Source organism: Colobus angolensis, unplaced genomic scaffold (assembly GCF_000951035.1).
Source record: "Colobus angolensis palliatus isolate OR3802 unplaced genomic scaffold, Cang.pa_1.0 Scaffold49, whole genome shotgun sequence".
In the NCBI taxonomy this organism is placed as follows: Eukaryota; Metazoa; Chordata; class Mammalia; order Primates; family Cercopithecidae; genus Colobus; species Colobus angolensis.
This window is the reverse complement of record NW_012118376.1, coordinates 7,517,129-7,639,873: the sequence shown is the minus strand read 5'-3', so window position 1 is coordinate 7,639,873 and position 122,745 is coordinate 7,517,129. Positions and strand designations below refer to the sequence as shown.

The 122,745-nt window shown below is 41.8% G+C and overlaps 1 protein-coding gene across 1 annotated transcript; it reads right to left on the bottom strand.

The window, feature by feature from the left end:
* Window positions 1–32,538: 32,538 nt before the first annotated feature.
* On the bottom strand, window positions 32,539–97,432 carry ZNF366 (zinc finger protein 366). The gene is made up of 6 exons (XM_011959282.1): window positions 96,951–97,432; window positions 49,820–50,312; window positions 48,786–49,638; window positions 45,350–45,541; window positions 36,306–36,480; window positions 32,539–33,349 (listed from the first exon to the last, which is right to left on the bottom strand). Exons 2-6 carry the CDS (start codon window positions 50,296–50,298, stop codon window positions 32,814–32,816), a joined length of 2,235 nt encoding a protein of 744 aa, XP_011814672.1. The 5' UTR covers window positions 50,299–50,312; window positions 96,951–97,432; the 3' UTR covers window positions 32,539–32,813.
* Window positions 97,433–122,745: the final 25,313 nt, after the last annotated feature.

The following is a 122,745-nucleotide window of genomic DNA, read 5'->3' as shown; positions in this document are numbered from 1 at the left end:
TTAAGAAAATGTGGCACATATATACCATGGAACACTATGCAGCCATAAAAAAGGGTGAGTTTGTGTCCTTTGTAGAGACATGGATGCAGCTCGAAACTATCATTCTCAGCAAACTATCGCAAGAACAGAAAAGCAAATACCGCATATTCTCACTTATAGGTGGGAATTGAACAATGAGATCACTTGGACACAGGAAGGGGATCATCACACACCAGGTCCTATTGTGGGGAGGATGGGGGGAGGGATAGCATTAGGAGATATACCTAATGTAAATGATGAGTTAATGGGTGCAGCACACCAACATGGCACATGTATACATATGTAACAAACCTGCACGTTGTGCACATGTACCCTAGAACTTAAAGTATAATTTATAAAGCTAATAATATATCTTTCAAACTATTAAAAATAAGATATTTTGCACAAAAATATGGGCCAGAATTATCAGTGTGCTTTCCAAAAGAGTATTCCCAGAATGAAAGTATTCCCATATGACTTGCTCCTCTGTGAAGTAATGCTGACTTTCTAAGCTTTGTTCTCTCTGATTCTGTCGTCTAATAGTGGTTTTTGCTGTTAAAGAGAAGCAGGAGATGAGCTGGTACCTCTGGTAAATACATTTTGGCTGAGTGGCCCGTAAGATAGGGTGCTCTGTACAAGTATCAGGTCTTGACCTTTGCAGATCCAGAAACCCCCCTTTTTGTCATTGAGAGCTGTTCAACTCAGTGAGGCTCTCAAAGAAAATTTATAAATGCCCGCCCAGTTTAAACAAGACTCAAGAGTAAAATGGACTCCCCTGGGCTGATAAGTCTCTAGAGGAAACAAAATTACTATCTAGAAGGTACCTGGTAAAAGTAGAGTCAAAGCCAGAGGCATAGTTGGTGATGTTAACAGCATTTGTCATTATATCTTTTGGTAAGAAGCCTCTTACTTGTATAGTTATTATTTATGCTGACTATGGACCAAGCACGGTACTCCTGTTATTGCATTCAATTCTCACACAATGATGTAAGGCAAGTCTTCCTATCTACATGTTACAGACGAAGAAACTGAAGCTAAGAATGGTGAAACAGTTTTCCCAAGTTCACACAAAACTCCTAACTCTCCTCTCCACTCCCTCTTTATGATTTTCAGGAAAATCATTCAATGAATGCCTTCACACAGGCTAAAAAGCCTTGTTGGGGGTGGTCACAGTTCTCTTGATTACATCCCAGTCCTAATGACCGACATTCAGCTCTTGAGACACCATCCATACATGCAGCCAACATCACTGTGGCTACCTGGGTGCTAGAGATACAGGAGAAAGAGGCTCCCACCTAGTGCCCTGGTCTAGCAGTAAAGAAAGACAAGTAGGTTGATATTTACAATGCAGGATGTTTCATAGAGAGAAGGTGTATCAGACATTACCCGAGGGATAGGAGATGGTTATAATAGTTAACATTTATTAAGCAGTTGACCCAAAACAGGAACTGCTCTAATTTTTTGATACTTATTTAATTTCCCCAACAATCCCCTGAGAGAGGGATTATTATTATGACATCTCACCGGTGAGAAAATAGTCTTGGAGAGGTTATGTAACGCCCCAGTGACACACAGTTAGTGTGAGCTAAGCACTTCCAGTATGTGTTTTTCTTAGTTCAGTTCAGAGGACATGTCTGAGTTTCACGGCACCTTTTCGTGACTCTTAAGAGATAACTGTGTCATCATAATTAATGATGTTTGATGATATGATAGCTAAGATAGTTTCTGTGGAGACAGAATATAGTAGGAAAGTACCCAAAGAAACTTTGATTTTTTTTTTTTTTTAACAGTGTAGTCAGCACATCCTTGAAGGACAGAGTGGGGGCAGGAGAGTTGACTTGGCATTGATATAGACATAAGTTGTTTTCAAAATTGATAACTCATTCAATTTAAGGTGTCATGCTGTTGTGCCTGAATAAACTTTCCTTCCCCTACAGCAGCCAGCCATCCTTTCCACTGGGAAAAGCCATGTTTTGTGGTTAGCCATAGACTATACCCCCGAGTCACCCAGGTTGCTCTTCATTGTGCAATAGCAGTCAAAATGGAAACTAGTATGGGTGACTCAACACAACCCATCGCTGCCACTAGAAAAAATAACCCAAACCAGAACTTACTGGCTCTGACTTTCTTGTGTCATTTATCCAAAGAGCAGTATCATCTAAATTGATCTTAAAGGAGTTCCCTCTAGAGAGGGGATTTCACCAAAGTGCATAAATAAGCAAGATGAACAAATGTCTAAATTCCACATGGATGGGACCTGTAGGGAAAGGGGACCTGGGAGGCATTTCAGAAATGCCTTGAGTTAGAATGGAATGTGGAGAACTGGGAAGGGAAGACAGGAATGGCTTATTCTAAGAGAAGTGTAAGATCTGTTCTCAGGGCATGGACGAAGAGTTAGGAGTTAAGGAAGGGAGTCGGGAGAGTAGAGGCCTCTTGCAGATGTTGCTGCTCTCTCATTTCCCCTTTCCTGAGAACTGGCCCTCGCTCACATAAACGGACCCTAAACTGCTGCAAATGAATCACATGAACCTACTCTTTCTTAACCATAACCAATTGGTTCAGGGGACCCCTGACCTAAGTGGAAACAATTAGATTTGTCTCTGAGGAATTTGGAGATTTGAACTGAGTGGTTTCAGGAGTCCATGTGGTCAAGGGAGGTTAATGGCCTGGAATTGATGCTGATGCTGATGAATGGATCTGTCCTGGGCCCAGTCCTCTCCCAGGCTGACTGTTTGGATTCGCCTTTGATTTTCTTATTTATTTACTTACTTAGCTACTTATTTACTTACGTTTAAGTTAGCTAGGATTGGTTTCTGTAATTTGGAACTAGAAGAACCTTATCTAAGACAGTGAGAAAGCTGGAAAATGTCTCTTCAGGCTTCAGTGATATCTTCCCAATGCTGATTGAAGTAAACTAATTTCTTCTAAGTAAGATTGACAGGTCAATTCACTGGAAATTAAGGCTCCATTGAAGTCTGAGACTACTTGAGAGTAGAAACCAAGAAAAGTGGTTTCTCTCTCTCTCCTTCTTAAATCATTTAAATTATATCTCAGGAAACAAGTTTAAGGTCTGTGACTGACTCCAGCCAGGGGTAGCTGAGAAGCCTACCACGTGATAATGGCTAAGATTTCCAGAACACATTACTGGCTGCTAAATCAAGCTTATTGCATCAGAATACCTACAGGGAGGCCCAGAAAACTGCATTGCAACATTGTAAACAAGCTCTCTCATTAAGTTTTGTGTTATTATTTAGATAGATTATATATATATATATGTCTATCTATATATATATAGATATATATTTTTATATATATTTAACAGCAATGTTAGGGTAAATTCCAGTTCTCCTAAAACATTTATTATTAACTTACTATATTAGTTTCCCAGTGTTGCCTAAACAAGTTGACATAAATTAGGTGGCTTGAAAGGATAGAAATGTATTCTCTCACAGTTCTAGAGGGTGGAAGTCTGAAATCCAGGTGTTAGTAGGCACATGCTCCCTCTGAGGGCTCTAATGAGAATTCTTCCTTGTCCCTTCTAGTTTCTGGTGTTTGCCAGCAGCCTGAGCATTCTTTGTCTTGCAGCTGTATCACTTCAATCTCTGCCTCCATTGTCATGTGTTGTTCTCCTTGTGTGTCTGTGTCCCTATTTCTCTCTTCTTTTATATAAGGACCAGTCATTGGATTAAGGGCCACTCTAACCCAGTATGACTTCATCTAAGCTTGATTACATCTGCAAAGACACAATTTCCAAATAAGGTTACATTCACAGGTATGGGAGTTGGGACCTGAACAGATCTTTTTGGTGGGACACAATTTAACCCACAACACTTCCTGTTGAATATTTATGTTTATTTCTATTTTTTCCAAATGACAATGCTGCAATATTTTGCATAACTCTTAGACGTTACCCTCTCTATTTCTCTATGATAGATTACTGGAAATGAATGATGAGTCAGATAGAGTATCAATTCAAGTCCGACCAGGAAAACAGAAAACTCCCCTTTTATTTTTGTAACAGTGTGAGAATTAATGCAAAAAAGAAAAAAAGAAAGAAAGAAAGAAAGATTACACAGGTGCTAGAAGTGGTTGCAGAGCCAACAGGGAAGGCGAGGCAATCCAGAGTTGAGGAGTGAAGCCACTGCCATTCCTGTGAGCATCAGGAGTCACGGGCATCAGATGGGATCTACAACCATGACAAGCTTGGTGGCCAGGAGCTGGATCCTCGGCAGTGACTTTCAGAGGTGCCATCTGAGGTAGAGCGTGGGGACCCACCTTCTCTTTTCCTCCTATCCCCATGGCACTGTAATAAATAATATTTTCCCCTAATTGCAAAGGCAATAGATACTACTGTGGGAAATCTGGAAATTAGAGAAGCAACCAGAAAAATATCAAAGTCCTTTCTGACCTTACCACTCAGAGGCAACCACTATTAACATATATGTGTATATATATATTTCTTTGATGAAATTATAGTATTCTATACATGCTATTCGGTAGCTTCACTTTTAGTCTTAACAATGTATTGAGAAAATAATAAAATATTTTAAATATTAAATTATTTGATAGCATTCTATAATACGGGTATATTATAGTTTCAACCTGTCTCCTGTTATTAAACTTTCTGGTTGTTTAAAATCTTAAAAATAAAGAAAATGATAATTTCAGATGGTGATAAATGCTGTGAAAACAAAAACATGGTATTTGGGGGAAAGGGAGACTACTGTAGACCTAGTAGTCAGGGAAGGTCCAGGAGGGTAACATCTGAATCTTGAGCCTGGCTGGAGCATGCCTGAGGTGAGGGTCAGTGCTTTACCAAGTTCCACCGGGTAGCACCTAGAGCTGTGCTGCTCAAATTTGAGTGTTTGTATTCACTGTTTTGTGTCAGGGCTATTCAAAGCCACCGTATAAGCACCAATTTAGAACACACATTTTATTGAAGGTTTTGGAGAAAACAATATTTTATATTAAAACAGACTCTGATGTATTATTGAACAGAAAGAAGAAAATTAATATGAATATTTAAAACAAAACACAGAAACTCAGAGAAATGTCAAACTTGCAGCAGACACTGGCCACAAAGACCTCTAACTCCCAAATTTGTGGGTCTCCAGTTCACTTCCTTGAGCCCTTCAGAGCATTTCCTTGGGAAAGTCTGAGAAATACTGCAGCCCTGCCATGTGCCTCATACACATCTGTGGGTGTTCAATAAATATTCCAGACTTGGAATGGAATTATGTATTAATTGCCCTATTACATGCAAAGTGAGAGTTGCTATTCACAAGTGGCTCGTTTTATTTCTGAACGTTGAAATTTCATGTGACTTAATATTTGCTCTCCTGAGCTCTTGAACTCACATCACTGTTAAAATATACATCATGATGCAACTCAAAAATCCAGCAAGGAATCCCACAGACTCTGCCTTCAGGTCCCTGACTTAGTGATTCAGCTTGCTGGAGCACAAGCCCTCGGAAGACCCTTTCTTCTTAACTTGTATCCTCAAGGTTAGTCCTGCTCAAGACTCATAATAGGTGTTCAGTATGTGTGTGTGTGTGTGTGTGTGTGTGTGTTTGTATTTAATGATGAGAGAATGAATAGCATGAGAATGAATAGTGTTTTTGAAATTAACCACATCAACACAATCAGTGTTATATAAGTGCAAGAATAAGATAGGAATAATTTTCTCCCAGAATAGCATAATGAAATTACTGCCCCTTGGTAATAGTCTCAGAAACAGAGACTTGTGCTAAGATCTGAAATATTCCATAGGTGCTAGAGTTTACTCTTCCAGGACAAGGGAGCCCCCTAGGTCTGTGTCTAAATAGATTTCAAATAAAGCAATCCATTAACACATCCAGTATTCAGACCAGAAGACAAGTCTCCTTAAGTAAATAAAAGCCTCCAGGAGCCTGCAGAAAGGCAAGCCTTAGAAGAAGTTTGCTTATAACTATTTGTAGACAGTTCAGGCAGACAGCAGCTTGCTGGCTGCCCACCTTCAGGCCCACTGTAGGAGAGATATCAGAGGCTCAGGTAAATCAAAGGCATAGACTACCTGTAAGTTCCCATCTGGGGAACTTAACTTATTGGGACTCCTGATTTGTATTTTACTTTCCCACGTTAAGAAGGTGATGATAGAAAGGGCTCATGGTCACTATAAGGGGTAGGAGGCATTTTGCAACTTCATTGAGCCTTTTAAAGTGATTATCAGACACTTGTTTTCCAAAAGAGAGAGACATAATCCACCATAATGCTTGCTGTCATGTCAGATGACATGCAAGTTGTGAAGGATGTCAGATAACAGAAGTTACGAAGGAAGGTGAGAGAAGAATCTTTTCTGGTATTAGGTCTAAACAAGGTATTTCAGAGGGCACCTAGGAAAACAAGGCTGAGTAAAGGGAACTAGTAAACAAGACATTGTGGTTGCAGAAGTGTGGCTGCCCCTAAGCAGGAGTGGAAGAGAAAGGGTCATTTGTACCGCAGATACTTCTGGCTGTTCTTGTCTAGAGTTTTCATGAAATTGAACTGATCTTCCTGACATGGTCTGGAGCTTGCTATTGAAGAGTGTTTTTCCTTTTCCTCCATTCGAAGGCCAAACTCTTCAATGGGAAACCTCAGTGATCAACATCTATGCTAAGAGACCCCACCCCCAGACATAGACTGGAGATGCTGGGCTATTTCCCAGCTAGTTTCCGCTGTTCCTTGCTCTTCTTGTCACATTAGTATCCTGTAGTTGACTAAGACTTCCAGAAGAAGGGGCTACAGCTCCTATTCCTCGCTCTGCCCCACTTATACGTCACTACTAATCTCATCTCACCACCCCAAGATGTTAAGAATTATGAGAATGTGAGAAGATTCCCTCTAAGTCTAAGAAAAGTCTTAGACTGGCAAGTCATTCATTCCACAAATATTTGTTGAGTTTTTATCCTGTCTCGGGTTTTGTTCTAGGAGCTGGCAGTGCAGCAGTGAACAACAACAAAAATTCCCTGCACACATGAGACTTAAAATCTAGTTGGGAGAGACTGACAATAGCAAATAAATGTATGGTATGTCAGAAAGCAGTAAGTACCGTGGGTAAACTAAGGCAAGACAATGGAGGTGAAGCTGGGATGGACTGTAATATTTTAAATAGATTGGGCAGGAAAGACGTCTCTGATAAATGCATTTGACCGCAACCCTTTGAGACGCCATCCGCGCTGCAGGGAACTCGCACATTTAGCAGCAGGATGAGCAGAATAGTGGGCGTGCATGAAGAACAAGGGATGGGAGCGAGCCCAAGGACCAGGCCCAACCATGCGCCGACTGCAGGCGCAGCGCCCACCTTACCACCTGCGGAGACCCGTCGGTGGGGACCACCACTCCAGCCCTCCTGCGGGAGCACGGATAGGGGTGCCCACAGCCAGGCGCAGGAGAACAGGGTGGACCACGGAGGCAGGATGTGCATCCGGGACTCACACCCCGATTCTCCTTGCCAGAGACGGCCTGCAGTGGACCCAGACCAAGAAAATCAAGGGGGTGAGACCCAAGGTCAGCAGCCGCCTCAACATCAACTACCGACACAGACACCCAGAAAACCCTAAACCACAAGATGGCAAAGAGACAAAAACAACCCATCAGCTGAGAATCCGGCTCCCGAGAATGAGCAAACGCGGGCTTACCATCTATCTCTTCCACCATCCTGGTTATCATCCAACAAGAAGAAAGGAATGCGAAATTCCGGCAACAAGAAATGAACAAAAGATTGGTGCTGAAGGTCTTGAGTGCTTGTTTTTTTCCGTTGACCAGACAACTAGAACTATCTGCATTGTCTATGCAACGTAGTGTTTTGTTTTGCTTTTGAGATAGGGTCATGATGTCACAGGCTGGAGTGCAGTGGTGCAATCTCGCTCACTGCAACCTCCTCCTGGGCTCAAGAGATCCTCCTGCCTCAGCCTCTCGAGTAGCTGGGACCACAGACACTCATTCCATGTTAAGTTTTTGTTTTTGTTTTGTTTTGTTTTTTTGAGACGGAGTCTCGCTTTGTTGCCCAGGCTGGAGTGCAGTGGCACGATCTCGACTCACTGCAAGCTCCACCTCCCGGGTTCACGTCATTCTCCTGCCTCAGCCTCCCGAGTAGCTGGGACTACAGGCGCCCGCCACCTCGCCTGGCTAATTTTTTCCATTTTTAGTAGAGACAGGGTTTCACCGTGTTAGCCAGGATGGTCTCGATCTCCTGATATCGTGATCTGCCTGCCTCAGTCTCCCAAAGTGCCAGGATTACAAACATGAGCTACTGCGCCCGGCCCATGCCAGGTTAATTTTTATACTTTTTTTGTTAGAGACTGGGCAGAGGAGTCTCGCCGTGTTGCCCAGGCTGGTCTCGAACTCCTGAGCTCAAGTGATCCACTCACCTCTAGACAGCTTTTAAAAAATTATTTTTACCTAAAGACATCTCTTTTTGGTAATAACAAACATTTTTAAGGCCGTCCCCCCTTTCTTTTTCAATATAACTTTAAAGGTTTTTAAATTGTTGCATATCTGGTCAAGTTGAGATTTTTAAGAACTTCATTTTTAATTTGTAATAAAAGTTTATGACTTGATTTTTCAAAAAAGTTGACAAACTACAAAGACCTATTAATTAAAGTCTTAAATCATTTTTTTAAAAAGGCTTCTGAGAATTTCTGATCTAGGTGAATTGTCTTAGGCCAGAGAAGTCTTAATGAACAGTGACTTCAAACCTGTGACTATCCAGAAGACCCTCCTCTGACCTTTCTCTAGGCCATGGAGGCTCAGAACTAGACATAGAGCTCCACATGGAATCTGACAATTCATTGGACTCATCATTTTCCTTCTTCCAGAATTTGATAATCTATTAATACTGCCTGTGATTGCATTAATCTATCCTCTTGGTATGTATTCACTTTGTGTCCAAGATTTCCAAATATTTTTCAAATAAACTGTTTCCAGACCCTTCTTGCCTCCATCTTATGCTTATGTAAGTACTTTTTTTTTTTTCCACCTTGACACAGGACTTTACAGTTATCCATGCTAATTTTCATCTGGTTTGTTTTTATATTGCATCAACCAACATAAGTTTTTTCTTTTTGAAATAAATCTTTTTTATTGTTTTTTAATGAAAGGAATATTTGCTCATTACAAAAATATTATAAAGTGCAGATAAACAAAAAATAACATTAAAATTTTATTATGCCACCCACCCATAGTTAATCGTTGTGAATACTTTGGTGTATATCTTTCTAGAATCTTAATAAATATCTTTCTAAATTATCCATAAACACATTTCCATACATAAATGACCCATAGCAGTAATTCTGAGATTCAGTCTTACATCTAGTAGTGTATTTACTATATCTTCTAGCTCTGAGTCAGCCACAAAGTGACTTCTGTGCATGTTGTTGATAAAATATTGTGTGATACAAACAAAAACAGAATCCTGCCTCATAGCCCAATATTTTTCCCTCCGGAAGACTACTGATTCACAATTCAGCACTTGTTGTGTAGCAGTTTTCAACCAGTTAGAAATTCATGTACTTGTACTCTTAGTCCAGTTTTCTATGTTATTCAGATGGATAGTGTCAGTGGCTTTATCTGTTTAAGTTATGACAATACGCAACCCAGAGATAGGGTGATCTAACTGTTGTAATTCCCAAATAACCGGGCTTCATATTAAATTGACTATTTGTAGATTCCAAACTTCAATACTGTACTACTGGCCAGGCATGGTGGTTCATGCCTGTAATTCCAGCACTTTGGGAGGCTGAGGCAGGAGGATCACTTGCGCCCAGGAGTTCAAGACCAGCCTGGGCAACATAGTAAGACCCTGTCTCTATTATATATAATTTAAAAAAATTGTATTACCTTACTGGCTTTCAGAAGTAAAGTCACTTGTCCATCTCCAATTTTCAGGCCCTTTTTCTATCCTTTTTGATTTTCCAAAAATTAATGGCAGCAATTCTACAATCATTTTTATTAGTTGTTACATATTGAGCTAGAATTTATCCAAGTCTGAAGAATCAAAGTCTTTCACGAAGGCTCCCTGTTCTCTTACTATCTTGGCCCCTATCTTGGACTTCAGTGCAACCACGTTTGTTCTACACCTTCAGGTTTTGAAGCTGTCTCATTTTCAGAGAGAAGACAGAAGCAAAATAGAAGCTGTAAAGAAGTTCTACTCACCATCTTCCATTAGCTTTAGAACATGAGCGTGATTACACAATTCTGGCCATTTTCACTCTGGTTGTGTCCAACAAAAGCCATTTCAATGCCTCTAGATTTTTTCCTAAGTTTGATTCATTTTTTCTTGGCTTCAGCCTTCTGGCTATGATTTTGACTGCTCTCCACCAATCTTTCTTTTTTTCTTCTGTTCGGGTACTGTTCTCTGATCTTGTGTGTGTGTGATCTTTTACAATCTGATTCCACTGAAGTGGCCTTAGCTACTCATTTGCTTCCTTACCTTCCTGTCTCTTTTCCTTTACCCCAAGATCATTTTAAAAAAATACTATCTTCATATTTTTTATAGACTCTTAGGCTACCTCTCCTTTTATATAAAGGCTCCAGCTATATTAACAGAGCTATCTCTCCCTTGAATATTTGAAATCTCAGAGAGATGCCTCATTCTGCTTTCTGTTTTCTTCTGGACACAATGGAGAGTGTATAGATATCATTCAATAAGGTTCTTAGGTTAGTAGCAGCAGAAATAGACTATGGCTACAGCCAACAAAAATGGAATTTGTTGGGAGGATTATCAAGAAGCTTAAAAGCTGATGATCAGTATCAGGCTATACAACAGTCAGAATCAGGGTGGTTCCAGGAGTTTATTCAGCAGGAATTAATCTGTCCTGGTGCTAATAAAAGAGGATTTCAAAAGTTTGTGGAAAAATAAAATTAAGAGATAAAAATTAAAAAATATAAACTTTATGTCTCACCATAAGCTCCAAGAAGGTCAAGACACTTTTGTAAGCCATGATACTAGCCATTTAGTCCATCCCTAAAGAACTGAGGGCCCTGGAAATTTGACCATGTCAATGAAGTCTAATTTATATTTTTAACTGAACAAAAATGAATGCCCTTTAAATTTTTTTTTTAAGGTAAGGAAACAAAGAGAAGTCAGAAAGAGCCAAATCAGGACTGTAAGGTGGATGCCTAAAGATTTTCCATCAAAACTTTCACAAAATTGCCCATGTTTGATGAGATGAATGAGCAGGAGCATTGTTGTGGTAAAGAAGGACTCTCCAGTGAAGCTTTCCCAGGTGTGGTTTTATTTTTTTATTTTGTTTTTATTTTTATTTTTATTTTCTGCTAAAGCTTTGGCTTTCTTGAACACTCTCATAGTAAGCAGATGCTGTTGTTATATGGCTCTCCAGAAAGTCAACAAGCTAAGTAGTTGAGCATCCCAAAACACTGTTTCCATGACCTTTGTCTTGACTGGTCCACTCTTGGTAGCCATTGCTCTGATTGTGCTTTGTCTTCAGGATTGTACTGGTAAAGCCATGTTTCATTTTCTGTTACAGTTCATCAAAGAAATGCTTCAGGATCTTGATCCCACTTGTTTAAAATTTCCATTGAGAGCTCTGCTCTTGTTTCAGCTGATCTGGGCACAACAGTTTTGGCACTCATTGAATGGAAAGTTCTCTCAATTTTAATTCTTCAGTCACATGTATAAACTGAACCAATTGAGATGTTTGTGGTGTTGGCCATTATTTCAGCTGTTAATTGTCAGCCCTCTTCAATTAGAGCACTTAATTGTTGGCCCTCTTCAATTATGGGAAAAACAAGATTTTCTTTTTTTTTTTGCAAATTGTTGTGGATGGTCTGCTGCTGCTGGTTTCATCTTCAACACTATCCCATCCCTTCTTAAAACGAGCTATCCATTTGTAAACTGCTGATTTCTTTGAAACATTGTGCCCTTAAACTTTTTGTAAAGCATCAATGATTTCACCATTCTGCCACCCAAGCTTCATCATAAATTTGATGTTTGTTCTTTCTTCATTTTTAGCAGATTTCATGTTGCTCTGATATGTCTTCTTTTCAAATTGAAGTCTTACCCTTCACATGACTCAGACCAGACCCTATTCAGATATGTTATAACAAGTTAGTACAAATTTATTTTGGTACATAAAATTGAAATTCCCTGAATTTTTTTTCATAATATGCATTTCCATGAACATTTTGAAGACCCTTTATATACTTTAGATTAAAAATCTTAAGAGAGATGGTGAGTCTGATTGGCCCAGCATAGGTCAGATGCTTAGCTCTTGGCTAGGGGAGGCTAGGGAACTCTGATTTGCATGTCCAATAAGGCTATATGCAATGGGGAGGAGGTAATGCCCCCAGAGGAAATTGGGGTGCAATTACCTGTAGTGGGGTGAATGCATGATAGAATGCTGAAGAACAGCCGATGTCCACTGTAGCTACTATCTCCCAAGGTTCACCTCATTTCCACTTTACTAATAGGTTCTACCTTTTTGCTCAGAGTTAAGAGTTGGCTGTATTTCCTTTATTGATCCATCTGCTTCTGAGAAAAGATGTTATTAGCAAAGGATATTAGAAATTTATGAGATGTTCTGCCTTCAGCAGGATGAGACTTCCCACAGGTATCCAAGTGGTAGAAGTCCCAGGAATACTGGCAATATCTGTGCCAGTTTTAACAATACCACTAAAATTCTATTGCCTTGTGGCCCCAAATCTTTTAGAAAGGAGTATCAACAAAAGCATTTGCCTCATATTAACCTATTAAATTACTTTAGCAATCAATCAATCACATTTGGGGCTTATTGTATAGCCATTGGGAATCACAAATATTATTCCTGAAACTTTCCCACTATTTCTTCTTGAAAATTGTTAATTGTCCCCTCAATAACATTAATAACCTCTCCCATATGGATGCTGACCACCCAGCACTCAATATTCTGTCGCATCTTTGTTTCATATCTTTATAGTTTTCCTTAGACTTTTTCTTCTTCCTCATGATTTTAGGGTTTCCATTTATTTTTCTTTTTAAATTAATTCCTTCAAGCCTTCATAAGTGGCTCTCAATCTTTGCCAGGAACTTATCCTAAGCCATGGTATGCCAGCCATGTAGCTACCACTCACATCTCACAACTGCCTTCTTTTAAAGACAGAATCTTCAACAAGAAGGATAAAAATATTATTGTGGTGCCTGGTTCTTAAATTTCCTATCTAGAATAGAGACAGATGTAAATTTCTCTTGACTTTATCACTTGTTCCCATGTGAGCACATAGATGGGTGGTAGCAGGCTTAGGCTGGGCTCTCCTTTTCAGATATCGTCAAACAGGTGACACAGTTCTGAATTGACTGGGTCAGGAAAACTACAGTCATCTCCTTATTCTCACTATGGATAAGCTCCACAAAACACATCTTCCACCTGGAAAATTAGTGGGCATATAGATATTGGAAGAGTAAAAGTAATTCTTAGAATCATTAATTCAAAGACAAAATGCTAAGAGGTGATAATAGGGACTGGAAGAATGAGATTAAGGGAGTAACATGGTAATAGGAAAAGCAAGATTCCTTGAGAAATATTCCTGTTAGTGAGTTTTCTCATGCTATCCTGGAGCTCTCCCCTGCCCAGCAAATTAGAATTACAGTTGAACTAGGAGATTATTTTGTAAAGCCTTCTGACCTTTAGGCACTGTATTTGAAACTGAGGCAGGGAACAAAAGAAGTCCTAAATATCATACACAGGTGTCATCAACCCCAGAAAGGCTTGGACTTTGGTCACTCTTGAGAAACCACAGCTGCTAAGATAAATGGTGATCCCCATGAGGAGATTGTTCTGGAATCTGTCATCGGGATGCCCTTTTATTTTTCGAGACAGCTAATCTGGAAATGTGAAACTTGCTCATGATCCAGTTTTCCTTTCCTTTCAACTGCCTTTAGTGAAGTCATAAGATCTGACAACGGCCAAGCAAGCAGCCATGGAGTGGATCCCAGGCTCTGGCATTTACTAGGTAAGGTCACTTTCTGGGGTACTTAGACATAAAGGAAGCTGAAGGTGAAACAACATTTAAGAGAGTGTATCTAAGAGTCAAAATGAGGGAGGCCAGATCCGTGGTCCAGGAATTCGAGAACAGCACAAGAAGACAGTAGAAAAGGCAGGACTAAAGAAAGGCCATTTTGCCGTAAGTGGAGCTGGGAGATGAGAGCTTTCTCTTTTATGTAAGTGACTCTCTGAGGTATGACACCTGTGTTAAAAGCACTGGACAGACCAATAAGAACAACTATTCCCCCAAAAAGAAACACCCTCCATTCTCTTAACCTGAAGCAAAGCAAAAATGAAGAGCTCTGGAATCTTATCAGGAGCTGTTCCCCTTAATGAGTAGAAGCTGGAAAGTCAAAGGTTTGGCTTATCATGCAGTATGCCAAGACCAGCAGCCACTCCTAAACATCTATTTGGATGATCTCGGGGTTGACAATGTTGCTGGGAGAAGGGACTAGGGGGCTTAATTAAGGCAGATTCAGTTAGATTTTGTATTTATTTTGGGGTAGCTTCAAGGTTGAAGGAGATGTGGTCTAATGGCTATAGAGAGGCAAGAATCCTCAACCCACCTCCTCACAATTAGATTAGTTTACTCCACTGATGATTAAGTTGTGCTGAAAAAGATGCAGAGAACTGTGAAAAAGGTGGTTGTGAGGAGGACAGGACACACACTCTGATCCCAATAATATAATACACAAAAATTATTTAAAAGAGTACAATTCAGATTTCCAGGCTGTATTTCCACTTTTACTCATGCAAGTGCTAAAAAATAATGAAAAGAATGAGGAAAAGAGATATAATAGGAATGAGATAATTTAACCTTATTAGAGAAAGGAGTTCATCACTGTCTAAGTCTAAAAAGGATAATGGGGAAATAATGATGAGCACATGTTCTCCATGCCCACGGTAGACACAATAAAAGAAAGCAGACTGAAGCCATGGCCAGAGGGGAGATTGATCTGGGTAACAGAATTTCCTCCTCTGCAGGCTATTAGAACTGAAGGCATGCTCCTTTTCTAAAATGGCTTAGTTGCAGCTTCATTGGTGTTCTCACTACCCATCCATCCCTCAGGCATGATAAGCACAGTCAGCTTAACTAAGGGCACTTCCCACCAGTTTCTGCCTGGGGTGAGGGAAACAGACCCAGCTGACACCTTGACCACAACCTCATGAGAGACCACATGCTGGATCAACCCAGATAAGCCACTCTCCAATTCCTGACCCATGAGATTTTAATGCATATTGTTGTTTTAAGCAACTAAGTTTTGGGGTGATTCCTTAAGCAATTAAGTTTTGGGGTGATTCCCTAAGCAACTAAGTTTTGGGGTGATTCTTTATGCCTCTGGATCTGTGGAACAGAAGAGAAAGAAATAGGTTTGGGCAAAGGTAGAAGTTGAGCTGGGATGCAGTTGCAAGGAGGTCCTCAGCTGGCCATATGAGAGCTTCTGAAGCTGCAATGATACTGTAGAGTCACAGTTATTATTTTTTTAAATATAACCATTTTATTTTTAATCCTATTAGAAACTGTCCCATATCAGTACATAAAGAGCTTCCTTATTCTTTTTCACAACTATATAGTATTCCACTGTATGGAGGTAGGTACAACAATTTATTTAGACAATCCCCTATGGATGGACATTTAGATTATTTTAGTGTTTCAAAGCATGCTTCAAGGTACCTATGTGTACGATCACCTTTTGTGCACATACATATAAAAACACAGAACAAATCTGTAGAACTGGAATTGCTGATATCCAGGCTTCTCACTCAGTATCTACAGGAGTTGCCTGATCTTTTATGCATCATCTACTTGAGTAGTTCTCACTCAAGTACTGGAACCTCTACCTTCTGTAAGCTGCCTGGAGCCCCTACTGTGCTCATCAGACAAGGAGCACTTTATGTAAACTCAGAGAAAATAGCTAAAAACTTTATGAGTGCGTTATTAAAAACACTAAAACAGCACTATTTCAACAAGTCCATTACTGTGTCCTGCATAGACTCTTAGGTCAATAAAAAGTTCTCAAACACCTAATGTGATAAAACATAGTGTAAGGGCCAAAAAGAAATGAAAGACTTGGTCTTCACCCTTCAGAAGTTGAAGATCAATTCTCCCCACCAGCTGGGACTCAGGAGAGCTGAATCCAATCAGTTGGTTTTTCTTCCTCAATGACACAGCTCCAGTTGCATGGGAGAAACTGCCCTGAGGTCACTAAGGATAGGAATACATTCTTGGGTGGACTCCCTCTATCTTTCCATTTTTCTCTTACACATAGACACAATTTTTTTTTGTGATGAAGTAAAATTATACCATTATGAATAGAGGGCATTGGCTGAATGATGTGGGTTTTCCACTATCTTCACGTACTTCTTTAATCCAGAGTGGTTTTCTTTGTTTTGATAAAATGCACATATATTTTTATGTACATCTAGTGTTTCAGTGACTTCCTGTCTATTTTGACCATGGCTAACAGTATGAAACACACTGACAATACAATCCATCCAACCATCCACCCATCTACGTATGTCTTCTAAAAAAGCATCACCAAAAGCATTTAGCCTTATTACGCATAATGCTTTCTGATAGTTCCTATTCTAGTCTACTACATTTTGTAAAAACACTGGAATCAACTCACTTAATTTTACAATCTACTAATGGGTCACGACCTGCAGTTTTAAAAACACCGCTCTCTATGCCACACTACAGGCCTGGAGTAAAATCCAAGTGTTTTGTCTTGTGTAATAAAAATCTTAAAAGTCTTTGAGCCCTGCTTGTTAGATTTGTTCTTCCTTTAAAAGTTAGAAGTTATCCCTGCTAAATGTGCTGGGAGCAACATAAATCCAAGAGTTTCTCATAAGTCGGCATGAATGTGCTGTCATTTGGAGCTGGTGTTAGAAATGTCAGTAAGTGCACCTGGTTCTGTCATTCTTCTTGACTGACTGTCGCAGCTGGAGAGGTACTTTCCCTCCAGATGCCCTCTGATGGAGTTCACAGGAAGAGAATGCACATGCTAGTCTGCTTAGGCCAAGAATCTGTCTCCCTGTAGCTAACTGGGTTACGCGGTGGGGAGAGGCGTGTGTGTCTGTCACTAGGAAGAGTGATCTGCTTGTATAGGGAATCCTGGGGAATAGAGTAAAATGAGAAGGCAGATGTACAAGAATTCTCCCTAACGTTATGCCATCACACCTGGAGTAATATTAATGATCTCACATTTGTGTTTGTTCAGCCTAGGGTCACAGAGGAGGGAAACTGACGTGATGGTTTGTGGGTCAGCTGTGTGTCAGGCCTCACACTAGGCACATGCCTGTGTAGTCACTGGAGTCGGTGTAATAAGAGCTAACATGTATTGGGTGCTTATTTTTCTTTAGGTATTTACAGGCATTATCCCATTTACGTCTCACAATTCTATGAGGTTCATACTATATGAGTCCCAATTTTTCAGATGAAGAAACTGAAGCTTAGATGGAAGGAATAATTTCCCCAGGGCTACACAGCTAGTGTAAGACAGAGCCAGGACCAGAGCCCAGGTATTCCCTAGTCCACAGCCTGTGCTCGTCACCACCACCCTGAATTATTGTAGGGGAGGGAACCGGCTCAAAAAGAATAAGTAAAGTGTATGTAACCCTGGTTCCACAGCTAACAGGTGGCAGAGCCAGGATTCACAAGGAGTCTGTCTTGAAGTAAAAGCCAGGTTCTTTCACTAGAACCCTTCAGCTCTGCTGTTTCCTGGGCCCACGTGGCCAGGAGTAATTTACGGGGAAATGTGATTCTTTCTGGAATGCAAGTTTGAACATGGTAGGATGGAAAGATCTGGGGCTGCTATTGAGAAACATGTATTCTAGTGTTGACTCTCCATAAGCTTGCCGGGGGGTGAAGGCCCAGGGGATGAGGTCTCAAATAAATCATTCTGTGTCTTCATACAAATAATTGTACAAGTCAATGGGCTCTTATGAGCTCCCTAAGGATCACAGCTAAAGGTGTGAGAGATTTGGACATTTTAAAGTTGAATATAAATGTAAGATTTGACTTTTAAAATTCCTTCTTAAACCATGTACCTTATGCCAAGAGAAATGTTATACTTTATTGCTTACATGAATTGAAATAAACTGCTTGTGGTCAGGAACCATGTTTCATGGTTCTTAGAATACTTAGCACTCAAGTCCTTCTCCAGTGTTACCTCGGAAAGCATCAGAAAAGGAATTTCTACTGCCAGAGAAGATATTTAAAAGTTGGGGTAGGGGAGAGGTGTCTAGATTGACAACCTCAACCTATTGTATGCATTTAAGTAATAATTGTAATAGATGTTAATATCATACCTACTTTACATAAGTAGAAATCTAGATCATTGCCCCGAAAGGAATTTAATCATTCTGCTTATAATTTGGGAGCTTTCCATATGGCTTATAAGTATTTTTGCTTATTAGGGTAGTCAGATTGACAGACTGATAATGGCCTCACAAAACTGTTAAGTTCATTTAGGACAGTGACTGCGTCTGTAATGCTTATTCTGGGGTCTCCAGAGCCTCCCCAGCACAGTGCCTGTCATGTAGCAGGTGCCCAGTGAACATTCATTGAATGAGTAAATGAAGCTGTGGGTCCTTTTGTTTTGATTTTAAAGGGAAAAGTCTTGGTCGGCAAATACTACAGACAAATTTTTAACTTTCAGACAAAGTATCAAGGCTTTGCATATGATGACTATAGCGTATCTTCAGTGGCTAAGTATAGGCTTTTATCACTAAATGCCTCATGTGAGTACTTAGCCACATTGGTTCTTTCTCTCTAACAAACAAAAGCTCCAGAGAGGTTTTTTGGGGTTTTTGCTTGCTTGCTTTCTGAAGTTTTTACAGTTTAAAATGTGCAAACTTCGACAAAGGGGTAGACCCAGCAACTTGAATCCTGGTTGGATATGTGTTCCGCTACTTCTGTGTGCCTGCACATTGCCACCTCCACCCCCACAAAGGGAAGATGCAGTGCTTGTCTACTATTCACAGACAAGTCCTAGGAAAGATTAACCCGCAATATTTGTGATGCAAGTTTTATGGAAGTCAACCAAGGGCACAGTTAGCTATTAGGTCACCTTGCAACTCAGGATTAAGGGAAAATAGGATCCAGGATGGAAACAGAAAATGGAATGGTAAAGCAGAAGAAAATGCCCTAACTGGAATAAAGACTTACGTAGTTTGGATGTTCATCCTCTTGAATTCTCAAGTTGAAATTGATTCCCAATGTTGGAGGTAGGGCCTAATGGTAGGTGTTTGGGCCATGGCAGAGGTTGGGCTCCCTCATGAATGGACTAGTGCCCACCCACCCTGGGCAGAGGGGTGTGAATTCTCCCTCTGTTAGTTCCTGAGAGAGCTGGTTATTGAAAAAAGTCTGCACCTCCTTTCTCTCTTGCCTCCTCTCTTGCCATGGGGTGTCTGCACATGCTGGCTCCCCTTCACCTTCCACCGTGAGTGGAAGCAGCTTGTGACCTTCACTAGAAGCAGATGTTGGCACCATGCTTCTTGAACAACCTGCAGAACCATGAGCCAAATAAACCTCTTTTCTTTGTAAGTTACCTAGCCTCAGATATTCCTTTATAGCAACACAAAATGGACTAAGACAAAGCTTCTATTCAAAACCCAGATAGGCTCCTTGTTGTTTGAAGAATAAGAGGTACAAAACAACAGCACAGTTATAGGAATAAACCCCATATAATTCACTGGGCATCCAGTTTCTATTTACAAGGAACAGGTACAGTTCATCTTTTATTTTCTATTTTTATATTCATGTGAAAAGAAGGGAGATTATGAAAGTAAATATAGATCCCAGCATTAACAGCTGAATATGTAAAGGAATTCAAGTGCTTTAATTAAAAAATTTTGACCACAGTGAAATACACTTCACACCCATTGGGATGGCTATTATTAAAACATGAAAAATAACAAGTGTTGAGTGAGGATGTGGGGATAATGGAACCCTCGTGCATTGCTGGCGGGAATTTAAAATGGTGCAATGTCTGTAGAAAACAGTTTGGCAGTACCACAAAAAGTTAAACATAGATATTACCACATGACCCAGCAGTTCCACTTCTAGGTATATGCTATGGTGTGAACGTGTGCCTCAAAGTTCATGGGTTGGAATCTTAATCCCCACTGCAACATTGTTCAGAGGTGGAACCTTTAATAGGTGGTCAGGTCCTGAAGACTCTGCCCTCATAAATGGAATAATGCCATTATCTTGGGAGTGAGTTCCTGATAAAAGGATGAGTTTGCCCCTTTCTCTCTCGCACCCATGTGATGCCTTCTGCCATGGTGTGATGCCTTCTGCCACGGTATGATGCAGCAACAAAGCCCTCACCAGATGCTAGTCCCTCAATCTTGGACTTCCCAGTCTCCAGAGCCATGAGCCAAGCAAACTTCTATTGTTTATAAATTACTCAGTCTGTGGTATTCTTTCATAGCAGCAGAAAACGAATCAAGACAGCATACACTGAAAATCAAAATGGAAAGAACTGAAAATTGAGACTCAAACAAATATTTGTACCCCAATGTTCATAGGAGCATTATTCACAACAGCCAAAAGGTAGAAACAACCCAAACAATCACTGATGGATAAATGGATAAACAAAATGTAGTATGAATATATATAATGAAATATTATTCAACCTTAAAAATGAAGGAAATTCTGACATGTGCTATAACATGCATGTACTTTGAAAACACTATGCTAGTAAAATAAACCTAACATAAAGGACACATACTGTGTAATTCCACTTATATAGAGTACCTGAGTAGTCAAATTGAGAGTCAGAAAGTAGAATAGAGATTACCAGGGGCTGGGGAAAAGAGATCGTGGGAATTATTGTTTAATGGGTGCAGGGTTTCTGTTTGGGATAATGAAAATTTTCTGGTAATAAACAGTGGGGGTGAGTGCACAACATTAAGAATATACTTACTGCATTGAATCATACACTTAAAATGATAAATTTTATTTTATGTATATATTTCTTTTTTTTTTTTCTTTGGAGACAGCATCTTGCTCTGTCACACAGGCTGGAGTGCAATGCACAATCTTGGCTCATTGCAACCTTGGCCTCCCAGGTTCAAGCAACTCTCCTGCCTCAGCCTCCTGAGTAGCTGGGACTACAGGAGAACACAGCCACGCCCGGCTAAATTTTTTTTTTGTATTTTTGGTAGAGAAGGGGTTTCACCATGTTGCCCAGGATGGTCCCGAACTCCTGAGCTCAGGTCATCTGCCGGCCTTGGCCTCCCAAAGTGCTAGGATTACAGGCGTGAGCCACCGCACCCAGCCTGTATTATTACAATAATAAAGATGCTATTGTAAAACCTATGAAAGGATTAATTATATTCACAATATTGTACAACCATCACCACCATGCTCTGCTATCTCTTTCAGTGTAGGTCTTCCACAGCGCACAGCCAGGGAAAATGGAACCTGTCGGTGTTCACTGGCTGCTCAGTTGGCCTAGAACAGCTTTCCTACACCAGGAAACTGGGGGAGATGGAAATGCCAGTTGACCGCCGAACCCACTAGAACAGCTCCACTAAAACACAGAAATGCGAGGAAAGAGGACTGCACTCCTCACCAGCTTCTCCACTCAGCTCCTCCCCACTGAGCAGCAGCTGAGGGTGGGGGGAACTGTTGCCTGGACACCCACCCAGGAGAGATCTTCCGTCTGTATAGGCTGGGGAGGTGGGAGTTGCCACCTGGCTGCCAAGCCCACTGGACAAGCCATCTGGAAGCTGGGGAGGTGGAAGGGTGAAGATCCTAGCTTGATTGCCATGGCCTCTCATTGATACTACAGAGTTTCTGTAGATTTGTTGAATAAATATTCCTTAAATTGTTGTAAGCCCTTTGGCCAATCACCAGAGATTTTTGAATGATTGTCTTTTACCTGTTTAATAGATGTCTCCCTGGGGCAGAAGTTTCACCGGCATCATTACATTATCATTCTGGAAGAGTTTTAATTAGTTTTAATTAACCATAATGGAAAAGGCATCGTTATATTATCATTCTGGAAGCTCCTCTCTTCCTCAAAGAGTTTTAATTAACCATAGTGGAAAACGCATCTTTTAAAACAGAGGCATTTTGTAGAGGCCCTCTTGAAGGCTTCTCCTGATAAATTCATGTATCAATCTTAGTCTGATGGAATTCTAAGAAGAAGAGATAGCGGCTGTATCCAATCACAAGTATATTTAAAACCTTGCTGAAGATGGTGTAGTAATAGCCAGGCCCTTCGCTCAGAGAGCTAACAGTCTGAATAAGGCAAAGCATTTGAGTAGATAAACCTGAGATCAAAAGTAAACTATCCCTGCAGGAAGGTAAGGAGATTAATAGCATGGAGGCAATGGAGCTTTTGGAAATAAAGCCATTTGAAATCCACAAAATCACCTGTGTCTTCAGAGAGGGGCTTAGAGTGACTTCTAAGGGGATTAGACCCTGTTAACAGTGTGCCTCAGAGAGATGCATCAGTATACCTGAAGAATGTTTTTTGAATGTCCCTGAGGAGGCTGACGTTGTAATTATCTGTTTCTGAGGCTCTGCAGGACTTTGCTTTGATTTTTGCTTTTTTTTTTTTTTTTTCTATAAGGACTTTGCCGTTACTGGGGATTTTATACTTCTTTTATTTTCAATTGGTTTTTAAGGAGGGAGAAGAGGCAATTGACTCTATGCCATATGTATACAGTCTTGTAAAACCACTGCTGAAGATTTGAAATATTATTCTGACTTGAATAACTTGCCACTCCAAGTGAAGCTGTTTTCTTCGCTAGACTTGCCACAATTTGGAAGGGAAGCTGTCCTTCAGCAATGATAAATGACACAGCGATTATTTCTGCAAGTCCAGAATGATGAATAGATCTTGCCTCATTTGACACAGGAGAGACCAGTTTCTTTACTGCTACATTCTAGAAGAAGAAACAAAACCACTTGCCAGCGTGCTTAATATGACGAATTTCTAAACTGAAAGCACTATCTTTGTAATCCTTTTTGATGTTTCTTAATATATCTATCCATTTTCCTTCCAAAGATCATTTGTTTGTTAAGATCCACTCTGTGAAAAGAGTCATACAGTGTGTTTCAAATGTTTGTTTAAAATGATTCTTCAGGTATGATGTCAGAAATTGTAACAGCCCTCCACCTCCTCTTCACATTGCCTGTGTGATCTCTGGCATGTCCTGCCAAGTACCCTCCCTCTCTCACTTTCATTGCCCGAGTGCATTCTGAGTAGCGAGGACTTCTGCTTGGACTCATTGTTTGGGTCAGGCTCAGAGAGAGCTCTTAGGTTTTTTCTCATCAGCTAATAAAGATAAGGGGTGGCATCAGGGGAAGCACGTCTTAGAGATGAAGGGCAAATGGAGATCTTTGATTCAAAGAATGTGACTCCATCACTTTCTCTTACATAAAAATTCTATTCATCCCACACTTCCTACTGCAAATCACATTGGTACACCATGACAATGCAGTAGATACACAAGGACTTTCCCACATCACACTACAAACACAGCCACCCTCTCTGGGGAATGTAAGAGAAACTTTTGGGCTTCCACTTCCCCTCCATTTGTTTGAAGGATCAAGAGAACACTGTTCCATTTTCAACAAAAATTAAAAAGGAAAATCATGAAAAGAGCCAACCTCCTCTTTTTTTGTTTTCTCCCTTAATATATTGTTGCATCCAGGGAAGAGGAAACAGTGAGCGCCACTGATACTGGGTCCCCAGGGACCCCATAAGGGTCACTCCCAGCTATCAAATGAGCATGTCTTCCTCCACTTGCAGAGTGAGTTTTTAACGGGAATGGAAGTTACTCTTGGCTCAGCTCTGATGTTCAAAAAAAAAGAAAAACGAAAAAAAGAAAAAGAAATGCCACAGAGCTTCAGGGAACCAGGCTGTGTTCACACCTGGGTTTTCACAGGGCAGAGATTTTTAGCTTTAAGGCCTTGGAGATTTGGAGAAAGGAGATTTCAGAAATCATTAGCCATGTTCCTGCCAGCTTCAGCAGGCCAGCTAAGAACAGTGTGTTCCTTAAGGGCAGGAACAAATTCCTTCCATATGTTTTTGTTTTTTTGTTTCTTCTTAAGGTGCTATCAGTGGTGCCATGGGCCAATTAACTCTGGGACTTAAAATGCGACAATATCTCATTTTTTCTATACCATTGCTAAATAAGATGATCACTAGATAAAATTGTCCAGATAACTGGACTGTCATCCTTTAAGAACTGTATTTTAAAAATGGAAATGTATTTGGACTCCATTTAGTGAATAAAAACAATAGAGATGGTTAACTCTTTGTGCAAGTTCATGTTCATGGGTGTATTATTTTATTGGCTGTATCAAAGATGTCCTCAAGGTCTATGGAGATGAAAAGGACTCTGCAGCCTCACATGATGGTCTTGAAATTCTAGCCTTTCCATTACTTTTCTGATCTTCCAACTCAGTGTTCATTTGGCATTGTTATTCTGTCATTTCTTCCCAGAATCTGCATCTGAGAAGCCTCATTGCCTTCCTCAGTCTGGACTATTTACTTCTTCACCAGTTGTAATGTAGGCAAAACTGAGAGAAACCAGATGGAATTAGTTTTACATACATTACTTAGTAAATATGCCCTCCTGCCAACTAAATGAAGAGCATGGTTTTTCTGATAGCGTAAAAATCTAATTGATTCCTTCAGTCATTGTGTGAGGAGATGGACTTTATATCAAGTGGCATTTTATTTTGAACTTAGAAAAATATGCGTCTTATTACAATTTACCTTCAGTATAACAAGTCCATTGGACCGTCACATCAGATTTTGAACCATTCATTTCTAAATTATTTGCTACCTCCTTAATCCAGGGCAGTATTATCTCTCAGAGATTGTGGAAACTGCCTTTTGATGGTGTTCCAGCATCATCCTGGCTTTCTTCCAACCCTATACACTATAGCCAGAATGAGCTTTCAAAAACTGAATCTCATTATTTCACCTCCTTTCTCAGTGGCTTTCTATGTTAGCCTCACCTTGCAGCACTCACCCTCTCCTGCTGTGCTCTACCACACTGTCTTAAGGAGTGAAAAGAGGTAACCGACTCAATCCTGTATGTATAAACTCTTGCAAAACCACTGCTGAGAGTTTTAAATATTGTCCTGAGTTGGATAACCTGCCATTCCAATGAAACTGTTTTCTTCACTAGACTTGCCACAGATTGGAAGGGAAGTTGTCCTTCAGCAATGATAAATGACACAGCAACAGTCTGTGCAGGTTGAAGATGATGAATAGATTTTACCTTATCTCTCCCCTCAGTTGACACAAGGTTGATACCAGTTTCCTAGAAGAAGAAACAAAATTATTTGCCAGAATGCTTAATATAATGAATTGTTAAACTGGCCATAATACACACACACACACACACACACACACACACACACACATATATGTATCTCACAGGGCCTTTGCATCTGCCGTCTGCTCCATCTGGAAGGCTCCTCCCTCTTTCCCTGGCCTGTTTCTTCTATACTTCAGTTCTCAAATTAAATTTCACTTCCTCAGAAAGGCAATTCTTCACCATTTTACTTAAAGTAGGCATTCACTATTATTCTCAGTCTAGGGTAGAGTATGTAGATAGACATATGAGAGTGAACACAAAGTAGGAAAATCTTTATATCACATGTTAATACACATCATTAGATAGCATCTACCATGGAATAGGCATTAAATAACCCGGCAGACAAAAATGACCTCACCAATTGGCTTTAGCCACCCCAGTGCTGGAGCAAAGAATACGTGAACAAAGTAGCCACATTGGTAGAAATTACACATGGGTCCAGCAGCAAGAACTGCATTTACAAAGGCTGATCTAGCTGCTACCACTGCTAAATATCCAACATGCCAACCATGAGGACTGGTGATGGGCTTCTAATATGACACCATTGCTCAAGAAAACCAGTCAGTCACTTGGTAAGATGTTGACTCCAATGAGCTCATTGCATCCTGAGGAGCCAGTGGTTCCTTATTACAGGCATAGACACATACTCTGAGTATATGTTTGCTTTCCTGCTCATGGGAACTTAGCCAGCACTACTATGCAAGGGATGGGGTTATGGAATGCTTGCTATGTTGGCACAGAATCCTATATAACATCGCATCAAGCCATGACCTTCAGCTTATAGTAACTGAGGTTTAGAAACGAGCCCTGGCCACAGGGTCTACTGATCATATCAAATCTGCACCACCCAGAAGTGGCTAGCTCCCTACAGTGCTTCTTGGAGGAAATACTCTGGAAGGATGGGGTGCCACCCTCTGGTATATAATTGAATCAAATATTTTATATGGTGCTATGTCCCAATAGAAAGACTGTATAGGTCCAGGGACCAGGAGTGGAAGTGGGAGTGGTCCCACTTGCCATCAATCCCAATAACACTTTGGGGTGATTGGCAGGTTGCCCAGGGCGGTTGCGGGGGGTGTTGTACTTCTTATCACATAACTCTGGGCTCTGCAGGGTTAGAAACTTCCATCCTCAAGGATGGTACATTTTCATCTTGGAACACAGCAAGAGTATCATTAAATTATAAGCTACAGCTGTGGACACTTTTGTTCCTCGCCTCCAGGGTGCAAAAGACAAGAGAGGAGTCACCATCTTGGCAGAGGTAATTGACCTGATCATCGGAGGAAGTAGGGCTGTTGTTACAGAGTGGACCAGGAAGTATAGTGTGCAACCTAACGACGTAATTAGGCTCATTTTGATACTTCCTGGCCCACTTGTGATGTTAAATGAACAGGCACAGCAACCTCATTCTGTGGCTAAAAGAACAAACATCCATTTCTCACAGTTCTGGAGGCTGAGAAGTGCAGATCAAGGTGCAGGCAGAATCAATGTCTGGTGAGGGCTTTGTTCCTAGTTTGCAGACAGCTGCATTGCTACCTTCTCACATGGGAGAGAGAGAGAAGGCCTAGTCTCCTCCTCTTCCTCTAAGGACACTAATCACATCATGAGGTCTCCATACATAACTTAGTCCAAACCTCACTGCCTCCCAAAGACCCTACCTCCAAACACCATCACATTGGGGATTATGGTTTCAAGACATGAATTTTGGAGGGACACAAACATTCAGTCCATGGTAGCATGGTGACAAGGGCTCAGACCTCTTGCAGATGAGAACCTGGATGAAATCACTAGGAAAGCCACCAAGACTGCCAGAGGTGGTATCTGATGATGAGGGGAGTCTAGACTGGGTAATGGAGAAAGAGAAAATGAGTATCACTTTTGGTCCCTAGACTCATTGCAGCTGTAGGGGCTGAAATTTGTGCTCACCTTCTCCTCTAAGTTTTCAATCAGGAAGAGAAGCTCACTGGAACCTGCAGGAGATGCTTCATGAATATGCATTAATAAGTGGTCTAGGGTGAGGCAGAGATGAGCAGTCTCTCTTCAAGGAAGTACTTGCATCCGAGTTATGAGAGTGCAGTTGGCAGACAGCCTGCAGCTGCCAGCTCCCTCGGGGTCTGGCCCAGCTGCAGAGAGTCACACCCTTCTTAGGGAAGCCCACATCTGGTGACTGAACCAGGTAGGGGTGTAGAGGAATGGACATTTCTGTTCAAATTGGCATAACTCTGATGGGCAACATTTGCCCCCAGCGCCGCCCACCACAGTGGCTGAGGCTTTGTCAGGGCTGCACTGCAGGTTGTTTTCTCCCTCTGCTCAGCCTTTCTTTCCTCTTTCCTCTTCCTACTGGTATTCATCCTTGATAAGTAGCTTCCATCCAAATTTGTCTCAGCATCTGCTTCCAGAGAACCCAACATGCTATAGGCTATACAGACAAAGGAGTAAGTTGCCAACTAGGTAATTTGGGGCAAGCTATTTCACTCTCCTGGACTTCCATTTCCTTCTTGGTAAAATAGGGATAATGTTTGCGAGTATGTAAACCACCTGGCACAGTGCTTGGCCTATCACAGTGTTCAATATGTGCTGCAGTTTTGCTGTTTTAAAGGGAAGCTCCCCAGGAATGGACAGTCCCCCATGCTGACACAACTTTGTGAGGTTTCTGTTGAGGACGGGAAGCTGAGTGCTCAGTCTTCTGGCCACATTGTTGACAATCGCAGTGCCTAATTCTTTTTTTTTTTTTTTTTTCAGATGGAGTCTTGCTCTGTTGCCAGGCTAGAGTGCAGTGGTGCAATCTCAGCTCACTGCAACCTCCACCTCCCAGGTTTAAGCAATTCTCCTGCCTCAGCCTTCCGAGTAATTGGGACTACAGGCACGCACCACCATGCCCAGCTAATTTTTGTATTTTTAGTAGAGACAAGGTTTCACCATGTTGGCCAGGCTGGTCTCGATCTCTTGACCTTGTGATCCGCCCACCTAGGCCTCCCAGAGTGCTGGGATTACAGGCGTGAGCCACTGTACCCAGCCTTGCAGTGCCTAATTCTTAACAGAGCATCACCGTGAGCCCAGCATATTCAAGTGTCTTGCATGTTTTAAGTCATTTCAACAATCCAGTGAAAAAGGTAGAGTTCTTAGTCCCATCTTACAGATAAGGAAATGAGGCACAAAGTGGTTCATGAACTGATCTCAGGTCCCAAAGATTGGAAGTGGCAAAGCTGGGCTTTGAACACAGGCCACCTGGGAGCAGAATTTGAGCTTTTGCTTATAGCATCTACTGCCTTTTTGTTGAACTTCATTTTACAAAGAATGTGAGGCAGAATGAGACAATCCTGCCTTCACCTCACACTTGCCTGTGACATCCTTCCAGAATAACTTTTTTCTGAATAGGAAAGGGCAACAGGATGAGGAAGATGTCACCTTCCTGCAGATGGATTGGAATTCATTCATCTCTTTCTGAAGCCCTGAGGGAGGGAGAATCAAACACACTGGTATTCTTGGGGCTGAGGAGCCAAGCACTGGGAACCACCCTGGCCCAGGGTATAATGGCAGGAGTGATATGTTGACAATGGCAACTTCCTTGCAAAATTTCAGGTATCTGCAAATAATTCACTCAGTTTTTTCAACATGTCTTTATTTGCTTAAATTAACAAAATATAGGTTACATGGTCTTTTCAGGTAAACTGCTTTTTCAGTGAAGCGGAAAGCAATATTCACAACTTGGGCTGCTATATACTTAGAGTTTTAGTTTTTAAATAGCAAGCTAGGGTTCTGTACAAAATCAACATTTGGTGTAATGTTGTCCAAATATGCGAAGGATTTCAAATGTTAGCCTGTTATATTTTGTTCCAGCAAAGCAGACAAAGATCATAATTCAAAACACCATGTTAATATTTTATTAAATGCCTTCAGGGCTTAATAAATACAGTATGCACATTGAGCTTTCTCTTGCAACTACTCATATACAAATATACCAGTTACTCTTGTGGGTTCATGAAAAGTCAGCCTTAGTCTCATGGCCAGTGGGGAGTCAAATTTTTAAAAAGAGAGAGAAAGAGGAATTGAAAGGCAACATGAGGGTTAATCATAGGAAAGAATAAAAAGAATAAAAGAAAAATATGACACTTGGCTGGTCTATTGATTGGTTCAAAGTGACAGTGGTCAAAAGGCTGGAAAGCATTTGGTAGTGACCTATTTTCAGAGTCTCACAATGTGATATTCTGGTTTTGGAAAGCTGGTAATCTTGGAAGGCTTCATCCCTTAGTTCTCTGAGATGGCCCACATGGACTTTCCTTCAAGGCTTGCCTTCTGGTTCATCAGCTCATTAGGCAAAGTTGGCCAACCCTTTCCTTAACTCTGTGCTCATGCATAAGGTGTCCATGTAATTTCTCACCCATACTGGAATACTTTTGAGAATTAAGGTGACACTTGAATAATTATCCTGGGACAACAGATCTAAACCAGGATCATCCTAGGCAAACCAGGATGTTGGCCACTCAACAGCGTAAAAAACCAAGGGTTTAGCCTTGGTGCTCAGAAGGTTAATTCTGTATTAACCATTAGGTTAGATATAATTAAGTGTCTTATGCCCAGAGTCAACAACTGAAAACAGGCCCTGGAATACTCTCCATAACAAATTGTTTTTATTTCTCCTAGACCTTTTTACTCCCTCCAAATAAAATTTTATTTAGAATGCTAACGTATAAATCAGATGGAACTTGAGCTACTTGGAGTGAGGTGGGTGTGGGAGTTGAGAGTTTCTCCTCTCCTTACCACTCTTCAGAGGCCTAAAGATGACCTCCGGCTCCTCAAAACACAATCTGAAAACCACCATTCTAGACCATACTCTCTCCATCTCAACATTAACTGGTCCCTCAAACATTCCCATGTGGTTTGTTTTGGTTGGAAAGGAATAGAGCCTGTTACTCTAGAATTTCCTGGTTCTCATTCCAGCCAGGTATACTCAGAACCAAACGGCATTCTACAGGACACGTAGTCAAACACAGCACGTAGTAGGTCCTCGACACATGGCCGCAGTGTGAATAAATGTGTAACTGAACCCTAAGAGCTGGAAGCCTCCCAGGCCACTCTGCCAGCCTCCTGGGCAATTTCATCAGAGGCACTGATGAGCTATATTAATAATGAGTAGAAGGGACTTGCCCCTCTGAGGACTTGGAATGGGTTTTTGACCCAGAGTTGTGCTTGTAACCACAAAAACCCACAGTCTTCTCTTCACCATCTCCATTGCAGGTGCCCTTACCTCAGGACACAGTAGTCTTAGCATTTCATGGTGGTGGGGAGTCTGACAGGAGAAGCTTTAGGCAAGGTGGCAGGGGAAATGGGTCAGAGATGGACACAACACACAGGTGAGTGATGACAAGCAGGTGGGGCTAATGGAGCAAACCTTGGCCTACAGAAAAGACCAGCCTCCAACAGTTGGAGATGGGCATGTCTTCTAAAGGAATGTATTGGGAAGTCTGGGATAGGATGAAGCACAATAATAACCAGTGCCTAGCTCTACAAATAAGAGTCAAAACTACCAAACAAGAGGTTTTTACATAAACAGACATAGTACCAGAGGGTTATTGCTATGGGCAGTCACACATACATGACACCCGGTCAGTATTGCTTTTCTCAGTGCCAGTGCCTAAGTAAGGCCGACCTGCTGGGCCCATCCCACCCAATAGAGTCATTTCCACTCACTGGCATCATGGTTCAAGGGTCCGGGAAGAGATAATGAGTCACCATAGGCCAGCCATGCATTTTTCAACATAGTAAGTGACTATAAACATCACAGGCATCATCTTCTAGTATAATGTCAAAAGTGTGTATCTATATATAGAGTGTGTGTGTCCACTCATATGGCTCTTACAGACAGGTAAGGAGGCCTAAGTCAGCAGTATGATTGTGAGGTCTCCTGTTCTCAACCTTAAAGAGTCTGAGGCTAGGAACAGAAATACTTATGAAGTCTCTGGAAAATGTCCTGGAAGCCACAGAAATGGTGAGTTCTATATTAGTCCCCTCAATCTTCTCAATCTTGGCTGCACGTAAGTATTGCCTGGAGCGATTTGGAAAATTCCAGTCCTGGGGCTCCACTCCGGATCAATTAAATCAGAATCTTAATGGGTGAAGCCTTGGTTTGGTGTCTTTTTTTTAAAGGTCACCCCAGATGATTCTCATGTACAGACAGCACTGAGAACATAGTCCAGAGTCTTCTTTACTTATGATTAGCTGTCAACTGTTCTAGTAACCCAAATAAGTCAGAGCTTAGATTTCTGGGAGAATTCTCTGAGGTCACCCCCCAGCTCTAGCTCTGAGGAGAAACCCCCTGGTCACTGGTGACAACTCTTCCTGCATCTGTCCTTTTTTTTTTTTTGAGGCAGAGACTCACTCTGTCACCCAGGCTGTAGTGCGGTGGCATGATCTCAGCTCACTGCAACCTCCACCTCCTGGGTTCAAGCGATTCTCCTGCCTCAACCTCCTGAGTAGTTGGAACTACAGCCACCTGCCATCACGCCTGACTAATTTTTGTATTTTTAGTAGAGATATGGTTTCACCACGTTGGCCAGGTTGGTCTCAAACTCCTGACCTCAAGTGATCTGCCTGCCTCGGCCTCCCAAAGTGCTGGGATTATAGGCATGAGCCACTGCGCCCAGCCCCTGCCTCTGTCTTATGGGGCATGAGGCCTCAGAGCAAGACAGCAATGGTCTCCAGGAGGGAGCTCTGCTCGAGAAGTGGGGGTTTGTCTGAGGAACCAGGACCCTGAACATCATCAGATCATCTGAAAAAAAAAATGCTCCAAATGCTCAATCTGATGAAGACAGCCGACATAGAACAAGAGAATCTAAGTATTCTAGGTCACCAGTTTCTCTTAGTCAAAATTATTATTCTCCTGAAATTTTACCTTCTATCTGCAGCAACTACTTGAGAGCATTCTCTTCAACGTTTCATCCTCCTGTGCCATTTCTGCCATTTTTGGTTATAGAATAAAGGCTATTTTTATATATACAACTACTAATACTTTCATCTATCTGGAAAATATTATAACCTTCATGAATTCACCTAAATAGTTATTAATAAGGTGACACCTCAAGCACCATATTTTTGCAATTAGAAATTTACCATGTATTGCATATAAATCAGAGGAAAGTAGAATTTCTAAAAGCACCTCAGCATCAGCTTACAATTAGATATCTAGAAGAATACTCACAGTTTATTATACTGGCGATGCATCAAACGCCACTGAAGAAGACCCTGCACATGTGTGAAGGGTATCAAGGGCCCCGTGAATGACCTGAGAAGGCTTTCCATTACCTACATCCCTGCTCATTTAGTCTAAGCCATTTGTAGAGATTGGTACTATTCGCCAGTCTCCAGAAAATGACAGTTCATGCAGAAAGCTATATTTGAACTGCCTCGTTCTCATTTTCCAAATGTAATTTTAAAACTGTCCACTTAGATACCTAAAAGCACTGCTTGTTTTTCCATTTTCCTCTCCAGTAATTCTTTCAAACTCTCATCTCTGTGTTTGAAGTATAAGTAATCAGAAAAAGAGGGGCCCCGCCGGGTACTCTGAAAAGCCCTGAGGCTGAGACACTCATCTCTGCCTGCATAGTCTCTCTCCTGGCCGCCCTCTGCCCCAAGGTCGCCCTTGCTCCTCTCCTCCCATTCTTCCTTGGATGCATCCTTCTTCTCCTCCTTGCAGGCCTCCTCCAGCACCTCCAGTGCGTGCTCCGGCTTGGTGGACAGATCCTCGGGTGTGCAGAGTTGCTGGCTCTGGGGTGCCAGGCCAGGGCTGTAGGGTTCCACCTCGTAGCAGTTATCCTCCTCTTCCTCCTCGTGGCAGTGGCTGCCCTGGGCACTCTCCCCGTCTGACTGGAACATGGGCACCTTGGCCCGGTGCTTCTGAGAGAGGTCAAAGGGCTCCTCCTGCTCCAGACTCCTCAGGACACCAGCTGTCTGTGCCAGGGCGATTCTCCCCCTTCCCAGACCTATGAGAGCAGAGTAAGAATTTATGCACCTGAGGAAATGCTGGGGCAATGGAACCTTGAGGAAGGGGAGCAGCCCAGAGCCGTTTAATGTATTCTAATTGCGTATTTTAAAAATAGATCATTCCCAGTAAAGATGTGGTCATGGGAGGCTTGTCACAGACAGTGTCCAAATTGGTTTAATCCCTTTAAGGTGAATTTGGCAACATCCACCGAAAGCTTTAAAAACAAGCTTTGACTTAGCAGTTATGCTACTGAGAATTTAAACTGAAAAAATAGGCAGGCAGGTACACAAAACACGTGTATGGATGCATATCACCATATTTTTTATCACAGTCAAACTGTGAAAAATTTTTGTATTTAATAATAGAGGTTTGGCTAAATAAATAATGATATATCCATATAGTGAACCATGCATAGGTGATGTGGAGACCTACTAATAATCACAAAAAGATATTTGTTATGTATTTTCAGTAAAAACAAAATATATATGTAAGTTTGTGTGTGCGTGTTTATTTATAGTGCAGACCTGATTTTATCTAGCTAGCCATCTCTATCAAAAAATGTCTTGAAGAAGTATGTCAAAATCTTAAAATTAACAAACATTCTCTTTTCACTTTTAATGTACTATTGTTTTATTTTTTACCATGAGCATACGTTTTATCATAAAAAAAGTAAATCAATAATAAAGGCATTTTCATCTTGAACAAAACAAAGATATCCCATTTGGGGCAGCAGACACCACCCCAGGACTGTGGTCCCTGTGCCAACAGCCTACTCATAGACAGGGTAGAGATGGCACGAAGAGGTCCTCTGAGGAGCTCGCACAGCCCCTGTGTCTGACCACCAGTGTCCCTGCTGTTGGGCACAGTGATTCAAGGACGCCTCACTTTGGGCTTCAGTTTGCAGGGCTGTAGGGATGGGCATGGCAGTTTCATTTGATCCTGTCTTTAAGACCTTGACCTTTGATGAGTCAATAGGCAGGCCTCCAGGGACAGGCTGGACACTGAGGAGGAGCAACAGCAAGGGAGGGGTCCTGGGGTGCAGCTAGTCCAGGCTTCTGGGAGGGGGGTGCAAAAAAGAAGGGTAGGGGCGATGATGTTCAATTTTGTTCACTTTTTGATGCTGTCAGGCAACGAAGCTGTCTGTATCTTTAATCTTGTCAGGGGACAGGAAAGATCTTTTTAATGATTTTTGAGTGATTTCAAAAGCTAGAGTGAAAAATAAAAGCTAATGCCCTTTGTAGATGAAAACACTAAGATTGTTGAAAGTCTGTTAAAATGTTTCAAAGCAACCCTCTGATAGTTATTTTTCCAGAACAACAGAGCTGTTAGGTGCCTTTTAGGATTTGAGCAGCAGTGTGGGGTAAGTCATGGCAACCAGTTCGTGCTTTCAGATGGAGCGTGGTCTCCTCATTGACTTGTATGTCTCCCATCCTGAGGACAGAGCAAACCTCACCTCTTCTGGAAAAATCCAGGCCCAGCTTGGGGAAGTGGCTCAAGCAACTAGAGATTCAGTGAATAATTCAAGAGAAAAACGTTTGCAGGAAAAATAAAATTGTTTTTGTTTTAACTACGATTTTTTTCAGGGCTTTTGAACAAATTCCAGCCCTTGTTTTGTGACCACAGCTCCCTGTCATCCAGGAGTCACTAGAAACTCAGTGGGTACTGTGAAAAACCTGAAAGCTACAATCATTTTGTTTCACACTGTATCTATATGTGTACCTATTTATGAGCATGCTTACCCACTCGACCATCTCTTTTATAAGGTGGTGAGTGAAACAGCACACAAACAAATCACCCCATGTTTCTGCCTAGGGTAGTGAGCACTGGCTTGATTCAGAAATTGAGTTGGAATCCCAGTTCTGTCTTCAGACTTGCTGTTTGACCTTGAGCAGTTTATCTAACCCCTCTAGGCCTTGGTCTCCTCTTATACAAAATAAGAATAACACAGTCTCTTTCATGGCATTGTAGGGCCAAGCAATAATGTCCCTAAGGGGTCTCACCCTGTGCTTTGATCATACTAGTGACCGAAAAGCTGTTAAGATGATTTTGTAAATTACACGTAAAATTGTCTTCTCTCCCCATGCACAGACATTCTAGAGGGCAGATGGTCTCCTTCCCCTAGTATCTGCCGCTACGTGTAGTTCACTGCTTTGGACACAGGGGCATTTATTGCCTCTTTATTGAAGGACTGGTTGATTAGACAATTAAGGAGCAACCTGGCTGAATTCAGTAGATCTGGAACATAACCTCTTCACTCCCAAGGGCCCTGGGACTGAGAAGGTAAAGGTGGTAGGAACTTTTCATTAGTTCAGTGAGGACTCAGTGGGGGAGGTGTAAACCCCTGCTCTGCATATGGGCCAATCAACCCTACCTACTAAGCAGGAAAATTGTCCTTGGGTGTGTCTGGTCGTGAACAAGTAGGAAACACCTAGCCTGCTGTCAACATAATTCTGCTAACAGTAGGGCTTGCACATCTGTTTTCTAATAAGAAAAGAAAAATTGCATTCCCATTCACAGCAATGCCATGAAGTGGGTACAATAAAGTCTGCAGAGTCAGAAAGGCCTAGGTTCAAATCTTGACTCTGCCGCTTTTCAGCAGAGCAACTTAAGGCAAACTGATCTCTTGAAGAAAATAGAAATAATAGAAGTTCTTCCAGCCTGGAGTTGCCATGAATATTAGCAACAAGGCACCTGATGTAGTGTCTGGAACAAAGGAACCAATAATGGTACCGACTGGCATCATGATGACAGTCCTATTTACTCTAATTCACTTGTACTTACTACCTTCAGAAATTAGTGTCAGATTTTTTTCTAGTAATATTAGAAGGCTACTCCTGCTACTCTGCTGTGGTCTTGACAAGAATAACTCTCAAGGTAATGCCCCATAAAATGAACTCAGCTCCCATTTGTTGTCCACTGGACTGACTCGCAGGGCTTCCCAGAAGAGTGATTACCTTGGGAATGAAGGCCCCGCTCCATGACTCCGTGCTTGACTTTCATGTGGCGTGTCAGGTTCCCCTTCAGGGTGAATTTGCTTGGGCAATAGAGGCACTTGAAGGGTTTGCTGTCCGAGTGCAGGTGCATGTGGCCCATCAGGTTGTGCATCCGGTTGAATTCCTTCCCACAAAGCTGTCAAAGACGGGAATGAGAACACAGGTTACTCTGCCTGAGTGAAGCCCCATCCAGGCCCCTGGAGCACAGATACCGCTTCTACTTTGTTTGGACCTTGACGTTTTAATCTGCTTGCAAGGAAAATGTCCGTAAGGAAATCAGAAAGGAGTCTCAAAGGTGGAGCAAGTAGGGGTAGATTCATGAGATTTGTTCCTGGAGTTTAGAGACCTTTAAATACAAAGTAAAAATATCAAAGCTTGTAAAACTTCTTTTGAATAGAAGCTTTGGAAAAGGAGAAGAGCTGATGTGAAAAGCAGTGGCTACGAGTGTTCCTCCTTTACTAATAAGAATGTGATTATGTGTTTAATATTTATGCAGCATTTGCAATATGGAAGGCATTGTTCTAAGTCTACCATGGAATCTCTTATTTAGTTCTCACACCAATCATATGAGATGGTTGCTATTACCATCCCCATTTTACAGATGCATAATCTGAGGACTTACATCACTTGGCCAAGCCACACAAGTAGTGGGTGCTGAAGCTGGGTTAATGAACTGAGGCCATCAGATGCCAGAGGCCACATGGTCAACCACCAGACCATACTGTGTGTCTCCCAACACAACTCTTCTGTACCAGGCAGCAGAGAATAAAAGAATACACTGTATTATTATATACGACGTATCACACAATGCTTTTTAAATTACTTTATTTTCTAATTACTGGTGTGGATTTCAAAGTTAAAAAAATGAAAAATCATCTCAGGAAGGAGTGTGTCTTTTCTCTGGGTAGAAATTTGAAGTAGTGAGAGTGTACAAAAAGTAAACATGTCTTACTCTTTCTTTCTCATCATTCTATTTCAATCGAACTGCAAATACATGAAGGACAACTGGTTCTCCCACTGCTTTTGGAAGAAGAGCAGAACTTTCTTCTCACAGGTGATTTTGTATATGTAGAAAGAGGAACCCAGAAGCAGACCGCTTTGGGGGAGCTTTTGTTGTCCCCAAGCCTTACTAGAACAGGAAAATTTCAGCCTTTCCTTGGCTATGGTAGGAGGAATGCAAACAGTGATTTTGTGTCTGTGATTGGACAAGAATGTTAAGAGAGAAGAATTCTCCTTCCCTCCCCAGCCTCAGAGGCCAGTGGAGCCGGGGCAGCACTATGCAGTGAGAGAGGCCACAGAGACCCCCAAGGTGAGGCATCCACTGAGCTTACACCAGTTTTCCTTCCTCACTGAGATATATTTTTAGGGCCAATGTTGGGGATTCTGGATTAAATTTTTATTAATGAAGGCAACAATTTCATTAGTTGGCTATGGGAGATGAGTGTTGAGCTCGTCTTGGAAGAGTAGATAGACCTCTCCAATGACGATTTGGGGAGTTTAGCCTAGAAGAATGCTGGGTCCACGTATGGATAATGAATGGCTGGTTCTGTATTCTTGAATGATTCATGTTTGAGAATTGTAAGTACTTTCCCCACTTTTGCTCTCTCTTACTAGCATGAATGAATTTGGCCTACTGGGTGGGGTTCCAAGCTCAGCATCCAGACAGAGCATCTGCACACCACATTCATTTGAAAATGGTGACCTAAGAGGAGAAAAGGATGACAGAACTGGTCTAATTCCAACTTTTACAAGAGAAGCAATATGTAGGATAGATGACTCTTTTATTCTCAATTGAGATAATTTATTAAGATATATCAATCTGTGGCTCAGTCATGCATATGTGTAAAAGTTCTATTAGAGTTATGTTTATCAGCTTTATTTGCCCACTTCTCCACCATCATGGCTGAAAGCTCTTTTTTTTTTTTTTCCTGAGACAGAGTCTTGCTCTGTTGCCCAGGCTGGAGTGCAGTGGTGCCATCTTGGCTCACTGCAGCCTCCGCCTCCCAGGTTCAAGAGATTCTCGTGCCTCAGCCTCCCAAGTAGCTGGGACTACAGGTGCCTGGCTAATTTTTGTGTTTTTAGTAGAGATGGAGTTTCTCTGGCCATGTTGGCCAGGCCAGTCCCAAACTCCCGACCTCAAGTGATCCATCTGCCTCAGCCTCCCAAAGTGCTGGGATTACAGGGGTAAGCCATCATGCCAGGCCAAAAAGAAGCTTTGAAGCTAGAGATTCTACATTAAGGATTTCCAGTCATGGGTCATTTTTAGAAAAAGCATACCTTATTTGGATTGTGGGATGGTTCCTGGTTATTTGGAGTGAAGTTGCTGTTACAGTTGCTGAGCATAACCAGTATTTGGTTCATATATATTCTCACTCAGGAGACTGCAACACGCGTTGAAGCTTTGTCTGCTTTTTTATTTATTATCTGCCTAGTATTGGTGTGATGCATCACAGTTCCTCAGTAAGCATCTGCTGAGTGAGGAAAAGGGTGGGAAACACAGCCACGGAAGAATTCATCAAATGAAAAGCCATGAGTGGTTAAGGACAAGGCATGTAGGGGGAGAGAAGCTGAAGGCCAGAAGATCAATTAGGCTACTATACTAGTCCAGGCATGAACGGGGTCTCGTGGTCCTATAGGCCAGAAAGAGGCCATTGAAAAGAAGTGACAAGCACCTTCTGCACTTGGCTCGCATGATGAAAGAAATTCTTCTTTCAGTTATTATCTGTGGTTGCTGAAGCCTTAGAAGCTGAACTGGTCTGAGAAGGTTTTGTAAAGGGGATGGAATTTTAGCCTAACCACAAAAAATGTGTAAAGTGCACTTTGTTGTACACAAAGATAAAGTCTCTTCATGAGATATTTTCAGACACTTCAATCAAATTCTTGTTGCTGCCACACCTTCTGGGACCTTGGGGTATTACAGACCTTGCAATTCACCTGCCCCAATGTCCCATCTATTTCCCTTCCCCAACTCCATGCACAGAGGTGTGCACCTAGTAAAACAGTGTCTGGGCTCTAAACAGCATCCCAGGTAGTCTCCAATAAGCTGACTTCCTTTTCTTTGTAGCCAACTCAGTATCAAGCACAGGACTACACATATAGTACACTTCATGAATGCCTAAGTCTTTGATTGGGGAAATAAACAAGTCAGGGAAATATCATTACTTCATGCAAAATTCTAAAAAGCAGCCATTACCAGCTCTCATCCTTTTCCCACAAAACCTATTAATTTTCAAACTAAACTCCTCAGTGGCAGAAGGATAGAGTCAATTAACCCAGGACCTGAGATACTCGGGCTCCACTCACATCTGGGCGGTAGGTACTTAGCTTCTTCCTCTCAGCCTCTGACTCTCCGCCAAGCCTTTTGGTCCTTATTCAGAACACTTAGCCTCCTCATCTTTCTCAGAAGATTGTCCTCATGTGAAAACACCCAAGTGTATGGAGATATTTTATGTCCGTGAAACTCAAGAGAGAAACCTCTCAGACACTGTTAGTAAAATGAGGCCAGAGAAAGAGGATGGGGCCAGTGAATCACGGTGCTCTTGGGTGGAGTCTGAGATGTAAGCCCCAAGCAGAATTTTCACAGTAGGGGAGGGGAGTTAGACCAGAGGGAGGAGCAATGGATGGGAGGGACCACCAAATCTCTAACTTCTTCTCCAGAGAAAAGCAGCCATTGAAGTCAAGGCCTCCTTAAATCATGCAACGCGAAGCTAAAAGTGTGCCCAAGCTGGACTTGCTGAATCTTCTCTGCCAAGGTCTGTGGAGATGAAAATAGGAGTGGATGTTGGTTCAGGAAGCCACTGGAGTGGGGAGGACTCTGATCTCATTCAGCAGGTGCGCTTCTCCACCAGAGTGCCCCCGCTTGACCTCTCGGTCGCTCCAAGGAGCACCATCAGTGTGTTTCAACGTGAAATCTCAGCTTCTCCATCCACCCACTTTTTGAGATAGAGATGGACCTCAAAATTTAATAAAAAATAGAAACAAATATTTTAAAGTGCCCTTTAAACATGGGTCGCATGGGTTATTAGGCTTTGAGATGTCAGAGTAGAGAGAGGAGGTACAGACCCAGAAGGACAGAGAGCTTGCTCCATTTTCTCTTCTGTATAATGTTGATAATAATCATCGTTTCCTCTGAAGGTTGTTGTGAGGATCAAGTGAGATAATTCACAAGAAGGGCTTGGCAAATAGTAAGAGTTCAATAAATATTAGCTCCTTTTACTATCATTATTGTGTATATAGTAGATTCTTTTACATTCCAGAAATGGAAAGCTCTTTGAAGATGAGGGGAATATTAAAGGAAGAACCAGATAAGGAATCTGCTGACGAAATACCCGCTAGGCTACTTGAAGTGTAGTAGAAATGCAGGCGGTTGTGCCTGCCCCAGGTCTGGGAAATGATGGAAAGAGAAGCTCCATCCAAGGCTCAGGGCTGGGAGAGGGCCGAGTTATTTGGCTCCCCCATCCTTAGTCTGCCCTTTGAACAGCTGGCGGATGCCTGTGTGCTCCGGGCCTCCTCATCCCAACTTCCTGGCACCCTTCTCCTCCCTGGTCCAGGTCCTGGAGGCACCTTGGGCACTTGCCATGAACCCCAGTGGCCATGCTGACAGCTATGGAGAAGTTGACTGTGGCCAGAGACAGGGTGATAGTGCGGGCAGCCCCTGGGCTGGGGCCAGAAGCAGCACACTACCTCGCCCCAGCCAGCCTGGTGTGAGCTTTAGAACTGAGATGCACCAGGAAGCCTGTGTTTTCCTATTCAGAAAGAAGAGGTCAGAGAGCTGTGGCCTGCAGCTGAGGAGAATGGCCTCCGTGAAACTGCCCTTCCCGCACATTCTTCTCCCTCTCTCTTTTAATAAGAAGGGTGTTCCTTTCCTCAAAGGGAGAGAGAGGGAGGGAGGGAGAGAGAGACTGTAAACTGTCCAAAAGGACCGTGAGAAAACAGGAAGCTTTGAAAAGTACAAGAGAAAGCAAGATGAAATCTATTTGCAGGCGGGCCCCTGGGGACATGTGAGGCATTGTTAAGCAGGCAGTTCATACAGCTATATCCTTCCTTCTGCTGAGGAGGGCTTTGCTGCCAAAGGCTGCTATCTGGTCACTGCCTTAACCCCCTCCATGCCAGCCTGAAAACTCTGACCCCAAGCACTGGGCCCCTCAAAGCCCCGCATCTGGTTTCTTCCTTCTTGGAGCATCAAAGAAACTGAGGGGAAAATGGAGCCAGTTTGACGACAGTGGTGGGCCCCTCCGCGGGGAGACCTCATCCCTATTCTGACAGCTCTGCCCTCTGGCCTTCAGTCTTATGCTACAGACAAGGTTTCAGATGATCTGGTGATTCATAACTCAGGCAGCTCCCGGCTTCACCCATCTCAAAAGAGAATTTGTCCCGGAAATTCTGGATGGCTGCTTTTCCTGGACAGGTTTCCCAAAGACGGCAGCTGGTTCTTTGCTGTTATGGAGTTTGGCCACTACAAGGATAGGATCCAAATCAACTCCCGTGTGCTTACCCAGAATCTGGGAAGCATATTTCCGAAAAGTGGCTTAAGTCTACAGGCGCAGGTCTCTGGAAAAACTCCAGCTGGCTCCAAGGAGCACAAGTCCAAAAGTCCAGCCAATAGCAAAAGAGCCCAGAAGGGCAGTACATTTTTTATAAGGAAAAAAAGAAAAGAAACATGGAATGGAAACCTTTCCTCTCCTCTAATTTTCCATCCTATTGTTAATGCCTAATCCCACACTGAGTGAACATTTCTGCTTGCTAGGGACAGCTGTTTCCACTGAGCACAGGCCTAGAGAAGATCAGTTATATTGAGACAGGAGGAAGGATGTATGTTAAGAAGGAATTTTAATGGTGAGAATCCCCAAAAATTAGAATCGGTTACTAAAAGCCTCTTCCTTGCTGTGAGTTTTTGGGTAAAGGAGAGAGTGAAGACTGCCTCTTCTGCCCAGCCATGTCAATCACGAGACATGAAGTGGATGGCTCTTCCCTGTTACGGCAACAAAACACAAGTTCAGTTGCTTGGGCTTGTCCTCCAACACCACGGAGCAGCCAGCCAGCCATGTCTCTCAGATGACTGTGAACTGCATTGCAACGGGCAAATGGCCCTTCATCCCTCTGTCAAGTCCCAAATCCCCAACAACTTTCACCCGAGGCCGAATTTCCAAGAATCTAGCACAGCACAGTTGGGAAGCAAGAACCACTGGACAGCGTCTTGAGATGGCTCATCCCACAGTGTGACCTGGAGCTAGTTTACAAATGCAAAGAGCCTTGTGACATAATCTGTAAATCCAGACATGCCCTGCAAGTCTGTTGAAATGAAGAAGGGCAATGGTACAAAGACGGCACCCAGCAGGGTGACACTGACAGGAGATGGGGACAGAGAGAGGAAGGCCCTGACTGTATGCTTTGAGGACTGTCTCGGAGACAGAGGGCTGTGAGTCAAGGTGGCTGACACTTGTTCTTGTTTCACAAATGGCTAAGAATGGAGAAGGCCCACCTTCTCCACTGTTTGACAAGAACGCCCTTTCACATCCAATTCTTTTTGTCTGATGATAGATGACACTCTCTAGGGAGCCTCCTGACCTCTAGTGTGGTCTCCTGAGAGGACTTACCACCAGGAAGAAGCAACCTTTGCAAATGACCAGTCCAATTCCTGCGCCAGGCCCATCTTTCCCATTGTAAAATATAAGGGGAGCATTGTTTCAAAGCTGTCATTCTACTTTATGAACCACTCTCTTATGGGTTCTGATGGTGTGGACCAGACATGGAGCCTAATCTAACCTCAAGAAATGGGTAAAACAGTTTCTGAACTGTAAAGCTGACCATCTGACACCCTTTGGACCATGTACATGCACCATCATTGGAGTGGAGGAGGAAGGAGCCATCGTTCGTGAAGGGAGGCCCTAAACATCAAGCTGGGATTGCTCATTGCATCAAGGGCCCTGGTTACATAGCACCTTGCAGTCTCTTGTGCACTGACACTAGAGAGAACCCTCCAGATCCTCAGATACTACCTGGTCCAAGAAGTCCTCCAAGCCCCTGAGGGTAGAGAAGCAGAATGCCTTTGTATCCTCAAGCCACACACAGCCTACATTCGTTTTGCCTGCTGACATAACCCTGTATTTCAGGAACATTTTCTGCCTGGTTTTACCACTACCACTGGACCAGAATTGATGAGGTGGAGGTAGGAGATGGTTGACTGGACAGATGTGAATTTTCAGGGGATTATAAACTATGCTAATGGCTCCCTTCATATTTTAACAACTTTACTCCACCACCATCAGTTGATAAGACAAAAAATTCAGTTAATGCTTGAAGCCCAAGAGTAAACTCAACATAAGGAATGAAGAATGGTAAAGAGACCTGCTTGTAACTCCATAGTAGGAGACAGTAAACCCTTTGCAAGAAGAAACAGCTCTGTGAAATGTGAAGTGCTCTAGGGGCTCAATGAAGTGGGAAGGAAATGAAAGAAGTCCTCAAAGAGAGAGAGAAGAGGAGGCTGTGGAGTCCATCGCCACGTGCAGCCAAGGCCTCACTTCATGGGCATATCACACAGGGTCCCATAGTCAGAAAGCTCCTGAGTTTGGCTCAATGCTCTGCTTTCATCATCTTGAAACTCCCAGTAACGTTTGAACAAGGAGTCTTGCATTTCCATTTTGCATTGAGTCCTGAAAAATATGCGGCCTGTCCTGCACGAAGCTGACTCTCACTTTAGACAGACGTAAATTGACTTTCAAACCACTGGGAACATGAAGAAAAGGAGGGGAAACAGAAGTGGGTGGCAGGAAAAGGGCTGGAGGGAGAAGCCTCCCTCTCCCACCTCTGGACAATGCCCACACAGGTCTAGGGAAGCTCTGGTGTCTGACCCCTCACCCCTTCCAAGAGTTGCCAACACAGGAAAGAAGTCAGCTTCACAGGGGATTCCTTCAAGTGGGGCCACACTGCAGAGGTATTAAAGCAGGAACAGCTCCTGAAAGCAGGGAACCCCACTTCAGGTGTGTGGATCAGCAGAGTATCATATGAACCCGATTAGGCACCCAGTAGCACAGAGAGAAAACCTCCATTTCAAACAGAAGGGCTCTAATGATATCTGAATGTGGTAATTTCCCTCTTCTTCCCCCTCAGCCTTCTTCATGACCGATGACACTTGGCCAGTACATCACTCGGATTAAACCCAGTCATGGCCAATGCTCTCTCCTCATTTTAGAAGTAGAGAGAGGAAACACTCTTGTAGGGTGGGGACAGCCTCGGGGAGCCGGAGCATTTCTGAGTAATGCCCATCAGCGCCTTGGGCTTTACCAATCTCCAGCTCACACATTTTCTCAGCTGATGAAATACAAACCCAACCAAATTAGTCTAATAGATATTTTAACTAAGATGCTCCATCTCTGTGCTACATGGCACTTAGCAGTAGGTGAAAGGCACTTGAAGTGACTGCTCACAGTTATTCCACAGCCCCAGCAAGCATTTCTGAGGGCCTCTGAGGGGCTAGCTTTGAAGTCCCTCTCATCCTCTCTGGGAGGCCTGCCCTCGAAGTATACATATGGCTCAGCCAAGTGTCAAGAGGCAAGGAGAGGAGTGGAGGCAGCAGCAGGGGGGAAGCTGTGCTAGAAGCTTCTCTGACTCCTTTCTATGTCCTGTCCATTGCCTTGTAAGGAGAAGGCTAAACTTGCTTTCTCCTCTCTAAAACAAAGGCTCTCCACATCACCTGCAACCCTTAACAGCCTCCTTCTTCAAAAGGGCCTTCCATGCTCAGACCTTTCCCTTGTGCCTGGCTCCACCCCTGGGCACTGATGCCATAGTGAGACAAACAGGGCAGGCTCTTTAGGGACCTCCAGCCTGGCATGACATAAGTGGGATGTGCAGAGGGGCAGAGTGGCAGATGGGACCTGGGGTTGACCACAGACCTATTGTGAGCCCCCGTAGCCCCACTGATTAAATAGAGTAGAAGGCTCCCTGGGGACCCTTTCCTATAAGGCATTTGTGCAACTCTCTGGTTCCTCTCAAGTCCCACTGCCCACCTTGCATTTGAAAGGCTTCACGTCAGAGTGGACGATCATGTGTGCCTTAAGGGTCTGCTTCTGCACGAAACTCTTGTAGCAGAGGTGACACTGGTAGGCGCGGATGTTGGTGTGGATCAGCACGTGTCGCTTCATGTTGGCCAGCAGGGTGAACTCCCGCCCACAAATTCCACACTTGTGCTCCTTCACACCCTGCAGGGAGGGAAGATTCAGAAAAGTGGTGATTGACAGGTAGTGTGCTTTCATCAGGATCATAGGCTTCATTTTCCTCTCTGCCACATCAACCCACAAAGAGCTTGGTGATAGATGTTGAGTTTCAAACGGTGTAGCTTCAGCCTTGTTAAATTACTATTTTCTTGAAAAGTGTTGATTATATAATCCTTTTTTTTCCTTCTGAAAACCATAAACTAGCCAGACTGTTAGAGGAAAAGAAAGCTATTGCTTTCGTTGTTCCAGCTGCTGCTGGGGTTAAGTCTCCAGTGATAGTTCTTGAGGATTAACAGGCTTTTGTTAAGAACACTGTGGGCTGATATGCAATACGAGTCTATAATCCAGCTTTCATGATAATGAAAAAACAAAATCTTCCAAAATGATATTATTATTTCCCCTATGGAAACCAGTGTTCTCTCGGGTTCTCATTAATGGACTTGAAAATCCCAGAACATCTTATATCCACACTTCAGTAAATTACAACTTGATAATCACCCTCTCAAGCTGGTCCCCTGGGTTCCCACAGGCCACACTGACCTCCACAATGACATGGTTATGGAGCCTCCCCTAAGCCAGCTCCTTCTTATAAAGAAGTTTGGCAAGAGATAGCTTTCTGAATTAAGGAACGGGACAGGAGGCTTTCTTGTTTCCTTTTTGTGCATGAAGGTGTGTTTGAACCAAGGCCCTTAATTGAGAGCATTTCCAGGGACTCACAGCTTAAGCCGGGCATTCACTGATCCTGACTATCCATCGCTTCCCTGCAAAGGCCTTTGCAAGAGGTCTTGACCCAGAATGACTTTTGGGAAGAAAAATTTAGAGAACCAGGGCACTAAACTGAAGGTTACCATAGGATTGGAACAAGTTGCTTAGTTAACAACTGTACCTGATGAAATCCATATTGCCTGATATTCATAGTGGCTGAAGGAGGGAAGGAGGGATTCCAAGCTCATCTCTGACTCTCTCTGTCTATGTTTCCATTTCTTTACTTTGAGTCATGGTAAGAAAGAATCACTCTGCAGTTCTGGCGGGCCCGTGGTACTAAAGGGTGGATTCAGGTCTCTGCCTAGCTATTCACTGACTGTAAAACCTTAGATGAGTCCTATGGCTTTTTTTAATGAAGGATTCTCATCTCAAGATGAAGTGGTGGGTCATGAGAACCCTGGGATTCTTTCTAACTCAAGCACTGTCTAGTCCAGATGATGTTACATGAGTATGCATTTATATTAATAAGGAGACCTAGAAATCAACTGCCTTTAGAAATTAAATTTTGATTCTGCCTAAGGAGATGAATCTTTAAAATGTAGTGCATATTCAAACACTGAGTTTAAAATTATAAAATTTATGAAAAACATTTTCTTAATGGATTTTACATTTTATTTTAGCATCTTTCTTCTCTCAAGATTTTTTCTGGGCTTGGCTCTGATCCATTTGTCCTGAAACCAAGGAGAAGTTTCTGCTTATCACTGTTTTCAGAATCCTTTAAAGAGAATTCTGTGTCCAAAGTAAGATTCACCTGTGGGCTGGCCTAGAATGCAAATGAGCAGGAGCCTGGACACAACTTTGAAGCATCAAAGGAAGCTGTTATTTCTCTGATAAGATCAGTGGAATCACAGAGTCGGAGCCTGTCAGGTGGTCAGGGGTGTGAACAGGGAAGCAGGTGGAAAAGAGGAAGTGTTCACCGTAGGGTGGCCAAGGCACAGGTGCCTATGTCAGAGATTCCTGAGTGACCTGCCATGCCTCAGTGTCTTCAACTGCAGATGAGGAGTAGCACTTAGAGTTGTTGAGAAGTAAATGAAGATTGAATAAAGAGTGAAACACCTGTCATATAGCAAGTGTTCAAAAAATACTACCTCTCACTGTTCACTTACACCTCTCATTAAAATGTATTTTGTGTTTTCTAATTCAAATGAAACTTATTTCAGACACCAGGCTGTTTCTCCCATTTTGACTTCATTTTCTACCATCTTACAGGATCTTTATATACTCTAAAATGCACTTTTGATTCCTTTCCCACATATAAAGGAGCCCCTGAATTTAGCAAATGGTCCCCCTTGTGACTGAATCCCAGTCTGGGTCCTTTGTTGACGGTTCCTGCACTTGGCAGGTGATTCCCCTTTGGATGGTATCTACAGGTGCCTTTTGTAGGGCAGGACCTGTTTGTGCAGAGCCCACAAGGCAGCCACACATTTCATCTCAGCTGCAGAGCCAGAAAATACCTTGTGTTTTGTCCTAACCTAACAAGTGAAACCTATTATAGCACAGCAGAAACATTATCTTGACTGGGCAAAGTCCGCTGCTGACCTTTCAGAATTAAAGAATACTTTAGAAGCTCTGGCTTGCTAGAAGTCTTTCCTGCCAAGAAAACCACTTGAGGTTAAGGGTGTGAGAGTAGGAGTCAGTGGGGGCGAAACTCCTTCTTGGAGGCTCAAGCAGTTTCCATAGTTTAGCTGGGGTACGATTTCAGGGACACCACTAGGGCCTTGTTTTAGTTCAGCCTGAATGACTCTAGGGCTATGTTTGCAAACTGGGCTGAACTTAGACTCTTGGGCCTGTATTTCTCCTTGAAGACGTGAGCACAGAGAAGATCAAACAAAACCAGAGAAGGATGCTTTCTCATGCCTCCTACAATATAAACCATAGAGCACTTCACCCAACTAGGAACAGGTTCAACACAGGGAGGCATAGGCCCTGCCGGCCTCGGCCAAGCTCTGCTTCCCTTAGAGAGCTTGCATATGAAGCAGGTCTCACAGTTGAGGGAGAAAACAATGCAAAAGGTTGTTTTCCACTGCTTCAACAGTACAAGACCAAGAGAATTCTCCAGAAGGTGCTCCCTGGCACATCCCAGGCACAGAGCTGATTTAGGGTCTGATGACACACTCATGCTAGTGCCTTGGATGAAGTTTCTAGAAGCAGAATCTGCAAGATTCTTGGAGGCTAGGGAGCATCCTTCCTCATCCTCCTCTGCAAATGTCTGCATTATTTATTTCTAAGCCTACCTTAGAGTCTAGAAGGCTGGTGAGGGAAAGAGTTTGGTTGAGAATCGTTCTCTCCTATTAAAATGTGAGGAAGGACCTCAGGGCTTGGCCAAGGGACCGCTTGTCCGGGATTGCCCAGCTCCTCGGGGTCAGGTGCGGAGCGGCACAGGCGTCCTGCTCCCCAGGGGTCTGCTCATGGCCCCACTCCTCTTCCTAAGGCTCCGCCCACCCCACCAGGGGCCCCGCGGTACCTTATGGGTGAGGGAGTGCTGCTTGAGGTGGTGCGGCTGCACGAACTCCATGCCGCACTCGGAGCAGATGTAGGGCCGGATGTCCTTGTGCTTCATCATGTGGTTCTGTAGCTGGCTCGGGTACTGGAAGGTCTTGTCACACTCGGAGCAGTTGTACTGGATGGGGCCTCGGTGCGTGGTGAGGTGTCTCTTCAGCTGGGCCAGGGTGGGGAAGTCAAGGCCGCACTCCACACAGATGTTCTCACGCCCGCTGGCGTGCTTAGCTTCGTGGGCCTTGAGCTCGCTGGGGTAGGCAAAGCCGCGGCCGCACACGCGGCAGTTGTGCGGCTTCACCTCACTGTGCTGCATCATGTGGCGCTTCAGGTGGCTGGTCTGGGTGAAGGCCTTGTGGCACACCTGGCACTTGTGGGGCCGCGTGCCCTGATGGGTCAGCATGTGCGTGTGCAGGTGGCTGAGCTGCTTGAAGAGCTTCCCGCAGTGCGTGCACGCGTGCGGCTTGATCCCACTGTGGCCCAGGATATGGGTGACCAGGTTGTACTTGGAGGTGTACGACTTCTCACAGGTGGGGCACTGCCAGCGCTTCTGCGCGCCGCCCACGTCCACATAGTAGCTGTCATCGATCTGCACGTTCACGTCCACCCTCTCCACCTTCTGCTTGATCTCCTCGCTCTCCTGGGGCTCGGCTTTCCGGGGCAGCAGAGGTTCCGGGGGCTGCTTGGGCAGGAAGGTGTGCCGGCTGAAGGGGAAGGGCGAGGACGACGGCACGAAGAAGGGGAACATAAGGCCCGGGTGGACTTTGGGGTAGTAGGAGTAGGGCGTGGGCAGGAATGGACTCGGCGTTGGCTGGGGTCTCCTGGGGCTCGGCTTTCCGGGGCAGCAGAGGTTCCGGGGGCTGCTTGGGCAGGAAGGTGTGCCGGCTGAAGGGGAAGGGCGAGGACGATGGCACGAAGAAGGGGAACATAAGGCCCGGGTGGACTTTGGGGTAGTAGGAGTAGGGCGTGGGCAGGAATGGACTCGGCGTTGGCTGGGGCCACACGGCGCTGGGCTTAATGGGCTCCTGCTTGACGGGCTTGCCCCCCAAGTGTTCCAGGCTGCGGTAGAATTGGAAGCCCACGTTGCACAGGTCGATCATATGAGAGTCATACTTGGGGCGCGGGGGCTGCGGGAACAGCAAAGGGAGGTTGGGAAGGCCGTGGTTTTTGTTCTCCTCGGAGTGGAGGGCGAGGGTGGCTTCTTCTGTAGGGTGGTTATAGGGCATCTTTGTGGGCATGCTCTTCCGTTTCCTAGACCCTGCTCCTTCGTAGACCGCGGGGAACCCATCTAGGTCTCCTGGAGGAGGTTCATACCGAAACTGGGAAAATGGCCCTCGGAGAGCTTCTGGGAAGGGGTGTCTTTGGGGAGCCTTTCCCCGGGAAACCACTGGCTGCAGGCAGTGGGGAAAGGAGGGGGTCTTCCTCACAGCCAAGTTGAAATGCACATCCTCATCTTTGATCATCTTCATTTCCTTCTGCATCCTTGGCAATTTTCCTTTAAAGAGAAATAAACTTGTGTGTTTTGATTTGGTTTTGTTTTAAATCCTCTTTTCCCTTAAGGGTTATGACTATTTATCAGTACTAATTTATGAAGAGTAATACTTGCTTAATATGAACCCTCATTTATCCTAGGGCTGTTCAAAATATCGCTTTTCTTTCTCCTTGAAAACCCAGTTATCAATATGGGTAGCACTGGCCTCTTGGGGTGACCTTAGGGCTGAATCAAATTGGGCTCCAGTGTAAATCCAGCCACAAAACCAAAAGGGGTGATGGTAGGAAGGGAAGTGGACTAGTTTGGGAAGAAACCTGAGAACTCATCTGGTCATTGTCCCCATTTAAGATCAGGGTACCAAAGTCCAGATAAATGAAATTACATTCTCAGGTTATACAGGTACTCACTGAAGGAGTGAGCACTAGACTCGTTCTGCTGCAGCTTTTCAATCTGAGATGTAATTGCATCTACTAATGGTGATTGGAAAGTGACTTTTAGGGCCTTTTTTTTTTTTTTTTTGTGAGGAAACCAATTTTCACTGCTACTCCCTTGCTTGGGCCTTTGCTACTGGAAATGAGGATATTCAAAGCCTCATGGGAGAAGGGATGTTAATGCTTAACTCAGATCTAATCATTTCTGAGTATCCACTCTGAGTAAGGTGTGCTACTAAGTTAATGACATAAACATGATTTTAAAAAGCATATCAAGTAGCTCAATGTTATAAAGTCATCCCGGCAATGCACGCATTACAGTCTTAAACCTGAAGCAAGCTAGAATGAAATATTCCTTTATTATGTGAAATAAAGCCACACATGGGTCTCTCCTTTCAGATAGGTGTCAAAATAAAGGGCAGGCTTGGTGACTCCTGTGGTGCCTGACACTTCCCCTGCTGACACAGCCAGTTACTGTGTCCTGATGACATACATAGGCCTGTCTGAAAGAGCTAGTGGTGGGACTAGAGTCTGAACCAGGGGCTGTGTTTTTCACATGTCTCCTTGCCAGTTTTCTTTCTTTCTTTTTTCTTTTTTTTTGGAGGTGGAGTCTGGCTGTGTCGCCCAGGCTAAAGTGCAGTGCAGTGGCACAATCTCAGCTTACTGCAACCTCTGCCTCCTGGGTTCAAGTGATTCTTGTGCCTCAGCCTCCCGAGTAGCTGAGATTACAGGCGTGCACCACCACGGCCTGTTAATTTTTGCATTCTTAGTAGAGACGGGGTTTGTTGGCCAGGCTGGTCTTGAACTCCCGACCTCAAGTGATCCACCCGCCTCAGCCTCCCACAGTTCTGGGATTACAGGCTTGAGCCACTGCGTCTGGCCCTGCCAGTTTTCTGTCTTCTTCATATGGATACTGACAGAATGAACCAAGTGCAACTCCACATTTCCAGTGAGGGTCAGTTCTACCCAAGTCCTCTGAGTTTGAATGGGATTATCCCTTTTGCTCATCAGAGGCTCCCATGGAGCCAGTTGGCTTGGCCAGGTGTAAGGTCTGATGTAGGGCCAGTGGAGACAGGGCTGATATAGAGTCTTAGACTAACTCAGGGCTCTAGCCCTTGGGATTGTCTACAAACAAGGCAATATGGGGTGAAGGTCCCAGGGGTGAGAGGGCCAACAGTTTTCAGTGATTTTCTATAATCCTTGGCGAGTCAGATATAGCTTTTACAATGATCCAGATATTCTTAAATTCTTAAATAGCATGTGTGTCTTTTTGGGAGGCTTGGGAGCTGCAGTGCAATTAAAACAAAAATGAGCCTTTTTTTGGTTTGGTTACCTAGTCTATACACAGACAACCCAATGAGGAAAAAATATGTGCCTTATTATATACCTATCTGGGCATTATTTAAAGCTGTTTGTGAAACTGGACAGATAACTAAAAAATAATACTTAATATTTGCTTTGTGTTTATGTGAGTGAAAAGATAGCCCTGGCTTGTCTTTCTTACCGTGGGTTTGGGGCTTAGTAATTATGAGCAAGAGCTTGTGTGTTCAGCAAATGGGAGGCCCAGCCTGTGTCTTAGCTTTGCTTCCTCCTAAAATTCTTACTGCAGTGATAGATCTTCTTCCACTGCTGCCTCAAGGGCCAGGCAATTGTAGGAAGTGACGAGGGCAGTGGGAGAATGAAATGTCTAGCTTTATGAGACCCAGAGGGGTGTGGGTGGGTGAAATGAGAGTCGTGCTGCTGCTATCAGAAAGGACCAGCAGGAGGATGGGGAAACAGAGGTTCTTTGATGGTTTTTCTTGTTTACTAAATCATCTCTTAGCTTGCAATCCAGAAGGTCCTGATCTCTAGATTCACATAGAGTTATAGAGGGTGTGGCCCAGGCCCAAGAATTTGTTGCATCTATAAAAATAATTGACTTTCAACAAGACTAAATGTGTCCTGCTGAATTGGAGAGGAAAACGGCAGATCCTTTCCCCATTATTTCATTTGGAATACAGTTGATTTTATAACCCCTTGGGAGATAAATTTCTTTTAGTAGAAAGGCTGCTCACATTGGAAAAGTCTCTTCCAGACTACAAGTACCTATGGCAAACCGTTGAAGAGCCCATCGAGAAGCAAACTGGTTCTCTTTTAAAGTTCTCCTCTGACTAAAAGAGGCAATAATTCCTAGTACATACTAGAGAGCTTGGGTTGAGAATTAGTGAAAAAGAAACATGTCAGAACCTGGGCCAAAATGTACTGAGTTTCCTGTGTATTTTATTATTAAGAAGGTACTTCTTCTTAAGTACATGGCTAATGACATGTTGTATCTTTATACAACGTGCTGTAGCTTATGCTGGAAAGCTACTGACTTGGAAAGGAATGTTATCACTAATTTTGAAACGGAAGGTATTTCAGTCTATGCACGTTATTATTGCCTTTGTTTAATATTTTTGTTTTTAGTTATGACATAATCAACTAATTGTTTCCTTTTAATACATTAGGAGTTGTAATATACTCCTAATATAATGTTAATCTCAAAAGCATAGTTATTTTCAGCATTTGAATTTTTATCACCATTGTGCTGGTAAAGCAAAAAAAAAATGTTGAACAGAGATGATGTGGTTATTTTTTTAAACATAAATGGCACAATTATGTCCCCAAATGCAGAGACTTTAGGTGCATACATTTTAATTTTTTATATATTTTAATCTCATAATATTAATTTCCCCGTTTCTTATATAATGATTCTCCCACTCTTAAAATAGTAGTCTGTGCACACTAGAATAAAATCAGAAACCCAGAAAGTTTTTTAAAATGTAGGATCTCAGCCGGGTGTGATGGCTCAAGCCTGTAATCCCAGCGCTTTGGGAGGCCGAGGCAGGTGGATCACGAGGTCAGGAGTTTGAGACCAGCCTGGCCAAGATGGTGAAACCCATCTCTATTAAAAATTCAAAAATTAGCCAGGTGCAGTGGTGGGCACCTGTAATCCCAGCTACTTGGGAGGCTGAGGCAGGATGATAGCTTGAACCCAGGAGTCGGAGGTTACAGTGAGCTGAGATTGCACCACTGCACTCTAGTCTGGGCGACAGAGGAAGACTCTGTCTAAAAAAAAAAAAAGTTGGATCTATCCACGGAAATTTTTACAGACATTTAAAACAGCAGTCCCTTTCTGAATACAGATGGTTTTCTGCATAAAGACCTTAAGGATCATCACCAGTCCCTACAGAGGTCAAGGAGAACTAGATCTGATTTCCCCTTGGCTTGCCTGAGAGAGAAATCAGCTGTGGCTGCTTCTAGCTATTAATATCCCTGCCTTTGAGCACCAGCACCAGGTGATAAGGAGAAGCCCTAGATGGTAAAACAACAAAAACAACAACAAAATCTAGCAAACACATCCATCCTGGGGAAGGAGAGTGTTGAAGGGAAAAGCAGGGGAAGGATATCTCCCTGAGGAGGTAATTTATCTTGAAATCAGTCAAGTTAAAATTCTGGGTGTCCTCAGCAAAAATATTAATAGGTTCATAGAAAACCGCAATGTGTACCATCCACATGCTCGCCTCTATTTCTTACAGTAGAGCCACAGGCACCCATAAAACTGACAGGATTCTTATGCAGGAGGCAGGAGAGGCTTGGGGATGGCAGTCTGGTTAGGAGACCCAAAACATGAGGAGGTGGGGCAAGCCCTGCTCTGAGTCATTGAGCCATGGCTGCCTCCAGAGGCCCTGGAGAAAACCAGCAGGTTGTAAGACAGTTCCACACCAGGAAGAGTTGAAACAACATGCAAAAAGAAAGAAGAACTGAAAATGTAAAAGCCGCTGGGTGTGGGATAATGGAAAGAGCGCTGGTTTGGAGCCTGAAGGTCTAGGTTTGAATGTGGGCTTTGTGCTAGCAGCTGTGGGAGACTGAGTAAGTTACTTTTGAGGTTTGATTTTCTCATTCATGAAATGGAAGTTAGGATATCCCCATAGGGTTGTTGGAAATCTACAATGTGTGTGAGAAAGTATGCTAAACACTAGACAGTATGCTGCCCTTAAGGAGTGAGAAAGAGTGGACAGGAGATGGGGACTGGGTTGTGATCAGTGGTTTGATGCTGTCTGACATCATGTCTGTTTTCTAAGCTGAAGCTCTTGATCACCACTGATGGCGTCTGGGCCTCTGCCTTGCAAGTTAACCAAGACTTTACCCATTTATCCTGAGTTGGTCTTGTCACAGTGGTGAAGGTGAACCACACTCAAGAAGGCCATGGATAAGGCTAGGGTGAGTTATTCATACCATGTGGCAATAAACCATGCAGTTAAAGAATACCTCCCCATCCCTTCTCTATGGCTGTTTTTGCTATTACAGAGATGTTTTCAAGCTTATGTTAATAACAGTCTGCTTTGATGAATGAGGAGTTGAAGCAAAGGCTGATCTCATGAGCTGTTTCAGCCAGTGTGTGAGAAACTGAAACAATGCCCCAAATCTAACATCAGAGGTCAGCTTCCTAGGGACAGGAGGACCTGTTTGTCAAACCCAAAGTCTCAGACACTAGAATAGTGCTGGGTCAACATTAGCAAACCAGCTCTTACAATTCCTGCTAGACTGTGAAGACAGGGACTGGGTCTGTTTTATTCACTGCTGCATCTTCAGTTCCCGGGATGGTGCGTGGCTCAAAGTAGATGCCCAATCAACTGCTTTGGGATGAAAGAAGAAATGGGTGGTTCTTGTTTTTAAAGTCTCCCCATGAAGTTTTAAAATGTGTAATTTTATCTTGCATTATTTAGACTGTGGATGATTTTCAGTATGTCCCTAATGAAATCATCAGCACACCTATAAGTTATTAGGTAGTTATTATGAAAAGAACTTGACACATATGCTTTGTATGAGCTGTTGCTTACCCTCCTCATTCAAGGGCACTATTCTCTGAACTAACTCTCAGATTCAGGGTAAGCCCTAAATCCTGGCTACACTAACACTGGAGAGCCATTAGCAAAGTGCCACCAAATTCTGCAACCCAGTCAGAAAACAGATTCCTGAAAAGTCCAAAGGGCAGTCATGGGTAGAAAGAAAGACTCCTGGATTGAGAAAAGGAAATGTAAACCAAGAGTGGGTGGTCACCCTGCACTCTTCCACCTAAAAAAATGTTTGGGAAATTAGTAGCAGCCCATTTTTTGTACTAATAAGAGGGAGAAGATTTTGGAATAATCATACATTTTCATTGCTATCGTCAGACATTGTTCTAAGGTCCCTGGCTTTCTACAATGCATCACCCAAACCCGACAGGCTATAAAGCAAGAAACAAATAGTTTAAAAAGGAACATATTGGGTTGATCTGTGTTAAAGGAATCTGGAACTCAGATAGCTTCCTTAACTGCTATTATCCATAGGAGTTCATTACGAAGAAATAGGGAAATAGGGAATGAATGAATTTTAAAACCAAAACCAAAATCTCCTCTTTGACCCATAAGGACCAATGAGAGAAATCCAAGGCCTAACCAAGACAAAACCACATTTAGTTTGGGGGGAAATATGCTATTAATAATGGTCTTTAATTGGGAATTCACCTACTGCACCAAAATATAAATATTCCCCAGATAAAATTACTGGTATTTTGTGGTTCTCATTCAAATCAAAGGTCATTCCAGTAAATGTTCTTGAAAGAATCACAGTGAGCCAGCATGCCAGGGGCAAATCTCTTTATCTCTCCTCCACCACACTGGCTTCTGTTGGTCCTGAAATTCACAAAAGAATATTCACTCTTCCAGGAAAGAGAGAAAATGAACTCTTCATTCCTTGAAGCTTTCCCATTTTTATTGGAAAATGTTACATTTTACTCTTGGAGGCCCTGACTTCCCTTGTAATATGAGAGTGGCAGTTTACTTATGTGATGTACCCCAGAGCTCTGTTCTCAACAGAGGTGGAAGCAGGGAAAAGGTGAGTGTCAAGGAAAATGGTGAGAATAAACAGCAGTGTGAAGAGAAACAAAGGGTAGGGGGTGGCGAGGACCACAGGAAGGCAGAGGAGGATAGACATGAACTGGCGCTTATCTTCCGTGTTCATACAAAGGATCTCCTAGTGAGGCTCCTCTGAAGAGGGATTTTTTAAGTCTTGTAATGTTCTAACGTTTCAACACAATAGTCTTAATATATATGAACTTATACTGCTGAGTTCTTCATTGGTAGATGTTTGGCAAGTAATGATTCAGTCTGGCATTCCTGTGATTGGCAGGAATAGAAGGGTCTCGAAAGATAGCTGGCAGATGGAGCAGCATGTGGTCAAAAAAGTCAATGTTCTGCCTCATCACTCTCTGGGTCAGTGGTAGAACCAAAAAGAGGTAACTCGATGCTAGACCAGGCCCCAGGACCCTTCCAGATGCCCTTCTGGCCCCCATTTAATTTATAAACCCCAATTCCTCCCATTTTGTTATAAAAATAATCTGTCAGCCCATGATGTGGGCCGAGTTCTCTAGGTGGCCAGAAAATGTGAATTGTTGATGAAACTTGTTCACATGTGAAATAGCCAACTGAACTCACAAAATCAATTTTCTGGAAGTTCCTAAATACAACCAAGGCATAATATAAAGACATAATATAATATGTTCATAATATAAAGACATAATATAAACAATTGTGTATTGTTTAAATAGTCCATAATTAACTTGCATGTTTACCATTTGTATATCTTAAATGTATACATTGATATAAGAAGCTCTTAGTAACAAAATTATCAACAACAGATTCAGCTACTAACTTGCATAGGTTAAAATGGATGTGGGTTTCATTTGGGAAAGAGAAGGTTTTCTTTTAAGTGCTGAATACCTAGACCTAGTTTCTGGAAAGCAGGAGTGAATATAATTATTTGAGCTTGGAACAGCTGCTAGTGTGTTGGGGTTATCTCTGTCCTCGTGACCCATTTAAAGGAAGGAAATGAATTGGAGATATGACTTAGCAGTTCTCCAACCCTCAGAGCTAGTATAACTCTAATAGATGGTGCTCTAAGTAGAATGTTAGAATTTTTCTCCAACTTTCTTTGGAGGGAATATCTTTAGAATATATGTTGTTTGTTCATGTTCACAGACAAATAAATTTGATAAAGTTACTCCTAGCTACACAAAAAATACACATGCATGTTAGAAACCTTCTTTTTGTCCACCTCTGAAAATGACAGCATATTCAGTCTGGTGGGCTCCATAATTGGTAGATAGTACCAGAAAATATTATGATTTGCAAGCAAAAGTGCTGAGAATCAATGCATAATTGATGAGGTTAGCCATCTATGGAAGGAACCTATTTTAAAAGTATAACTCAAAGAAATATTAGCTGGGGAGAGGTTGATAGAAATATTTTGTATTTTGCTTGTGGTGGTAATTACACAACTCTGTATTTGTCAAAATTTAAAGAACCAAAGGAATGAATTTTACTGAATTTAAATTAAAAATAAGTTTAAAAATATAAAAGAAATATACAAAAATACTATTCTGCACACTGTTATTAAAAGTGTGTATGAGGATATTTAGAAAACATCCAGCAATAGTCAAGGTGACCAGACCCCACCCAATAATCAATTCATATTTGTGGAATGTGTCCAATGATATTCATATGATATATACAGAAGGGACCGGGGTTATGAGAATTTAATAATCTTAATTCCTGTTCTATCCAAAGGGGAGACTTTAAATATGGCAGATACCAGCATTTTTGTGTGTGTATAGTCTATTCAGCAAGAATATGGTGGGGGCAGGGATGATGCATTAAGTTATCCTTCAAGGTAGTCTTTTGCCTTGATTGCATGTTCGGTAAACAATCTTCTATAATTGCCCTAACATTCTTTGAAATGCAAAATCATCTGGAGCCTGGCACAGTGGCTCATGCCTATAATCCCAGCCACTAGGGAGGCTGAGGCCAGAGGATTGCTTGAGGTCAGGAGTTTGAGATCACTGTCTCTGCAAACAACAACAACAATAAACTTAGCCAGGTATGGTGATATGGGCCTGCATTCCCAGCTACTCAGGAGGTTGAGCTGGGAAGATTGCTTGAGCCCAGGATTTCAAGGCTGCAGTGAGCCATGATCATGCCACTGCATTCTAACCTGGGCAACACAGCAAGACCCCGACTTAAAAAATAAATAATAATAATAATAAAGTAATATCAGTGGACAAGATCATTCTGACCATTAGAAAATATACTTCTACTTCTTGTAAATCAGAAGATAGGTATTGATAGGTCACTGTGGTGCATCATTTCCCCTAAGCTTGATGAACCGAGTTCTCTGACAACATGGAAGTTGTTTTTTATAATATTCTCCACACTTGCCCGCCAAATCCTAAGTTGCCTTGGCCCCACCAGGTGCTGCTCTCCCATGCAGCCTGCCTGAGCAGCCAGCTGCCTTCTTTCTTTGACATTTCGTCGGCTGTATCCACCATATTGCTGCAAGATTCTGCAGGGCAGGAGAAGGAAAGAACCTTCCCTAGTGGAGTCTTTATGGAGACTTCTAGGTGAAACCTTCCTTTCCACAAGAGCCAGAAGCAAACCCCTCACTTCTCTGAAGCCTATCACAATTGTTGGATGTTCCACTCATTGGCAGGGTCCTGTGCTGCCTGTCACCTTTCTGTGTGGGTAGACGTTCTATATTTCTAATATAATCTGGTTAGAAAGTCAGAAACTTGCCTGGTGCCTCATGTATGGTTCAAATCTAATCATTACTTGAAAATTTACTTGACAAATAACCATGTCCTAGCTTTCTCTTGCTCCCTGATCCCAAGCAAAATTTTGCCATTTCCAGAAGACAAGACTAACTGGTTGACTTGTCCTGTCCCAGTTTATCCCAAGTCAACCTCACATAAATTAACTGCTAAGAACATCTCCCATGAGGAAGGTGCTTTAGCCACAGCATAGCAGGGACTAGGGTAGTGCTCCTCAGAATGGATGGCCCCTGCTTCATCCTGGCTCAGGCTCCTTGGCCAATGAGTGGCGTGTTTCTTTGATATGAAAGATAGAATATCTTGTTTCACTGAAATAGCATAAAGGAGTGTGGGAGGGTTCTGAAAATGCCCAAGGTGACGGTGGGCAAATGCCAATGAGTCTGAGTGAGTATGCCACCAGAGTAAAACATGCCCACATTCCTGCAAACACAGTGTGTCCCGGGAGGGAGGCCACCATGATTTCCCTCACTGACTCAATAGCTGCAGATTCCCCATGACTCTCCATGCAAACTCTCATTCGCTTTGTGGAAAAGTCCATCCTCATGGGCAGATGGGTCTGTGACCCCACTGTTCACTGTTTCTTTTTATTTTATGTAGATAGATTTCTTGCTATACTTCTGCCTACTAATGAATAATCACTCTGCATCTGGATACCTTTTCTCCCCACTTTACATTTTTATAGTTCCAAGTCTTCTCATTCATCTGCTTCATATTGATTTTTTTTCTATTGATTCTGCTCACTAAAATCATTCTTATAAAATATACATACTTATAAAATACATGCACTTATTTCCTTGTGTACATGTACAGATAGCCTACCTCTAGAAGGAAAGAGAAGAATCTGATATTATCTGCTGTCTCTGGGGAAAAGGACTGTATGGCTGAAGGAGGAAGGCTTGGGAGTGAAGCAGCTGAGTTACCAATTTATGGAGGGGCTGTTCCCATCATAGTCTATAGGTGGGTGACGCTGCAGCTGTTCAGTGCCCTGGGTGGAAAGGAAACTTTCAATGGTATACTTTTGCAACTTACACTTCTTTACACTGTAGATGACTTAGCTATTCAAACACTTGCATTAAAAATGTAAAAATTCATATTGGTTTTCAAACAGCAAACACTCAGACAAAATTGGACTTGGGATTCCCTTCCTTTTGAGCTCTGAAAAATTCCCTTGAGGCATTTTAATGGACTTCTTGATTTTTCTGCCCAGGATCTAAAAAAAAATTGAGATAGGGTCTCAATTTGTTGCCCAGGCTGGTCTTGAGAACTCCTGGCCTCAAGTGATCCTCCAGCCTCAGTCTCTGCCTAAGTTCTTTGGATGCTTCTGTCAGACTTCACCCTGGCTTATACTTTGGGCATACAGCTTTATGACACAGGCTTGTATCATCAGGAAAACAAATACAAACCACAATAAAGACTCAGACTGTGAGGAACCTCCCTGCAGGTATTCACTCAGCAAACTGCTTCAAGTGTCTCTTCTGGGTCTGCACTATGCTGGGTTCCAGGAGGACAGTGTCTCATAAACCGAACACTAGGTTCAAGGAACTCACCATCTAGTGGAAGGAACTGACAACCAGATGTGGTGCAAAATGTTTTAGGAGCTACTATAAGAATATTGAACTGGTTGGTTGATTTACTGAACATGAGAGAACAAAAAGCAGAACTACATTTCCTTGACTAACATCAGAAACTATTTTCTTTCAAAATGTCAAAATATTCTTTTCTCTTGTTTTTTTTTTGTTTTTTGTTTTTTTTTTCTTATTCATTAAAATGTCAGTCAAAACAACATGAAAAGGATGAAGGACTATCTTTGGATGTGAAGGTTGAGAGAAAAAGTTTCCCCTTTCCCAACCAGTCCCACAGCCTTCCCTACCAGTGTGTTCTGTAGAACAGAGGAAGAATTTGGGGACTTGCAAAATTAGGCTGACCTTCAATTAACTGCATTAAGAAAGCCAGTAAGTGTAAGTCCAAAAATAAACTTCAGTTAGCCTTGAAATAAAGAAGAATCAGTTGGAAACATTCGCAGTAATTACAGAATTACACACTGCAAATATGATTAATCCAGTTTCTCCATTCCAGCCCTCCGAGTTTCTCCCTGACTTCTTCCCCAATGCTGAGAAGGCACTCTGGCATGTCAAGGGTGAGCCCTTTAGATTTTGACAATGTAAAGTCCTTCCCCAGGTCCCTAATGTAGTTGAGTTGCTTAAAAGCTGCTTTCAGGGTAAATGAAAATTCCAATCCTATTTGTACCACTGTAGAACCACAAAGTGCAAAGCATGCCCAGCCCTCAGACAGAATCAGTCCCCCTTCCTCTCAGCTCCCACAGACTGTGCCCACACCCTTGAGGGAGCTTCCTCATGGGATATTGCATAATCTAACCTCCCACAACACTGGGATCTCCTTGAAGCCAGGGACCATTTCCTAAACCTTTCTGCATCGTCACTATCGTATACAATGACTGGTACTTAACATTTTTAAGTGACGAATTTTAAAATTGCTATAATTTGCTAGTCTTAAGAGGATTTTGTTCTTTTTTTTTTTTTTTTTTTTTTTTTACAATAAATAGTAGATAAAACTGCCTGGAATGTGGATATGAGACTGGAGGAGGAGCAGCCTTATTGGAACCATGAAGCAACAATGCTTCCTACCATGTGTGGTCAAGAGGTAGGAGGAGATTGTCAGTGTGGAGCTCCTGTGCCCACTTGGTGCTAGTCTTCTTGTTATTTGAGAAAATGAACCCTTTACTTGGTTAAGCAAATGTATTCAGAGTTCTGTGGCCTGTAGCTAAACACAATCCCTATCTGATATACAGAGCAAATCAAATGTCAACTCTTCTACCTGACTGTCAAAGTTCTCCATGATCAAGTCCAACTCTGTTCCCCTTCTCTCTAAAATCCTGCCAACTGCAGTCAGATCAGACTTTCACTGTTATCTACAAGGGGCATAATAATACCTTCCCCATTGCCTTTGTTTAGATTGATTGGCCATCCAGGAATGTTCTTTTCATTGATCCATTCCATTCTTCCAGGCTGAACTTAAGTTCAGCTTCTTCCCAGAAATCTTTGCTCCCTACTCAGTTATCTGTCTCTTGTTTCAAATCCTATGACATTAAACCCACTAATCCCTGGGTTAAGTGTATGTTTTTCCCCCTATATTGCACTCTGATTATTTTGTGTTTAGATTTAGTGCTTAACCAGTGCTTAAGCTCCCTGCAGCCTAGGATTCATACTCTCTTCTGTCATTGCACATTGCACTTTACTGATCACCATGAAGATACTTAGTACATGTCCCTTGCTTGATTGTGATCCTCTTACTATGCATTGCTATATCTGCTTTTGAACAGAGGTTTGTCTGTGGCTTGAAGAGCACATGTGAATTTAGGTTGTATCTCCATCTGGTAAATTAATATTGCCATTGGTTACCAGTTCAGAATCAGAATGAATTAATTTGCCATGTGGAGAAATTTGCAGCAGCAAACATTATCATTATGGCTTATTTATTGCTGTGAGTACTATGTTGAATTTGCACATTGTTTAAAGAGCATTTGTTGGTGCTGGAGATCAACCTTTAACCCCTTCAATCTGTGTCTTTGGCCTCAAGAAGATGAGATCAGGAGTTTCTGACACTGTCTCAGAAGCACCACAAAGGTCAATTAAAAGGCTTGGAGCTCTCAGGCTCTGGCACTGAGCTGGAGCAGCTAAGCCATCCTGAAAGTCTCCTCGGAGGGCTGTGGTTCTCCACTGCACACAAAGGAGAAAGGACAGGAGAAGGGGGAAAATGCCACTGTTGATTAAACCTGTGAGGGTTTAAATATTCTTCAACTAAATTGAAATAATCACAGGACTTATATGTTGGACAGGTTTGTATCTCTCTTTTGGGACTTAAATTGTGAAAATCGAAAAGGATATCAGAGTAAGGGAGGGAAAGTCCAAATTCAGAAAGGAAGGTTACTGTAATTTATCAGTTTTCTACATTAATTTTTTTAACGAGATTTCATCACATTCATAACCTTGCTTTCTTTTTGTCTCGAACATACACCCATGCATGTGCACACACACACACACACACAAGCCATAAAGTAATCCAAGTTGCCAATTTTTGTGTGTAGATTACATTACAAACTAGGGGGATCCCTTCCAAGATATAGTTCCCTTAGTAACCTTACTGGAATTTCCTTCTCTGTATGGAATCCTCCACATCTTTAACCACAGAATCCACTTACTACTTGGAATTCTAAGTCTGCCTTGTTGAATAACAACTCCTAGTCTAGGAATTACAATGACTCTTTATTTGGCATTTTAATCTCAATTTTTAAAAATTTAATTAGAAAGAAAGGAGGGGTTGCATAGAAGAATTTTTCTCGTGATTTTTTTCTGTCCAGGGGACAGATCTTGGGACAAAGACCCACAGAAGCCTTTACAAAAGCCTGCGAGATGCCTTGGAAGCTTCTTTGAAGAGGCTCAAAGTTGCTTACTGAGAACTTCACCCTGGAGTCTTGAGAAGAAAAGCCAGAGTTACCATCTTTGCTCTGACATGCAGGAGCTTATAAGCAGCAGTCCTGAAGCCTGCAGCATGAAGACCTTCCTACAGGGCTCACGGACTCAAGAGTGAGCATCAAGCTGCCTTCACGGACTGGTCTCTGATGTATTTGCTGCCCATCACAAGCAAGGCCTATGGTGGGTGGGAGAGAAGGGGGTCTTCTGCAAAGAAAGATGTGTAAGATGAAATGCCTTCCCTCAGAGGCTTGCTACTACTCACTAAAGATCATAGGACCACAGATTGTCTGAGCCGGAAGGAACCAAAAAGGAGTACAGAGGTAAGTCGCGCTAAATTCTCTTAACCTTTCAGAGGCTTGGTTTCCTCATTTATGAAACTCAGCTAATAATGCCTACCTTAGCAATTCATTCAATGAGACCATTATCTTGCAGAGGGCCTGTACAGAATAAGCGAGTTTTGATCTGCTTTAAGTACTATCAATATACAAGTCAGAAAATTGTATTCAATAGATGATACTGATAATAGGATATCACGTTGGAGTGAGGTAGTCAAAGAAGTTCTGCTATTGATTTAATAGTAGGTAAAAGACAAAGAGGGCTGTAGCATTCTGGAACCAAATCACTGAGGGTAAGCCATGCCCTCTAAGGTGGCTTCCAGCAACAGTGGTTGATTTGGGCTGATAACAATGATGCCCTGACCACTCTAAAGTTATAAATCTTTGCATCCCTGGCTCTCTCTTTCACAGCCTCAAGTTTCATTTTCCTGGTAGCACCATAAAAAATATCTTGGCCATTCATATGTTCATCATCTGACTTGCCCCACTAGATTCTAAGTTTCATGAGACCAGGTACCTGGCCTGTGTTCACTGTTGTATGCCTGTAGAAGAATGGCTGGCACGTGGTAGGTCAGCACACGAGAATCACTTGGGAAGTTTTTAAACATACAATGCCCACCTCCCTTAAAAAATGCAAACCTAGGCTTCTTCCCAGACCAAAATCACCTCAGGATCTCTTGGGTGGGGGTCAGGCAACAATGTTTTTTAAGAGCTTCATATTGTAGGTGATTCTCATGGCCATCCTAGGCTGAAAAGTACCGTAGGGAGGGCTCAGTGAATCTCTGTTCAACGTAAACGACAAGTCTCTACAATAAGGGAAGTGTGAATGGTCATGGTGAGTGGGTGAGCATGGCAGAGGAGACATTCTGATGGAAGAAGCCCTATGACTTGCAGTCATCCCTCCCTTTCCACCACCCACCCAGGATACTAATGATAGGGTGTTGGAGGTGTGGAGAAAATTTTTCTGTATGTCAAGATTGAGTTGATGAGGCATAGCCCAGGCAATGGCCCTCTGGGGTCCAGGTAATCACAAAGGAAAGGTCCTGAACAGGTTATGCTCTCCCCTGGCGGCAGTGGGGAGTGCTCACAGGTGCACCATTTGTATGCATATGAGTCCTGAGTGGAAGACTTCTCTCCATCCCACATCAAGACCCTCCCCAGCCACTAGGTGAGAAGCTGGGTTGGAGATATGCTACCCCCATAGGGATGGCTCTTCTAATCCACAAAGTTTAACAATGAGGAAGAGGGCAGGACGTTTTCTCTCTGCATGACTATGATACTTCTGAAAGGTTGGGCTGTGGGATTTTTTTTTTTTCACTTCTGTCTTGGAAATCACCTCCATATGCTGGTTGGACTGCTGGATACGATTTCTTTACATTGAGAAAGCATTTCCCACCATATAGAGGAGACAAAGTGAAACTGCTGGTTTTTCAACTCCCTTAATGGCTTTCAATGCCATTTGTCAAAAGGTTGGTTTTCTTTACAACATAAAAAAAAATTTCTAACAACAAACAACTAAATGCAAAATCTTCCCTTGTACTTTGATTGATGGTTCACACCTTTTGGAATATCTAGCTCATATTTTTAGAAAGAAGCAGCTGGTACTCTTGACATTTAATTTCAACAAAATGCCTCATTCAATTCCTTGTCTCCCAGAGAGGGTACACAGACTATTGGAAAATATCCAGTGGCACTGATTCAAACATCTACATTAAGTGTGGAGGAATGGCAGGGTATGCTTTTAATGTCCTGGAAGTTGAGCTAATAGCATTGAAATGGCTGATCTTAAGAAAACGTTTCGGTGACAGGGAACATTCTAGCTGCTATTGATACCTGCAGGAGAGACCTTTAAAACTGAGCATGACCAAATAGGTTTCTGTTCCTGGGTTAGTGTTTTATCCAAAGAGCTTTGCTGCAAATCAACAATTCTAGTATAATAATGATAGCTCTTATTAACTGGGGACTTACCACATGCAAGTCTTTTACATGGATTCTATGGTTTAATCAGTACAATTATCTGTCCGGAGCCATGAGGCCCGGAATTAGCCTACCCCTGTTGCCTGATCTCTGCAAAGCGGAGACAAGATGGCACATTTCCGGGTTCTTTATTATAAACTGCTCCCGCGTGCGCCTAAAGCTTTTCCCGCGCGCCTAAGCTTTTCCCGCGCGCGCCAACCTTTCCCGCGCGCGCAAACATTTTCCCGCCCAGGAAGATATGCAGCCTACGGCGCAGGCGCGATCCCGCGCCAGGGAAAATTACAAACCCACGGTGCATGCGCGATTGTAATTTGAGAAAACCCGGCCCCCCACCCGTCACCGCCCTGGCCCAACCTCTTCCCCTGCCAGCCTATATAAGGCATTGCACTGCCACCATTAAACGAGACTTGATCAGGCTATTTGTCTTGTCTCCATTTCTCATGTTTTCTTGTCTCCTCCATTCCCACTCCCCCTTCCAGGGTCCGTGTCGACTGTCCTGCAGGTCGGGACAATTATCCCTATTTTATAGATAAGGAATTTGAGGCACAACAAATGTAAATGACTTATCTAAGGTCACATAGCCTGGAAGTAGCAGCTCTTAGCCATGGGTTGGCAACACTTTACTATAAGGGATCAGACAGTAAATATTTTCAGCTTTCTGAGGCACATAGTCTCTGTTGCAACTACTCAATCCTGCCAGTGGCAATGAAAGCAGCCACAGTCACCACATAAACAAATGAAAATGGCTGTGTTTTAATAAAACTTTATTTACAAAAAACAAAAAACAAAAAAGCGGTGGGTTGGATTTGACCCGGGGTCTATAGTTTGCCAATTTCTGCTCTTAGTCATGACATAAGAACTATTGCAAACAGTCGTTAAGCCTACTTATATAATGGCCTTCTGGGTAAATAATTGAGGGTCTTTTTTTTTTTTTTTAATGAATCCTATTTCTGAATTCCAACAATACTCTTAATGTTTTGGCGGTAAAAGACATTTAAGTGAGTAGGATTGTAAGACTACATAAGAAACCTTTAGGGGAAAGCCTCCAAGGGTGTCATAGCTCCCAGGAGTTTGTGAGCTGGGTACTGAGAGAGGAGTTGGGTTTATGCAGCGTCTGCTCTGTGCCAGGCCCTGTGTGGGGGCCCTCACACTCTCCCATTTATTCAGTGTCTTGATATACCACCCCTTCTATGCAAGTTTCAAAGTGGCACACAAAAACATACACAACCACAAAGATAGAATAATGGAAGGAAATGGAGCATTGTATTATTTAATCCCTGCATCAATCCTGCAAGACAGGTGCCATTATTCCATTTTATAGATGAGAAATCAAAGTGCAGAGGGGAACTGGCTTGCCTGAAGTCAGGGAGTAAGTGTCTGAGCTGGCATTCCACCCCAAATGTGCCCAATTTCTTTGCCTGTACACCTTGCATTAGTCCACACTGCTCCTTTAGAGTGAACTGCATACCTCACCTTGCTTAACTCAATTGCTGAATTTGGAAAGTCAGTTAAATTTGAGATTCTATTTATTTTCACCCCTTGAAAAGAAAAGGAAATCCTGGTAAATCTACTCATTTTACATGATTACTATAATAATCAAGCAAAATAGAGTAGGTGAAAGATTTTTGCGAAGGGGGGAATATTCTGCAAATGTAAAGTGGTGGCACCTGCCAGGGAACTGGCCATTGAAAGGGTTTGCCCACCCCAAGGGGACTTTGTCTACTGAATCATTCAGATGGCTCAAATCTGGGAAGACATTGGCCTCTAAAAATCCCCTGAAATCAGTCCAAAGCCCAGGAACTTGGAAAAGGTTACAGAATAGTCATTCAATTTCTAGTCACATAAATGACTCTTATAAACACTTGTTTGATCACCATCCCCGCCCCCCTCCCTGCTTTCCTCCAAGAGATTTTCCTTCTACTTCTGTTCTAGTTTCAAATGGGCTCTTCCTCCTGAGGATGAGTGTAAATCCAACCCTTTATCCCAGACCTAACCCTTGCCCATTTGTTTCAACAATACCATTGCAATTGGAAACATTGTAAAAGCTTCATTCCAAGTCCAAAGCTCCAACTCATTGGTAGAGATGGCTTTAGTGAGTCTGCCTTACCCCTATGATTTTTTAAACTTGTAACTAAAAGTCAGAAACTAGGAAGGTTGAGTAACCTGATTATACAAGAAAACAAATCCTGGCTGGGCGTGGTGGCTTACACCTGTAATCCCAGCACTTTGGAGGTCCGAGGCAGGAGGATGGCTTGAGCCTAGGAGTTTGAGACCAGCCTGAGCAACACAGGGAGACCCTGTCTCTATTTATTAAAAAAATTAAAAAGTTAAAAATTTAAAAAATTGAAACAAGAAAATCCTGTATGTCAAAAATCACATAAAGTTTAAAAGGAAATGACAAACCAAAAAAATTTTTTTCAACATGTGACAAATAATTAATGTTATTCAATGTCTAAAAGCTTCTATAAATCAATCAGAAAAGTGACAACCTGAAGTGGAAAATTGGGCAACAGCCACCAAAATGCAATGTAGAAGAACAATACTAATGACAAATGTTTTAAAACTTTTTGGGGGGCTAGTTTCAAGTAACACCAGATACCTAATTATCATGGAATCACCAGTAATAGAGATGTTTAGACAAAATATACAGGACCATATCTGGCATATTTAAGTTGCACAAGTGTGTGTGCACAAGCACATGTAATCTCCCTATGTAAATCCACATCTGCCTGAGACAGCTTAGATGACTGGAGGGTATAAGACTGGAGACAGGGATTGGACTGAATTTCAGGTTTAAAACTTGTGAAAACAACACATACAAATATAACCAAGACTTCAACCCGAGAACGTGAACAAAGGGTGAAAACACAGATATATTTAAGGAGGAGATGCAAGCAGGCTCACAAAGTCTTGTTTTGCAGCAATGGCTGGAATGTGGTACATGCGTTTCAAGGCTCATCTAAGGCAAAATCATACGTGAGAAAAATCCATTCATGAAACTAAATCATCCTAATGCAAATGGCATTTCATGAGTAGAGACTAAAACCAAAGTGTGAAGGACATTTTCCAAATCAATGTGAAAGTGTGCAGAAATAGCTGGATCTACATTGAATAAGAATTGTGTGACAAATTGATGAGGTACTGAGGGAAAGCCAGTTAAGACACTGAGGGGCCTATTATGAGAGACTGGATGCCACAGACTGAATCTAGAAGAAGATTCTGCATAAAGAATATTTTCTTGGAAGGTTTGGCAAAAGAAAGAGTTCTTTTAAATGATTTCCCATAACTTATTTTCTGTTCCTTGGAGCTTTTCGACTTTTAGTGGTTTGGAATGACTTGGTTCTGGTGGATTTCAATCAATATTCCTCCCTTCCTGTACTCCCTCCCTCCCCACAATCCCCTTGTCTTGGTGGAGTAGCAGGTTGATTCTGTTTCATCACTAACCTTCTCTAGCTTCCTTATAAAAGGAGTACATTAGACAACATTTAATGGGCATTTGGGAAATGAACCTTTCAAGTTTTCATCTTCATTTATGCTGATTGAAGAACTGGTGAGGTGAACCTAAGACAGAACTAATTTGAACGCATAAATAAATAATGGAATGAATAAATAACAAAATACCTTTCTACTGAGGGTCTCACCTGGAAAGAGAGAATTCATTTGAGTCTTTTTAATAACAACAAAATATGAGCAAATTCAATCTAGACTTTGCAGAATCGCCCATAGTTTCTAAAACCTTTGGGTTCTCAGAGCAAATAGCTTTTCTGTAGAAATTAATGGAAAATTCAACGTGAGTGAAGACTGCTTCACAGGGAGGATTAAGCAAGCCACACTTGAAGAGCCCCTGTATATCGTATTGCCAAAGAAATGAGCCCTGGGCCACTTCACAGCTTGTGAACTTCGTGTGGAGAAAGAATGCAGGGAATATTGAAGGATGGAAGGAACATCACGTGCGGACACCCTAAAACGGACAGGTGACTCAGCTCTCCAGGTGTCGGAGGGCTGTTGGCAAATAATAGCCATAATATAAAGCCCATGCAGCCTCATGGTTAGCAAAGAACAGAAGAAAGCCCTGAAAGCAGTTCAGATAAGCTGGCTACTGATCAGACATATTAAAAGACAAAATATGTTGGTACCAGGATTAGATTAAGGTGAACAAGTTTATACAATTTATTTTTAATGACCTTTAAATAGTATAAATTTATTACCATTGTAAATAGAATGCTGAAATATCTAAGAGGGAAAATTAAAATAATCAATAATGCTACCACCAAGAGTTACTGTGTTAATATTTTGGTCTGTTTCTTTCAAGTCTTTTACTATGCATGAATATATTTTCTTTTACAGCACTACTTACTACATATCTCTATGCATTAGACAAATAGCACTGCAGTAGACAACTTTGTTCATAAATCCTTGTTACGTCTCTATCATTTCCTTAGATTAGATTATCTAGAAATAGAATTACAGAGTGAAAGTATATTAATTTTCAAGTCTTAATACATAGTGCTAAATTGCTTTCCCAAAAGGTCAACCTAATTTATACTTATATTATTCTATAAACGTGTCTTTTTGTCTTCTATGACACCTTTTATTTTCCACCTGACATTAAGTAAGCTCCTACATTTGACCCAACATTATAATAAGAATAAGAAAGAATTCTAGGTTTATTGAGATAATTATTTCATGATGTTGTGCTAACTTACACTGAGATAACTCTCAATTATTTCAAAAATTTTCATACCCATTAGTACATTTAGTTCCCCCAAAACCCCTGAGGGGAAGAGAATTAATTATAGAATGTTTAGAGCGTGGGAAAGCGTTTCTGATATCCTCCAGTTCAGGTTTTATTCATGTTTATTCATGATAGAGGCATGGGCAAGATATGAGAGTTTTAAAGTTCTAGAGCCCACGTGTCAGGAATCTCAGTTCGTATATTCCTTCCTGCCGGATGACTTTGGCTCTGTCCTGGTCCCTGTAAAGCTCTGTATCATTCTCAATTTCCTCCTCCCCTGCACTGTTTCATCAGTCCATTGGGAAGTACACCATTAGGTTTCTTGCTCTTCCAGGAGTATGAAAATAACTAGAAATCTGGACTCGGACTCATAAGTAGAGACAAAACAGTCTTGAAATGAATGTTTTCTCTCTGACATGGGTGATGACCTAGAAAAGATCCCCCAAGATCATGTAATGAGCCAATGAAGTTGAGAGAGTCAGATCTGTGCTTAGGATAAACTTGATAAACCAAAGTAGTCAAGGGGAAGTTTAGTAAGAAGAAGTGTGGGGTTCCAGGCTCAACGTATTTCAGTATTAAACTATTCTGACAATAAGGACTACCAAATGCTGACGTTTGCTGGGACTCCTCTGGATAATTCTCACCTGCTTCTCTGATTTAGGTAGCATAAGTGAGGTTTTTTTTTTTTTTTTTTTGAGATGGAGTCTTGCTCTGTCACCCGGGCTGGAGTGCAGTGGTGCGATCTTGGCTCACTGCAAGCTCCGCCTCCCGGGTTCACACCATTCTCCTGCTTCAGCCTCCCAAGTAGCTGGGACTACAGGTGCCCGCCACCACGCCCGGGTAATTTTTTGTATTTTTAGTAGAGATGGGGTTTCACCGTGTTAGCCAGGATGGTCTTGATCTCCTAACCTCCTGATCCACCCACCTCGGCCTCCCAAAGTGCTGGGATTACAGGCTTGAGTCACAGTGCCCGGCCATAAGTGAGTTCTTTCAACAGACAGGGGGCACCTTCAAGGGAAACCATCTATGTGCCGTAAACATTGGATATGCTATGTTGCAGATTATCATCATATTAATGTACTATGGGATTACAACATATTGCTTATAGCTTAAAACAGCACTGTACAGGTGTTTGAGAGTCAACCTATGGTCCACCACAGGCTCCAGAGAGCTGTTGCCTTGTTTTCCTATGGGGGTCAAATTTATTTTATTTAGAAACATCATAGTCGCATTTCTATTGTGTGTGTGTGTGTGTGTGTGTGTGTGTGTGTGATTTTAAATTCTGAGAAACCATCTCTTAAAATGCCTGACATTTAAGAAAATCTGGCACTGTATTGCCACCACTGAAGCCAAGTATCACATGTGTAGAAAGTAGCACAGTTTAGCATGCTGAGTGTGCCAAATTTCCCTTAAAATTAACATTTGCACCGTATGTTGGTACCCTAAACTCAATACTTTTTTGGCTGATGAAAATGCAAAAGGAAAACATTCCCAGACTGAGTCCTGTTCTCCTTCTTTGTAGACACTGTTTTAAGGAAATTAGCAGTAGTCTTCCTTTGGAAGTAAAAATGAGTGAATGCTGTAATTCATGGTGAGAAGTCAGGCATCTAGTGGTGTTGAAGCTAGAAGATCCATGCCGGTCAGGCAAAGGTACCTGAAGGTGTCAATCCTGCAATGTTGTCCCGTGCTCTCCATTTACCATTCAGCCCCTCACAATGTCTTGGGTAGAAACTCAGAGATGAGGTCCAGCTTCTTCATCCTCTATCATGATGTTTGAGAGGGTAAAGTGAACAGGTGAGACCAGAAAGCTCCCACTGAACTTAGAGCATTATGCCAGACATTTAGATAATGCCCAGGCAACCCAGGGCAACAAGAGACCTATACCCACCCCTGTGGTGGGTCCCAGATGCTGACTTCCTGGCCTTTGAGGTCACATTCCCTCTGAGATGCTTTCTCAGATAGCCCCTACCTGTCTCTGTGGCATGTAGCTTCCACAATATGGGGAAGAAGTAACACTATTTGTGCCTGTGAGCCAAGCATCGGCACCTTTCTAGATTTTCAGTGTACTTTGTACAAACCCGTGATATATCGCCATGCTCCCTGGACACCTGTGTGGCTCTGGCAGAGTTTTGGGTTCTCCTTGAATCACAGTGGAGACAGCCTTTCACTTCTAAATATTGATCCTAAACTGTATGGGGGAAGGATGGGAGAACAAAGTTGTGTTACCGCTAAAACTGCCAGAGATATTTAAACCATGATGGGAGTGATGGGCCCGGGTCTTCATCCCACTGGAGTATTAAGTAAGAATCATGTGCTCATGGCCCTCAAGCAGATTTTTTCATCTGCACCATGAGGGATACACAGTATTTAAAGGAAAGTTTAAAATCTAAGAAAGTCTGAAGATCTGCTTAAAAAAAAACTTTTAGTTATGGAAAAGTTCAAACTGTGAAAGTAGACGGGATAATATCTGTGCTTATACTTAGTTTCAATTCATGACCAATCTCATTTCACCTATACCCCACTCACTTCCCCACCTTCCGATTGGGACGCTTTTGAAGCAAATCCATGACATCATATTTTTTCATCTATAAATATTTCAGAACGTATCTCTTAAACATGGGGACTTTTTCTTAAAACTTAGCCATAATAATATATTATACCTAAAACTCAATAGTTTCATTAATCATTTAAATAGTCAGTATTCATATTCCTCTAGAAAAATTCAACTCTTTGCTTTGGAGTGAAGGTCATTTTGGAGTTTTGTCAGTTCACTATTGAACTAGTTAAATCCCACCTTTCAGATATCATAGAAGAGTTAAGGTTGAAAGGAAAGGTCTCTTCAGGAGAGATGACAAGAGAAGGAAAAACTATTTGAACTTCCTTATCCAGAGTCAATGATCATTAAGACTGAAAGGGGTAGGTACACATTACCCAGCCCCATCACACTTCCTTATTACAGACTGAGGTAAAGGGTAGTAAGCTGATGTCCCCAAATGCACACAGCTAATTAATGACAAAGTATTCAATTTTAAAATGCAGGAGTCTCTATTTAAGGTATTACCCACTTTTTAAATTACCGGAGAAGGACCTATATTTCCAGCGCTTTGTTCATGACTTTAAAATATGTGTGGCTTGATGGTTTAGAGCTGTGCTGTATAATTCAGTACTCATGTGGCTTTTGAGCACGTCAAATGCAGCTAACCTGAATAGAGAGATGCTGTACACATAAAATGCACACTGGATTTCAAAAATTTAGTAAAAAATGTTAAAAATATTTAGTAATTATTGTATTCTCTTGATTAAATGCTGAAAAAATATTTTTCAACACCGACACTCAGCACATTAAGTTAGAGTGTCATTTTACATGGATTTGTGTGATTATTCACTTAATGTCTGACTCTCTCCATACTGTTTGCTCCATGAGGTCAGGGATCCTGTTAGTTCACAGTCACTATTGTGCCTGCCCCATAACAGACCCTCAGTTAAAGAAAGGAACAAAGGAAGAACAACTGGAGTCCTGCCTGCTCTAGCTATGTTCCTTCCTTCTTTATCACCTCTTTCCAGTTCACTAATGTGTTCCTGGACAGGCCACCTGAGTACCCTGGTATATGAATCAGCAAATCCTATGTGCTCCATTTTCAATATCTGTCCAGAATCCAAGCACTTCTCACCACTTCCACTGCCTCTACCCTGGTCAAGCCACCAGAGGTTCCTTCCAGAATCACTGTAACAGCCTCCTGACTCTTCTCCTGTCTTCTCCTTTGGGCTCCTATCTACTCGACACAATAGTCAGGCAGGTTCTATTAAAATGTAAATCAGATCTTGTCATTCTCCTGCTCAAAACTCTCTAGTGATTTTCCATCTATTTCAGAGTAAAAGCCACAGTCTACACAGTGGCCTACAAGTCTCTACATGAAGTTTCTCCCTGTTACTCCTACGACCTCATGCCCTACCACCCGCTCACTTGCTTCTTCCACTCCCACTCTACAGCCTCTGGTTGTTCCTGGCACACACCAGCCATTCTCCTACCCCAGGGCCTTTTACTCGCTGTTCTTTCTGCCTGGACAGCTCTTCCCCCAGATACCCACATGCCTCTTTTGCTTCCTTCAAGTTTTTGCTCAATACCGCATCTGAAGTGAGGCCACCCGAACTCCAGCTGCCAAGCACTCACGATTCTCTCTCCTTCCCGATTTAATTTTTCTCCATATCTTCTAACACACTGTATACCTTACTTTATTCGTTGTTCATTTTCCTCCACTAGAATGCAAACTCCCTGTACACAGGAATATTTGTCTTTTGTTTCCTTATATATTCCTACTGCCTAAAATAATGTTTGGTGAGAGGTTGTTGCCTGGCAAATATCTGTTGACTGTGAGACTAAAGCTCAGCCTATGCACCTGAAAAATAGGCAGACTTGAGACCAGCCATTGGACTTGAACATGCAGAATTGGCCTGTGCTGTCAGTGGGACCAACTCGGCTCTACCTTGGTGCTAGTTCAGGAGACTTGGAGGCTCCCTGCACACAGATTGGCCGCCCAATCTTACAGCTCAGTTCTGATGACTGTGAGGCCCAAGGAAACAGTTTGGATTCAGGGAGGGTCTAACTGGCTCCTCCCAACATCCTCTGTACCTCCCCTGCCCCACACCACCACACGCAAATATACCAAAACATTCTCTCCCTTCCCAAGGACAGACTTGGGCTATTTCTGAAACTGAGATTCTGATCCAAAACAGTAGCCAACACTTAGTGCATCCCATGTGTACAGGAAAAGACAGGAGACCTCTGAGCAATTTCCTGGCCTTATATTTTTCCATTCCAGTAAATGGGGCCTTCTTTAGCTCAGGAATCTGTCTCCAAACCAAGCCAATGCTGTAATGGTGCATGCCATTTGTTACTGCCTGCCTTATTTCTTTGTTTTTTTGAGGTGGAGTCTTGCTCTGTCACCCAGGCTGGAGTGCAGTGGCCCAATCTGGGTTCACTGCAACCTCTGCATCCCAGGTTCAAGCGATTTCCTGCCTCAGCCTCCTGAGTAGCTGGGATTACAGGCAAGTGCCACCACACTCAGATAATTTTTGTATTTTAGTAGAGATGGGGTTTCACCACGTTGGCCAGGCTGGTCTCAAACTCCTGACCTCAGGTGATCTACCCGCCTCAGCCTCCCAAAGTGCTGGGATTACAGGCATAAGCCACCAAGCCCAGATGCTTATTTTCCATGTTAAGTGATCAATAATTGGGTTCTTTCTGTCATGAAGCATTGACAACCAGCTCTACTGGTTGGCTACCAGTTAAGGCACATATAATGCTACTGGAGAGTTTCCTTCCTAAACTGGCATTTTATCCAATAATGCATAATAGTCAAATTGAGCTCTCTGCCTTCAAAGAGTTTTGCAAACTTTACACCTCATTAGGCTGAGCAGCGCTTGAGCTCTGCTTTATGGATTGGACCCTAGCAAGGTTAAACAATTTGCCTCAGGCTAAAACCTGCTTTGCTCTGGACAAAGTACTTTGTCTTCTTTAATGAATCAGAAAAATATAATGAATAATATATGTAGTCCCCTAACAACTATGTTTTCAGTAATTTGTTTCCAAGTCATTTCCATGTGCTTTTTTAGGCCATATTTGGGGTTATTCCTAGTCTTCTGATATCATTTCACAGTTCTTTTCTCCCCCCACCCCTCCCCACCCTCCTCCTTTCCATCATCCTCTTTGGCTTCTGGGATACTCTAGCTGCCAAGGGGCAATCACCATGCCCCTAGCCTGACAGCAACCCTTGTCCCTCTCCCTCAGGGACCCACTTTCAGATGGTAAGCATATTGCCATTAAAAGATGGGGGAAGGCTTGGTCGGGCACGGTGGCTCAAGCCTGTAATCCCAGCACTTTGGGAGGCTGAGACGGGAGGATCACGAGGTCAGGAGATGGAGACCATACTGGCTAACCCGGTGAAACCCCGTCTCTACTAAAAAAAATACAAAAAAAACCTAGCCGGGCGAGGTGGCAGCACCTGTAGTCCCAGCTACTCAGGAGGCTGAGGCAGGAGAATGGCGAGAACCCGGGAGGCGGAGTTTGCAGTGAGCCGGGATCGTGCCACTGCACTCCAGCCTGGGCGACAGAGCGAGACTTCGTCTCAAAAAAAAAAAAAAAAAAAAATGGGGAAGGCTTCAGTTTAAGTTCCTAGGTGTGTTGGAAACCACAGAATAAGTTAGAGTGTCTTCTGGGTTATGTAGTAGTGGACAAATATGGGTATGTTACAGAGCAAAATGCGAAATACCAGGACAGGTTAAAGTCTGAAATTCTACCTGTAGCTGGCTGCTTAGGATTTCTTCTTCAGATTTTTCCCTCCCATTAGAAATAGATACATCTGAGAAGAACTGACATAACAGGGTGCTGGATGTGGTGACTCACAGCTGTAATCCCAGTGGTTTGGGAAGCTGAGGTGGGTGAATCACTTGAGGTCAGGAGTTCAAGACCAGCCTGGCCAACATAATGAAACCCCATCTCTACTGAAAATACACAAAAATTAGCCAGGTGTGGTTGTGCATGCCTGTAGTCCCAGCTACTGGGGAGGCTGAGGGGGAAGAATCGCCTGAACCCAGGAGGCAGAGGTTGAAGTGAGCTGAGACCGTGCCATTGTAGTCCTGCCTGGGTGACAACAGAGTGAGACTCTATCTGAAAGAAAGAAAGAAAACAAAGAACTTACATAACAGGGTGCTTCCTCTGGGTTCCAGGAGGAAGAAATGCTGGAATTGATTTTCTAAGGGCTGGTGGATTCAGTCTTTCAGTCTTGTTATTTTATTGCTCCTTTGAACAAAGATTTTTTTTCTTCCTGGAGACTGTTTTGGGTGAAAGAAATAGAGGGAATTTGGGGACATTCTTTTCCCTGGGTTATGAACATCCACCAGGCAACAGCCTTACCAAAGTAAGAACAGAGCAACTGTTCTCTTATTATTTAACCAATAAAAGTAATAAGCAAGGAAATCTATGATACTTGAGACTAGGATTCAAAAGAAAAATCTAGCATGTGTTCAAAGATACCACTTCTTTTACATATGGTTTCGCATCGAATGTGTTGAATCCCTTGAAAGAGAATTGAAGTGGGCAAAATGAAATAATAGCTGAGCCACAGTGATTTAGCTTTTGCTTTAACTGTCCACATCTGGGGCATGTGCATACCCTCTTAAGCCCCAAGAACACTTCAGCCCAGCAACTGCATTTGGAGAAGAGGTTGGATACCATGTGCGGAACATGCTTGTGAAATGCACCCACTATAGGAGAGCAAAGAGCTCAGGAGCTGACATCACACACCTGGTCTTGAAAGCCAGCTCCATCACTTCCTAACTTCCCTAAGCCTCAGTTCCTCAGCTATAAAAGAGAGACAAGAATACTTTATTCATGAAATATTTCTAGCTCTTCTTTTGGGCACATGGTTGTATTGCATTTTCCTATCCCTTTATAGGCAGGCATGGCAAATGACTTGCTTTGGATAAAAAAATGTGAGCACATGAGCACAAGTGACATGTGTCATCTCCTTGTGGAATCTTTAAGAAATAGCCCACAATTCTGGCCAGACGTGGTGGCTCATGCCTGTAATCCCAGCCCTTTGGGAGGCCAAGGTGGGTGGATCACTTGAGCCCAGGAGCTGAAGACCAGCCTGAGCAACACAAGACCCCATCTCAAAAAAGAAATTAAGAAAAAAGAAAGAAATAGTCAATAATTTCATATTATTTTCTCTCTCTCTGCCATAGCAACCTGAAACATTTCAGATAACAGTTATTTTGTCAGTCTAGGGCCTAAAGGTAAGATGATCTGGATTTATATAGTGGATATGTAATACAAGTAAGGCATAGATTCTTGTTTTCTTTCTTTTTTAAAAAGCCAGGAGATTTAGGGGTTGTTTGTTAATGGAGCATAACCTCGTCCATCCAGACTAATATATTTCTTCGTGGAACTGGAGGAAGATTAAATAATGTACTGAATAGGTAATGTGCATGGCACATGGAAAGTGCTAAGTAAATGTTTGTTCTTTCCCCTCTTACCAAATTTCTCCACTCCATGATTTTTCCCAGCCCACACTTACCAGCCCTGAGCTTTGCTACCCTTCAGAAAGTTGTTTTCAATTTGAGAAGAATGAGAATGAACTTTGTTTTAAGACCTTTAAAAGTATTCCCTAATACCCTTTAAGAAAATGGGAGAGCCCCTGAATGGAGCAGAGTTGGGAATTCCCATGACGGGAAGAGAACCTTCTCTCTGAAATTTACGAAAAAGAAAACAACTAAGGGTCTTCTCAAGGGAATCAGCCAGAAAGTAAAACCCACAACCTCTGAAAATTTCCAACCACAGATAATGCTCCATACTGCAGCAGCATCATGCTGCTATCACTTAACTGGAATCAGGATACAGGCATCTCATGGGGACACATTTCTGACTCTCTTTTAGCAGGTTATCTGTCTGGAGGGAGCTGCAGTCCTTAGTCTGCTTAGTACCAGCTTTCCTGACATTTCAGCAGAAATGATGAACAGGTCAGAGCTTGAGCTTGAGCTTCTTCCTTGCTGACTCTTTAAGACCCCCTTCCCTTCCTCCACAAGTTCCAGGCTTCAAGAGTAGCTTCAAGGGTCAGAGAAGGGAAGTCAACAGGGCCACTGTTGCTGCTTTGGCCAAATCACTTAATCATTTAACAACCTAGTCAATTAGACCATCAATGTAAATACTTTTTGGAGTGTTTACTTCTATAGTGGAGATAAAAGCTCCTACCTAAAATTACTCTACAAAGCCATGTCTTTGAGTTTTACTCAAAGGGTAAATCATAATTGGTCAATTTAGAAGGTCAATTTTGAAAATTTTGAGAATAAGGGAGGAAAAAGGAATGGAAAACAGATGAGATAGAGCTGAATAAAGCCTTCACTTTTGAAGTCGGTTCCAGAAATGACAAGCAAGCAGGACAGCTCCCCTGGGAGAGGAGACATGCTGAAAGATGGCAAGGTACCAAGGAGAGCATATATTCATGAGATTTGTACTTAGATTTTGTGAAGGGATGGGCACTGTGCTGGGCATGGAGGGACAATGGCAAGAAGACAGTGGTGGCTCCGGCCTTCTCAATGGGCGCAACAGCATTGCTATTTGGGGTATATTTTTCTTTTTCTTTTCTTTTTCTTTTTTTTTTTTTGAGACAGAGTCTTGCTCTGTCACCCAGGCTGGAGTGCAATGGTGTAATCTCGGCTCACTGCAACCTCTGCCTCCCGGGTTCAAGCGATTCTTCTGCCTCAGCCTCCTAAGCAGCTGGGACTACATGTGCACGCCATCATGCCTGGTTAATTTTTTTTTTTTTTTTTTGTATTTTTAGTAGAGATGGGGTTTCACCATATTGGCCAGGCTGGTCTCAAACTCCTTACCTTGTGATCCACCTGCCTTGGCCTCCCAAAATGCTAGGATTACAGGCATGAGCCACCACGCCTGGCCTGGGGTCCATTTTTCATCATTCCAGACTGTTGTGTGCATTGCAGGATTTTAGCATCCCTGCCCACCCCCAGCCACTAGATGCCAAAAGTGCCCCTTAGTACTTGTGAAAACCAGGAAGCACCCTCCCTATTTTCAAATACCTCTGTAGGCACTGGACTGCCCCAAGTTGAGAACTACTGAACTTGAGCATGATAGTTGCTGTAAGTAACATAGTATGCAGCTCTCAGAAGAGCGCAAAGACCCCCAGCAATGGTAGGAGGAGCCAAAGAGAAGCCTGCCCTGAGACCCTCTTCTCCATGATGGCATGCGCTATCTACATCTTTCCCTGACCTGTGGACTCTGAGTCCAAAGAAGACAGGGCCAGCTCTGAGCTGCTGTGGAGCTCTCAAAACCCACTGGATTTAATGGAATGGTTTAGGGAGTGCATAGAATTATTTGAAGAAATAAGGAGAAACTATATGGGGTAGGGATTGGTTAGAAAGAACTGCCAGACATTCCTTGATAGTAAACGAGTTGGCCTAGTACATGTTAATAGATGTAGGGCTGGCCCACAGCCCCACAGAAGGGGTGTACATGGCCAAAGGCACGTCACTGCAGAATTCATGTTATCTGACCACTCTGGGAACCTGGCACACACTTGTGTCCACTCTAAGCCCTCTTCCTCATTTTTAGGTTGCATGTGATTATTTGGAAGGATGATGAGAAAAAGGGAAACTAACATTTATTGAGCACTTAGCACGTCCAGCCAAAGTACTAAGTATGTCCAAGTATGTTATTAATATATCACAGAGACACTGAGTGATTTGTGAGAAGGAGCAGAAGCTTGGGAGTTAGGCAGCCCCGGGTTTGAATTCTAGAACTGTGGCAAGTTACTTAATCTCTAAGCCACAGTTTCCTCCTATGGAAAATGGGGATAAAAAATAATAATAACCCAACTTGCCTGGTTATTATAAGATTTCATAAAATAATAAATTTAAAACACCGGATGCCAGAAAAAGACACTTAATAAATGGCAAGTATACTAGTATTTGGTTTGCCTAACAACACTGGTAAGAAAATATTCTCATGGTTCTACAGAGAAAGGAGGAAGACCTAGGACAAGATTAGAGCTGGGGATCTAAAAATATAATAAAGAAAATCAACCATTTTATTTCAAGTTTCTTATTTATTTACTCCAGGTCCCTTCACTGGGCTTTTTGAGGAAGAATTCCAGCAGTTGCTATGACCCTGAATACTGAATATTCGCCCTGGAGAGCCCAGCTCCACTCTGTACTGGCCAAAACCACTGGAATGGTGGTGGTGGAGGAGTGTTCTGGGTCAAACATTATGGTGAGGAGCAAATTAGAGAGTGTGCAAAGCAATGTGACCTACTGGTGAGGAGACATAAAACCATACCTTACTTAGATGGCTGGAGTTCCCTAGCATGTTAATAAGGAAGTGTGTTGGAGACCTAGATTCTTGATGGCTTATGTTTAAATACTTAAGAGCTGACATTGAAAAGAATTTGATTTATTTTATTTGATTCCAGTGGGTAGACACGGGATCAGTGAATATAGGTGACAGGGAAGTATATTAATGTCCCTTATTGTAACTATGCCTAGAAAGTTCTGTAAGGCAGAAAATGGGTCTTACTTTAGTGTCTGTAGCATCAGCACAGGGCCTCCCCAACGTGGAGTGCCAAGGAGCACTAGCTGCTATCATCACTATGACTTGTCATCTGATTACTGCTTAGTCTTGGAAGAAGCAGTGGAGTCTGAGAAACTGATATTTTCTTCATTGGCCCATTTGCCAAATACCTTTGTTAAACGACAAACAACAACAACAGCAATAACAAAAACCAACCATGTCAGCCAGTGCTGAAACTCAGGACAGCTCATCTTTTAAAGTCAAGCAATAGGTTCTTTTTTTCCTACTTTCAAAACCTCACAAAAACAAAACAAAAGCAAAAACAACTGTTTCTATAAGGCTAGAAGGTTGTTTATGTAGTAAACCAAATAGCTATCCCTGGGATGATCTGAAAGTAAAATCTTAAGCTGGCTAAACATTCAGCCTGCTATGAAAGGTCATTCTAACTTCCTTTGACCTTCTTACAGCTGTGGTCCTCAGTATTTTGGTTTGTGGCAAGAAAGCGTCGCTTCTCTTCTCCCATTTGAAGAGTCTAATGGCCTTGTTTCCTCTTACGGTTTTTAATGAGGAATAAAGCCTTTACTTCACATCAGTTCCAAGCCCAAATTCTTCCTGCCTGATCCCTTAAATGCATGTTGTGATACATCTAGTAGATAAAGCTGATAAACCTCTGAAGTCTGCTGGGCCAGAAAATACAGAAACATCATCAGCTCTCTAGCTTGAGCTCACCGAAATGAATATTCCCCAAATGTAGCCTCGGCACAAAACAGCTGTCCTAATTGCCTGCCTGTGACCAAAGAAATGTAATTAAAAAATTATATATACAGAACTGCCCTTATTCCTACTTCACATTTTCATTTATTTACTAAATCATTCCAAAAATGTCTGTTGAGCCCCAACTATGTGTCAAAAACAGTCTCAAGTATTCAGCAACAATAATATTTGCTGGGTATTTCCTATGTGACAAGAATATGCTAAAGACATCACAGGCATTAACTCATGTGACCATCACAGCACCCTCTGAGGTAAGTACTACTATTCTCCTTACCTTGTCAATGAGGAAACTAGGACACAAATAAGTTAAGCAAATTTCCCAAGGTCACACAGATAATAAAGGAAAGAATTAGAAGTTTTTTGGGAGATAGTCGTTAGATGAAGGAAGAAATTAAACAATGATGATCAATACTTCCACCATTTTCTAGACTTTGATCAAGTATGCAAACCTATTATAGGTAGCAACTGAAGAATAGAAATGTTCTTTGCTACCGGAACACCTAGATTCTTCTAAACACACCTTCTGCAATTTGTTAGTGAGCCCTAGCTTTGGTCTACTTCAGCGGATTCCAGACTTCTCAGATCAAGGACCTCTTGTAAGTTTAAAAAATAAACCCATTTTGCACCTTACTAATAAGTTAGAAAAATACGAAATAAAAGCTATTTTGAATTCAGTAACATTAGCATTTTTTTTTTCTTTTTCTCCTGAGGCAAAGTCTTGCTCTGTTGCCCAGGCTGGAGTTCAGTGGCATGATCTCAGCTCACTGCAACCACTGCCTCCTGGGTTTAAGCAATTCCTCTGCCTCAGCCTCCCAAGTAGCTGGGATTACAGGTGTCAGCCACCAGGCCCAGCTTTTTTTTTTTTTTTTTTTTTTTTTTTGTATTTTTAGTAGAGGTGTGGTTTCACCATGTCGGCCAGGCTGGTCTCAAACTCCTGACCTTGTGATCCGCCCACCTTGGCCTCCCAAAGTGCTGGGATTACAGGCATGAGCTACTATACCCAGTCTTAAAATTTATATTTAATCAATGAATGCGTTAATTACTGTAACATAACCATAACATAACATATATTATAACATAAACAGAGGTCCATATACTTCTAAACCATTATTTAGTCAGTCCAAAAACATTAAGCACTTGACATCTATGTACAGACTCTTTGCAATAACTCTACATTCCCCTTCAGATCCATGGAGCTATATGACTTCAGCCGAATCCTTTACTCTCTCTGAGCTGTAGTTTCCTCATCTCTAAAATAGGGATAATAAGAGCTGTTATTTCTTCAAAGGATCTGAAAGAATTAATGTGAGACCAGCAAGAATTTGGAGAGCCTCTTGTCCTAGAGAGTACAAACATCATTTAAAATACGGTCCCTGACAAACACAGTTCTGATGTAGTTAAGAAGAGAAGACAGACACGAAAGAATTATTAAGCAGAGCAACCACTAAACTGATCTGTGCCTTCTAGAATCTGGTTCTAAAATGTGATCTGATCATGAAAAGGAGTCTGCTATCACCTTATACACACAGGGGAAATTCAGCTCCTTTAAAAGCTGTCAGATTTTTTTTTTTTTTTTTTTTTTTTTTTTTTGGTGTCAGGAGGGCTACTATCCATGACTGAGACCCTTGAAGTTACAGGGATTCACAGATAATTGTCTGGATTTAGATAAAACCCTTGCTTGTGCACTGAGACTGAAGTTGGGAAACAGGAGCATGCACATATCATGGTAATTAGAGGTATTTGACTCGGTTTCGTTTGATTTGAAGCAACAACTCATTTTTGTCGAATGACTACCATGGCAAGGAGGTTATGCAAGTGTCCCCATATTAATATTCAGTACTATTTTAATCCAAATGTAATTTAAGGCACATTTATCATGTAAACTGAAACTCACTGTAACTTAACTGGCTCAACCCCCCGCATAATGTCACAATCTTGTAGTTTTACAGCTTGCCTTCTTCACATTTTCAGGATGAAACTGACTCCAGGAGATAGAATCTTGGAAGAAGTTTCTTGAAGAAGTTTCCCTCATTGATATTGGCTTGTGGGGAGCAGAATTTACTCCAGCCTCTCCCTTTGGGTTGTTGCGTGAAAAAATAAGCCATCTCGTCCCTGCCAGGACCCCCAGTTCACAGTGGTAATGAATATACAACCTGTTAACTGACATGCCTTTCTTTCCCCCACTCCCAGGAAAGCTCCTGGTCCCATGAGTAGGGGAGTTCAGATTAATAATTAAAAGGGCTAACTGCTTATTTAATATTACTAATTACATGAATTATCACTCTTAATTCCTACCCAAAGAGGGGATTCTATTTTATACCTGTTATACAGATGAAGAAACCGCACAGGTGAACTCCCCATGGTCACGCTGCTAGCAAGCGAGGTGGCTGGGGTTTCATCTCAAGCAGCTGCCCCTAGGACATGGTTGTAACTGCTCCTGTATACTGTATACTGTCTTGTGTGTTTGCCCCTAGCTTTCTAGGCTGCCGTTTCACCATGGTTGACATATTTTACATATGTGACAAGAGAACATGGCCCCAATAAACTGAGAGGCAACTGAATGAAAAGGAACAAAGCCTTTGGTTGTGGTTTTATATGTGGCATTTGGTGACATGCTGGCAGGGAAAGAACGAGAGGAATGTTGGCAGGTGAGAGATGCTCATCCCTAAAGAAATTCTCAGAGCATGGTACTTAAAATCAGAAGTATCTTTAAAGATCGGCTTTATTTTACAGATGAGAAAACAAAGGCTCAGACATGTGCCCACTATAAAAGAGCTGATATGGCTCACATGGGTCTCAAAAACCCCACCCCACCCTGGTACAAAAAGGAAGTATAGTTAAATGTTTCCTTACATCCCTGTCTCCCAGCCAGCCTACTCCCTCGTCCAAAGGTAAATTCTATCAGCAAGTCGATTGTATCTTTCTGGAGATATTCTATACACATGAAAAATACACTTTTTTTTCTTTCTTTCTTTCTTTTTTTAACAAAAATGATAGCACTCTGTAGAATTAAAGTACCTTGGCCTTTTAACTTAACTATACAGGTTGGAGATTGCTCCCTTATCAGAACTTATAAAGCTGCCTCTTTTTTTTTCAAGTTAAACAGTTTTATTGAAGTATAATTTACATGATATACAATTCATGTGTTTTAAAATATGCAGTATGATGTGTTTTAGAAAATTTATACAGTTGTGCAACCATCAAAAAATCCAATTTTGGAATAATTTCATCACTCCAGTAAGTTCCATTATGTCCATTAGCAGCCGATCTTGCTCCCACCCCTGGTCCCAGGAAAGCACTAATCTACTTTCTGTCTCTATAGTTTTGTGCTTTTCGAAATTTCTTATAAACAAAATCATTCAAAATTTACTGTGTGTCTGGTTCCTTTAATAATATTGTGTCTGGCTTCTTTCTCTTAGCATGATGATTTTGAGATTCATCCATTGTTGCATATGTCAATAGTTCCTTTTTATTGTTGAGTAGTATTCCACTGCATAGATAAACCAGCTTTTGCTTCTCCACTCACCAATTTATGAGCCTTTGGATTGTTTCCAGTTGGGGGCATTATGAATAATGCTGCAGTGAACATTGCACACAAGTCTTCATGGGAATGTGTGATTTCAGTTTTTGAGTGTAGTTATCCAGGAGTAAAATGATCGAGTTGTATGGTAAGCATATATTTAACTATTTAAGAAACTATCAAACTGTTTTCCAAAGAGGCAATACCCTTTTACATTCCTACCAACAACATATGGGAATTTCAGTTTCTCCACGTCCTTACCAACACTTCGTATTTTCCATCTTTTTGGTTTTAGGCATTTTACTGGGTGTGTAGTGATATGTCATCGTGGTTTTAGTTTGCATTTTCATAATCTAACAATACTGTGTATCTTCGATGTGCTGATTTGCCATTTCTATATCTTTTTTAAGTATTTATTCAAAATTTGTGTCCATTTTTAAATTGGGTTGTTTGCCTTATTATGAATTTTAAGACTTTTAAAATATGTATAAAACAAGCCCTTTATCAGATATTCTTAACACAAGTCCTTTATCAGATATACGTTTCACAAATATTTTCTCCTAGTTTGTTGCTTGTCTTTTTTTTTTTTTTTTTTATAATGGTATCTTTTTCTTGAAGAGCAAAAGTCTTTAATTTTGATAAAGTCCAATTTATCAATGTTTTCATGTATTTCATGTTTTGCGTCATAACTAAGAAATCTTTGCTTAAGCCAAAGTTACAAAAATTTTCTTCTGTGTATCCCTATAGAAATGTTATAGTTCTAACTCTTATATTCAGGCCTATGATCTACTCCAAGTTAATATATGTGTATAGTGTGAGATAAGGGCCAAAGTTCATTTTTTCTTTTGTTACAGACATGGCATCGTTTCAGTATCATTTGTTTAAAAGACTGTTTTCCCCTCATTGGCACCTTTGTCAAATCCAATGGAACATATACCGAGAGTCCATTTCTGGACTCAATTATGTTCCCTCGTTTGGTAGGTCTGCACAATATTCCATTGTACTAATTTAACTAGTCTGTTATTGATGGACAATTGTGCTATTTCTAATTATTTTCTGTCCAAATAATGCTGTGGCAGGTACATTGCATTGTAGGTCTGTCTTTTTGCATCTCATTTATATAGGATAAATTCAAGAGGAGTCAATGTTACATTTTGATAGACATTCACAAACTGCTCTCTGTAGATGTTCTGCTAATTCACAGTTACACCAGAAATATCTGAGAGCTCTCTCCAGAACCCCACAGAAAAATGTGTTAACAAATGTTTCATCTTTGCCGATAAAGTAAATAAAAATTGGTATCTCATAGTTTTAATTTGTATCTTCTTATTATGAACTAAAATATCTTTTATTTTGTGCATGTTTATAAGCCAACTATATTTCATTTTATGTGACGTATGTGTTTCATGTCGTTTGCTCATTTTTCTGTTTATACTAAGCTCTTTGTGATACACATTGCAAATGCTTCCTCTGGTTTTTTGTTTGTCTTTTGACTTTGTTTATTGAGTTTTGGCCCTGCAGAAGCTTTTTATTGTAATGCAATAAAATGCATGATAAATGTTAAGGCTTCTGTGTAAAACTAGAAAGGCCCTTCCTACTCTGCAATTCAAAAAAAAAAAAAAAAACTCTACAGTTTTTATGTTTTCTTTGTTTTATTTAAGACTTTTTAAAGCAAAATTTTAAGTTCACATATATTTTTATTTTTAACATTTTAAGTCTTTGATCTATCTGGAATTTATTTTAATTTAAAAAATCAAGTAGGAATATAAGTTTTTTTTTTCCAAATAGCTACCCCGTTGTCCCAATCTTGTTAATTACATAATTCAACTTTCTCCACTGATATACATGTTATTTTTATGATATACTAAATTCCCATATGCATTTTAGTTCCATTCATGTGTCAGTATGTACACTCAATCCTCTATTCTCTGACTCTAAGTAGCATTCTTTCCTGCGTTACTCACATTCTCAAAACAACACACAGTAAGTGAATGAAGTGCTTTATGAATTGCTTGTAGTAACACTTAAATCTTCTCTCATTTTCTCCCTGCCCCCACTAGTTAACAATATTCAAACTCTTTTTAACATCACTAAGAAAAATATAATTAGGACAGTAAATCTCTTTGGAAATTTAAGAGATTGAACATCAGATACTACATTCTTGAGTCACACAATTTGGGGCTAACCCACTGGCTCATAATCTTTTATAAGAGCCAATGATTTTGTGTAGGCAGTGTGTGTATGTATACACAAGTGTAAGGTGCATGTACATAGTGATAGCACTTCAGCAAACCATGACCCCTCCCAAAATATCCATATTGCTTGAAGAGCAAATACATTTGGCATTTTATGTCCTAATCCTTCTGAAATGGGATTTTCTCACCATTAAATGTCCTTCCCAACTGCATGTATTAAAGATGTGATGCTGAAATTTCTCTCCTAGGAGACTCAAGGGGGAAAAGAGCCAATGTCAGTCATTCTAAATAGTGAGATGTGTCTGAACATATGGAGGATGTGAAGACACATGGAATGGAATTACCTTCTGCAAAACGATGCAGTTTTGAGCAGAACTTTGTTACCCACAAAACTGGTGTCTCTATTCCTTCACAAACATCCCCATATAGATCTAGGGTCCAGGCTGCCACCAGAAGAACCCTCTGCCCCTGGAGACTTCTCCCCAGTAAGAGACAGGTGATTGTGCCATGAAATCACTGGGTGCCAGGAGGGCTGCAGACCATGTTGGAGGAGACGCCTGCTTGCCTGCCTGCTGCATCACTGAATGTTTCCTGAATGTCAAGAAAGACAATGCCAGGAATAGTCAGTCCCTCCTTGCCCAGATCTCTGAAAAGTCAGGTAGGAGGTGAGATTCTGGATATACCTGCTAGCAACCTTTCAGAACTGTTCGCATGTTCCTCATCCTAAGAATTCAAATTCTAGCACTTCAGGAACCGCGCCTTTATAGATTAAGCATAGAACTCTTCGGTACCCTAAAAATGTTCAATATATACCTTTTTTAGGATAATGCTAGAAGACCCTTCTTTGTACTTAAAAAAGAGAAAAAACAACTGAAAAATTTCCCTGGAAGTAGGGGTGAAAGGAGGAAATTCCACTGTGCTGTGGGAAAGAAAATGCCTGAACTAAAAAAACAGCAAGAAACAAGTGGTGGACACTATGGAGGTAGGTGTTCCACCAAACAGCGCTGAAAACCTGAAATTCCTCATCTCCCTGCACCTCCCTTCCATGGAAGGTGGCCAGAGGGCCTCAGTAACAGGAGAGATGCCATGGGCTCCATCCGGGCAGAGGCCCCATTTTGTCCAGGCTTCAGCGAACCAGAGGCGATTCCGGTCCTCTCCCTCGCTCTCTTCCGGTGCTGCTTCCTTCCCCCACCCCTCCAACAATAGTCCCCTCTTGATTTCTGTTCCAGGAGAGAACGGTGAGTCCCCAGTGCAAAGGAAACTCTAAGGATTCTTTCCACAGAGTTTTCTCACTGGGAAGAGGGAGGCGTGTGGACTGGCGTCTCCTCCTTGGCTGTGATGCTAGAGAAGGGGATCCTCCCTTTCTCCCTGAGGAAGACACAGGGCAGACGGCAAGATTTCTCGTCCCCATTCTCAAACACTCAAAGGAAGAAACCGGCAGAGCACCTTTTCTTCCTGGAAGAACTCTGCGGTTCCCTCATGCGTGCACTACTGTTCTAAATGTTTTTTTCAAGCTACTGAAAAAAGCTAAACTGTTTTTTAGGGTAATCTCCCTTAAATACTCATCACTACCCTCCCTGGGGGCTTTCTTACCCTGAGCCAGTAGCTTGAATAATAAGCAAAGCCTTGGTCCCCTCTTCAGCTTTGTTAGATCTGGGGAAGGGCCTAGAAATCTGCCCCAGGTAACTCTGATGATTGGTGCTCAGAAAGCACCTGAAAATAATACCATCAACCTTTCCTCTCTGAGAGTGCTAGGATCCCATGATATGGAGTTAACTTCATGGGGGAGATCACAGAAATCATGCCTACTGTTGCTCAGAGCTGAATAGATGGGAGACTGGTCCAGTAATATCACTATTTAACAGGGAGGTATGTTGTCTTGGACAAGGTCAAAGTTAACACATGGCTTTGTAACTCCTTGGAATAGGGACCTACATTCCCAGATCAATCTGTGTGCAACAGTTCAAAACCATAAGGCAGTGCTGCTCAAACTTGAATGTGCAACTGGTCACTTGGAGATCTTGTTAAAATGCTGATTCTGCTTCAGTAGATCTGCGATGGAACTGGGATTGATTCCGCATTTCTAACAAGCTTCTAGCTGGTGCCATGCTGTTGGTCCTTGGACCCCGTTTGAAGGCTACTACCTTAAAGGATACACATTTTTTTAAAGAAATTATTAGCTACAGATGACACTTTTCCTTACTAAGGAAACTGAAAACAAGCAACATTAATTTACTGACCTTGAGCGAATCACGTACTTTCTCTAGTTTATCTGTTAAACAAGGTGGTTGCCTTTCTTCACCTCTAAGATGAGGAGAATAAGGCACGTACTTGAGAATGGGGTAAGTGAAATGAAGTATCTAAAGTTCTGAGGAGGCCCCAAACCTAGTAATGACTCCTCCATAATTGCTGGCGCTGGTGGTGGTAGTTCCATTGTTGGTAAATCACTCTCCCATTTAGTATCAGTGGCCATCACAGAATGAGGTCAGAGTGGGGCCATAATCTATGAAAGGAATATAGGAGAATTGTCCAGAATTATCTTTGTGTGCCCTGGTACTTGACACTAAAGAGAGATTTTATCAATGTTAATAGAAAGAGCCTTTTCGGTTTCTACTCCAATTAACAGATACCTAGAACCCCAATGTTGTTAAATGTAAAAAGCATCATCTAAAATCTCAACTTTTGGTATTAGACATGTAGATTTGCCACTTTAAATTTGCCAAGTAAGTATAAAACTGCCTTGATCCAGTGGTTTTGGCTTTCTTCAATTGCCTTGAATTAAATAAAGGAAAGGGCATTATGCTCAGCAAGGATATCACATTTCTCTCCCTGAATTTATCCCATGGTGTTTTGTCAATTCAGCCCAAGTGGCATTCCTTTAGCTTGGATTCACAGCCTTTGCCTATAACAAACCAGAGAGCTGAACATTTCGTACAAGGCTGGATCCTGGCTCGCAGCTCTTTTAGTCAAGGAAAAACAAATGACCATGCTCTCTTTCGCCAAAAACAATTTGCAAACCCATCATCTGCCCAGAAAATAAATGGAAAATAAAATGCAACAATAGTCTTTTCTGTGTATCTATCTGATAAATGTTAATTTCCCATGAACGAATGGTTGGGGGTGCTTGCCAAGATGACATTTTAATACACATGTAGCAGCCCCATGCACACAACAGCAGAACAAGCCCATATACTTCCAGTCAATTCAGGTGAGGGATAAATACATCAAGCTGGCAGTTTGGCATTGTCTAGACTCCAAAAAAGTTTGACTAACTTTTTTTTTTTTTGCAACAAATTAACAGCTTCATTTGGCGTTGTATAAAGATAGCATCTTTCACTCTACAGCCCACTGATTCATGAACTCATCTATTTAACAAATATTTATTGTGCATCTATGACAGGCTCTGTGCTATTGTAGGCCCTGGGCAAACAGCAGTGGACAAAACAAAGTCCTTGTCCTCGTGGAGCTTACTTTCTTGTGAACCTTATATTACACATAATGCTGGATGAGGACGTGTTCTTATTCTTTTATGTAAATACCGTTGCTTTATGTAAATGTATTTGGTTTTTGAGTAGTCAAAAAGAACAGACATCATTAGGCTAGTTGTTTCTAAGGGTGCACATTAAAATTATTTGTTGCTTCTATGTTACTGTCAGAGGGAGATCTGTGTCCATTGCTGCTTTATTTCATTATCCATATAATCATACAAGAAAAAAATGAGTGATTTAGGTAAAAACCAAATCAGGAAAATTAGAACAACTTTTTCTATAAGGTTTGTATTTTCCTTATAACTGAAGCATACAATATGATGTGTGAATGCTGGTTTTTCAAACACCATTATCAATCTTTTTGCCTTTCTACATTACCATTAAATTAGGGACAAGGATCTAACTTGTAAAATAGGCTCATCTCAGCACACATTGTAAAAAACTAAGAAACAAAACCTTATGAGATAGAATCTACTAATATTTTTTAAAGGGAATAGAAAAAGCTTAGTATCTGTGTTTTTCTTGATTAACAAATACATGCTCACTCTAAGATGCAAATAATATAGAAATGGATAAATCAAAAAGTGCTATTCAACAGGGCGCAGTAGCTCATGTCTGTAATCCAGCATTTTGGGAGGCCGAGGCAGGTGGATCACTTGAGATCAGGAGTTCAAGATTAACCTGACCAACATGGTGAATCTCCGTTTCTACTAAAAATACAAAAAATTAGCCAGGCGCGGTGGCAGGCAGCTGTAATCCCAGCTACTCGGGAGGCTGAGACAGGAGAATCGCTTGAACCTGGGAGGCAGAGGTTGCAGTGAGCTGAGATTGTGCCACTATACTCCAGCCTGGGTGACAGAGCCTGACTCTGTCTCAAAAAAAAAGTGCTATTTATATTGATTTATAACGTTTACAGATCTAAGTAATTGATCTTGTGATTTACATATAGTTCTAGAACATTGATCATTATCATCAGATTGCTCAACCGGCTAGGACATTCCTTATTTCATAATACTAATAGCTTCTAAAATAACATTTGATATACTCAGAACTACCTTCTAGAGAGAACATCCAGTGCTGAATAGGAATTCCATTTGAAAGCATGGCTCTTCAAAGGAGCAGTTACAGTTAATGCCACCCTGAAGAAGACGGAGAAAGACATTGACCATCTATTTTAGAGAATCACAGCATGTCAGCAAGAGTCTCATAGATCATCCCATGAAGTGGGTAGGGCAGGAGGAAACTGTAAACAAGCCCCCAGGTGACTTCTAATACACACACATACACACACACACACACCTCGAAAATTACTTATTTATCCCATTTTGTCATTTCACAGATGAGAAAATTGAGGTCCAAGCAAGTAAAGAAACCTGTCAAGTCATGCATCTAGGAAATGCAGAGATTGGATGAGAACAGCAGCGTTCTGACTCCCAATCTGGTCTTTTTCTACTCCACCAAACCACATGAGAGGGCACCTTTTGCACGTTAGTGCAGAACAACTCAGCTTCGATTTGTCCCTAAGGTTAAGTGTCCAAATACGTATCTGTTGTATCACAAGCTCTCAGTCTAACAAAAGGACCTGAATGGCTTTGGTTATTGGTGGTAGATTTTTTTGTTGTTTTTGCTGTTGTGTGTTTTGCTTTTGGAAAGTGGAGAGAAATTTAACTAAGACCTAAGAAAAAGCATCATTATTACTTGACAAACTAACGGTCATACAGGTCTTAAAGTTTAGAGTGAAAGAAAAATAGCAGTTGGATCAATCAGGCACCACACACACACACGCACACACACGCACACACGCATACACACGCACACCCATGGTGATACAGTGTTCTATTTCTCTGTGTGAAGGTGAGTGGCTCACTATTAGAATGTTTGAGGAGAGAGAACCCCAAGTGTGCTCAGCCCTGGGCAGGAGGAGAATGTGTCACTTTAAGTCCTTTTCTCTTTAGCTGAGTCATGGTACAACCACGATGGTCTCCAAAAAAAGTGTCTCCAGCCCTCCACAACCAGGGAAAAGGTCACCAATAACACAGAGCTCAAGCAGTTGGGGAAGTGGGTGAAAGGGAGAATAAAATGTCTACAATATAACTGAAGTCTCTTTGCACGTTCATCTAAGTTGAAAACTTTTATCCCAAGACAAACTTGCCCCTGCATTGAGCTGTGTTGAATATAGCTGCATTCAATGAAGCTAAATCTGCCATTTCTGCCACTAGTGAAGATGAATATCAATGTACTAAACTCTACACTCTTTTATTTTATAAGAATTTAGAGTTCAGAATGTCTTCACTCAATGTGTGCCCAACTCTAATGCTGTGAGGAATAATATCTGCTCTGTTAGATCCTTGATAGAGTATCAAGCAAGAATAATGACACAGATTATAGGAGACTCATTCTATTCTCTGTATTAACAAAACACAGTACTCTTAAGTGTTAATATATGACTCTTAAAAAGTATATAACTGACACTGATTGACTCCTACTACTTGCCAAACATTATGTTAAGTGTTTTATGTCAATAGTTGTATTTAATCCTCACAACTCCATTATGTTGATGCAATTTTACATTTGGGGGCACTGAGACTTAGAACAGTTAAATACCTGCCCTGAGGGCCATAATCAGTAGGCAACGAAGCTGAAATTCAAACCAAAATTAGTATAACAACAGAGCCTGTGCTCTACTCACTCTAATTTGACTCACATCCCAGTACACAGATCAGGACACACATTCTAACGTAATTTAGAATGTGTATAAGAAATTGTAATTTAGTTATGTGTACATTTTTGGCAGAAATTAATGAATAAAATATTGTGTGTCTCAAATTCTGGATCACTTCAAAATGGAATTCCCCCAATGATATCACAAAAGAGCCCTCTGATGACCCCCAGAGAATCACACACTGGAAGTTTCCACAAATGCCAACTCACTCCTTGGAGTTGAGTGAGTAAAGATAGATTGAGTGGTAGTGACTTAGACTAAACTAGTCGATGGCTTTTATTTTTCGGGTAGCCAAAATTCTTTTCCCCTGGTATTCAAGAAATATTTTCACAGCAATGACTTAGCAACTTAAATGGAAATATTGAATACACTTTCTTCTTTAAAAGAAAACTGCATATCCTCAGCTTCTTAATCTCAAGCCACAGTGAATACTCATGCTAGCATTGGGGCTGTTTTCTGAGCCACTGGCCTACCCACCTTGTGCTTTCCTTGTCTTTAATTTAATTGCCTTCCTTGTCTTTAACAAATGACTCTGCTGTCATTTGTTTCCTATTGTGTTGCATCTGATGCTTTTACTCAATAAAACTAGAATGTGTTCTGTGATGTTGTTTTTGTTGAGCACAAAATTCAATACATTATCAAGAGAAATGAAACTGAAAGGAGCAAGTCAAGATCGCGGACCTGCATTTTCTTCTGGGGCCACAGTTGCTGATAAATGATGCAATAATGCCCTCGACAATCTATTCCAGCTACCTTTTGATCTGAAGATCTATGAAAATGGAGTAGTTAGGGAGGTGGTAGAGTAGCTGTAAAAAATTTTCAATTGTTATTAGAATAATTTTGCATCCGCAAACTGGCAAACACTATTCACGTCTCTTTACATTGCTCATTTTAAGGTGCTCCTAAAGAAAGTCTCTTTAAAAAAGGAGAAGAAAAAAGAGGTCTGACTAATGGAACAAAAGCTACATCACAATCTAGTTCTATCATGTTTTCTCATCCTTAGTAAGATGATGGTTCAATTTTGAATAAAGATTAATTACTTGAATGTGGTTAAAGCATAGTCTAGACAAATTAATTTTAAAAATGAGAGTCCAGCTATTTTTATCTTATTCTTCACATCCCAGATGATTTTAATCAGTAAATTTCACAGCAGTGAATATTTTTTAAAAGTATACATGGCCATTGGCTTTTATCCATTCGACATCTCTCTGAATTAAAGTATCAATATTGGGAAACATAATGAGTCTCTCAGAGTGACCTTGCTAAGCTATTTTTGACAACATGATTTCGGCTCCCTCATGGCTTGTGATGATGGGTTCCTGGTAACATTATCCTTTATGACAAATTTAATCGAAGCAAGTTAGACTTTTAAAAACTAGTTGTGTATATAAGCTTGACTAGCTTGCTATGCCGTATTTGGTGCTTGGAAAACCAGGCGCTGGGTGAATGTTTTTCAATTGCGTCTATAACTTAGTTTTTCCCACCTACTGACATAAACAATCCATCTTAATCCTCCCATTCTAGCTGCATATCGTTTTCCAAAACTAAAGCTGTATGCCCCAAAACCTTTGCCTTCTATCGTGTGGCAGATGACATCTTCCACTGACAGAGAATAATAAATTTACACCCAACCCGCGTGGAGAACCTGAACACATAAGCTCCCCACATGCAGAAGTATTTCCAAGTGACATTCCCTTCTCTCTTTCCCTCCTACTTCAGTGATGCAGAATAACCATCATACAACAATTAACAGTCCTCCTTTAGGGGGATGCTGAATGGAAAGAAAAGAACAGGAGAAGGGCACCTCAATCCAGGCAACGTGTTAACAAAAACCCCAGAGCAAACCCACAGTCCTTGACAGACACCCTGATAAGGTTCCCAGGACACAGTACTGAGGAAAAGCAAATTCTCCAGCGGGACACATCTCATATGCCAGTGGCTCCTGGTTCACCCAGCCACATGATCTGTGCCAAAATTCAGATTTAACGCAGTGTCCTCCTTAGTCCCAATGTAATTCTATTTCTAGTTTTGCCAGCCTTAGCTCTGCAAAGCATCAGTATTCTCTTCCCAAAAAAAAAGTATTAGCTTAAATTCTGGGCCATCTATCACTCATATCCTTTGGTTAAGGACTATACCCAGTAAGGTATTTTCTGTTGAAGATGCCCACAGCAGTATCCACCCAGGAACCTTGAAATGGAAGCAGAAATGATTGCATGGGTAACTTACCAGCTCCTGAGGTCTGAATGGCTGCAGCAGCCCCACTCCTTTACCTGATCCCTGCTCTCTCTGTCTCTCTCCCTCTCTCTCTCCCTCTTTCTCTTGTGTACAGATTGCAGGGAACTTAAAGAACTCGCAGGGACAGTGTTTCGAATGACTTAAGAAAGAGAACAGGAACAATACTTCGTTCTCTTTTTCTCAGATGAGTACCTTCGGGAAGAAGGAAGGAAGGGAGGGGAGAGGGAGGAAGTCAACAACCCTTTGCTTTCCTGAAAAAAAATAAGGAAACAGAAGATAGACATCTCATTTTCTCTTAAACAAAATGTTGGAAGGGGCAAAAGAAAAAAAAAAAATCTTTGAAAAAAGGAATTCCTCAAATATGCCGTCTGCCCTGGGAGTTTTAAAGAGATGAAACGCCTTAGCGGCCTGTCTTGTCCAAACAAACGGTGTTCCAGACAGGCAGGCTCTCCTGAGCCTGCAGCCGCTGGTATCTGGTTTGCAGAACTGACACAGCCGAAAGGGAACAAATCATATCATGTCGACTTAGAGCAAGGGAGAGCTTGGCCTGTTGTGCTAACCGAGGTAAACCTGCAGCCTGTAAGACAGTGTCGGGGCTGGTCAGCCAGGACTCCTGGCTTTTCCTAGGCCCTTTGAAACACCAGCATTGCTGCAATTCCTCACTGACTCTAGATCCTCAGAGTTTTTCCAGGATCAAATAGCAGATTTATGCCCACCAAACTTTATGCAGTGGACTCAATCCAGCTTCCATCACTGATGGACGAAAAAGGAAAAGAAGTAACTAACCGCAACTGCCGCCGGACATGGTTATCTCAGATCTGTTGTTTATATTATTCTATCCTCTACATTCCTAAGGCTTCTTGGATTTAATCACCTCTGGAAAACTGGAAGGAGCTTTCTAATTTGTTTTCAAAATACTGCGAGGCAGCATAGGGCTTAGATAAATCAGCCACGGTGTTTGAAAAAAGATGGGGAAGGCAGGAGCAGAGAAAATGGAGGGCGTACCCTTTATCAACCTAGAAGACTTGGGGCTTCAGCAGGCAGGCATGAGCTCTGCTTAGGTTTAGTTGCATATAGGAATAAGCTCGATTTTAACTTCTCTGATTTGTGTTATGTCTCTTGTGTCCCTCATTCATCTGGTTACGACCATTTTCACTGTGAACAGGAACCAGCCACTGTGTAGACCTTTGTGGCAGCAAAAGAAAAACCAGCCTTACACTACTTCCTCATTTCACTCAATTGTGGAAAAAACAGGGTGAACAGATACACCTGATTGCAGAGAGTCATGAAAGTAAGTTAAGGGGAAGAATGATTCTGATTCAGTGACCCTGTAAGATTTTGATTGAGTCCTTATTGGCCTATAGGATTATGTTTTTATTCTGACACATTTTTTCTATCATCTATCTATCTATTTATCTATCTATCTATCTATCATCTATCTATCTATCCATCCATCATCTATCTAATCTAGCTACATATCTATCTATCTCTCTATCTAGTTACCTGAATATGTGTGTGTGTATTAGAGAGAGACATGAAGATTTTGTTACTTAGTAGGTGTGCACAAGCCAGGGCAGAGTCCCATTCTTTGCATCCACCACAGCACCAACGCTGGCACACCCCACAGCACTGGAGTTCTGGCCTGGGTGACCCAGGCGCACCAACAGTGGGGAACACGGATGACCAGAGACAGTCTCTATGGTTTGCCCATAGCCACACGCCAACATGTTCCTGTCTCCTGATCCTGGCTCTCGGGCTCTTTGCCCTCTGCTGGCCTTCCTCTGCATCCTGCCTTTGTAGAAATGGGAAGGGAAATGAAAATGAAAATCCGAGAAAGCCAGAGAAGGGCATGAGAGAATGGAGCAGGAAGGCCTAGGAATGGAGTCTTTTAAAGGGGGAGCAACACTGGGGCAAACCTTTGAGTAACCGGAGGTGAAACAAGCAGGGAGCTGAAATTCACAATAAAAAAAGCAGACATCCATGGGAGTAAGGTGGGGTGAGGAGAAGCAATAAGGAGGGGGCGAGGTGTTGGGGGCATCAGCAGCAGAGGAAAGGAAGGATCCAAGGAACAAGAAGCTCAGGGTACCAACTCCTCGCAGGCAGGAAACCACCTCTGATCATTTGAAGAATCCATCGCAGCTACACACAGGCCTTCCCATATTTTTATTCCTCTTTGCAGCCCCAAGGGCAAGGCCAGGGCTGAGCCCCAGGAGTCCAGGCAGAATCCAAAGGATTTCCCTTTTAAGTCTGCAGAATGTGGGGACTGTCACGTTGAGGCTGTGTTGTTGTCTCCAGGCCAGCTGACCCGCCCAGGCAGCCTGGATGGGGACATGTGCCATTTCAGGCTGCATGGCTTTGACTGAATGGGGTAGCATCCAGGCAGGATCAGACATCATCCCCGCAGCTAGCCAGGGGACTCTCAACGCTGCCTTGTGCCAAGCTGCTCCATGCTCACACTGCGTTGCAATCCTGCCTGTGAGAGTCACAGAAAAGGCTTTTCCCTCTTTCCCAATGCTGCCAATCACCTGAGCAGTCACCCTCTAAAACTTGTGAAACCACCCACTGGGTGTCAGGAGCAGAAATTCCCAACCCTCCCATTAGGTTTGGCAGGAGAGATTTCTGATCAGCCCACTGGAGCTCTAGTTCTGTCCTGGCCTATCTGGATCCTGACTGAAAGTGAAGGATCCAGCTGAGACACATGAGCAGGAATGGCATATGGCCTTGGCTCTCACCCCTCAGGGAAGCCCCATGTTGCAAAGCGTATTTTAGAGATCACTTGAATAGAGAGAGGGGCTGCTCACCCCTGGGACTAGATAGGAGGACAGGAGAGAAACCAAGGTGAGGACAATGCTGTGACCCCAACCCTCAGAACCAGCACCACAGAAATAGGAGCTCTACTCAAAATGGCATCCTGCCTCTGAAGCGTCCTAATTTGTATGGCACCAGTTTCCAATGACACAGACTCTGGGGTCATCTGTTGACTCCCAGACTAACTTGACTTCAGGTCATGGAGGTAGCAGGTTAGGAGAGAATGGAGAAAAGTTTGGAATAGAACATATTATTCAGAAAAGTGCACAAAACATAAGTGTACCAGTCAGGGAACTTCACAAAAGGAACATATCTGAGTAGCCAGAACTCAGATTAAGAAAGAGGGCAGAGGCCCCCAAGCCCCTCCTGTCACTACCTTCTGTCTGGTGCCCTGACTTCCAGCACCTGACATGGATGCACATTACCTGGTTTTGAATCTACAGGAAAATGGTATTGGCTTGCACTTCATTTGGTTTCTTTGCCTCGATAGTATATTCGTGGGATTCGTCCCTGTTGTTGAGTATAGTTGTGGCTCATTCACTCTCATTGCTGGATAGGGTTTCATTCTGTGAATATACAACCATTTATATGTCTGTTCTACTTAAGACAGACATTGGATTGTTTCTAGTTTGGAGCCATTACAAATGAGCTGCCAGGAATATCCCTGTCCCTGCCAGATGTCTTTTTAGAAGACTGATGCAGGACTCATCTCTCTCCAGGAAGACTGGCCACCCCAGTGACTCACAGTCTTTCTGTTTGGTATCCTTTGGCACCCACTTCCTCTCAAAGGGGATGCGTAGCATAGATTTAAAAAAGGAAATCAAATGACTTTGATTTGAGGACATGGCTATGCCTTTGGAGACACTGGCAGAGTTCCTGAGGCGCTTGGGCACTGGTTAGGAGCCACTGTTCTCACTTCCTGCAGCAACCTGGAGATGCTAGTTCCTGCTGCTCTGAGTCACGCTCCAGCGGCTCCCCATCTCCACTACAGATTTGATGGAAAATACGTCTCTCCTTCCCGCTCTGGGCTTCTCACGAACATGCTAAGTTTTGTTATATCAAAGTGCAGGAGGGATGGCGCAGTCTCCGGACTGAAACTGCTTTGAAACTTCCTTTGTTTCTTTGATTTATTGTCTTCAACTTGCCAAACCCCAAAAGCCTCCAAGTCCCAACTCTCAAAAATGTGAGAATGTTCATTTCTTTCTTCCTTTTAAGTTTTTTTTAGCATGAAAAGATTCTATGAAGGATTCATTTAGACAGGTTATTGAAGCAAGTCTATTTTATGCATTCAGTTTTTTCATATGACAAGTGGGGATAAGAACACATCTATTTTTTACAGTATTTGGAGTAAATAAGAATAGGTTAACATCTTTCACATACTTACCATGTGTCAGACACTTCTAAACACTTCACACTTCAAACCAACTTAGTCATCACAACAGTCCTATGAAGTAGGTGCTATTATCATCCACCATCCCCCTGCCCTTTTTATAGATGAAGAAACTGAGCAATGGAGACATCATACTACCTCCTTGATACCACACAAATAGTAAGATTTCAAACCCAGGGAATTCTGGCTCAGAGCCCTAATTTTTAACCACAAAGCTAACCTACCTTGCTCTCTAACACTGCATGGTGCATGGTAAAAACTAATGACTGCTCCCTAAAATTGGAGAACCACATGTTTTATAATATAAAAGACACAAAGGTTCATTGGGCAGCTCTTTAATAAGCATGTCTTAAGGACCAAGAAGCCCCATGCTAGGCGTGGTTAACGTGCTTCTGGATTTTATTGCCTCGTGGAGGAGAGATACATTTAAAAAAATCAAACCAACCATACCTGAATACCTAAACAGTTACCATGGTGGTTAGTGCTCTGAAGGTTAAGTCTGGGAGTTACAAGAGCATATAGCAGGGGACCAAATGTGGACAAGAAGGTCAGGAGGCTCTTCCTGAAAATGGCATGTCAGCTGAGACCTCAAGAATGAGCATGAGTCAGGGAAGATGGTGAGGGGCAGCTCATGCAAGGGCCAGTCGGACAGGTCTGGGTTCAGATTGTGACCTTGATCCTGAGAAGGGTGGGAAATCATTAAAGATTTTACTAAGGGGATAGAATGATCAGGTTTGCATTTCAGAAAGACTATTTTGGTCACTGTGCAAAGAATGAAGAGGGGCAAGAGTGGAAGCAGATGAGCCACTGTAAAGTCTAGGCTAAGTTCGATCCTGCCAGTAAGGCCTATCAAGAGACATAGGTGGACATGTTGCAACTGCCCAGTGGGTTCACCTTGCCTGCTGCCTAGACAGAGCCCATTTATCAAGACAGAGGAATTGCAGTGGAGAAAGAGTAATTCACTCAGGGCCGGCTGTGAGGGAGCCCGGAGTTTTATTATTACTCCAATCAGTCTCCCCTAGCATTCAGGGATCAGTGTTTTAAAATATAATTTGGTGGGTAGGGGCTTGGGAAGTGGGGAGTGCTGATTGGTCAGGTTGGAGATGGAATCACAGCGGGTGGAAGTCAGGTCTTCTTGCTGTCTTCTGTTCCTGGGTGGGATGGCAGAAATGGTTGAGCCACATTACCCGTCTGGATGGTGTCAGCTGATCCATCCAGTGCAGAGTTTGCAAAATACCTCACACACTGATCTTAGACTTGACAATAGTGATTTTGTCCCCAGGAGCAATCTGGGGAGGTTCAGACTCTTGGAGCCAGAGGCTACATGACCTCTAAACTGTAATTTCTAATCTTGTAGCTAATTTGTTAGTCCTGTAAAGGCAGACTGGTCCCCAGGCAAGAACGGGGTCTATTCCGGAAAGGGCTATTATCAATTTTGTTTCAGTCAAACCATGAGCTGAATTCCTTCCCAAAGTTGGTTCAGCCTATGCCCAGGAATGAACAAGGATAGCTTAAAGGTTAGAAGCAAGATAGAGTCAATTAGGTCTGATCTCTTTCACTGTCGTAATTTCCTCAGTGATAATTTTTGCAAAGGCGGGCGCTCAGATGTTGTATGAACAGAGTCTGTTGGAGAATGAATATAGGCAATGCCTGGCCTAAGAATAACTGGCTTATGAAAGCTTCCTACTTTCAAACAGCAATATCTACCATTCCCCTGCCATCCCCAATTTCCAGAGCTTCCAAAGCTGACTGCCTGCCCGCCTTTATTCCACCCCAGCCTCCTGTCTGCTTGCCTTGCTGTCATTGTCCCATGTCTGAATTTCTCAACACTCACCCAAGAGAGAGCTCCTTTTCCTTAAACACGCACCTAGTGCTGTCACCAAAAAGCTAGTGGCATCCTCCAAGCTAGCCCAGGAGTGGTAAGTGGGAGGGATGGAGTAGAATTCAGTGTTTGAACTACTAGCATTGGAGAAAATGTACCCTAGGCATTCTGTGTAGAACCCAGGCTGAAATTTCTAAGAAAACTGTTAGACTTGGTAGATTGCTGGTGTTATAACAGAGTTCCAGCACATTATGGTTTTAAGAACTGGTCTGAGGATATAGGAAAAAACACTCCATTTTTCCTGCTATACTTTCACAACACAGAACACTTCTGACACCAGATGTATGGGAGTTTTCCCCCCACACCTAGGAATCAACCAATTCTGCAGCAGACACCAGTAGGGCGTTTTAATTGAATTCAGTGTCCACACTGTCAACCTAGAGACAGTATCAGATCCCACAGGATGAGGATTCAGTCCCATGATACTTTCCTCCACTTCAAGTGCCAATCAAAAGCCACAGGTTGTTTCACCTGTACTTCTGACTAATCAGCTACAAATCAGGGTGCCCATGACTCCCTCCTCACGTTCAATGAATTTGCTAGAGTAGCTCACAGAGCTCAGGTAAAGACTTACTTACATTTACTGGTTTATTACTGAGGATATTACAAAGGATACCAATGAACACTAGATGAAGAGTTGGATAGGGCAAAATATGGAGGAAGAGGGGAAGAACTTCCATGTCCTCTCTGGGCATGCCATCCAGAAGCTCTCAAACCCAGTCCTTTTGGGTTGTTATGAAAGCTTCATTATGCAGGCATGATTGGCTATATCATTGGCCATTGATGATCAATTTAACTTTCAGCCCCTCTCCCCTTCCTGGAGGTTGGGGGGCTGAGGCTGAGAGTCCCAACTCTGTAATTACAACTTGGTCTTTCCTGTGACCAGCCCCTATCCTGAAGCTACCTTGGGCTGCCAGCCACTTGTCAACTCATTAGCATACCGAAAGACACATCATTTTGAAGATTCCAAGGATTTTAGGAGTTGTATGCCAGGAAATGGGGACTAAGGCCAAATACATATTTCACCATATTACAACTGGCTTGTGGACTTAACCACCAAGGAACATGCAGTCTGAACTCCAAATATCTGGTATGAGCAAACAGGCATTTTTAGTTGGGGAGTGGTTGTAGTCATATTAAAAGTAAAACAAGTCCTCTTTGTTTACTCTTTTTTTTTTTTTTTTGAGACAGAGTCTCGCTCTGTTGCCCAGGTTAGAATGCAGTGGCACAATCTTAGCTTACTGCAACCTCTGCCTGTCAGGTTCAAGTGATCCTCCTGCCTCAGCTGCCACTAGTAGCTGGGATTACAGGCATGCGCCACCATGCCCAGCTAATTTTTGTATTTTTGGTAGAGACGGGGTTTCATCATGTTGGCCAGGCTGGTCTCAAACTCCTGACCTCAGATAATCTGCCTGCCTCAGCCTCCCAAAGTGCGAGGATTACAGGCATGACCTTGTTTACTCTCTCTTGGATTGCTTGCTTTGGGGGGAAATTAGCAGCCATGTCTTGAGGATACTCAGGTAACCTAAGGAGAGGGCCACATGGAGAGAAATGGAGGTCTCCTACTAACAGCCTTTTGAGTGCACTGTGGGTTTATTATTAGGCCAATCATTCTGCAGTCTTCATTTCCGTAATTCAGTGAAGCTCACCTTTTCACAGTCTCCTCTAGAGAGGTTGTAAAGGACTTTTTTTCTGCTTGTAGGCTCTCTTTAAGCATTCTAAATGCTTATTTATGTGTTTGTGACACACCAGGGACAGGAAATAACTTTCTTTATTTTTATACATTAAATTAAATATGGTTAGAGTTCCCCTCCTTGACAAAGTTGGCTAACAGTTCTGTATCATTATTTTTCATGGATCCCACACCCTTCCTTAGGTTGTCCCAGACCTAGGGCTCAGGCACTCTTAGGAAGACAGCACCGAGTCTTGATCCATGCTGGGTCATTCATGGTCCTGTCAAAGGGGGCTGGTTCCCCTGGTGACTCTACACACTCAGTGTCAAGTTCCGTCACAGGAACGTCTGCCAAATCTGTTTGACCTATTGCCTCATGCCCAGATTGCCCCAGTTGCCCCTGTCATCTCTACAGCCCTATGCAGGTGTAATGCAAGGTTGCTGTCACTCTAAGAAAATCTACAACCTGTCTCATTTCCCAATCTTCTGGGATTCAGCTCACACCAGGGGTCAGCCTTCTTCCTTCTTCAATTCCATTGCCATGTCTTCCAGTCTCATTAGATCTAGATCAGTACTTAGATCTAAATTCAACTATTTAAATCATGCAAGCAGGTAACACACATGTGTTAAATAAGTGTGCCATGTTTAATACAGGTGGGGAGTATGGCAAATTGAAGAGTTTGTGTTCGATATAAAGTGCTTTGTGAGCATGTAGGCCTAGTGTGACCAGATTTTAAAAAAAAAAAAAAGAAAAGAAAAAATCTGAATATTTATGTGGAATTTACAATTTAAAAATTTTAGAATTGGGCCAGGCATGGTAGTTCAGGCTTGTAATCCCAACACTTTGGGCGGCCAAGACCATAGAATTGCTTGAGGCCAGGAGTTTGAAACCAGCCTGGTCAACATAGAAAGACCCGTCTCTACAGAAGAAAAATAAGAAAATTAGCTGGGCAGAGTGGTGCATGCCTGTGGTCCCAACTACTTGGGAGGCTGAGGTGGGAGGATTGCTTGAGCCTGGGAGGTTAAGGCTGCAGTGAGCAGTGATTGCTCCACTGCACTCAAGCCTTGGCAACAGAGCAAGACCCTCTCAAAATGAAATAAAATAACTTAAGAAAAAAATAAATTATATATGTGAAGGGGACCTAGTGTTAGGGTTTTAAAATGCATCTCTAAATTCTTTGATATTCCTTTCTTTGAGAGATGACATCTAATTACCTGTCCTTTCAGTGTGAGTTGGACATAAAAGCAGGATAAGGCGGAAGTGACAGTAAGGGACTTAGAAGACACAGTCATTGAAGGCATTGGGGTTCCCTCCTTTTTTACACTTTCTTGGATTGCTTGCTTTGGGGGGAAATTAGCAGCCATGTCATGAGGTACCCAAGTAATCTATGGAGAGGGCCACATGGAGAGAAACTGAGGGCTCCCACTAACAGCCTTTTGAGTGCACTGTCTTGGCAATGGATCCAGCATCCAGCCCAGTCACACTTTTAGACCATGGCAGCCCCTGCCACAGTGAATGCAACCTCATCAGAGCTTCTCAGTCAAACCACTCAGATAAGCTGTTTCTGAATTCCTGCCCCACAGAAACTATAATAAACATTTATTTTAAAACCAGTACGTTTTAGTATAATTTGTTATGCAGTAAAAGATAAGTGATAAACTCAGCAGCTGGGAGGCTGCTAGTTTACAATTTTGGCTCTAACTTTTCAAACCAAAAATCCCAGGTAGGAATAGTCACAGGTGGGTGGCTCTCAAAGTTTGACTCTGAAACTAACTAAGGCTGTTAACTGCTGCATCCGCCTTCACCACACCACCAATGAAGGAGGTCTGTTGTAAAACAGTCACATATTTTTTCACCACCCTATATCATATATGGGATAACAAAAAAGTGAATGCATTGAGTCCCTTTGTAGACTACAAGCCACAGGAGTTCAACTCACCATCTATGCCATCGACTTGTTTATTTCTTTTCCATATTTTTAGTGAGTGGAGGTGATGCTGTCTAGGCAAATTCTCTTTTCAGGTGTCTATTCTTTATAGATTTTACATTACCACAGGTTAGAAGCTCACCAGCTAATTTGCTTCAGATGATGACTATACTTAGTGTTGCAAGTGCTTAACAAATACCAGTTAATACTGTGAAGGCTAGATGTTGAAAAGATGTTATTTTCCTTAAAGGAGAAAAAAAAAATCAACAGAACTCTTTCACCAAAAAATAATCCTCTTTGGAAACAAATTCAAACAGCAGAATGTAAGTTTCATGGGAATCAGACTTTGCTGGGTCACTATTGTGTTCCGGTGTCTGGAAGCCACTTGGCAAGTGAAATTTGTTCAACAAGCAACTTTGAATGAATGAATATGTGAGTAAATGAGACCAAAGAGAAGAGGCTCCACTTGGAGGAGGATGGTTCCGTCCATGGGACATCCTCCTTGCCCCACCCCTTCACCCGTCTCACTCTCAAAACGTCATCATCAATGAGGCACTTTTGAGGTAGGCTAACACTTCTTAAAAAATATGTTTTGAAATCCAAAGAGTGGGAAGAATACCTTCAGACTAGACAAGAACAGATCTGGCTTCTACCCTCAATCCTTCAATTTACTGACCACAAGACCCTGGAAGTAGGCCTCTGTCACTCTTCTTCGGTCCTAATTTCTTCCTCTGCCAAATGAGATTGAAGTTTCCAGCCTTAACACCAGAGGTTTCATGAGTCTGTCTCAGGCTTCCCCTTTTTTTAACACCCTCCCCAAAGGAGGCGAGTCGCTGCTTGTGAGGTACTTTGAAGCTGAAAAACCAGAGGCCTCAGAGCGATGTGACCAGAGGCGCACAGCTTGGCACATGACCTGATATGACTGATGTTCAAAGCAGCTGTCAGTGAATAGAGGCAGCACGCACAAAGGAGCCAGCCAAAAATAATGAGAGTGGTGAAAAGAAAAGAAAAGAAAGAAACACAGCAGGGCAAGGCTCCAGGGTCAGTTGTGTTTCCTCTGGTCTAACCTCCTCTCTCTCCTCCACCCAGTCCTCAAACAACCCCCTCCTGCCTCCTCCAGAAGAAAAGTTAAAAGCTTTCTTTTGGAAACAGAGTAGTTTGCTTAGACTGCTGCTGTTTACCTTTGGTAGGACAGCCATTGGCGGTGAGTTCAAACACAGGAAAAGGCCTGTGTTCCAGGAAGAGCTGCAGACGGGCTGGAAGACCGGCCATGATGCTGCTAGGTTGCACTGTTCCCCACTGGTGCTCAGCCTGGGATCACACCAGGCCCTTGCCTCAACCTCAGGCAACCAGCCTCCAGCTATTTCTTGGACTACTACCCTTTCTTGGGAATATTGCCCCTAAAACAAGATGGTGTGGGATGGAGGGATGGGGAAGTAAAGGAGGGGGAATAAAAAGAGAAAAAGAGGCTTAAACTACAAACAAAAACACAATAGCCTTATTTCCAGTCTAGTATGAAAAACATAATTATAACAAGCAGCAAACTTTGGGTTTACATTTGGAGGTTTTCTTATTTATTTGTTTTCAATTATTAACATCATTCTCTATGAATTAAGAGGCCCACATTTGTCAAAACGAGGCCACACATTCCCCAGGGCAGCTACCTCCAGATATCTCTGATCTATTGGTGAAAAGGAAGGGAAAGAATCTACCTCCTTATGTTTCAAAGTGATCCACCCTGAATAGGGTTATGCTAAATTGTGGGAGAAAGGAGGGAAAGCATATGAGGAAATACATGCTGTAAGGATTAAAATCTTCTGGGCCTTCCCCATTCCCCCCAAATTTCTTTCTACTAATTCCATTTCAAAAACTCCCTTGGCTCCAAGGCACTAGATTCTCTGGTTGGGTCATTCTCAAGTTTGCCATGAGGATCTCACTTCTCTTTCCCTGATTTTAGAGTTATTTATGTCAAAATCTTACTGTCTTCCAGAGAGCTCACAGCATCCTGTCTCCTCCAGAAGCTCTTCCCCAGCTGAAATGGAAGCGAAAGGCTGCTAGTCTCCTCTTCAGCCACCCACCTCCTTGGTCTCTGACAGTGTGGATCAGCTTCTCACACCCAGGATTTGTTTCTCCAGTGAAAAGCCACAATTTCTCCTACACTGAAAATTTCCTGAATAAAAACAGTTCATGAAACCCTGGATGTAGTATTTTATTTGGTGTAGAATGAGTCTACAATAAGATCCTTTGTATTCTTTCAAGATTATTCTTCCTAACTCTGGTTTTTAGCACTTTGACTCTGATGTTCCTGTGTGTGGGTGTGTGTGTGTAGGTGTGTGTTTAATCCTCTTCTGCTTGGGGATTGCTCTCCTTCCTAAATTTGTAACTTCATGCCTTTCTCTAAATTTGAATAATTTTCACGTATACTTTTTTTCAAACATTTTTTCTGACCTATTTTTTCTCTTCTCCTTCTCTGACTCCAATTACATATGTATTAGACCTATTGATATTGTCCACTGTTCCCAGAGGACCTGCTCATTGTTTTTCAATGTCTCCTCTCTGCTCTGCATACTGAATAACTTCTATTGAATGATTTTAAAGCTTACTAACTTTTTTCTGTTATTTCTATTTTACTGTTAAGGCCAACCAGTAAATTTTTTATTGTAGGTATTATAATTTTTTTAATTTATTTTATTCTGTTTATTAATTTTTTTATTATACTTTAAGTTTTAGGGTACATGTGCATAACGTGCAGGTTTGTTACATATGTATACTTGTGCCATGTTGGTGTGCTGCACCCATCAACTTGTCAGCACCCATCAATTCGTCATTTATATCAGGTATAAATCCCAATGCAATCCCTCCCCCCTCCCCCCGAACATGCAGTGTTTGGTTTTCTGTTCTTGTGATTAATTCTAGAGTTTTTATTTGATTCTTTTAAGAAAAAAGTAGTTTTTAGTTCTTTATTGAGCTTTCTTATCTTTTCATTTATTAGGAGTATGTTTTTCTTTATGTCCTTGAGCATAGTTACAATAACCACTTTAAAATCTAGTCTGCCAATTATATCACCTGCATTATCTCCAAATTGGTTTTTTCTCTTGAGAATGGGTCACATTTTTCTTCTTCAAATGTTGAGCAATTTTGGAAAGTATTCTGGCTATTATAAATGATATATTGAAGAGACTCTGTATTCTGTTATGCTATTCTGAAGAATACTGTGCAGCTTTTTCTAGGCAGGTAGTTATCTTGGCTGAATTCAAATTGCAAATTCTGTATGCCCTGAATTAGGCAGCAGCTCAAATCCAAGTTGTTTTCTTAGCCTCAGCTGAGAGACCTGAGCTCTGTCCCACAAATGTGAGACATATGATTCAACCAGAAATTTCTAGGCAGCATTTGGGTGTTCTCTCTCTCTCTCTCTGTCTCTCTCTCTCTCTGTGATTATCTCCTTCATGGAATTTCCCTCTCATTTTCAAGAAGCTGTGGTTGCCTTGAACTCTGACATTTGGTTCTGCAAGCCAGGAAGACTGTGGGTTTCTATCTGAGTTTCAGTGACCCCCATGTCACACCAGCTATAGCCTGCTCTCAGGATAAAAGCTGTAAAAAAGAAAAACATAAAACTTAACTCATGGTATTTCCTTCTTCAAGTATAGACTCTTCTGTAATATCTGCCTGCTTTTATTTCCCCTCAGATATTTTTCTGTTTTTCTAAAGTTTTAAATTATTATCTGCAGAAAAGTTGGTTAGGTAGGGGTTTATTACTATTAAAGGGAGTATAACTCTTATTCTTTTGCTTCTTGAAGAGTAACTATTCAAATATTTTCTGACATAGTCAATTTTGCTCTTTAGAAAATAGTTTTTGTTTCAGTTTTCTATTTGTTTTTTCATGGTCCTATGGGTCAGCAGTTAGGGCTTGGATTGATGCGCAGCTCTTCTGCTGGTCTTTTTGTTACACTTGTGGTTGCATTCTTCTAGTGGCTTGACTAGGATTATACGGTCAAAGACATTCTCACTCACCGGTAATTGATGCAAGAGGTTGGCTGGGCCTCTCTTCTCATGTGGTCTCTCATTCTCAAGGAAGCTAACCCAGACTTTTTCACATAAATGTCTCAGGGTTCTAGGAGGGTAAGAATGGATGCTATGTAGGCTCTTGAAGCCTGCAGTTAAAACATACAGTCATTTCCACCACAAAGCAGGTCATAAGGCTATCCAGATTTAAAAGAATGGAGATTAGACTGTATGTGTGCATATATAGATAGGAGGAATTTTTGGTCATTTCTTACAATCCAACACATTAATATAAAAAAAAGGCTATTATGCAACAATAATGGTAACGATCTTATTAAAATTTAACCCCCTTTGTGATCTATCACCATACTCACTGTGAGACATTCAGATGAAAAAGAGTGGGATGCTTTTCTTCACACTGTTTTATATCTAGGGAAAATGAGGAATTGAGAGGTTAAGTAGATTTATCAAGATTGGAGAGGCAGTGATAGATAGAGCCAGGATATATAATGTTTAGCATATAAGTATGTATGATGGAGAAAAGCAAAAAACAAGATGAGATTAAGAAATGCAGGAATGGGGTGGGGGAGTTTGCAATTTTAAATAGGATATATAGGAAAGGCTTCACTGAGAAGATGAGGATAGAGAAAAGACCTGAAAGAGACCAGGGAAGGGGAAGACACTTTCATTCAGTGGGAAGAGTAAGTACCCTTGGTGAGATATGACATTATGTATGTATGTTACATACAGATCCCTGAATCTTCCATTATATTTTTATGAGTTGGTAAAGCACACATTTATCATACTGAATATCAAACACCTGAAGTAGTCACGACTTAAAATTATCTTATAAACAATTTCATATTACACCAGATTGAGTCCTTTAAAGGGACTTGATAAATGCTACATACCAATTTTGGTTATGTAGGATATGTTACATATATATATATATACATACACACACACACACACACATATTCTTGGTATATATAAAGTGCTCTATAGTGACTAACAATTTCATAAACATAAAGTAGAAATAGAAAACTATGAAAAATATTCTTTCTTCTAATAAATACATAAGTTGAAACTTCTACTCACAACAGTTGATGATTAGAAAATTTGGACCAATCCTCCCACTAAGGAAACATAAAGAATTGAATGAAGTATTAAAAATCTTCTCAAAAGAATCAAAGTATTAACAGTATTTTGAGGAATTACAAAAACAAAATTTAGAAGAGGAGAACCAAGAGAGTAAGACCAACATCTGAATCTGATTTTGCCCTAAGAACATTTGCTAATCCTAAAGAAATGTATTTTTGGTAAATTCCTGGGACCACGAGGCAAAAGGCAAGACCTGTGATCCACCAGAAGTTAGGATTTTAATAAACCATGACCATTTTAAATTGGGATCCCAAAGGATCCAGGTAAGGTAAATCATGAGTAAGCTAATCCCTGCAAAGAAGTTTTGATTTCGCTTTATGTCATTTGGGTGCTCCAGGAAACTGCAAGCCTTGAACTTGGTTTGAGATAGACCCAGACTGGTAGCACCTCAAGTGTCTGGCAGAGGCAAAGGAAAATCCTCTTTGGAAGAAGAAGATGTTATGCTAGGCCTCAAATTATTGTGAAAATTAGTACAAATAGTCTTTAAAACACAATGTCCAACACATTGTCAAAAACAGCCAGTCATACATGGAAACAGAGTTCATTGAACAACACCAGCAGAAACAACAGACAACACAAATAGACCCATAATCACTGGAAATAATGTCTGTTGGAATTATTAGTCACAAACTATAAAATAATTCTGCTGTGTTCGAAGGAGAAAACAGAGAGAAAAACTAAAGGCAATGTTTTAAGATATGATAGCCAAGAATATTAAGGATTAATAAAAGACATCAATCAATAGATTCAAGAAGCCTAATAGAGCTTACACAATATAAATGTAAAGAACAGCACTACCAGAAACATTATAGTGAAACCATAGAAAACCAAAGAAACTGAACAGTAAGCACACCATATGCTAAAAGCAGCCACAGAGAAAAGGACATATTACCTTTAAAGAAATAAAATTAAGTTGACAACTGATTTTTTTAAAGTTAATTAGTTAGAAGACAGTAAAATAATATTGTCAACATGTTGACAGAAAATAATTGCTCACTTAGATTTCTATTCCCAGGAGATCTTCTATTTATTAATATATTATGTTATATATCAATTTATATTATACATGGTAAACATAAATACTTTTTTTTAAAAAAAATAAGTTTGGAAAAATTTATAGGATGTATTTAAGGGACAAGTAAAATGATCCAGATGGAAAATGTGAGATTCAGGAAGAAATGAAGACCAAAAAACAATAAGAATATAGAGTTTAAAAATTTTGTAGAATTTTAAATTGTGACAAGTGCCAATTAATTGGGATGTAGATAGATGGGATTGAAGTGTTCTAAGCTTTCTGAATTGTATAGGCCAATGATAGAGATTAACAGTTATATTATATTTGGATAACAATGAAAGGTTAAAAATAAAATAATAAACAAAAAATGATAATAATTTTTAGGCCAGCCACTAAAAGAATAGATAGTTATTGTAAATCTTCCAAAATAGTAAGGGGAAAGATCAATGACTAAAATATCTTAGTTGATCCAAAAGAAGTCAAGAGATGAGAAAAAGAATCATAGAAGAGGTAGAACATATTAATCACGAAATAAGATGCTAGATTAAAATCCACATTTATCAGTGATTCCATTAAATGTAAATGAGCTAGCCTTAATATTCCTAATAAATATTTCCTAAGAAATGTGCATGAAAGGGCTGTGAGGAATGTTGGAGAATGCCCTGAGCTGAGGATAGGAAGCCTGAATTCTAGTCCTGCTTTAGTCATCAGCTAACCATGGAATTCTGAGCAGTTCTCTGGACTTCAGCTCACACAGGAAATGAGGACATTAGGTTGGATAATGGATGAGCTTAATTTAGTTCTTTTAGACTTAGAGATTATTCTCATGACCTCTTTGCTTAGGTTCTAGGTCTTAAGACAGCCTCTTGTTGAAGGAAGGGACGCCCTCTGCTGAGATAAAACTGAATTATCTTAAGCTTCATTTAGCTCACTTGGCAAGATCTCTTAAGTGACATACGGAAATGTTATACATTAGAGGTGGCAAAGGTGTGATAAATACCTTTTCAAAATGACTATTCATACTGATGCCAGAATCTCCAATACTGATTAACTTGGATTCACAACTGAAAAATCCTATTCACTGGTCTCTAAAGACAGGCTTGCAGAACTTCCAAAGCTATTTTTATTCATCCTCCCCCATAAGCAATCTAGATTGATCAACATTTAGTATACATAATGGCACTGGTACTCTCACTTGGTCCATATACAAGCTGGTCATGGGTCACAAACAGAACTTGAGCTATCCTGAAGGAAAAGTGGGAATTCACACTGTGAAGAGGTTGACGATTATACTATCACTCCTTCACTGGTGTTTAGTGTATTGTGACACAATACAGTATGTATATTGCCAACAAACAATTGTTTAAAAGACTCCTGCCCTCTAAATTACAAACTAAATAGAATTACAAGTTAAATAGCATAATAAGTTAAATAGAATAATAGTGCAATTAATAATAATGCAATTAATAATTCTGCAAAGAATAAGAAAATGGCAGAGCGGACATTTTTCCTACTCCTTCAATCATATTACAAAATAAAAATAATGATAATTGAATCAGATCCACAAAGAAGCCTACACAGAGGCCAAAGGGTATTGAACTCCATCAAGAAGTTTATTTGAAGTATAGATTTAAACCATCAATCATTAATGGAAACCCCAACTAAAATCAGCTCATGAAGAAGAGAGTTATTGCAATTAGCAGAAAACTTTAACGCATGGTTTATTCATGTTTTCTATCCTTTGAAAAGTTCTTTTGGGTATGTTTTATAATAAACTAATATGATAGCTTGTATGTATAATTTATAAACAATCAAACGCAGATACACATTTTGGGGATGTATGCTCAAATTTGAGGAAGGGGTACATAAAGAAATCTAGAGATTCCAGACTTAGTTTAAAAAGCAGAGCCCTGAGGTGGACCTCCAGAGTGACATGAATTGTAGGGCTACAGGGGAACTGAGAGGCCTCAGGTCCTTGGACAGGAGTGGGTGGGCACTGTGATGTGCTGACTGTGAAGTCAGACAAAGACTCCATGTTGTCTGTGCTCTATCATTATAGGACCTTAGGCAGATGACATATCCTCTCTGTGTTTTTAAAAATACAGTCCTTGGACAATCTGCTTCAGCACTGAGGCATTGGCTAAAAATTTATATTACTACCCTGTGGTCTGATCGTCACTGACCCTCTTCTTGGGCCAGAAAAAGGTATTTCACATTACTGAGCATTTTCTTTGTGTCAAGCCCTTTCTCATATTATTTTGTTTGATAATCATAACAAATATTCCCATTTGTGAAATATTCCCATTTTATAAATTAGGACAGTGAGTGTGTTGGACAGACCTTAGGGTGACTGCCAGTAATTCCTGCTGCCTGATGTTCAAGCCCTGTGTAATCCACTCCCTATAGGTGTTGATGAACCTGTGACTTGCTTCTACCCAACAGAATATGGCAAAAGTGATGGGCTATCACTCCCTTGATTAGATTAGATTATACAACAAAGATGTCAGGCTATCCCCTATAATTATGTTGTAATAGAAGTTTTAGCAGACTGAAGAAGCAAGACTTTCCTGCTGGCCTTGAAGAAGCAAGTTGCCATCATGTCAACTGCATATGTTGAGAGTCACAAAGCAGGGAATTGTGGGAAGTCTCTAGAAACTTCCAGCCTCAGTCCTGTAACCACAAGGAACTAACTCTTGCTCAACATCCCCCTAGGCTTAGAAGAGGACTCTGAGCTCCAGGAAGGAAGGAGACCTGGTCAATTCTTTGCAGACAATCTTGTGAGGCCCCAAGCAGAGGATCCAGTTAAGCAATGTCTAGATTCCTGATGTGTGGGAATGGTGACATCATAAATCTGTGTTTTCAGCTATTAAATTTAAAATATGTATTACACAGCAATATAAAATGAGCACAGTGGACATGCATGGTGGTTTATACTTGTAATCCCAGCACTTTTGGAGGCCAAGATAGAAGGATTGCTTGAGTCCAGGAGTTGGAGACCAGCCTGGGCAACACAGTGAGACCCCCTTCTCTAAAAAAAAAATTTAAAAATTAGCCAGGTGTAGTGGCAGGTGTAATCCCAGCTACTGGGGAGGCTGAGGCAGGAGAATTGTTTGAGCCTGGGAGGCAGAGGTTGCAGTGAGCTGAGATCACACTACTGCACTCCAGCCTGGGTGACAGAGCAAGGTCCTGTCCCCAGAAAGAAAAAGAAAAGGAATGCAGCAAGTGATTCCCTTTGTCTCTCATGCTGTTGTCCAGGTTGGAGTGCAGTGGTGCGATCTTGGCTCACTGCAGCCTCCACCTTCTGGGTTCAAGCAATTCTCCTGCATCAGCCTCCTGAGTGGGTGCGTGCCACCACACCTAGCTAAATTTTGAATTTTTAATAGAGACAGGGTTTCACCATATTGGCCAGGCTGGTCTCAAACTCCTAACCTCAAGTGATCCTCCCACCTCGGCCTCCCAAAGTGTTGAGATTACAGGTGTGAGCCGCTGCAGCCGGCCCCCAAATATTATGATGTATCAGAATCATCTTGGTTGAAGGTGGATAGTGTTCTCCAATATAGCTTATCCATAATAAACCTGACATTTGTATCTTCATTCTCTATCTTTTGTGGCTATTTCTCAACTGGTTCCAAACTTAGAATTGGGGGGAGATATGACTGATTATCACCTCTAACCCCAGCACATCGTAGCATTACCTGCTCTTCTCCACAGGGCACCTTCCCACCCACTGTTCATTTGAGCCTCAAAATAATTTCATAAAATCAAGACCCTTTTTTAATTGTTTAACATCCATTTTAATTTTAGACCACTCTATCTAAATGTGAATTTTATTTTTATTTATTTTTGTCCTCCTAAGCATTCAGGATGATTTTTCAGTCTGAGGATTTTTATATTTTTTCAATTAATTTTTTTTCTGTTATTATACTTTTAAGTAGTTTTTCTGCCCAATTTTTATTATTCATTCCTTCTGGAACTCCCATTGGATGTGTGGTCTGTGTTTCTCTGTCTATTTTTCTTTTACCTGAACTCTTTTAATCTATCTCCTCTTTCTAGGCTAGGTCTAGGCTAAGTTCTGTATGACCCCTCTCAGTGTAATCTTCCAATTCTTTTGTTCTGCCTTTAAGTCTGCCCAGTCTCTTGTTTACGTTAAGTATTAAGGTTTATTTTTTGAGTGTGATTTTCCTAATTCAAGGAATAAAATTTAATTTTCAACAAGCTTATTTTATATCTTCTTGTTCTTGCCATATAACCTCCAATTTAATATCGAAAGAATGCTATAAATACATCCTTAATCTCTTTAAGAATTCTAAGCATGTTAAGTTTAAAGTTATTTGAAATTTATATGTCATTCCAATTTCTTTGGGTATGAATTCTCACTCGTTGAATCTCATAAGGGATTTGTGTTGCAATAAATTTTTCTGTGTGCTTTGTAGATTTTATTTGAGATTTCATCCTGCATGAAACTTTCCTGAATGCCTGTTCCTTCCCATGGTTGCCTCAGCCTGGCCTTCCAGACCTCACACTTTCAGGATAGTCTTACATGAAAGTTCCAGTCATTCAGTTCAAGCAGGTAATGCATTACACCTGTGCCCTGTGCTAGCCTGGTTCTCTTTATTGCGTGGGCTCCTCTCTACACAAGTAGAATGTTTCTAGCCATAGCTATGTGGTCAAGCAGAAAAATTTCAGTCCCAGTTCGCTGGATGGAGGTGCTGTCCAGCCCCCTGCTTAATTCAAGGAACTTGGTCTCCCATGATGAATAGAGTTCTCTTGACCCTCATTTCCAAAGGAACTTTGACAGCACCTACTCCCTATGTGCCCCATAACTTCAACTTTCCAAATATTTGCTATTTTTTTATTTTTAAAAGAGATGTTCCCTTTTTCTCTAAGACGTGTATTTTAAAAATGTGTTATATTCCATTTCTATCACCATGCGTTATATGTTTGTATTAGAGAATAAATAAAGGATTCATGTGATTATTTTGCCATATGGACTCATAATCTTTAGACATTCATGTTAGAGGTTAACCAGCAGAAGCACAGAAAAGTTAACTGAGCTTTACAGCTGCCACAACAAATTAGTAGTCAAGGTGTTAGCAAAGCCAAGTCTCTAGATTGCCGTATTTGGATACAGTGCTCTTTTCATTCTGCCACATTGAACCATGGGATTTTATTCGCTTTGTTTGTCTATTTATATAAAGTTGTTTGTTTGTTAAGCCACAACAGCCTGTGAATACAAACACAATAACATCTCTTTTGTGTTTCAAACTAAATAAGCCCTGTCTCAGTAGCAGAGTATGTAGTAGTCCTTGTGAGATCTGTGATCTTTCACTAAATTGTCCAAGAACATCAGGGGTTAGTTGGTCCAAAATGTTCTTTCCTCCTATCATGGCCTTGGTTCTTTCCTCCCCAACAGACTTCTCGCTCTAGATTACTCCAAGCCATTCAGCATCCAACGACTTTGCCAGTGAGTGGTTCAGCAAAACTTATGTGACCCAATTTTGGCTAAGTAGACATCTAAAAAAATGTCTCCACTTCTATTAAGAGAGAGAAGAAAAGGCACCCCCGCCCCCAGTTTTCTCTGGACATTAGATGGACGCTTGGGACTTCCACAGATACACATTGACCTCACATAAGCCAGATGACAGCAAAGTGGGAAAGTGAGAAGCACTGGGTCTAATGATGCCAGCAAGCCATGGTGTTCAAAACAAAGTTTGAGGTGCTTTTCAGCCTCGAACTGCTGTGAGATAATGCATTTCTTTATTATTAATACCACTTTGAGTTGGGGTTGTTACTCCTTGAAACTAAGACATCCTAATGATACTACCTGCTTCCAAATGGCTCCAGCAGTGACAATGGGATCTTCTAGACCAGCACTGTCCAATAGGAACGTAATGCAAGCCACAAATATGCGCCACATATGAGATTCTTAATTATTTTTAATAATCCCATTAAGATGAAATTAGGTCTAATAATATAGCATATTTAACCCAATATGTGCAAAACATTATTTTGACAGGTAATCAACATAAAAATTGAGAAATTTTATCATACTGTTTTACAGTAAGTCCTCAAAATCTAATGTGCATTTTACACTTAGAGCACATGTCTCCATTCAGAATAGCCACATTTCAGAGGCTCAAAAGCCATGTGTGGCTAGTGGCTGCCCATCTAGACAGTGTCCCAGCATGCGTGTTTGGTACTGTAGCTGCCCCCTCTCCCTGCTGCATTCAGCGTTGTTGATGGACTGGGTGAGGCCCCTTGTTGGAGTTCCCAAGATAAGCATTTTGGCTCACACTCACCTCATCGCCTTATTCCTGGGGCGTTGCGGATGTGTTCTAGTCTCAGACACATGATGAGCTGAACCAGCTCTCCAAACGGGAACATCCAAGACTGCTAGTGAGCCCTGGGCAGGGGCCAGAGCCCCTTCCCCACCTTCCCTTGCTGTGGGTTATCCTGATAGGGCCCTCAAGGCCTTGTCCTGCTGGTATACTTCAGTCAAAACCATATTGAACTTCAAAAGAGGAGAGATCTCTCTCTCTCATTCCAGAAGCCTTCTTTACCTCCATCTCTATAAAATGTTTAAGTTTCTGTGGGCCAATTCTGCATAAAAAGAGGTACTGCAACAAAAAGTAAAGTTTTTTTTTAAGTTATAAGTGTCACTTAAACTTCCAGAGTATTAAGTGCCTACTCATCTTATGTTTGTGTAATTGAGAGGGCATATTTAGATTACAGGTAGGTAAAGAAGTCAGTGGCAAGTTTTAAAAGAAAACTTTTCCAGCTCAAGTTTCATCTAACCAGCTAACAAAACAAAACAATTTTTTTCCCTTTGAGTTAAGGACTTGCAAGAGTGAATAAAAACACACAGTGGGTACCTAGTGAAGTGTAGCTTTATTATTTTGATAATAGTCAAAAAACTATTGCTGGCTGCTTCCGGCAGAGGGATCTTGGTAGCAGCAGACAGCACATGTACATCTGTCTTAATGAAATGGCATCATGTGGCAGGCACAGAAGCAATGGCAGGAGAAGACGAAGGGCCTGCTGGAGGAGTGAACACATCCCACATTTTTTTATCCATGATTAGAATCAGGACCGGCACTTGGTACTTAGTAAGCGCCAAGATTTTCTTGGACAATTTCAAGCTCAGAATGAGGGGGATTCCTAGAGAAGGAGGCAGGGTTTTCTACTGATTACCATGTGGGGGGTACAGAGAGGAGACTCAAATGATTATTTCAAACACTAAAATGGAGTTTTAACTTTGTTTGTACACATGGCAGGTCATACCAATTACAGTAGGTAAAAAAAAAATCATTCTTGAATTGTCTGGCTTTATTGACATTAGCTTTTAACTGCAACTACCTTTCTGGCTCTCTTTTCTAGATGGTATGTGTAAAATAGTGATGGACTACGTCTTAGTCTATTTTGTGCTTCTATTGCAGAATACCAGACTGGGTAATTTATAATAAACAGAAATTGATTGGCTCACAGTTCTGGAGGCAGGGAAGTCAAAGACCGAGGGGCTGGCATCCAGTGAAGACCTTCTTCCTGTGTTATCCATGGTGGATCAAACTTACCGTCTCAAGCCCTTTTATAATCAACATTAATCCATTCATGAGGGTGGAGTGCCCATGACCTAAACATCTTCCATGAGGCCCTGCCTTCTAGCACCATTGCATTGAGAATTAAGTTCCCAACACATGCTTTTTGGGGGACACATTCAAACCATAGCAGACTATGACAATGGTTCTCAAATTTTTCTGCATATTGGAATCACCTGAGAGCTTTTTAAAATCCCATTGCCCAGGCTGTGTCCCAGATCAATTAAACCAGAACCTCTGGAGGAAGCACCCAGGCATCAGCATTTTCTCAAACTCCCTAAATGTTTGCCGTATGCAGTCAGGTTTGAGAACAAGTGCATTATGATCCGTGGTGTCAATTATTAACAAATATTTGAAAACATATTAATATACAAATAGGTTCACTAAAAATATTCAGGTGAAGATATAGTTGGCTATCTGCTCAACAATTTCTTCTCCCTTCCTCTTTTCCAATAGAGCCCCAACTTTCTTCAGACTCCTCTGAGTGGCCATGCGTTTGAAGAGTGAATTATGATTGGCTTTTCCTTTGTGGTGGGAGTGGAAGTATTAGGGATAACACGTCAGGAAGGGAGGCCATCCCTCTGTGTACTTTCTGAGGCCAGGCAATATTCTGGTAGCAGAAGCAGATGGAGAGGGTTGGGAAAGGAAAGTGTTACATTGTTCAATGTGGATGGAATGATGCCAAGAGCGCATACCGAGTGGGTTATTTCCAGTCTAATGACATTTTACGCAAGAACCAGTCGTAAAGTTGCATGCAGGTTTCCAAGAAGAAAACGCATTCCCAAAGACCAGCTCTATTAGCTTTCTCTCTCTCTCTCTCTCTCTTTTTTTCTTTTTTCCTTCTCCAATATCTAAGATGCCTTTGAGCAGGAGAGCTATTTTGAATTCCTGCCACTTGAAGTGGGTTTGGATGCCTCTGCCAGGGTGAACTAATGACCAGGCAGTGAAACTCTCTATGCCTAGAGAGGGAGGTTTTCTGGGAAGCTGAGCAGCCACTAGAGAGTCCAGGCCAACACATAGAAGAGGCAGCTTCTGGGTCTGCTTTTGCTTCCAGGGAAATAGTTCTGAAGGACTTTTGCCCTGGAAGCCCGGCTCTGCTTGCCCAGCCCTAGCCTGTGGGAAGATTCTGTCAGCATTCTCCTGTGTGTAGGCAAGGAGCCCTGGCAAATGGCCTCTGAGAGGAAATTAACTTGTTTAGATGTAAGACACTCTAAAAAATGACACAAAAGGCCGGGCGTGGTGGCTTACGCCTATAATCCCAGTACTTTGGAGGGCCGAGGCAGGTGGGTCACGAGATCAGGAGATCGAGATCATCCTGGCTAACACAGTGAAACCCCATCTCTACTAAAAAATACAACAACAAAAAAAAATTAGCCGGGCATCGTGGCGGGCTCCTGTAATCCCAGCTACTCGGGAGGCTGAGGCAGGAGAATGGCATGAATCCAGGAGTCAGAGCTTTCAGTGAACCGAGATCGAGCCACTGCACTCTAGCCTGGGTGACAGAGTGAGACTCCGTCTAAAAAAAAATAAATAAAAAGACACAAAAACCATTCTAGAGTTACACTTATACACGAATTTTCATAAGTTGTCATATGATTTGCAAGAAAGCCTAAAGTTATGTCTCTACTCAGGTCTTCCTTCAATTGTGGTCGGAACTGGACATCTCCCGCAAGGACAGTTTCCACTTCCAGTAATGGCTGAGGAGGTCCTACTGCAAATAATAATGAGAAACTCTGAACAAAATATTTTAGAACCACCACCTGAAAGTATTGGAGAGTAAGTAAGAGCGGGTAGGTGCTAGAGAGGGTTTGAAATCTAGAAGAGATCAGTGACATTAGATGAGTTTCCTATTTTTTCTTTTGTTTTGTTTTATAGCTTTTAGCCTAAAGGCAGACCTGGTCCACACCCTGCAGGACATAGAAACCCATAATCTTATTGCTTAAAGAATTAGGAGACAGAGATCAGGACAATCATACCAGCAAGAAAGTGAGGGGTTCCCCAGCACGGTGTCTCATACCTGTAATCCCAGCACTTTGGGAGGCCAGGGAGGGCAGATTACTTGAGGTCAGGGGTTTGAGATCAGCCTGGGCAATATGGTGAAACCCCATCTCTACTAAAAATACAAAAATTAGCTAGGTGTGGTGGTATACAACTGTTGTCCCAGCTACTTGGGAGGCTAAGGTGGGAGAATTGCTTGCACTTGGGAGGCAGAGATTGCGGTGAGCCAAGATCACACCACTGCACTTGAGGCTGGCAGGCTGGGGGACAGGGTGAGACTCAGTCTCCAAAAAAAAAGAAAGAAAGAAAGAAAGAGAGAGAGTGAGAGAGAGAGA

Coding starts and splice junctions, on each gene's coding strand:
- ZNF366 (XM_011959282.1), bottom strand. CDS start 50,298: ATGCAGAAGGAAATGAAGATGATCAAAGATGAGGATGTGCATTTCAAC. Junction 36,481..45,349: donor TGAAGCCTTTCAAATGCAAG/GTGGGCAGTGGG, acceptor CGTCTTTGACAG/CTTTGTGGGAAGGAATTCAA. Junction 33,350..36,305: donor GCGGGGCCTTCATTCCCAAG/GTAATCACTCTT, acceptor CTGCTCTCATAG/GTCTGGGAAGGGGGAGAATC.